This window comes from Haliotis asinina, chromosome 2, assembly GCF_037392515.1.
Source record: "Haliotis asinina isolate JCU_RB_2024 chromosome 2, JCU_Hal_asi_v2, whole genome shotgun sequence".
NCBI classification, from domain to species: Eukaryota; Metazoa; Mollusca; class Gastropoda; order Lepetellida; family Haliotidae; genus Haliotis; species Haliotis asinina.
In genome coordinates, this window is record NC_090281.1 from 27714165 (window position 1) to 27858343 (window position 144179).

Here is a 144179-nt window from a genome sequence, read left to right on the forward strand (position 1 = left end):
GGACGTGTACGAGGACATGAAGAAACACCTCGATTTATACGACACCAGCGACTACCCTAAGACCCATACCCTACACAGTACGGTAAATAAAAAGGTACTAGGTAAGATGAAGGACGAGTGTGCTGGCACGCCCATAGCCGAGTACATAGGTTTGAGACCTAAGATGTACTCCATACTGAAAGCCGACAATAGTGAGATCCGGAAGGCTAAGGGGGTTAAGAAGTATGTGGTGAAACAACACATCAAACACGCCAGATTCAAGGAAGCCCTGTTCAAGACGCGTACCTTTAGACATAAAATGAACACACTTAGAAGTGATGGACATAAGATATACGGACTGACTATAAACAAGACGTCCCTGTCGCCTATGGACACGAAACGTTGGATAGCTATTGATGGTATAAACACATACGCGTATGGACATGAAAAAATTTGAGGCTATTTACTACAGCCCGCGTGGGTACTGGAAAGGAGCTAGCGCAGTAGATAAGCTAGCTAAAATAGCGCGAGTACCCCCTGAGGAAGCCAAAGCGTGGCTTGAAAAACAAGCCCTGTGGCAGATCTATTTGCCGGCACCACGCTACGTGCCTAGAAGGAGGTTCGGTATTAACATACCTAATAGCGTTCACCAGGCAGACCTACTGTTCCTACCCCACGACAAGAGGTACAAGTATGCCTTAACCGTAGTGGACGTAGCCAGTCGTTACAAGGAAGCCGAACCCTTGACCATGAAAGATTCGGCCCAGGTAGCCAGAGGATTCGAACGCATATACAAACGCAGCCCACTGACGTGGCCAACAGAGCTGCAAGTTGACCCCGGACGGGAGTTCATGGGTGCCGTGTCACAACTGCTAACCAAACACGATACAAAGGTCAGGCGTGGCACGGCCGGAGCCCATCGCAGCCAAGCCATAGTTGAGAGATTTAATAGGGCTTTGGCTGAGCGCTTGTTCGGCTATCAGTATGCTAGGGAGATGGCCACCCCTGGAAAACGATCGACTGAATGGGTCACGAGGTTACCCAAGGTGGTGTCGGCAATCAACCATGAAGTCACCCGTCTCACCGGTAAGAAACCGGCAGACGCTATCAAACTAAAATCAATAGTTGCAGAGTCGGCCGCTCCATTGCGTGGGAAGGAGAAACAGATACCAGATAGGGCCCTAGTGAGGTATCTATACCAGCCGGGGGAACACGAGGGCGATAGCCGTAAGCGAGCCACCGATCCTATATGGTCAGTCAAAACTTACAACATAGATAAAGTGGATATGAAAGCCGACGAACCTAACTTGTACTACTTGAGGGATGGGCCGGGTAGGGGATTTGTAAGAGAAGAATTATTGATCGTACCGTACGGCACAGTATTACCTCCTACCAAGGCACAGTAATTACCGCCAACTTTTTTGTAGTAGGGGTAATAGTAGCAAGAGCTAATGGCCCAACCAAAGCCTTATTTAGTAAATAAGGCTTTGTAGAGACATTTCTTGAAAGTGGTCCAGAACCCCTATTACCTATACTACTTTCTGGATGCAATGACAGTGACACAAGCTACAGCGCCACCATCCTTGGATCCATCTGTAAATAAAGATTTATATGTATTGTATTTAGTACGTAATTGACTAAATTCTTGTTTATACTTTAGGTCAGTAGTTACTGATTTTTTTTAAAGTGGTCAAGGTTATGTCCACTTGGGGCCTAACCAATTGCCAAGGAGGAGAAGAAAGGAGACGGGAAGGAGCTATACTACCTTTAGCAGCAAGGTCAGCCAGTGTGTTCCCAGACATGCCTACGTGGCTGGGTAACCAACAAAAGACGATATCGTTTTTGGCCAGTAGCAAGATCATTATACAATTCGATAATTTCTATTAAAAGAGGATGTTTACAAGAAATATTTTTAATCGCCTGAAGGCAAAAAAGAGAATCTGAATAGATTATATATTGTTTTTGTTTTGTTTAAGGTGTTTTTCAATATATTTAATATGGCGTTAGCTTCTGCAATAAAATAAGAACTGTTCTGTGGTAATCTAGAAGATACTGTTCTGGATCCAATGACAGTGGCACAAGCCACTGCGCCACCGTCCTTGGACCCATCTGTAAATAAGGATTTCTAATTGCAGTATCTATTTTTTTAATTGATTATATTCTTGTATTTCATTTGTTTCTGATTTCTTGAAAATAGTTAAAGTTAAATCTACTTGTGCCGTGACCAATGACCAAGGAGGAGAAGAAAGAAGACGGGAAGGAGACATATTTTCCAGATCAATGCCAGCAGCAATAAGAAATGGTTTAATCCTGAGCCCAAGAGGCGAAACAAGAGAAGATTTCTTATTGTACAAATCCTCATGGAGAGGATTGAACATACAGACATATGCAGGGTTTGACTCACTGGAACATAGTTTTGTGATGTACTGCAAAGATAATTGTTTACGGCGTTGGTCAAGAGATGGCTCATAAGCCTCGACTTAAAGGGTGTCAACAGGTGAAGTTCTGAAAGATCCAAGACAAAGTCTTAGACACTGGTGGTGGACAGAATCTAAATGTTTAAGGTTGCTTTTACAGGCTCCACCATATACGATGGAACCATGATCAAGTTGAGATCGTACTAATGATCTGCATAAGTGAATGAGGCTAGGTAGATCCCCACCCCACTTTGAATTTGAAACAACCTTTAACAAGTCTGGTGCCTTCAGGCATTTAGTCTTAAGAGATTTAATGTGTGGTAAGAAGGTTAAATGACAAATCGAAACTTAAACCCAAGAACTTGGCCTCCTTTACAACTTTGATATTAGTGCCATTAAAAGATAGTTGAGGGTCCTTATGTTTCTACAAAAATGTATGCAAATAGTTTTGGATTTAAAAAATTTAAAGCCGTTTTCAAGACACCATTTATGTATTCTGTTTAAACACAACTGCAGTTGTCGTTCAATAGTATGCATATTTGTACCATGACAAGAAATATTAAAATCATCCACAAATAATTATCTATCAATTGAATCATTTAAAACCTTGGATAAACTGTTGATCAAAGTCACGGACAAAATACTTCCTTGAAAGACACCCTGATCCTGATTGTAATGATCAGACAGGGTTGAAGCCACTCGGACTTGAAATTGCCTGTCTTTCAAAAACTGTGATATAAAAAGAGGCAAACGGCCCAGATGATGTAAATGCTTTAAAATACCATGCTTCCAGGTCGTATCATAAGCTTTCTCAAGATCAAAGAAAATTGATACACCATGTTGTTTATTGACTATGGAATTTTTAACAAAGGATTCTAAACATACCAAATGATCAGTGGTACTTTGATTTTTTCCGGAAACCACATTGAATATTTGTAATAAGGTTGTTGGTTTCAAGATATCAAATTAAATGATTGCTTACCATTCGTTCCATGGTTTTGAAGAAATCTTGTTAAAGAAACTGGTCTGTAATTAGACAGATCAGAGTGATCCCGGCCAGGTTTTGGTATAGCGATGACAATGGCATTACGCCATGAGGAAATGGGAAATCCCCCAAAGTCCATATAGTATCAAAAATGTGTAGATGTGTTTCCAAACATGATCCTGGTAAATGCTTCAAGAGCTGATAGTGAATATTATCATCTCCTGTTGCTGTATCATGAGCTTGCTCAAGGGCAGTATGTAGCTCATGTAGTGAAAATAGTTTGTTGTAATCCTCACCATTGTCCGAGTTAAAATTAGTTCTATTCTTTTCTTCTTGTTTCTGGTATTTCTGAAACTTAGGGACATGGTTGGTTGAAGAGGAATGCTTAGCAAGTGTTTCACCAAGCTTGTTGGCAATGTCAACCTTACCTGTCAATAAAGAGTCACCATCCTTGAGATAACGAACAGAAGATTTTGAACCTTTACCCTTAATACGTTGAATCATATTCCACACTTTTGAAATAGGTGTACGAGAACTGATTTTGGAAACATAGTTGCGACAAGACTGACGTCTATGTTGTTTGAATGCACGTCGAGCCTTGGCATTTGAAAGTTTTACTTTGCCTAAATTATGGACTGTAGGATGTCGATGACAGTATTTTCCGACTTTCTTCCTACACTTTCTGGTTTGCTTACATTCATTGGTAAACCATGGTTTACGAATGTGAGGATTTGCAGAGACCTTAGGTATTGTGTGATCAGCTATGGCATTGAACTTGTCTGAAAATAACTGAATTGGATCTTCGGTATTATTAATATGGTCAGGAGTTAGATTTGAAGAACACAAGACCTCATGCAGTTGCCAGTTTGCTTTTTTAAAATTCCACGTAGATGATGATGAATCAGCAGAAGATCCTCCTAAAGCCCTATCTCCTGGTGGAGAGAAGGAATGGTAATAGTTGTATCTTCTTAAAGCAAAGTCCTCAGTAGATTTAAGATACATCTCTTGGAGACAAACTGCTATGGGCTGAAAATCTTGGACTAATAATTGTACTTCATTGAAATTTTTCCAGAGTCCTCTGCAATTACACTGAATGAGGGGTTGAACCGGGGATCGAGGACATATAGAAGGACCACTCCCATGCAAAATACAGTGTGAGGAAGTAATATCCATCTCAAGTGGTTCAAATGAATGATGAACTGCATAAACTTTTTACCCTTTTTCTTTGAATGTTTCTTTTTATTTCTTGCTAGTTGACTTTTCTCATTTTCTTGGTCACATGTAGAATGGAAAGTCTGTACAGATACATCTGAGAGGCGTCTGAGAGGCTGATGAACATTTCTGCAAAGTTGGAGATGAGATAAATTTATCAAGGCTCATCTGTTTATCTATCACTCAAGACATACCTGTTTGACATGAGCCAGATTGTCTTGAGACAAAAGGTGAAACTTGATTTTGGTGAGTTAAAGAAATTGCAGCGAAGTAAATAGAAGCAGTAGACTGAAACTAATTTTCTTGCTTCACTGAAAGATATATTGTTTGAGTACTTAATTTTGAGGATTTCAGATTTGCTTTCAAAACTGGGACAGGATTTGGATGATACTAAGAGCTGTCCGTGACAGTTAGTACACTTGATTTCATTATTGCAGTCAGAGTTCTCATGTGCCCCGCTGCAACGGACACAGATAACCTTGTGATTGCAAGTCTTGGTACAATGACCAAATCTTTGACATTTAAAACATCTCAGTAGTGTCAGTATATAACCTTCTACAGCAATGTTATAATAACCAGTCTTTATAGATCTGGGCAAAGAGGACAAGGTAAATGTAAGCAGGTATGTATGTGTTTTGACAAGAGTGCCGTCCTGTTTCCTATTGAACCGTTTTACAGATGTTACACCTTGACTTTTTAAAGCAGCTGATATTTCATCGTCTGTCATGTCTGACAGACACTTTGCATAATCCCGCACTATTCCTCTACATGAATTGAATGACTTGTGCACCAAGACAACAACCTTGGTGTTAACAAATTGCTGAAGGTTCAGCAAATTGACAGACTGTTGCCTCCATGCACATTCAACAAGCAGTGAACTATACACCTGGAAATTAATCAAGCAACACCCCAATTTTTTCTATTGGAGCAACTTTGAAGTGTTCTGACAATCAAAATATGCCGGGTTGATATAGTTTGACACTTTTTTATTCAACAGACGATCTCTGACAAACAACTTAAAGGGAAAAAGTATCAAGACTTTGCTTTATTGCAACGAAATCCAAATTCTTAAAACTGTCTTAAATTCATGAAAAAATGGACACAATTTACTATTCATCCACAGACGTTGTTGTCAGGTGTATTAACACAAATGTCACATGGAAAGAAAGAACAGTCATCTGAGAGTCTGCACACCGACTTTCATCAATATCTAGTGTGTCCTCCCTGCGCACGCACCACCGATTCCAGACGCCTCCTCATTCCTTGGATGAGTCTCCGGATCTGATTCTGGGGGATCCTGTTCCACTCCTCATGCAGGGCAGCCGTCAATTCGTTGAGATTATGGACTGGTGGGTCTCTCTGCCTCACACGACGGCCAATAAAGTCCCACAAATGTTCAATGGGGTTGAGGTCAGGGCTCATGGCAGGCCATGGAATTCTGTCAATTGCATTTTGCCGCAAAAAATCATTTACAGCATGCGCCCTGTGAGGTCTAGCATTGTCGTCCATAAATATGGGTCTCGTTGCCAGAGGATGGTTCTCAAAATGAGGTACCACAGCCCTGTCAAGAACCTCCTGTTGGTAACGAACACCGTTAAGGTTGCCACGGATGGTAATGATATCCAACTTGCAGTTCATGGAAATGCACCCCCATACCATAACGGAACCTCCCCCAAAGGCCACAGTCTCCTGGATGTTCCGTGGAGCCATTGCTGTGTTCCTCTGCCTCCAGACCCGAGTACGACCGTCCACCATGTGCAGCAAGAACCGGCTCTCATCTGAGAAATGGACCTTCCTCCAAGAGGCAATGTTCCAGTGCAAACGGTCATTACACCAGGCCAGTCGGGCTGCCTTATGGGCTGGAGACAGTCTGGGTCGCTTGATTGGCCTCCTTGCCCGGTATCCTGCAGCTTTCAGACGATTCCGAACAGTCCTGTTCGAGATGGGTCTCCCTGGAAGCCACTCCTGTCTCAACCGAGAGCTCGAGTCGAAGGACCTGCGCCGTACAAGTCTCAGTAAAGCTCTGTCCTCCCGGACTGTGGTCTTCCTGGGTCTTCCTGGTCTAGGCAGGTCTTTAACTTCATTAGTGGCCCGGTATTTTTTCAAAAGTTTTGAAATTATGGAATGATGTCGTCCGATTTGAGTCCCGATTTGTCTTAGAGACATACCAGCATTCCTCATGCCGATTATTTGCCAACGAGTGGCCTCTGATAATTTCCTACGTGCCATGACATTGAAATGAATGAAAAACCGAATGCAATCGACAACCTGCGCTTGTAAACACCCCAGGGAAAAAGTGCATTTTTCGAAAGTTGAGGTTAAAGCAATGCACGTGCGCTGTGCAAGCTTCACGCGCGTCATATCAACCCATGAAAAGCTCATGCTGTATGTCAATACATCAAAATTGAATAATCAATCATCAAAATTACTTCGTTAAACTTTGTTAAGTTTTTATGTGTCTTTGAATTTGGTGTTGCTTAATTAATTTCCATATGTATACTTCAGAGAACAGTGACATTTTTCACCTCTCCACATACACTTTGAATGCCTTTTGGGTTTTGAGACATGGCGTGTGAACAATATTCAGCACCCTTGACCCCCACCCGTCATCGAGTTTCAACAAGGAAGATGTTGCAGAGGCAACCATCTACAACACCAGGGCTACAAGAGTGGTATACTCCAGCAAATACAACGTGAATAGCCGCATTTGCCTACCAAAAAGCGCAATCAGGCTGGTTCAGCCTTAAACAGGTAATTGGAGGCATATGGAATTCAGAGGTTGACCCATGAGCCACCGCCTTCTAGCTTAGGACTCTAGGCAATATAAGGTCAGGAATAATTTCAAAATGTTTTGTATAACAGATATCAAAGACACTAATACTCAATAGATTAACTGTGCAAAAATAGTTCTGCGCACAGGGCATGGCGTGACCAGCCAATTGGTTGAACCAGGCCCATTCAACCTTGCCAAGGGATGTCAATAACGAAGATCGAAGCAATTGTATCTGACAACAGGGACCTTGGCCACACAGAGACAGTCACCATGAAGATAGACACTGGTAGCCATCCACCGATCAAGCAGAGACCTTATTGTGTGCCCCTGAACAAGGCCATTGATGACATGTTGCACGCCAACATTATTCGACGCTCCTGGTCAACATGAAGTTTTCCCATCGTAGTTGTGGACAAGAAAGATGGGTCAAAAAGGTTTTGTGTGGACTTCTGGGTGCTGAATAAGGTCACAAGGCCCATCTTGACGCCTCTGGCCTTGATTGATGACATCTTGACACAACTGGGACATTCAACATGTTTCACAACATTAGATTTGAAGTCTGGGTACTGTCAGGTAGGATCCCCAGGACAAGGAGAAGACAGCGTTTGCATGCCATCGTGGACTCTTTGAATTTTCCCTGATGCCATTCCGGTTGTGTAATGCACCCTCCATCTTCACGGAACTGATGAACAAAGTCTTAGATGGGATGGGCACCTTTGCATTCGCTTACCTCGACAGTATCTTGATCTTTCAACAGATTACATGAGCACTCTCGAAACTGAAACTTTCAAAATGTGCCAAAAAGGGAGACCAAGTATTTGGGTTTCACCATCAACTCTGATGGGATCAAACAAGATGAACAGAAAGTAAGAGCCACACAAACCATGGGAGCTGTCACCAAATTTAGCTGATTTACAGTTTCTCGTCCAAGATTTTAAGCCATCAGCATTCTGCATGCAAGAAACACATTTGCAACGGACAGACCATATTGACCTCCATCAATACAATGCATATTACTCTTTTTCTCCTCCCGGTGCTAGAGCTTCTTGTGGATCATCAATCCTGGTGAGGAACAATGTCATTCATAGCGCGGTTCAAATTAAAACAAATCTCCAAGCTATTGCGGTTCGACTTACCTTACAAGTTTCTTTTACTTTATGCTCTTCATACATTCCACACTCATCAGCTGTTCACTTAACCGACCTGCAAGCTTTTCATGATCAACTACCTAAACCCTGTTTAATAATGGAGGATATAAATGGCGACAACCTACTCTGGGGTGGTAGTAATACAAATACCAAAGGTAAATTGCTGGAGGGTTTTGTTTCAAATAATGATTCATACATTTACAATGACAGTTCACAGACATACTTACATCATCAGTCTAGGTAAACTTAACCTCAGTACTTATTGTTACACTCCACCACTGAGTCTAACAAAACCTTATGGGAGGTGGCGTCAGGTAACCTTTGAGATCGACCAATCAGAACACAGCTTACCAAATCACGAAAGTGCACACTCACGCATACCTTTCGAACTTTTTATCTCAAAAAGGTTCGTACCCGAATGATTACAAATGCTGCATGCACTCCCTTCCGGGTGATGCACATGGCGTACATACAACCATGACAACGGTGAGTAAACAGTCGCTGAAAATAGTGTTTTTGGCAATATTCAAGGATGTTATCTTGTGGAAATATTAGTTAATTGTAACCATGTCAACAGAAATCCCAAAGCACATACACTGCAGGTCAAATAACTGTGTTATATGTGGATTTTTATTTGTCAAGAGATCTGTGTCAGTGATGTGAATATTTTGAAAGTACCTCCAATCCCTAAGTAGTAGCCATTGTCTGATTGATTATATCTATTTAACCATCTCGCATTTGACCGGACAGTCATTAGTTGCTCTGTCAGTTTATCTGACACGACCTTCTACTAGGTTTCGTTAGACTCAGTGTTGGAGACTACACTGAGACTCAGGTTACTTAGACTGACTTACATCATAAAACAGGAACACATTTAGCACTTGATGTGTCTATTACTGACTCTATCCTATTCAGTGAATTCCTGTGGTCTGTCCACAAAGATCTCTGGGGAAGTGACCACGCGAGGAAGGCACAGAAAAGAGCCTGGCAATATTTCCGTCACCACCCTATGGTCCACAAATTAGATCAATTAAAAATTCCTGAATGTTAAGGCAAGGCATACTTTCAAGCAAAGTAAACGCCACTCTTGGTGATAATATGTATAAAAAATTAATTCCTGCATGCCGAAGGTGTGGAATATGATCCAGTAAAACGGGGATAAGGACTTTAAATCAAGCATCCACCATCTCTGAAAGATGGGACAATTTGACAGACTCATGTTTGGAGACACTCTTACATATTTTTGATAACATCTGGACAAGTGAAAAATTCCCTTCATCGTGGCATGATGCAATAATTGTTCCCATCCCGAAAACTGGATGTGATCATACTGATCCTTCCAATCATAAATAGTACAAATTGTTATGGATAACAACTTCTTTATTGCATGATTGCGACGTTTTCATACAGATTCTTGTACAGTTTGTTTGTTTGGCATTATTAGAAGCTGGTAAGTGATAAGAGGGTAAGATTCTTTATGGATAACAACTTCTTTATTGCATATGATGCGACGTTTCGGTATGGATCCTTATACCGTTGTCAAGCAAGAGTGGGGTAATACATCACAGAACAGACTTATATACTTGGAGAAACACCTCTAAACAACAACAGCCGTTACTTTAAACCAAGCAAATTTACAGTCTGCAAGAGCATGAAGTGACATTGATACTGAAAATGAAACATTTTGCCGACACTACTGGTGTACATATATACAGTCTGTCAGTTTGCAATGTTGGGGAAAGCGGGTAATGCAGGCAAAAGAGCTTGGAGAGATGTCTCTGAAGGAGCGTTCAGGAACTCAGTGTATTCTGTTCTGATGTCTCGTTTGTCTTCGATCTCGTCCAATATTTCGATGATGTCACTGAGCAGGAATGACATCGCATCTTCTGATTCCCACAATTTTAATTTCTTCACACTTGGTTCAGTTGGCTCGAAAGGAGATCCTGGTTCTTCCTTCACACTGACAGTCGTGGGTAGGTCAACGTCAGTACGTGGCTGGTCATCTGTTGCCTGAGTGATGATGTCAATAACTGCATCCTGAACTTCAGGATTTTGTAGCATGGGTCAAGGGCTGACGCTATCAGTGAAGGGGATTGTAGGAATCAGTCCTGAAAGAGGCGTGAGGAAAGTCCGGCGGAGATTCTTGTCTTCATTTCACCGGTGATGTTGGAGTCACGATCTCTCACTACAAGGTGATTGTCAACAAGTGCAGTGACTAAAGGGTAGACGCCAGAAGCCGTTGGAAATCCCCACTACACAAAACTCCTGTTGCTGAAACAAGAGGTTTCCGTGCTATGACAAGCTGGTCCACCAGTGTCCAGTGGTTGTCCTTTAGGTCCAAGTGTTTGTGTTTCTTGAGAAGGGGATCACAAAGCACTGCAACAATGTCACCATGCAAGAAGGGCAAGCAGAAAGTAGACGGAAGTCCAGCGCATCACAACATCGGTTATGACATGTTTTGGGAGTTTCCCGAGTTTTTCTGTTGACTTTCGAAAACCTGTGTTGCCATTGTCGACTTTGCAAAGAAGGCCACAAGTTTGCATGAATCCATTAGCATGTTTTCAATGAGAGGTTCCTTGAGCCCATCGTTAACAGCAAGTTGCAGTGTGTGAGCAAAACAGTGGACATGGGGATAGCCGGCCGTTTTTGCTGCCACTGACATATTTGGTGCATTGTCAGTTGTGATGCCAGACACTGTTTTGATACCAAATTCCTCCTGAATTGATTTCAGATATGCGGCAATGTGTGCCTCTCCTCTACACGTCATGTTGCAAGGATGCTTGAGTATTGATATTGTATTCTTCTTGCAACATAAGGATTGCTTTTTGCGTAATACCTTCATACCATTCCCTGTCAACAGACTTGCGACTCTTGGTAACAAAATTACCAAACTGCCTCAGCGTTGCTTGCTGAGCTGTTTTTTGTTTTGTTTTTTTTGTCTACAGTGCATAGTACAACTGACACATTGAACTTGTTGTACTACCAGCGTAACTAAGGGAAAGGCCACAAAGACAGCATTTCGTTCTTTTAGCCACTAAATCAATATCAAAATGCGCCCACGCACTGGATTTTTTCTCACGATCATCCATCTTGATTGCTTGAGACGTTTAGAGTTATCTCCCCTGCGAGTCCTCGAGCCCATTTAGCTGGCCTCGAGTCCTGCTTTACCCGACTCGGTCTCGAGTACTCGTGAGAGCCCTACATAGCTTTGGATTATGAGGCCATTTGCCTCAGTTTATAACCAACTTTTTAAATGATAGACAATTTCAAGTCCGAGTGGGTTCAACCGTGTTTGATGATTATAATCAGGGTCAGCGTGTCCCACAACGGAGTATTTTGTCTTCATCCAAGGTATGAAATCATTCAGTAGGTGGATCGCTTTTCGTGGATGATTTTAATAATTCTTGTCGAGGTAAACACATGCATACTATTGAACGACAACTTAAGTGTTTAAAAAATAAATAAATGGTGTCTCGAAAATGGATTTAGATTTTCTCAGTCACAAACTAAATGTCTCCACCTCTGTAGAAAATATCCACAGAAGGATCCAGACCTGTCTTGAAATGGTACTCCCATCAAGGTTGTAAAAGAGGCCATGTTCTTGGGACTTATTTTTTACTCTCATCCGACTTTCTTACCACATATTAACTACCTAAAGAGTGAGTGAGTGAGTTAACATTTATGGTCACATCGGCAATATTTCACCATATCTTGACGGAAACAACAACCAAACAAACAGTCCATACATGTTGTCAAGTATCAGCCTTTGGTCGAACACTACTTTGCATATTTCAAGGGCTAACGTAAACGTCTACCTGTAATGTGAAATCAACAAGGAAGTGGCTACCATTGTCTAATTATTTGGTCGGCATCTGGACATTTGTGAGCCAAAAATGAAACATACAACTTTAGTTTTTTGTTTCTTCCATAGAGTGACGTTTTGATGTAAATCCTCACATCGTCATCAAACTAATTACAGACCTTTGTCTTGATAACAGTGTTACAGTCTACATCGAAACGTCGTTCTATGCAAGAAACAAGACTTGTTTCACTTTTGACCAAGATAGGTTGTCGGGTTGCTCACAGCTACTATGCTTTGGCATGGCTCAGGGTGTGACTACAAAGAATTGGCGAGTTTGGGTGAACACAACTTTGAACAGCAATTCATGATGCATGACAGTTTTTAAAGCGCACCCTATTTCGTATCAGGTTTATGTCCGTAATAGAATAATCATGTATCTGTCCTGGCTTGTAGAACGGTACACAACAGGTTGTTGTTAACTGGAAATCGATTACCTATATAGAATTAATGAAAATGGGCACGTGACCCGATAACTAGATAAAAGATTGTATAAAATGCACATATAGAGCTGGAAGACTTCCTCCCTGCGTACAAAAACACATCTATTGATATAGAGACGGCTAGATTATATGTAATATTATAGTTTACAATATTTGTTGGTCATTGCATATTGATCTCTTATCTCTACATGCGGGTTTGTGATCATTTTCATCTTCATTTCAAGTACAGAAAAATATGTGGTATCATTGATATTATGATTGACAAATGTGATATTTTAAGTAAACATGAAGATAACACATGATTCCATAACAGGCTATCTATCTGTCTATCTGTCTATCTGTCTATCTATCTATCTATCTATCTATCAGAATGGCTTTGGTGTTTATCTGACAGAGTCTTGTCGGGTAGGGCACGGGAAAAAATCCAGTTTCATCACAATTCTATTGCGAACATGATCACTATCAACACCAGCACTCTCACCACTAACAGTAAACTGTTCTATGCTGTATCGTTGTTTACAGCTAGAACACCATCCGTTTGAAGCCTTTATGTGCTAACACCGAGCTCCACAGAAAACTGAAGCGCCTTCTCTTTTAGAATTGGCCCGGAAAATGGCATATTCGTGCTTCGCACACGGGAAAACCAGTCATATAACATTACGCTGATCTCGTCAAACTTCCCCTTGTGTCGTCTTTTTGAGTCGCACTTGACATTCGTCTCGAACTGCCCGCGGTAATACTTCCGTCTTCTTAGCATGTCCGAGACTGTCTGTTTCTTTATGTTATAATTTTCTGCAAGGTCCTTCTGCTTCACTGCCGGTAGCCTCTCAGCATCGTCGATCAACTTGATCTTGTCAGTCAAGGTAAGGGCTGCATTTGGACGTCTCCGCTTCGGATAATAAGATCGCATACCATGAAAATGACACAGAGTGAGTCGTGTCAGCTTGCTGAACTGCTTTGTTATTTGGTTACCATCACACCTCATAATCCGTTTGAAGTCGGTAATCGGCTAACTACAAAGCACTTCCGCCTCAGGTAGCCCCTCTAGTCCGAGTTAATTAGCGATGTTTTCATAGTAAACTATCGTGAAGTGCGGAGATTTCAGTCCGAAATCCGAGTTACAAGAAGTCCGAATTAGCCTATATGTAATTATAACTTTGTTTACTTCTGCCGGGACCAACAATTCGGTCCGAATTATATAGAAAACCGAGTTACTTAGGGTCCGAGTAAGACAGCTTCCACTGTATTAGACAAAGTCGTAAAACGTCAGATACGAGTGAGTATGAACAGGCTTTGAGCCTAAAATACTTCAGATTTTGAAAGCCCATTGCACAAGTGAGCTTCAGGTCAAAGCAACTGGGCAACTCCGGTAATAACCGACTATCATTATGTCAACCGTTGCATTGTCTGGTTCAGACCGCCGTTAGTAACATACCTGAAATATACAAGCAGCTGATGTTAATGATGCAAAGTTGAGAAACATAAACAGTATGGGATATCAATTAAACGTAACAATGCAAAATCCGGATTAGAAGTGGTCTGCGGCAATCCATAGTTATCTTAGGCAACTAGTGTTATATTCAGGACTCTTAAACTTCTGTACAAATTACACTACACGATATGTAGACACATTGATCTGCCAGGTGCTTCCTTCCAACGCTTGACAGCCATCACCACATCGTTGAATGATGTCCACGCTACACGTATCACAAAGAGGATATCGACGTTTTCGGCTCTAAGATTAGGAATATAATTTCTGTCACTAATGAATTACCATTAACTACATACTTTCTCATGTCTAATACATGATCATAAATCACATTTATGAATGGCCCTGGGCACGGCAGAGGCAACAGAGAGTGAACGAATAACAACATGGCGCAGGAAACCAGCAGAAGAGTTGGTGTTTTCCGGTAGGTACCACAATAGCGTGGGCCACATAAGGGAGGTCACTAAAAAGGTCAATGTTGTACCAGCGCACCAATCAACTGATGCCTGACTCCAAGTTTCGACTAGTGTCATACGTTCTCGCAAGTGTGATTTGCCGTTGCAAGCATACAAGTCGGATATCACTGAAACCTCTCTTTCACTATTCTCTATTTACTACTGGATCACTAATATAATAAAGTAGCCATCCAAACAAAAGGTTGGACCCACCTTTGTATGTCAGGCCATACTATTTTTATTGATAGACGTTCAAATAGTAGAAATGATGTTCTGGGATACGGGAATACCTTTGATACACCAGACTTCAGCCTTCAGATCGGCCAACGACGTTGCTTCCTTCAGTCGAAAACATGATGGACTTCCAAATACACTTTTTTATCTCAGACCTATTTATGCAGTGTCAAACTTATTGCAGAACAAACTTATCTCGCTAGCATTTATAGATTTGGATATTGGTTTCTGTCAGGCATCATGTGTGCCTAGAACTCCATATATGTACGTTAATATTGACTAATTGTGTGTATGTGGCTTTGGAGATTACAGAATGTCAGAATAATTGGAATGTCTATTAAAATACTGACAGCAAACAAAACACAATCGCAGATAAATCGAAAGGAAGCAAATAGTAGCAGTTGAAATCCCAGATGGTTTTACTGGATTCCTCGTATTATATAGCTGTATGTCAGTTCGGTCAAACCTGCGTCAGACACAGCACGAAACCATGTTGGTGCAATTGCTGCTTTCATTGAACTGGAAGTCCGTTCTTGTTTTCCATGATCATGATCTGGGTAAGTTTGAAAATTACATGACCGATTTGAGTTTCAGTTATTATTATAAACTGTGAACGATGTTAAACGCTAGATGTTCATACTGAATAATCATATGCAACGACTGTGTCTTGTTTCTTTCATGAAGTAGATACACCCTTTCCCATCTTACTGTATCACTATGTAGGGCACCAGTTACATGTTAAAACTGAACATGTGGGGCAAGTAAAGAAATTAGGATCCACTGAAACACAGTTATCAGTCACCTAAGTTTTACAGCACTATGCTGCTGCAACTGCTGATTTAATTGAACTGGAAGTCCATTCTTGTTTTAATTTCTGGGTTCAGCACCGCTTTAAAACAGTATTGCAGCTATGACACGATCTGTCAACTTGATGTTGGGGAAAGGCCGAGGTGATACAGGTCTCAGATGTTCTGTTTTGTGGTACAGACATTGTCAAGTAAGTAGTAAATCATTTAAGTCTTTAACTTCACGAGTGAGTGAGTGACTGAGTCGGTGAGTGAGTGATTAAATATTTAGCGACCCATCGGCAATATTGCAGCCATATCATGACGAGAACAAAATTTATTATATCAGCAATAAAATCAATAAATTGATTACGTAAAAACCTGTCATCGAAGGACAGTAAAAACACTAGACTATCACAGATATGAACATAAAACTAGCATAGGAAACTTAAAACTTTGTAATTAAAGAAGACAACAATATAAAACACAGGCTATAAATCGCCAACAACTAAAGGTAGACCACCATACTAAGGACCATGGGGACCCTAGCTGGATTTACACCATCCCTTCATCCAGAGGTGAGAGAAGAAAAACCTAGCCAGAAATTAAAAGTACACATATTCTACGATTAAAAAATTGGCAAGTTTACATTTACCGTACATGTGTTGGAGCTTACGTTCCCTCGCAGGAGGACAATAATTTCACCCCGCTTTGAGAGTACAGCCACTAACAATCTCAGTGACAAATATAAACTGCCAATAATAAAAGCGTATCTATTTACAAATCATTGAACAAATCTATTTTGTGTTTAAAAATGCAATAATTAAATGAGAACTAATGTTATTAAAAAGATTCTTCATTGTTCGTCATTTAAAATACTTATCCCTTGTGATGGAGTATTCAACACAATCAAAGAAGACATGCTTGAAAGTAATTTTGTCATCACAAGGGATGCAGAACGGAGGATCCTCATCTTTCAATAGATAGTTATGATTATATCTTGTGTCGCCGATACATCGTCGCATGATGACCTCTTCAAATCTCGACTGAAAACCCAAGTGGGTGTAACCATCATAAGGCTTTATTGCATGCAAAATATTTATACCTACTTGGGAGTCCAACTTCTACTGCATCAGATCACGGATGTAATTTCTAATTCTTGCTTTGTAATCCTAGTATAGGATAAGAAGTGGTGTCACAGATTTGTCGAGGGCTGCCTTAGCAGCAAGATCGGCCGTTGTGTTACCAGAAATGCCTACCTGGCTAGGTAACTAGCAAAAGACGATGTCGTATTGTCCAGTAGCAAGATCATTGTACAATACAACAATTTCTATGAACAGTGGATGTTTACATGATAAGTTTTTAATTGCCTGGAGGCAAGAAAGAGAGTCCGAAAAGATTATATAATGTTTATGTTTACGATATCTGTCAGTATATTTAAGAGCCGTGAATATGGAGTTATCCGGTAATCTAAAAGATATTGTTCGGGATCCAATCACAGTGGCACAAGCCACTGCGCCACCATCCTTGGACTTTTCTGTGGAAACGGATTTGTATGTAATATAGTTACTTTTTAATTGATTATATTCTTGTTTATATTGTGATTCATTTGTTTCCGATTTTGTAAACCTTCTCAGTGTTAGGTTAGCTTCGGGTCTAACTAACTGCCAAGGAGGAGAAGAAAGCAGACGAGAAGGCGATATACTGGCTAGCTTAATGCCAGCAGCAGAGAAGAATTCACTCGTAGTCCCAAAGGCGGAACAAAAGAAGACTTCTTGTTGCACATATCATCATAAAAGACTCAGTGAAATGCAGTTTTAGAGTCGTTACAATATAATTTTGTAATATATTGTAAGGATATTTTTATACGGCGTTGGGTAAGAGATGGTTCTTCTGCCTCGACGTAGAGGCTGTTAACAGGAGAAGTTCTGACGGACCGAAGAGAAAGTCTTACGTCTTGGCGGTGGACAGAATCAAATAGTTTTAGGTTGCTTTGACAGGCTCCACCATATAAGCATAATCAACTTTTGATCGCACCAGTGCTATATATAAGTGAAGGAGGGTAGGTTAATCTTTAACAAATCGAGTGCCTATTTTTTACAACCTCGACAAGAAATATTAAAATCATCCACGAAAGGTGATCCATCAACGCTAAACAGTGTGACAGACAAAATACTGCCTTCTGGGACGCCCTGATCCTGATAATAATGGTCAGACAGGGTTGAACCCAGATGGTATCATACGCTTTCTCAAGATCAAAGACTATCGATACTACATGTTGTTTATTTGCTATTGCATTTTTAACAAGTGATTTTAGTGATCAGTGGTACTCCGATTTTTCTTGAAACCGCATTGGATATTTGTTATAAGACTATTGGTTTCAAGAAAATATGTTAATCTATTTTTTACCACTCGTTCCATGGTTTTACAGAGACAACTCGTTAAAAATATTGTTATGTAATTTGACGGACCTGTATGATCCTGGCCAGGCTTTGGAATTGGGACGACAATGGTATTACGCCACAAAGTTGGGAAATTTACCGGAACAGCGACCCGGTCATGCAAATAGGTAGCTCACGTCACATTCTTACACTAAACTATATATGATCTTCACTGTTCCTAAAGAGATCGTGCTTCAAGTGTTCAAAACACAGACTTTGATGTAATGACCAATCAGCCCCGGCAAAGTTCCTTCTTGATACAGGTAGATCATCACCAGGGTTAATGTTTTTGAGAATGGTGGAGAAGTGGTCACTTCCACATAGGTCATCATGGACCACCCATTCAAATTCATGATATAAGGTAGATTCGGTTATTATCAAATCCAGGGAAGAATAGCTGGATGTAAATAAGTGGCTGATTCGTTTGAAGTACATAAATCATTATTGGAAATAAATTCCTCGACGTCTTTACCTTTTTACTGGCGGATTGTGTCCGTTGAGGTCCCCCATAATAATACATGGTGATAGAGATTCTGAACATCCGATAGTCGATTAGAAGACGAAGGAGGGATATATAAGCTGCAATGAGTCCATGCAATGTGGAGAGTTAAACGAACGGAAACAGGCTGAAGATTTGTATTACGTGGGACAAGGCTATGAATAATTCCCTGAAATAGAAGTGCCTCCAGTAGCTTTATGCCCTGGAGTGGAAAAGGAATGGTAATCACTGTACTGTCTTAAGGTAAAGGTATCAGTATGTCTGAGGTATGTATTAGTAATTGCATTTCACTGAAGTTATTCTTCAGTCCTCTGCAATTCCACTGAAGTATATTGTAGCCTGTCATGAAACCGTTTAAGGCAGTTCAACTGGAGACAGAGAGCGGGAGGAAGTCCTCTTCCCAGTGTCTGGGAGTGAGGGACACACCTCCATCTCTAGAGGATCAAGCTGATTTTGAACTTCTACTTTGGGTTGTGTTGGAGAAGGTTCCTCCAAGTGCTGGAATGCCCTGGTCTTTCTCCTCATTTGCTTTTTTGATTTTCTAGATGATAAGCGTCACCCTGACTGGTATTTGCATTTACAGTCTCTCTGTCTAATGATTTAGGATGAGTTGTGGATGGAATGTCTGTTTGTGTGGCAGATGTTAGAACTGATGTATTGCCATAGTTAGTCGGGTCATCACTTACCCAGGAGATGTCAGTTTGAGTTGATGTCGTTGACATTGGTGAATTTGGACGTGTTGAAGACACAACAGCTGAAACGGTTTTAGTGTAAGGAGGAGAATGAGCTGAAAGTAAAGTTTTCGCTTCAATATAAGAGATGTTATTGGTACATTTCAGTTATAATAGTTTTGTTTCGCGCTCAAAAACGGGACAGGTCTTGGACGAAGACGAGTGCTGACCATCACAATTGACACACTAAATCTCAGGACTCTCATGAGTTCCACTGCAACGGGAGCATCTTGTCGTACCAGTGCAAAATTTAGGGGATTTCCGACAGCAGATGTAACTATGAACCTATTAACCTTGGTCAAGACGTTTGAGCTTGTGAAGATGAAAGAGAATCTAAATGTTTACGTTTGGTAGTTGTCAGCGAACCAGAGTGTGCAGATAAAGCCATGTTGTAAGAATAAGGTTCAGCACCCCTACTCCCCACCCGCCATCGAGTGTCAACTAGGACGGTACTGAAAGGAAAGTCAGCATACGACACCAGGGTTACAGGAATGTCATACTCCAGAAATAAGGACACGAGAAGCTGTTGTAAATAACAGGAGAAATGTGAGACTGGTCCGGCCCGTAACATGTTCCCGTAGAAACTCCATATCACCGGATTGGCCCTTTAGCCACCGCCTTCTGGCATAAGTCTCTAGGCAAACGTACTAAGGAAGCTGTCTAAACCGGCACTCATTTGGACTGAAGAAATAATCCTGTTTAGACAATATGTCGCATTATGGAGGTGATGATACATGTACCAGCCAGCTGGGACAGATTATTAGCCATTGTTAACAACTCACCGGACTGAACAAATGCCGGTTTTGCCGGAACAAATGCACACACAAAATACAATAAGTGCATACGAATGCTGTCCATTCACAAGGCATGGCGTGACCAGCCGATTGATAGAATCAGGAAGATTCTACCACCCGTCTAGGTGGAGTAAGGATCGAAGTGGTGTGTTGAGCAAAGGAAACACGGCTGCAGGCTCCCATTGCCCTCAACCACCAGACTACCGTCCTCCACCGACACGGGACGCAACCGATGGCAAACAGGTTGCCCAATTCGACCGTCCTTGCGACCAGCAATGGGGTGGTGAGGGATTGGCCAGCTCTTAGCGTTACCCAGCACACACCACGGGTACCTCAACTTCACGAAATGCTTCCGTGAACAAGTAAAATATGCACATAGAATCACAAGTGGCCCTTTTATGTAGGAAATTATTTAATTATATAGCCGATGTTTTCTGCCATTGGAATGGGCAAAGGGTACATTGCAAGAAACTACTCGGCATGCATTTACCTGCCTAAGGTTTTTTTAGCTTCGGTGAGGTATATGTAGTGTGTGATTTAATAATGCTATCAGGTTAATTAGCACTGCCTGCGTACGTAGGCATCTACGTATGTGTGTGCATGCATGCGTGCCTGTCTGTGTGTCTGCCTGCCTGCGTGCCTGAGTACACCCACGCGTGTATGTGAAAATAGGATACAGTTCATACAGTTGAATATGTTTTAGAATGGTGTACTATTTATGACATGCTTGCAAACACTAACACATAATTACGATATCCACGCACATTTACTTTTCACACTTGGTTAGATGGAAAACACATCCACAGGGAAAAGTGTGTTTGTCAGGGAATTAATCGCCAGCATATGTCAGTTTGTGTCAACATCATTTTGGCAGCATTGCTAAGCACAAATCAGTATTCATATACATAAGCAAATTATGAGGATCAGTCGAACATGATCAATCAAACGGGTGATTAACAGCTTAATGTAAGCTAAAGAGCAGTATACAGAATTCGAAATACGAAATATGTACCAGGTCAACCACCGCTTTTAACAATACTAGTATTCCATCAATGGCACAGTGGGAGAAACAAAAATGGACCCATATGGGGAAAAGACCCCGTGTTTTCAGAGGTAGTGAGTGAGTGAGTGAAATGCTAAAATATATGTTATTGAGATATCATTGCAAAAGGCCGAGGATGGGCTCTACACGTCTATGGCAGCATCAGCATGTTCTGTATCATTGAACAGTCAAGCAAAGTAATCATCGAGTAAATGTAATCGTTGCCATGAGAACCTCATGTTTTTTAACTTTTTCAGTTTGAAAGGAAAATGTCGATATCTCACCATCTCTTGGCAGAACGTTGAGTGTGTAGATCAATAAATCAATTGCAAGCGGTAAAGAATTTGTGTAGATGAATACATTCATCAGTACATGATACAATATAAAAGTGAATTGTAAGTTCACAAGTGTAAGTGCTGACTTATGGGTCACGGTACCTTAGCATATGTTTAGGCATGGATTGTGAATAAGGAATCTGATATTTTACGTACATCAATATAGAAGCGAATTAATGTCAGTATCATCTATGCAGATGTTAAATACTGATTCCTACCAAAGACATCTGGAGTGCTTCGTAAATTCATTTAAACCTGCAAATACAACAAATCAATATCACAAAGGGTTGTGTGAATGTATTGAATATTGAATCAATAATATCATATCTAGTTATGTCCATATATACAATGTTAAAACAGTCAAATAAACGTTTAAAATGAAATCGCATTTTGATCACGTCCAAAATTGCCATATGTTTTGCTTCACAAACTTGGCACAGAAATCTATTCCAGTAGGAGTGGTATTTGTGTATTGCATATATGCATGTTTTAAGTCGTGCTGTGATTGTGAAATATCGACCATCCAACTAATTGGAAACCTTCTGCTGCACACCTGTTCCTTGCTCAAGTCGACATATTGTTTGTGAATGATATGATTGGATTCAGTTCATGTCATCGACATTTCACAAGGGAGACTGAATAGCCTTTCCCTATCAATAAGAAATATCTGCTAAAAGTAGAATGAATTGCGCAACTGTGACGATCTCACGAGTAGGTAATGGTTTCAGAAGTATTACAGTGGCACGATGATGTTTGTAAACAGATCATGTGTGAACCATTTTCTGTGTACCTATGCTGAGATAGAGATGTCAGTCTCTATGGCAAATTGTAGATCAAGAGGGAATAGTACGATTTTCGAATTGTATAGATACATCATGATCATCCAGGAGTTACATGGGTGAGTGAGTGAATTACACTTTACAGCCATATCGTGACTAAAACAAGTTTGAAACTGACCATGAATATACGTAAATTATGAAACATATCTGTCAACGAAGGACAGTGTTACTAGGGTGTATTTTCGGTAAATTATATCATTGATTAAGTGATAATTATTACTGGGTCACATTGTCGTTATTGGTCACACCTGTATCATAAATGTTGAGTTTTTCGGTACTTTGGTAGCAGGCTTTAAGGTAGCGCTTTAGAGTTACCCCCTTTGAGTCTGTGTTTTGATTAGTTGTGCGTACTTCCGGGAGACTACTAGAAAAGTGTACGTTGATGGCCAAGATCGTATTGCGCTCGAATATTCAGGAATCAGTGACTGTATATAAAGGCTGGTTGTGTTGACGCACATGTGCATGAAACCTCTATCGTGAAGTTTTGTTTCCTGCTCTTGCTTTCTGTTCAGTACATATTACTGAAGTTTTCAGACTTCTCAGTGTTATCTTTTGCTGGTTCTGAGGGGATTTCTTATATCTTTTGTCACGACAAATTAACCACCGTAACAACAGAAATTCAGCTTGAATATCACAGTGTGAATAATTAAAACTAGCATACCGATCCAAATTTGGATTTCAAAATAGGACAAGACAGTACGAAATGGTTTGTAGATCCCCCATACTAGGAACCATGACTTACACAGTGCATTTACTACCGGCATGGTTCCTAGCTGGATTTACACCATCCCTTCAGATGTTAGCGGTTGCAGACAAATCTCCGGGCAAGCCAGAACCTCCTACCCAGTCAGGATAGCAGTTCCCAGTTGGTTATGCTTGTCAGAACGTGTGTATTATTTCATTTTCACCGAAAGACAATTCTTCGTCGATTTGAGTGTCACGTTACAGACAACGTTAAGCTATTACAGGAAGCATGTATAAGCCATTCATACGGATTCGCATAGCATGTGGTATGTTGACTTCTTCCTATTCTTTGGTATGACCTTGACCTTCACTGTTCAATATTCCACCTGCTGGCTGTCATTCAAGTCTTTTTTTTCAATTTACTGATTTATGTGTGCTAGGGTAGATACTTTGTAATTTGATCACAGACGATTGCAGCTTTCCCATAATTCCTGTGAATTCTAACATTCACCTTTGAATAGAGGGGTCTTCAGTGAGGCAAACACCGATTAACGCGGTGAGGTTGATATTTTCCATATTAGGAAACACATCGACGATTTCTATTTTCTATTCCATTTCTTAATAACTGTATGATACTGAAGAATGCTTTGTATAGTTCACAGACAGTAATATTGACATGTATTTCGGATAATTTTGCCAGTGACATCTAATTACACCACCACTGAAAAGGCAGAAATGGAGAAAGTAGAGAACAGAGCTATCATAAGGGTTGTGGTCTTCGTGTGTCACCCGTCGAAGCACATTATCTTTGTTACCCAGGCCCTGAAACTAGCGACATATGCATGTCAGTATTACGTTCACATACGTAGTATTACATATTGTCTGTTGCAATGTGAACCAAACAACCTGTTAACTCCTTTTTGGATACATTTAAATGTCCTCGGATTTCAATATACTCAACCAGAGTTTTGCGTTTTTCACAACTGTAGCTTTAGTGACGGTACTCGATTACACCTCTGGCATCACTAATGATATCAAGCTTACGAATCAAACCAAAGATATGTCTAAAATGTTATCTAATTCGCATACCTAATTCGCATACGTATGTTATTTGGGTATGGACGTATGTCATGAACCGATATCGTGGATAGATGCTTTACTCAAATGATGTTTATTTCTATTTTTTAAATGAGGTTGCCGTCATCGGTTAGTGCCGAACTATGAGACGAATGTTTATCTTTGGAACTTGTCATTGACAGGAGAAGTCAGTATTATGTATGTGTGAATTTGCCAACTACTTCATAGGAAATGCCCCACCATAGCATATTTCAGTTTTACCTATAAATATTAGAACTCCTAGAACTATCTAGATATGTAAGTAACTGGTAACATTCTTGGCATTCTAACGTGTTGCAGATAAACATTTTGCCAGCTCGTTGGGAACTTCAGGAATTTCCAGCGTTGACTATGACATCAGTTCCTTCACAGAACAACACCTGCTGACAATACTGGGCGATATGGAGAAACTTGCACAGCCCCGCTTCAATATGCTTCTGTTCTGTAGCATCACTACCACTGTATCAGTTTTACGTCAACTGGTACGTCACACCATATATATTCATCTGCATCGTTGAAAATAATAACCGATTTCATCAAGATGGCCATTGGTTCATGCGACTATCGCACTATATCCCACTTAACGCACTGTATCCCAGATCATGCTCATGTTGTTGATCACTGGATTGTCTGATCCAGACACGATTATTTACAGACCTCCGCCATATAGTTGGAATATTGCTGAGTGCGGCGTAAAACTAAACTCACTCACTCACTCATTAACTTACTCTCATTGGGCATCTTTGTAGCTTACCCTTTGACAGCAGCAAAACTGATTGAACAGATTTACCACAGTCGTGACCCAAACTGTTTACTGTAGCAAGTTGATAACTGAATTATTTATTTAATGCACCAGTCTCAAGTTTGCGGAACAAAATCTCACTCTTCCCTCGACTGGTGTCACGTCTCACGGGTCTTGGTTGTCGGGACATCAAATCACTTACCTTTCCTCTTGGACAGCAGCATCACGTTGGAGAATTTGGCATTGTTGGAACTTCCTTTAAGTGAGGTAACATATTGTTTGAAAGTATTCGGTCGGTGGTGCATAACGTCTATTGACGACAATACGTGATTTAAGAATTATGGCACATTTCACTCATGTCTGATTCTACGTGAAAGAAACTGTGTATATGACATGTTATTGTGTGACCAGCATTATTGTGTGTCATCACGCCTCAGCGAAAGAGAGCCTTGTCAGATGATATGTCTGGTCCATAGTGCTCAAGAAATTCCACCTCTGGAACAACAGCACTAAACATTACAGGTTAATATTGTGGATCACGATAGTCAGTACAGGAGTTCTGGAATCTCAAACATCTATGTAAGCCCATGTTAAAATTATGCATAATTTGTGATACCAGGGGAATTCTACAAAATCAAGAATGTGGACCCTGATGTTCCACCCTGAAGGCCCCGCTTTCATGGATGTGGCTCTCTTCAATGACACAATAAGAAATGCTACAGACGTGTTCCCCAACATGAAGCTTGGTTACAATGGACGCCAATTTACTGCCGTCATGAAGGTAGCAATATGCCATACTTTAATGTAAATAAAATGTGATTTACGAACTGTCTATTGTCACCTGTACATATTTCCAGTAAGTGTCCACCGTTTGATATGATGCGACTGAAACCTTCTCTGATATGCTGGTAATTAAGTGCGGTTAAGGACCCAAGAAAGGAAGGTTTTGTCCGTTTCACCATATTGTTCCCATAAAAATACAAGAAGCTTGGAAGTAAGCCTCCAAACCATTACGTTTCCAGTTTATTCATTTTGATGACCTATTTCTAAATAAGAAAACTAACAGGGTCGTGTGGTCTTCTTGGCTTGATACAATTTTGCAGCTCGATGCCAAGGATATCAGTCGATTGTCTGGACCTTACTCATCTGTTCACAGATTGCCTCCATATACCTGGAATTGTGTAGAACACTTCGTAAATCCTCCTGAACCCTATCAACACATGGAGCACATTGTTGACGGTATGTTGCTATGTGTCCTTCAGTTGTCACAGTTCACTAGACATTTATGAATGTTTCTGTCATTCCCACTTACAGGAAAACAACTATGGCTTTGGCGAGATAGCAGTGAACAAGCGGAAGTTATTCGGGTTTTCTTTTAGTGTTCTGAACATGCTGGCTGAAGCTATGAACTTCAGGTGAGATTATGATTGTATGTACAATTGCATATAGAATGTGGTCATGCAAGGTATCATATCTTAAATATGATATTACTTTTCATGGAAAAGTACAGATCCTAGTATTTGTGCTTGGCTGAGTCCCATGTATTGATTGATATTAAGAACGTGTTATGCTGAGCGCATCTACCACCAAGATAGGGCAAACCTATCATACAAGTTACAAGCCGAACAGTCCCATTAGAAAGAAGCCTTCTCCTGACCACAAGAATTCGGTAAAACAAGATAAATAACTTCCTCTACGTAACAGCGTGTCATTGTGTAAAACAATTATCCGTACATTTTTGGCTCAAAGTATGTTACTTATTCTCCTAGACAGCTGTAACAAAGTTCTATTCATTTTCATTGAATTGGTAAATATCACAAAACAGGACGCTTTTAATAGTTTCAGGATTATACCACCGAGAGAAGATGAATGGGGCAAAGACGTTAATGGTTCTTGGACAGGCCTATTCGGAATGCTGCAGAGAAGGGTAATTAGATTCACATGGTATCATATTACCGATCTGGAAAGGATGAATAAAATTCTGTGTTGACAGCTATCAAGTTAGGAGTGTACCACACAGGATCTAGTTTCATGCGAAGTCTACGTGCTCAAACACTTTTGCCTTGTCTTTCAACACAAGCTCAGACAGGGTGAAGGGTGCCCCTGTAGTATATCGGGTGTTCATTTCGGTATGTGTGTTTTGGGGTGTTCCTGCAGGCTTGTCCAAAGAGTGTGCCTTGGGGTTGTTCATGAAGATGTTCCATGAACTGTGTCCCTGTGGTGTGTTTCTACAGTGCGTTTTCACAAGGTCTTTCTGCAGCTCTCTTAGGGTGTTCCTGCAGGTTGACCATACAGGATTATTGTGTGGTGCTCTTGAGTATTTCTAAATTGTTTTCACCAGGTGTTTTCAGAAAAAGCGGTGCTGCAATGGTATCCGTATAGAGTGTTACAGCAGGGTGTTTCTGCAGGTTGTTTATACAGGCTGTTCCAGCATTGTGGTGAGGCTGTTCAGAAACATGTCTACACCATCTGTCACTTTACCATCATAGTCTCACTTAAAAGCATGAAACTTCCTCGATATATGATAGGTTTGATTTTGAAATTCCTTTATCCTTCACTCTAAATCCTGTGCGCTTTGATAATCATCAACAGTTCGAAGAATACACATAAACAAAGTGGTCATGGGAGGTGATGAATCTCATCTGTGATTGTTTTAGGAGGCTGATTTGGCATCGGACATTCTAACTATCCACACTGATCGTACATCGGTAGCTGATTACATCCTGCCTCCGATCTGTGAAACCAAACAAGTGATCATCTACAAAAAAGAGGACGAGGAGGACCATTTCCTGATCCTTCTCCGGCCATTTCAAACTCATGTTTTTGTGACATGTGGTGTGTCTCTGATGACATGCATAATCTTCTTGTCCGCTATCAGAATAACTCACGAATTCAATAACAATAAGTGTCCAACTGGAGCTTGGACAGTGGAGACTGCTTCAGTTACAGCTTCTGAACTTCTTGGAGCCACTCTGAAACAGGGTGAGAAGACATTTTTCAGAAATTTTGGCTGGAAATATTATTGTATTTACTTTTTAAACGTTTCCAATATTATGTATGCGCTCATAAATACGGCAAGTCATTTACAGAAGGATTCATGATACCTGACGTTTTGCTTATGGCGTTTACAATTATAAAGTGTAGAGACCCGTGACGGTCCCAGGTAAGAATAGGCCTTCAGCAACCCATGCTTGCCACAAAACGCGACTATGCTTGTCGTAAGAGGCGACTAACGGGATCGGGTGGTCAGGCTCGCTGACTTGGTTGACACATGTCATCGGTTCCCAACTGCGCAGGTCGATGCTCATGTTGTTGATCACTGTATTGTGTGGTCCAGACTCGATTAATTACAGACTTCCGCCATATGGCTGGAATATTTCTGAGTGCGGCGTAAAGCTGCCCTCTCTAAAGTGTAGACTAGCTATTTAATTGAATTCGACATATTTTCAGTTGTTCAATATCAAAGTGTATTCCCAGATGACATCATGTGTGCATTAGTTAATACCTATTACCATAATCAAGACCGTTAGTTTTCCTGGATAGTGACTTTTATCATAAGGACGTGTTTTATACGTAACGCTTTACATACAGGGTCAACCATTCCATCATTACATTACTCCGAACGGATCCTAGTAGCGGGATGGTGGATGTTCACAACTGTTATCTCTGCAGTCTACTGTGGGACTATCATGGCAATATTTGCTGTGAAAAAAGAAAATCCACCGTTTTCCAACATGGCAGAGTTGGCGGCAAGACAGGACTACAAAATAGGATATGATATATCAAGCATCACTGAAAACCTTCTTCAGGTAAGAAGAAATACGAAAATATAATTTTGAAGGAATGGTTGTAACAAAATAGAGTGAGTGACTTTATTTATTTTGCCTTTAGCAATATTTTAATGAAAATCACGGCTTGAGACACCAGAAAATCGTTTAACACATTCTATGTGCCAATCGCACCAGGGTCTTTGGCGTGACAAGCGTTACCCCGCATATCCTTACAAAACAAATACATAAACGTTTGAAGAGCAGTTCTGTTTTGTAATTGGATTACATAAACACACGCACACGCTAACAGAAGATGAAATGAAAAATGTTCACACGCCATTAATTTCAGAATTCAAGACATCCAGATGCTGTGGCAGTAAAACAAAGAGTTCAAGAACTATTCCTCACAGACCCTGATGTAACTTAGCAAAAAAAAGAAATGAAAAATGTTCACTCGTCATCAATTTCAGAATTCAAGACATCCAGATGTTGTGGCAGTAAAACAAAGAGTTCAAGAACTATCTATCACAGACCCTAGTGTATTCAGTAGTAACGACACCGAGCACCTGCAAAGAGTCTGGAACGGAAAATACGCTTACATATCTGGCATGCTACTTACAGCCTTAAGCAAAGCCAAATGCAAACTAAAAGTGATTGATACTGAATTTGGAAATGCTTTCATTGCATTCTATCTTCCGAAGTCTTCACCTTACAAAAAGGACTTCGAAAAGAGGTATGAGTCATTATGCTTTGAAATACAGTAACGAGTCCATCGAATCAACACTGTGAAATTATAGTCTCTGAAAACATTGTTTTGAATATATTGTTCTGATATGTTCTTTTGACAGGTTAGATAACAAAAACACATTCACGTGACAGCCAATAGCATCTTCTACCTGAAGTCATTTTTTAATCCTTTCCTCATTAGCATGTCGTATCTCAGCGACAGTGGTATTCTGCAGCGCTCTTATGAGGAATGGTTCCCACCCGCTACAGATGACGGATGCCCAGTGGAGGACTTCCCTAGGGCCATGTCGCTTGTCAAGATCCACAGTATTTTCTTGGCTGGCGGAGGTGGAGTGGTGTGCAGCTTCATGGTCCTGGCGGCAGAAATTCTGTGGTATAAGATAAAGCAAAAGCATAGGTAGATAAATAATAGATAAAGGGAAAAAATAAATAATAAATAAAAGAATAAATGGGCACATAAGCAATTGCATTATGAAAATCGTGATACAGTGTGCCATGGATAGACATATTCCTTGATTTCGTCCTGTATGTTTGAACATGGAACAGCATTTAACATGGTATCATATATGTTTTTATACATTAAGAACATTCAAACGCTTAATGCGTTGACATGTATCGCACTGTAGTGCACCATGTGGTATGTAGTCTATATCTGTGGCAGATCGGACTGTTCAGTAAAAGGGAACGTTCGATTTCCTTGGTCTTGTTGTCCAATAACTACTATGGGTTCTCAAAACGCTGGTCTCTGTTCAAAACTCTCTGAATGGGATTCAAACTCTAGTCCACGTATTTTCAAACACGTGCCAGTATTATGTATCTGCTCAGTTATGTCCATTCAGATGATGTAAGTGGTAGCAGTACAGTGATAGTAGTATATCTTGGTTCATAATAAACACCAAATCTCAGTATTTAAACTTGTTTCAAAGTCAGCCCTATCAGATCACATCAAAGACCACAGTATCCAATATGACAGAACCCAACCCTAGCAACCAACCTCAAAGACTTTAAGCTCAGGAAACTCCAAGACGCCATCCACATCAAAAGAGGGGGAGCAATCAATCAACCGTGACCAAGGTTATTACATACCTCATGCATACTATCAACTCATTATAGATTCTCATTATTGACAATCCCCCGCTTTTGTATACCTCGTCGCTCTCGTAACAATAAAGAAGTTGTTCATCCATATATTGCCATCCTTCCATACTACTCCAACTTCTGAATGCCTGTCAAAGAAGTGGTTGTAAAATTATCCAGAGCTGTTTGGTAAACCAGTGGAATTTAAGATAACTGAAAGCAAACTTCTTTGAGACGTTTTGAGATTGGAAAGTTTCTTAAAGGCTGGCTATAACCACATATCCATGTTTGATTCGGCCTTCAACTGCAATTACACAAAAAGAGTATTACTGAGTTCAGGTGATATCATTAGCATTTCGATCAGGTACAAGGCACAATTAAGACATTGTGTACAAACCATCCATGAAATGATATCCCTTTCAGGCTTGAATGTTTACGCAACTTGGATACTTGCCTTTTGTTCGTCAGTTGACTCATTATACATGATGCATACTGTTGCACAGGACAGTGAATGCAAGCTCGTTGAAATTATTTGTTGTGCAACTCAAATCTGTTCTCGTCACGATATGGCTGAAATGTTTCTTATGTGACGTTAAATACTAACTCACTCACTCACTTGTTGTTTAACGCTGCAATGTGTCAACCAAGTCAGGGAGCCTGACTGACCGATCCAGTTAGTCGCCCCTAAAAACAAGCATGGGTTGTAAAAGACCAATTCTAAGCCGGACCTTCAAGGGTACAATCTGTCTTTCTGTCTACGTGTGTGTGTGTGTGTGTGTGTGTGTGTGTGTGTGTGTGTGTGTGTGTGTGTGTGTGTGTGTGTGTGTGTGTGTGTGTGTGTGTGTGTGTGTGTGTGTGTGTGTGTGTGTGTGTGTGTGTCTTTGATGAAGAAACCCGTTGAGATCCTGGTTAGAATTTATCTTTAGTGACCCATGCCTGTCGTAAGAGACGAATAACGGGATCGGGATGCCAGGTTCTCTGATTTCGGCGATGCGTGTCGTCGTTTCCCCATTGCATGGATCGATGCATATGCTGATCGCCACCATACAGATGGAATATCCCTGGGTGCAGTGTAAAACCGAACCGAACAGTGTAAATATACATTAGTAATTAGTAAAGATACGTTTAAACAACAAATTGTGTTCCTTTATCTGTAGTGAATTGCGCAGATCGATGCTCATATTGTTGATCAGTGGATTGTCTGGTCCAGACTCGATTATTTACAGACCGGCGCCATATAGCTGGAATATTGCTGGGTGCGGCGTAAAACTAAACTCACCCATCACCTGTATCTGTATGTGCTTAGTCAGTTACTTGAACCTGAGGAATCCAGCCTACGTTTGACCGGGTGTAAAAAGTCCTACAGTGAGCATTGTGTGTAGACTCTTTCCGTATTGTCACAACCTGTCGTGTGCAGTACACAACCATTTGCACTTAAAAAAACCATTCGAATCCGTTGGTAAATGACCAGAGGATGGCCACTTGAAAAAGTGCAAATACCAACAATGTAGTTGCCGGTAAAGAAACGCTTAGTAATGTATGAGTGTGTATATGGGTGTGTGTGTGTGTGTGTGTGTGAGTGTGCGTGTGCGTGAGGGAGAGTGTGTATGTGCGTGCGTGTGTCTGAGTGTGTGTGCTTGTGAGCGTGAGTGAGTGAGTGTGTGTGTGTGTGTGTGTGTGAGAGAGAGAGAGAGAGAGGGGTACCTCCTCTCTTGGTGCTGTCATGATTACTTGGATTTTCGTGAGCAGACGAATGTGAGTGATCGGAAATAACCGCTTCAACAGTTACCAGTGTCTGAAGAATCCACGAGGAGCGCAATAAATCTACAGTACACTTCAGTGCAAAAGTCGATTGTACGTCAACTTTTTTTATGTCATCAGCTCAACAATTCTGCTCATTCACCCTCTGTCGTGTTCACAATACGAACATGTCACTATTTATAGTAACCGTGGATTGCATTTCTTCAAGATACTTATATTGCTTAAAATTCAGATTCATTATATGTTGAAAAATTGTTAGGTCATATATGTACTGTTTCCTGGGAGAATTGTAAAATACTTCCATGTTTTAATGTATTTGTCGAAAACGATTTGTGTCTAAATCTACATTGTTGTTATCAACAACAACTGACGTGCACCACAAACAAGTTGCATTTTTCAGTCCACGCAAATAAACCTATTGCACGAAGATAAAAAAGATACCCCCAACTGTAACTTGCATCATATATTGACTGACACTACTAGCATTTACACCATGAATAAAAACAAGATAAAAACAACATGATCTTAAGCATTATAACCATTGTAAATGCAAATATTATGTCTTCTTATCAAAGGCCACATCAGTAGCTAATGGGAAGCAGAACATTTTGTGTTCTGAAAGAATCAATCGTCTACCGATGTTTCCTAGACCCGCCGTTCATATTTATGCTTATCAATATTATCGATGATGTATCCTTTTACATAGTTAGCTGAATGCATCCTGCCATATTTCAGTTATCGCTGAGTGTGCTAATATTTGTCACAAACAGTAATTAAACCATTTCCTCAGCCAAAGATTTAAAACGAAAAAGCTGGCATCTTGAGTAAAGAACTTTCTTGATTATTGCATGTGGAAATCTACATAACAAGCGCTGTGTCTTCCGTCGGTGTTAAATCTGTGCAGAAGCTGATCATCGCTGAGGACAGAAATTGCCCAACGCCATGCTGGTGCAGCTTCTGATGTCCCTCAACTGGCAGTCAGTGCTTGTCTTGCATGAGCGGGAGCTGGGTGAGTCACTGCGTGTAAAATGGGCCATTTCATATACATTTGAACAGGGACGTAGACTACTTCATGCTGTTTCGGGGTGGTAACATGTATGCTCTATACATGTAACATGTATGCTCTATACATGTAACATGTATAACTCTATACTGATCACTATTCCATGCGAGTTATGTGACGGTTGAAAAACTTCTTGATTGATGTCTATATCAATTCGACAGGTAAAGATAAAGATTTGACATTGGTGAACAACGGAACCAGCATGTTTACCCCCGAATATCAACGTTCACAGTTGCAAGAATTCATACATAATACAGGACAATGGTGATTCGAAATATATTACTTCTTGTGATAAAAATGAAAATGTTTTTACAAAGAAACTTCAGTAACTCAATATTGACAGCAGAATGTATTGTAGCTGCCAATGTGTTTGAGCAGATTCGTGTCTGCCATTGCAATTATACCCAGGATGAGATCAGGTCAAGCTGCAAGTTCTGTAACCATTTGCAACGAAAAGAGTCGCAAAATAGAGAGATGATAGATGGGATTTCTATTTTCTATCACATATTAACATATGTGGTAATTTATTCTAGATCCTTTGCATCTTTGTCATCTATCAGATGCTTTGAAAGCTTGATTAACGTCGATCCAGCCATATTTTGGGACAAGGACTAAGAATTGGGAATATTCTGAACCAGAGAATGGGGAACGTTTGGTATTATGGATGATGTAGCCTTAACATGTTGTAACAAATATGAACGTCATCATAAAGTTTCAGGTTACACGTACCATTTTGCTCCTTTGGCTCAACATACCACTTCGGCCCTCACTTCACCCAGACGGGTGGTAGAGGGCAAAGCCCTGTGTATGGACTATATTTATTTGTCATTACACAAATTGGATTTGAAAATGTTAAACTTTTGGTCTTGGCAAAATCGTTCCCATAAGATGTTTATAATTTTTAATTATGATATTTTGCACTTTGCCTGGAGTCTTATGCCAGAAGGCGGCAGCTCGAGGGCCAGTCTGGTGGATTTGTTATTTGTAACCCTTCTGCTGGAGTATATCATCCGAGTACCCTTGGTGCTGTAAGTTGGAGGCCCACTTGATTTTTGGCATTGTCTTTGTGATAGTCCGTGGTGGGTGGGGATTTCGGACAAACCATGGTTTATGAAACCCCAAACAAAAACACTTAAAGATCACATATACTCTAGGTGGTGAAAATGCACTCATTGACATCGTTATAAATGAAACCCCGTCATTAAAACTGCTCATTTCGATCTTTAATTACCTTAAATCTACCTTTTTGACAACAGTGCACAATTCTCAACCGCAAACGAAATTTCAACCAGTCAGAGCGGCACGTCTCCGTGACATAATAGTAGGTATAGATATGAGGGTCTGTGCAGAATTCATCTACATTTCAGGTGGTAAACTATTTCGTTTACAGGTTTGTGAAAACCTGAAATAGCGACAGTTGTTGCGAAAAATGAAAGCTATATAGTCTCGCAATCTACTCTCATGTAGTTTTGTCTCATGCTTTGCCTAATTTTCGAGTTACAACCCTTGTTTTCACAGACGATTCTGTCAAAATCACTTGGTGTCGCTAGGTTGTAAACCGTGTTGGTGGTATAAACCAACACGTTATTTGTCATCATTCACTTGATGCTCAGTTAATGAATTTATAACAGGTATAATTAGTGGTAACGCCACTTAGCTTACCCGACAAAGGCCCCCATTTGGTATTTCTTGTGTCTGGATCGATCAAAGGATTAAACGATAACACGCTGATTGATTAATTACTTTTATGCAGATTTAAATGGGGGATTTGTCAAAAGGTAGTGTTTATGTATGTACATTTACTAATCTATACTGAATACACTCTGTCATGTCTGAGTCTATGTAAAACAACACCCTTCTTTCAAAGGATTAACCGCCAATACATTGATTGATTGCTCATCATTGGCTAACTAAATACCTTTTTTAAAAGAATGACGCACATTATGCAATTAGTTGCCAGGTGTGCTATCTTGGGTGACCAATGAGACTGTACAGCAATGTGAAAGACCTGAAATGATACATCACGTTTTCGTATATTAGACTGTTAAAAGACACATCACTTGGGAAATCTGCAGATAAATTATATATGTATCACTCGTTTTTGTGGATATTGATGGATACATTCCTCGAGCAAGGTAATAGCCTGACATTGCTCCTATAACTTTAATTTTAATATTCGCATTTTGTTTGCAAGTTGTCGAAGCTTTCAACAGAATCGTTGTTTTCGTCGTGAAGTGTAATCATGCAAACGACATACACAAGGGCGTGCGTGCGAATAATGATTCATACAGGCAAACTATAAAATGTCTACACATTACATTCCTGTTATACATTCGCAGATCGCTTCTTTTTATGAAGATTCAAAATGCATGAGTATGATTATAAAGTAATTAGGACTATGAGACCAAGTATAAAGACGTATATTTACGAGTGTCTGCATACTGGTGTCACTTCGACCACAACCTCGTTTCCGAGGAAGAAAGCGTTACATTCATGCAAAATCTTTTTGGTCAACAATGAACTTGAACTCCCATTTTCTATCCTTGAAGCCTGGTAAGGGGCGAACCATCCGATTTAGTGTATACCACAGGCTTCCGTAACGCTCGCTTCGCACACACTAACAACCAATTTAAGCACAAACTACGGAGTCTGGTGGAAATCTGTGCATAGTAACACCATCACCCGACCCAAAGGAACAATTGACGGCAACACAACAATTCGGCATGTCTTTGGTGACGCCGAGAAATCAGCAAAATGACGAGCTTCCTACAATTTTCTATACAACTAACTGAAAATCGTTCCTTGTATGACGTCACTGCAGGGCTCGGGCGACAGAGTTACGTGACCAGTCTGCGGTTTCGTTTGCGGGTGAGAGAGAAGCAGACCGCTTTGAGCAACTTTTGAGCGCTTGGTATTAATTAACCGCAAGGTTTTTTGAACAAAAATGGTGTTCCGTTTCTGACTAGCCAGAAGTCTTTCATTTGCAGTGATAAAAAGAGTACCAAAGAATTGAGTTTTGTCGTTCTTTAACGTCCTCTCGAAAATGACCTTGCTGACAACTACCTCAGACTGTCCAAACCAATTGATTACCGTTGTCATGGAGACAAAGGATTGGACACCATTAAAACTGAATCTCTTTGCTGTGTCTAAGGGTCCAAGGCATTGCCGGCAATGTGAACAATATTAGAAGATTGTGTTCAGGTGACAACAGTCAACTAACCTTTTGAACACCAAAACATTTGTTGGCTCACAAGACCCTCAGTACGAGGAAGGGAATTGTTAGAGATCGTGAGTGATTGCTGGCTGACATGCTGGAGCTAGATATCGTTGAAGGATTAGGGTGTAAACGTTCTGTTAAACTTTTCTCAACCCGTGAAAATGGCACAGTCATTCAAACTAACACCTACCTGTTTTCCTTTTCTCTACCCAACGCACCAAAATCACTGAAGGTGGGTTATTGTAACCTCAGTGTTGAGACATACTTTCCTAACCTTCCTTTCATACATTCCTAACCCTCTTAGGTGTTTCAAATGTCAAACGTTTGGGCACGGTGTAAATACTTGCACATTGTCTGTTGAGTGTGTTCACTGCAGTGAAAAGACACACGCACCAGAAGATTGTGACAGTTATGATAAAAATGTACTAACGGCAAGGGGAACACCCATCATTCTCAAAAGACTGTCCTGTTTGGAAAGAGCAAATGGGTATCAATAGAATAACATTTACGCAGAATGTTACCTTTGCAGACGCAAAGAAGCTGGTACAAAGCTCAGAACAAACACAAAGCTATGCTACCATTTCCGGAATATCAGTAGCCACCCCTACAGTCACCAAAGTATCTGTAAGTTGTCATACCAACTTAACATGGATGACAACAGATACTCCTCAACTTATCTCACCTGCCATTATCTATTCAAACAGCAGAACCACTTCGTAGTACATCCCAAGTCCAATCACAGGCATCCTCAGATCATGCACCATCTTCTCAGTCAACAGTGAAGTCTCAACAAAGTGCTACCACCAAAGGTAAAATGCCAGATTCCTCTGCTTTTAATCCAGGATTTTACATCGTCAGCCATCTGTCAAGGAAACATTTTCAACGCGCATCTTTATTTTTCACCTCCAGGTGATAGGGCAAGTGGAGGATCATCAATCGTGGTAGGGCAAAATGTCATACATAGCTCAATAGCGCTTAAAACAAATCTCCACGCTGCAGCTGTGCGACTTACATTGCAAGCTGCATTTACATTTGTTCATTGTATATTCCACCTTCACCTTCCACCACTGTCCAGTTAACTGATCTGCAAGCTCTTTACAATGAATTACCTAAACCCTATAGAATCATTGGCGATCTAAATGGCAACAACCCACTCTGGGTGGTACTACTGCGAACACGAAAGGTAAAGTACTGGAGGATGAACCATCTCTTATACAACGCCGTATAAATTTTATTTACAATACATTACCAAATTATACTGTAATGAATCTAACCCTGCCTGTAGCTCTGTTTTCAATTCCCTTTATGAGGATCTATACAATAAAAACATCTTCTCTTGTTCCGCCTCTAGGGAACAGAATTAAACCATTTATTTCTTCTGCCGGCATTGAACTGGAAAATATAGCTCCTTGCAATCTTCTCCTTGGCAGTTAGTTAGGCCACAGGTTGACCTAACATTAACCACATTTAAAAATCAGAGACTAACGAATTACAATATAAACAGGAATATAATCAATTAAAAAGTAAATATAGCAATTACAAATCCTTATTTACAGATGGGTCCAAGGACGGTGGCGCAGTAGCTTGTGCCACTGTCCAGAGCAATATCTTCTAGAATACCAGATAACAGCTCTATTTTCACAGCTGAAGCAAATGTCATATTAACGGCTCTTACATATATTCAAAGTCACCCTAAACATAAACAGTATATAATTCTGTTTCTTGCCTTCAGGCTATTAAAGATATTTCTTGCAAACATCCACTTTTAATAGAAATCATTGAATTGTATAATGATTTTGCCACTGGCCAATGCGACATCGTCTTTTGTTGGTTACCCAACCACGTTGGCATTTCTGGTAACACAATGGCCGATCTTGCTGCCAAGGCAGAACTCAACACAACTGTGGCACCATTTCTTCTTTCATACCCAGATTACAAACCTAGCATTAGAACTGACATCCGTGATCTGATGCAGAAGACGTGGGACATCCAAGTGGCATATTGGTTATACCCACTTGGGCTGTCAATCCAGATTTCAAGAGGTTATTTTACGAAGATGTCGTATTGGCCACACAAGATATATTCCTGTTAAACGGTAAAGATCCTTCGTTTTGTATCCCTTGTGAAGAGAGAGTCACGGTCAAGCATATCCTGCTCGACTGCGTTGAATTCTCCACCAAAAGGGATAAGCATTTTACAGTACAAAGCTTTGAGGATCTTCTTAACACAGTCAGTGTTCATTTAAGTATAGGTTTTTCAAAGGAAATTGATTTCATCGTTGAATTGTGAGTAATGCGTTCTGTGGATATATGTATTTTAATAATTGGTAGCTTGGATTAGTAACTAGAATTGTTAGAGGCAGAACCGCCAAAGGGGGTTAAAGTATTGTAATATTATTGTTCTCCTGAGTCCCCAAACTTTCCAGTGTAAACTCACCAGCCTTTTTAAACGTAGTATTTTTGTTGTTTTAATTTTGGCTAGCTTTCCGTACACTCGCCGGCGCCTGAAGGGATGCTGTAAATCCAATTAGGGTCCATGCAGGTAGCAAAAGTACTGTAAGTCCCCATGGTCCCCAGTGTGGTGATCTACCTTCAGTTGTTGGCGATCTATCGACTGCTTTTATGCTGTATTGTCCATATAATATGTCCTTGTAGACAGGTTTAATAATACACATATATTCCTTTTCAGTGTTAAATGTTCCCGTCATGATATGGCTGAAATATTGCCGATGTGCCGACGTTAAATATTAACTCACTCACTTACTCATGTTACACGTATATCATATTTGGAAGATTTATTTTAAACAAATCATATGAAATGATCATTTGTGGCGTTTCCATTATATGATAAGCAAACAGGATGCCAGATGTTGTGAAATAAGGTTTTGAACTCTTTGAATTCTTGAAATTGGAATTCGTCCCAATGTACTGCTCTGTTTTCAAGGGCCTTTTAAAACTTGTTTCAGATGTACAGTTTGGAAGTTCACTGGAAACAGCGGGTATTTTCTATGTGGACTATGACATTAGTTTCTCAACAGAGGAACATATCATTACAATTCTGAGTGATGTGGAGAAGGTATTCATGCCCGAGCTCAACATGCTGCTGCTCTGTGACGTCACGAACACTGTTTCAGTCTTACGACAAATGGTATGTGAAGTGAGTGAGTGAGTTTAGTTTTACGCCACACTATTCCAGCTATGTATATGGCGGCGGTCTGTAAATAATCGACTCTGGGCCAAACAATCGAGTGATCAACAACATGAACATAGATCTGTGCAGTTGGGAACCGATGACATGTGTCATCCATGTCAGCGAGCCTGACCACCCGAACCCTAGTCCCCTCTTACGACACGCAGTCACCTTTTATGGCAATGTGAAACAATCAAAACACATTCATCAATCGCTTCACAAACACACTAGAAAGTATCCTTCACGTGTTTCTAGTTTCAATCAAAAGTCGAAATAAACTACTCAAAAAAAACAAAGAAACGCATAGGTAGTATTTTTCCATGGAACTTTTAGAATTTGAATCATTGTAATAGGTATATCCATGGTGAACGCTGTCTGCAAACATTTCCGAGTTTGAATCCATTGTCATGGAGGACAACTCGCCAAAGCGCACCCAAATCTCTTTTCCTCAATAAATGCAATAAATTATGAACGGGAAGAAATTCATGCGTTTCCTTTTGCACCCACATTCCATGCATTATTTCTAATAAAAGTTTCACTGCTGTTGCGGCCTTTGACAATCTTAAATTTGGTGTTAAAGTCACGCCTAGACTTACGGAGGCTAAGCGGAACAATGCGATTGGTCATTTGGAGGGTGAGGAGTCTTAGTCTGCGACTGCAAGGTAACTGAATGTGTCACAGAGTACCATAGCAAGACTTTGGCATCGCTACCAGCAACAAGGGTCAACATGTGATCGCCCCAGGTCAGGTCGACCCCGTGTGACCACGCTCGGGACAGGTTTATTCGGTTCGACATTTGCGGAAGAGGTTCACCACAGCATCCTCCACAACATCGGTATTGCCAGGACTATCAATTTCAGAACCGCTTACATGAGGCTGGTAATCGTTCCAGACCTTTGCGAGGACCGGTCTTTACACGTCAACATCAGCAACAACGGAGACAGTGGCGCCGCCAACATCTCCCATGGCCATTGCACAGGTGGACAACTGTTATCTTCAGTGATGAGTCACGTTACATGCTGCAAATTGTGTACAGGAAGTGGACAGATCTGGACCTTGGAACACTTGTCCTTTGTGACGTACAGTTTCTTGCAGCATTGGACCGTTACTGTTCTTTCAGGTTCATTCTTCATGATTGCCCTTTATTACTGAACCTTAAGTGTCTAAACTGATAATAATTTTCAGATATGCCTTTCTTTTCTTGAGTAGTATACATCCCACAACATTTCCTGGTGAATGTTGGCAATGAGTGGGATACCGCTCTTCGTTGGTTGTTTCTTTGCAGTTGGTTCCGTTTTTGTAATAATTGGTTATTTATAGATCTAAAAGATCTACCCTTTCAAACGTGGACGTCCCTTCTATGGTGATCTACCTTCAGACCTATAGCCAGTTTTTAATAGTGTACTGTCCAAATGGTGCTATTACTTTTAGTTGTAATTGTGATATTATATTTAATTTATATTATATTATACACATCTCCCATATTCTCGTGACGTTAAGTATTAACTCACTCACTCACTGAAACGCATACTATACTATGCCTTGGAACACATTTTTGTACATCTTTATGTAAAAAAAGTGAGGACAATCAATCGGACCTTTCTTCACCAGACCCGATTCTGCGGTACAAGATCAAAGTCCTCAGCAGACCTGTGTCACGTTTCGCGGTTGTTGATTGTTGGGACATCACATGACTTACCTGTACTTCTGGACAGTAACATCCAGGTGGAGAATTTGGCGGTGCTTGAACCTCCTTCAAGCGAGGTGAGTCATGGATTCAACAACACAAATCTATAGACGGACAATGATCACACGGAGACGTGTGTTGAAGTAAACAGAACATTCATACCTAACCCAGGTATATCTATGGGCTAGGGGAAAAGAGCTGTTTAATGATCCTATGTTTGTTGGTTTCACATGAAAGTGAAAGAAAATTGCTGGTGTGACCCAGGCACTTGTGTCTCGTCACACTCCGACCTATGCGGTCACTGTAAGATCGTGTTTATTTGCTAGAATGATATTATTCAGAGGGCAAAGAATATTTCACCATTGATTCAAAATCTTGCCCGTTTTTTCAACGGCCATACTATTCCCATGGGTATTTTGATGATAATCCTAATGTACGTCAGCTTGAATGTTTAGCAAATCTCATTAAAGATTCAATGCAATGAATCTTCTATCTTCACAAATGCATATATTTGCCGTTGCGTTCATGCTAAAATACCCTTATTGTATTATCTGTACGGCCGCCTGAGATATTAATACTGACATAAAATCCAGTGTTTGTCACCAAATCACTGAAGTCATTGCTGATAAAGGACGTTGTTGGTATCCCGATTCAGATACATGTACTCTAATCAGATACTTAGATCGGTTTGGGTAATCTATGTCAGATCTATGCAGGTTTTGTTATCGACACAAAGCCTGACGTTTCCAATACAAAATATATTTTGTTCCACGAAGTCATGTTTTATTGAATGAATCGCAGAATTGCTAAAATCGCATGTAAAGACGCTTGTCGTGGACATGCAATGAGTAGTCACCATGACATGGTCAAGTGTTAAACATTTCATGTATGTTTGATAGGAGATGCTGTTCACAAGAGCAAGGATGTGGACTCTGATGTTTCACCCCAATGGGCGGGCTTTCACAGACGTGAATATCTGTGAGACAGTGATAAATCCTGTACAAGTGTTCCCAAATATCAAGTTTGGTTACAATGGTCGACAGTTTACTGTAGTCATGAAGGTATTTTCTTAACGATGATAACAATGAACTTACACTCAAGTCACTTGCTCACAAGGGATCAGTATTTTCACGAACTATGACAGATCTTTTTACTAATACCAGCTCTTATTTAATTATTACCTTTTTAGAAGAATTAGATTTGTTATCAGAATTGTAAATAGATAAATATTTTATTATTGGTAGTCTAGATTAATAACTGAGATTGTTAGTGGCTGTGTCCTCGAGGGGGGGTTAAAGTACTGTAAAATTATTGTCCTCCTGAGAGGGTACGTAAGTCTAAAACATTCTATGTAAATTTAGTACGACCAAACTTTTAATCGTATTATATTTGTTGTTTCTAATAATGGCTAAATTTCTGTATAATCGCCAATGGCTGAGGGGATGGGGTCCATGCAGGTAGCAAAGGTACTGTAAGTCCCCATGGTCCCTAGCATGGTGATCTACCTTCAGTTGTTGCCGATCTACAGCCCGTATTTTATATTGTATTGTCCAAATGGTGGTATTTGTTTTTACTCTCCACCCTAGTTGTAACTGTGATATTCTAGTTGTTTTACTAGTTGTTTACGTGTTTTTATAATGTATACATATTTCATTTCAGTATCAAAATGTTCTCGTCACGATATGGCTGAAATATTGCCGATGTGACGTTAAATATTAACTCACTCACTCAAGTCACTTGCGTACGTCCACATTACCTGAGGATGAATGAAAAATGTCAGTCCTTTGATAAAGGTAATTAAGCAAAAATTGTCACATTTTTGTCCATTCTGCCACCGTCATTTATTATGGTGAGGGGCGTTTCATTTTAGAAAAGGAGAAATGTATTGTTTCCTTGCCATATTAATGGAAAGAGATGCTATTTACTTTTCTTGGCGGTATCAGTAAAGTCATGCTTTCATTTACACCCATTCTATGCGGTTACCAGTTATTACAATTTTATGATATGTAAATGCTGAAATGAGATGCATGATTTTCACTCCAGGTCAATATTCGTAATTTGTTCCCAAATATTACTGATTTGGTATGTCATATGTAATTACAGACCAACGACTTTGGCTATGGGTACCTTGTAGTGGGCAAACGGAAGCTGTTTGGGTTTCCTTACCGTGTACTGAACTTGCTGGCTGAAACGATGAACTTCAGGTGAACTTAGTCACTGCCAACAAACACCGCATGTATGAAGCAGTCATAAATTAAGCATCGTGTCAAGATCCCGGGAGAGATGGTCATTCGTAACGGGACTAACGGGATATGCCTATCAGACTCGCTGGTTTGGTTGATGCGTGTTATCGTATCCCATATACTCATGTGGTTGATCGCTGGTTTGTCTGGCTCAAATTCGAATACTTATAGACCGGTGTCATTTAGCTGGAACATTGCTGCGTTTAGGCTGGCATATATTTTTGGCGCTAGTTGATAATTCTTGTAATTCATGCACAAACGTCTTCTTGATATCACTGTAATGTCAGTATTGATTAGATTTTAAAGGAAAACTAAACTATTACATCGTTTCTTCGAGCATGTTAATCAGTCTCACGAAATATAGTCTTGCTTAAAAGTTACAGGATCATACCACCAAGAGAAGATGATTGGGGCAAGAACATTAATGGTTCTTGGACAGGAATCTTTGGCATGCTGCAGAGAAGGGTAAGTTGCCTCAGCTGATACCCCCTTTTTGTTGCTTGTAAAGGCAACAAATTACGATAATTATCAGCTGATTTAGATGATCGACTTTATGTTAGCGACAGGTGAGTGTGTGGGGCATAGCGCTGCATCAACGGTTTTTCAGCTGTTAGCATGAAACATTGGTGTTACAACTCCGTCCACTTCAACGGTTGTATTCGGTAGTGTGATCTTATATCCGTGATCTGGTGCAGAAGTGGGACAGCCAGGTAGGCATCAGTAAATTACATGAAATTAAACCCTATATTGGTTATTCTTACTTGGGTTGTCAGTCCACATTTGAAGAGGTCATTATGAGACGATGCCGTATTGGCCACACTAGATATACGCATAAATACCTATTGAAAGGTGAGGATCCTCCATTTTGTATCCCTTGTGATGAAAAAATCACGGTCAAGCATGTCTTGCTTAATTGCGTTGAATATTCCATCACAAGGGATACCTATTTTAAATCACTTAGTATGAAGGACCTTTTTACTAATATTAGTTCTCATTTAATTATTCCATTTTGAAAAGAATTGGATTTGTTGAATGAATTGTAAATAGATATTTTTTCTTATTGGTAGTTTACATTAGCAACTGAGATTGTTAGTGGCTGTACCCTCAAAGGGGGTTAAAGTATTGTAAAATTATTGTCCTCCTGAGACGGTACGTAAGTCCCAAAACATTCTATGTAAAGTTAAGTCTACCAGGTTTTTAATAGGAACATGAAGTTAGAAACCTATTCGAATCCCGAATCTGAAAAAATATCCCGAATCCGTTTCTAACTTCATGTTCCTGTTTTTAATCGTAGTATTCTTGTCATTTTACATTTGGCTAGCATTTCGTACACTCGTCAGCAGCGGAAGGAATGGTGTAAATCCAGCTAGGGTCCATGCAGGTAGCAAAGGTACTGTACGTCGCCATGGTCCTTAGTATGGTGATCTACCTTCGGTTGTTGGCGATCTATAGCCTGTGTTTTATAATGTATTGTCTTCTTTAATTACAACCTTTTAGTTTTTCATGCTGGTTTTATATTCATATCTGTGATATTCTATTGTTTCTACTGTCCATCGTCGACAGGTTTTTATAGTATGCATATATTTCATTTTAGTGTTAAATGTTGTCGTCACGATATGGCTCACTCACCAGGTAGTGTTTTGGGGTTATTTTTATTTCTTTACTTTTACGTCTTTATCTTTATTTCAAATTTAGAAACTCGTATCAGGACATACCGTTGCTAATAAATTTGATTAGTTTTAATGACTGAATCTGTCATGATTACGTTTAACATTCATATTGCTGTGCAACCTCTATTTATTGCAGGAGGCTGACCTTGCATCGGACATGCTAACTATCCACACTAATCGTTCAACAGTGTCGGATTACATCCTGCCTCCAGTAGCTGAAAGCAAACAAATGATTTTATACAAGAAAGAGCAAGATGCTGACGAGGATCATCTGCTGATCCTTCTCCGGCCGTTCCAGCCTCAAGTATTTATAGTGCTTGGTGTATCGGTGATCATATACATCATCTTCCTGTCTTCTCTAAGATTTCTGCGAGGTAGATTCCAAATGAATTCTCATGTGACTTCACAATGCAAGAATGTCCACCCGAATGTCCGATCAGGAAATGTGTGTCATACTGCCAACTGGACAACACAGGCCACTACATCTACAGCATTTGAAATTTGTGGAGCTATTTTGAAGCAAGGTGATAAGATATGTCGTAACTAATATCATGACTGCGTTTTGCAACGAATATAGAGTAAGTGAGGTTTAGAATCGCCGCTTGGTCTTCCTAGTGACAAACGAATGCTTTGACAGTGACGTACGAACGCTTTGACAACCGGGTTACACAACAGCCCGTTTTAATTCTGTTGAAATAATCAAATCATAATTCCCATTAACATCGCGGCACTTAACATCTTGGTACAGTAACCTTAGTGAATCAAAATATTTCAAAATGCAAATTTTCAAAAAGTCCTGGTGTAATCGTCATATATACACATCTGAGGATTAATGAGGAATTGTTAGCAAGTAGAACTTTCGGAAAATAATGCCTAAACCGAATGTAACATTTTGAATACAGGGTCAAATGTTGAGTCATCAGATCATTCGGAGCGAATCCTGGTGGCGGGATGGTGGATGTTTACAACAGTTATTTCTGCTGTCTACTGTGGGACTATCATGGCAATTTTTGCTGTTAAACTGGAAAAGCCTCCATTTTCCAACATGGCAGAGTTGGCAGCCAGAGAGGACTACAAAACCGGATACGACTCCTCAAGCATCCTTGAAAACCTTCTTCAGGTACAGTAAATTAAGGAGACACTCATTCGAATTCGCATCTTCATAGGTACTCATGACAACTTTAGTGTTTTTACAGTTTTGTAGTATAAATGCACTCTACTATAAATTTCAGTTTTCCAAGCAGTCAGATGTCATGGCAATGAGACAAAGAGTTCAAGACTTATCCACCAGAGACCATGATGTACTGAGCAGCAACACAACCAAGCACCTGCAAAAAGTATGGGACGGAAAATACGCCTTTTTAGGAGGCACGTTCCTGTCTGCCATACGCCATACCAACTGTAAACTAAAAGTGATTGACACCACATTTGAAAGTTCTTTTACAGCCTTCCATCTCCCAAAGTCGTCTCCCTTCAAAAAAGATTTCCAAAACAGGTATGGTGTGGTGATGCCACGTGTTTTTGAAACTAAATGCCAGGGGGAAACTGACATTTTAGGACAGGCAGATATACGAGATTATTTATTTTGGATAATCACACCCAAATATCCCCCTACATCAGATTTAATTGATATACCATCAAGGGGGACTCTAAATATTGTCTCAAATATTTTAGTTCAGCTGCAGTCTTATCAGATATGAAAAATATCAAACCAGTATCCGAAATGCAATTAAGAACTTTGTCAATGAATATGTTAGTCATGTTTTTCTGACTTTTGCAGAGTATTGTTTCAGCTGAGCAGAAACATAAGCTTTTGAAACCTCCAAATGCAATTTTACTGTTCACACAATATTAATTATGTGTTTTCGGATTTGACACAGGTATCTTAACTGATGAGACACGAGGACGTTTGAAATCTCCAGATGTAATTAATATACAATTGAGGGTGATTTTTTGCCAGATTCATTTCAACAATCATTTTCTTCAAACAGCAATTACAGGTATCCTGTGTTTAAACAGAACCCCAAACCAGCATCAGCGACAGAGGGGTTAGAGATGCCATTTTACAGAGACGTCCTCATAACTGACCATGTGATATTGATAAATGGAATTGCGATGCAGTTCCATTGATCAATATTTCCTATCATCAAAGTAATATCCTTTGTGGACACCAGTTGAGCGATGTATACAAGTATAGCTAGCTACTTTGAGTTCAGCTTTCACGCCACTAGGGATAGTATCTGAATATAATTTACACAGATTCCAATATATTCGACGTCAATTCATTGTGAGCAAGCAACTATTCTTTGTTCAGCCTCAGTCCATTGCAAATTCATGTCACATCGTAAACCGATAAGGTTATTTTTTCCACGTCAATTCATTGTATCACTCAGGTGATATCTTAAGGTAACAACGATTATATGTTCAGCGTCAGTCCATTGTACAATTCTGGTCATAACGTAAACGAACAAGGGAAATATGTGAAAGGGGGTGATCATGTTCGACGTCAATGCATTGTACAATTCTGGTCATAACGTAAACGAACAAGGGAAATATGTGAAAGGGGGTGATCATGTTCGACGTCAATGCATTGTACGATTGTTGTCACATGGTAAACTGATAACCGTTGTAAAGATTACACGTTGACTTTATCAGCATGTATCTTCTGAGCGAAAGCGGCGTCCTGCAGCGTACCTACCATGAGTGGTTCGCGTCCACTGAAGATGACGGATGTCCAGTGGAGGACTACCCTAAACCCCTGTCACTGGTCAAGGTCCTGGGTGTCTTCTTTGCTGCTGGAGCAGGACTGATCTGTAGTCTGTTGATGCTGTTGGCAGAGATTGTTTGGTACAAAATGAAGCAGAAACCCCCACAAAGATAAAGGGGTTTCCTCCGGTTATAGCCTTATATTTAATTGGGTCACAGCCAAACTTCCCCGTTAACTGGAAATGTGACCGAGACTTGAGTCAGTTTCTTATCTGGCGAGATACGGCTAAAATAATTTTGTTACCGCCAAGGAAATGACGGTAACATCGACAAAGTGAATGTTTTTTTTATTTCTTGTGCAGCATACATTAAAGGAAAACTTCTGTTCAGTGAAAGACACCCTATATATTTTCTGCTTTTCAATGTTATATCATCATACCGTATTGAATAGATAAATGCCTTGCCGCAAGATTCGTATGAAAAAACGTCTTTTGAAATAACTTGCATTATACCTTCGCAACAAGCATCTACGGTGTCCTTGCTGCATTTCTATTAAATACGACTCATCAAAATGTCTTGTTTGTTATTTGAACTAATGTCCAAGAGGACTCATGAGAATGAGGAAGAGATCGTTTCTAGGAATATACGTCCTTCAGCTGTTACAAAGTGTGCATATTACTGCTTAAGTGTTGTGGAACGTTTTATTATGACAGAAATATAATATCAATGATAATACGTATGAGTGACTGCGTTGAGTTTTACGCCACCTTTAGCAATATTCCAGCAATATCACGGCGTGAGGACATCAGAAATGGGCGCCTACAGTACAGTCAAGTGGAGAATAGACCCCGGGTCTGAGGGAAACGGTGTTTGTGGAGTAGGTTCGTACGAAACACATCACTGAACCCGAAAACAACCATATTCCAAAGATCCGAGGGTGAAGTCCCTATTTTCCATTTTCAGGTTCTGAGTGTAGAATTGAAATGTAGACTGGAATATGATCAAAAATAATGATTGGCAGTGTTACAGAACCAGAAAACGATACACTGTTCTTTTGCGATACAAGATGGAACATTGACCATTAGGCAATGTATGAGAGGAGATGTGTTCCTGTCATACTGTTATTAACTGTGGATGTCTCATAATGATGTAAGTGTGATAACTGAACATACAGAGAAAGAACTATCATTGCGTAAGCATTTTACTGCCAGCTGTCTGATGCAAACACGTCTTCATCTTATGATTGGAGCGCGTGCTAAGAATAAGGCAACAACATGAACAAAAAGTGAAACAAACTGCACAGTAACTTATTTTATGTCATACCTACGTATGGGATACGCCATCGTGAATCTGTATCAGAGCAACAGCAGCAGCAACATGAAGAAACTGTTATTTACTTCTCGGCTACATCACTTAGTGAGTGGTACCTTAGGCACATCAGTTTTAGTGATTCTCATTGCAGAACAGAAGGTGGCTACCAATCCGGTATAGTCTACAAGACGTCAATGGTAATTGAATTGTTTAGGCTTCTGTCGGAATGTGGTGTGAACATATCACAATCGAATGTTTCGTTTCCTCGAACATTTCAAAGACTATGATTTTCAACTTATTATGACGTATGACCCAAACCATGTTCGATGAGGTTACAACATCTTAGGCTAAAGTTTCCCCAAGGTTTCTGTGGTCGACATTTGGATAACGTTATGAAACTGGAAGTATCATTCACCCGTCTGATGTCGAGGACAATTCTACGGTTTGTCTTGTACCATATGTTCTCATAGCTAAGTGATCCTCTAAAGTGTATTGTTTATTCTGTGACACCTGGGTCAGTCATGTTAACGAATATTACCTAGACCGTAAGCTGAAAACGATTAGTTATTCAACTCATGAATGTCATCCTGATAGTGGGGCCGGCCTCGGAGAAGGTCTTGGGTAACATGAGCACGTGGAGGTGACGCTTGTGCGTTTGTGTAATGGTCCCAAAATACTTCCTGCACAAGCACTCATGGCAGGAAACGTGTTTTCTAATAACAACAGGTTATTGTCTTGACAGCAGTTTTAACAAATGTGAGTGCCACTGAACTAGACTCACCATGACACACATGAAAAAATGGCATGTTAAACTGACAGTCCTCATCTATATGGTGATGGTCAATATAACCTGTATATAGGGTCAACAGCTGCACTGGAACAATCAGATTAAAAATTATGGGTCTGGCTAAAGATCTACTCTTCCTTCACTTCTTGTGGCAGCTGATGGAGGTGCTGTTTCGATGACGTATTCGCATACGTTGATCAGAGTGAGTGAGTTTAGTCATGGGCTACGTTGATCAGAGTGAGTGAGTTTAGTCATGGGCTACGTAGATCAGAGTGAGTGACTTTAGTTATGGGCTACGTAGATCAGAGAGAGTGAGTTTAGTTATGGGCTACGTTGATCAGAGAGAGTGAGTTTAGTTATGGGCTACGTTGATCAGAGTGAGTGAGTTTAGTTATGGGCTACGTTGATCAGAGTGAGTGAGTTTAGTCATGGGCTACGTTGATCAGAGTGAGTGAGTTTAGTCATGGGCTACGTAGATCAGAGTGAGTGAGTTTAGTCATGGGCTACGTAGATCAGAGTGAGTGAGTTTAGTCATGGGCTACGTTGATCAGAGTGAGTGAGTTTAGTCATGGGCTACGTTGATCAGAGTGAGTGAGTTTAGTCATGGGCTACGTTGATCAGAGTGAGTGAGTTTAGTTATGGGCTACGTTGATCAGAGTGAGTGAGTTTAGTTATGCGCTACGTTGATCAGAGTGAGTGAGTTTAGTCATGGGCTACGTTGATCAGAGTGAGTGAGTTTAGTTATGGGCTACGTTGATCAGAGTGAGTGAGTTTAGTTATGGGCTACGTTGATCAGAGTGAGTGAGTTTAGTCATGGGCTACGTTGATCAGAGTGAGTGAGTTTAGTCATGGGCTACGTAGATCAGAGTGAGTGAGTTTAGTCATGGGCTACGTTGATCAGAGAGAGTGAGTTTAGTTATGGGCTACGTTGATCAGAGTGAGTGAGTTTAGTCATGGGCTACGTTGATCAGAGTGAGTGAGTTTAGTTATGGGCTACGTTGATCAGAGTGAGTGAGTTTAGTTATGGGCTACGTTGATCAGAGTGAGTGAGTTTAGTCATGGGCTACGTTGATCAGAGTGAGTGAGTTTAGTCATGGGCTATGTAGATCAGAGTGAGTGAGTTTAGTCATGGGCTACGTTGATCAGAGAGAGTGAGTTTAGTTATGGGCTACGTTGATCAGAGTGAGTGAGTTTAGTCATGGGCTACGTTGATCAGAGTGAGTGAGTTTAGTCATGGGCTACGTTGATCAGAGTGAGTGAGTTTAGTTATGGACTACGTTGATCAGAGTGAGTGAGTTTAGTCATGGGCTACGTTGATCAGAGTGAGTGAGTTTAGTCATGGGCTACGTAGATCAGAGTGAGTGAGTTTAGTCATGGGCTACGTTGATCAGAGTGAGTGAGTTTAGTTATGGGCTACGTTGATCAGAGTGAGTGAGTTTAGTTATGGGCTACGTTGATCAGAGTGAGTGAGTTTAGTTATGGGCTACGTTGATCAGAGTGAGTGAGTTTAGTTATGGGCTACGTTGATCAGAGTGAGTGAGTTTAGTCATGGGCTACGTTGATCAGAGTGAGTGAGTTTAGTTATGGGCTACGTTGATCAGAGTGAGTGAGTTTAGTCATGGGCTACGTTGATCAGAGTGAGTGAGTTTAGTTATGGGCTACGTTGATCAGAGTGAGTGAGTTTAGTCATGGGCTACGTTGATCAGAGTGAGTGAGTTTAGTCATGGGCTACGTTGATCAGAGAGAGTGAGTTTAGTTATGGGCTACGTTGATCAGAGTGAGTGAGTTTAGTTATGGGCTACGTTGATCAGAGTGAGTGAGTTTAGTTATGGGCTACGTAGATCAGAGTGAGTGAGTTTAGTCATGGGCTACGTTGATCAGAGTGAGTGAGTTTAGTCATGGGCTACGTTGATCAGAGTGAGTGAGTTTAGTTATGGGCTACGTTGATCAGAGAGAGTGAGTTTAGTCATGGGCTACGTTGATCAGAGTGAGTGAGTTTAGTTATGGACTACGTTGATCAGAGTGAGTGAGTTTAGTTATGGGCTACGTTGATCAGAGTGAGTGAGTTTAGTTATGGGCTACGTTGATCAGAGTGAGTGAGTTTAGTCATGGGCTACGTTGATCAGAGTGAGTGAGTTTAGTTATGGGCTACGTTGATCAGAGTGAGTGAGTTTAGTCATGGGCTACGTTGATCAGAGTGAGTGAGTTTAGTTATGGACTACGTTGATCAGAGTGAGTGAGTTTAGTCATGGGCTACGTTGATCAGAGTGAGTGAGTTTAGTCATGGGCTACGTTGATCAGAGTGAGTGAGTTTAGTTATGGGCTACGTTGATCAGAGTGAGTGAGTTTAGTCATGGGCTACGTTGATCAGAGTGAGTGAGTTTAGTCATGGGCTACGTAGATCAGAAACATCCCATAACGCTGAGACTTGAAGGCCATGCCAGTACCTGGATGTTATGGCTCCTCGAAAAGGTCTTGGTCATTCTTGCCGAGTCAGATCGTGCATTGTTGAAAAATAAGATTTGAATGTTGCATAATAGCAGGAATGAAGAATTTCATCTGCGGAACATTTTACTGTTAATTTTTTTCATAATTTTGCTAATGGTGCTTGAAGATGCGTGAAAATTCGCCTGTCTGCAGTCGGCCGACGAAGTTGCTGGGTTGAGTTTCTACTGGACTTGAATTTGTATTTACATTCAGTTGTGATGAATCAAATTAAAAACCATTGTTTTCATAGCCCAACATCTCATATTGTATACTCAATGAGATTAAGGAAGGCAATACGTTTTACATTCAAGAGATGTATGTTTCACCTTATACCACAGAAGCTCTCCAGCAAGAATGATAGTACTGCAGATCAGTCCCATACCCACAGCAATGAAAATACTGTGGATTTTCATGAGTGATACAGCTTTAGGGAAGTCTTCTTCAGGACAACCGTCATCTTCAGAGGACGGGAACCATTTTTGATAAGTGTGCTGAAGGATGCCACTGGCGCTGAGATAGGACATGCTGATGAGGACAAGAATAAATACCATTATTAGTACAAGAAAGTACTGAAATTACTTATGATTAGATAAATATAATGAAATAATGTACCAGTGAGAAAGAAGTTTGCATGATGTACCAATGTAGGATGTAGAGCAGTGAGTCTGGGTTTAGCTTTACACTGCTTTAAGCAATATGTCAGCAATATCGTGACGAGGGACACCAGCAATAAACTGCACACATTGCCCCCATGAAGGGAATTGAACCAAGGTCTTCGACATGATGAGTGAACGCCTTATCCACTAGACTACTCTGCAACTTCAGAATGTAGAATAATCTACCGATGTATGTAAAATGGTGGAATGATGTTCCAGCGTAGCATAGTGTGACGGTACAGAATAATGTGCAGTGACCGCACATAGAAGGCTGGGGTCAGGTTTGTATTCCAATATAGACGTATGAAGATCGTACCTTTGTTCAAAGTCGTATTTGAAGGGGGACTGCTTTGGAAGGTAGATGGATTCAAAAGTTCTTCTGAATTCGGTGTCAATCATATTCAGTTTGCAGTCCGCATAGCTTACTTGAATAAGTGATGGTCCTCCTATGTAAGCATATTTTCCTTCCTTGACCTTTTGCATGTGCTTGGTGACATTGCTACTCAATACATCAAAATCCCTGGCTGATGTGCCCCGAACTCTTTGTTTTATTGCCATTATATGTGACAGCTTTGAATTCTGAAAATGATAGTTAAGAATATTCGTTGGATGTTCTGTTTTGTTGAGGTTTTGACATGGAGACAAAAATTATACACCTCAAAACCTTCAATGACTAATATGTAAATGCTGCAACTTTGAGTTCATGGAGGCTGAAATGCCAGACATCCTGCGTCCAAGATATCCACACGTACTATAACGGATTGAAAGTTCTCTTAAAATACAATCTTTCATCAAAGGATCCAAGGATACCATACGGGGATACCAAGGATGACATCATGGTAATCTCAAAACAATATTCCTCCAGGCCCTCAGATTCCAAGGTCGTCACCATACACCGATGCTTCTAATGCAAATCGACCTGTCGATTTGACGTCTCTGCTGGAGATGCTAACCCTCCTGCGTTTAAGGCAGTTCATTATGAATCGGTAGACATTCATGACATACACATTTTAGCCTTCTTATCTGTTTTGGAAACTTCAATATTTAATCCATGGATTCATCAATATTTACGATGTTTGTTTCAAGTATTTTCATAACTGTAGTGTTTGACGCTAGTCTACGTCTTCGAAAACACGGGATTGGATGGCCAGGCTCGCTGACTTGCTTGACACACGTCATCGGTTCCCAGCTACGCAGATCAATGCTCATGTTGTTGATGTCTGGATTATCTGGTCCAGACTCGATTATTTACAGACCTCCGCCATATAGCTGGAATATTGCTGAGTGCGGCGTAGGACTAAACTCGCTCATTCGCTCGTCCAAAACACCTTTGTAAAAGTGAGGTAAGACAGGTTACACGAGATGTAGGCATTTGTTTCAACTTTTTTTTTCTGCTTCTTGTACATTTACATCAGAATCTAATCATCTCTATATAAGTATAGCATCTCCGTAGATTTTATTATTGTTTTTCATATCCTGCCAAATATCATGAGGTGATATTTACCTCAAGAAGATTTCCAGTGATGCTTGATGTATCGTAACCCACTGTGTAGTCTTCTCTTGCTGCCAACTCAGCCAGGTTACCAAATGGTGGTTTTTCCAATCTTACGGCAAATGTGGACATGATGGTTCCACAGTAGACAGCAGAGACAATAGTTGTGAACATCCACCAAGCCGCCACCAGGATCCGTTCCGAGTCTTTGGATGATCTGATAGTTGATCCTGTTTATATATCACATTCCATGTATGAGTGAGTTTAGGTTTACGCCTTATTGTCACATACAAGGACGATTCTCCAATTTGTTCTCAAATAACATGATTTTCTGCTTTTGATCCTTACATTTAGAAATGGGGTTATCTCAACAAGCCAAGCGAGCACTTTTCCTATTGACTGAGGAGAATTTTCGGAAGTGTGAGTAAGCCCCATTGTAACAATATACTAACAATTAACACAAGACACTATTCAGTGGATACAACAGTCATCAATATACGATCACCTCACAAGACTGCAAACAGACATACATATGAATGATAGCCCATCTTTATTTACAATAATTTTAAATGTCATTTCTTCTCACCTTGTTTCAAAGTGGTGCCAAACATTTCAAACGATGTGCATAATATTATGCTATGTATTTCCAGGGCACTGGTTTGACACTTGTTTTCTGTTTGCATATTTTGGTCAGCACGGTTTTCTTTTGAAGACACAAGAAATTCTTTACTTTTAAAGAACGTTCTTACAGTGGACAGGGCAGTGATGTATGAAATAAGTGAAACGCCAAATGCAATGAAGACATAAGTTTGAAAAGGTTGTAGAAAGATCAGCAGATGGTCCTCATCCACGTCAGACTCTTTCTGATACAGGATCATTTGTTTGCTTTCAGCAACAGGAGGCAGGATGTAATCAGCAACGGCAGTGCGATCAATGTGGATGGTTAGCATCTCTGGTGCCAGATCAGCCTCCTACAACAAACAACTAAACTGATGTACAAAAGAAATTATGCAGATAGCTCTGGAAGATTGCTTTTCAAACAAAAGTAAATATTGCTTTGACTGTGAGTACGTTCAACACTGTAAATGATATATGTGGAGTTTCTCAGATTTGGAATGTTCTGACTTCAAAGCCACAATGAAAATTCTTTTCAAACTATTTGGCTTTTTGGTACATAAGGCAAAGCACCAAGTATGTACTTTATTTTCTTCCTCGGTATTATTATCTGACATGTAAATATACTCTGTAACAGAGAATATGAATATTATAGCGAGATCACAATGGCATTTACTAACGTTATTCATCAAAAAATAATTATTTTAACAGCTAGTGTTAAATCATGATCCTAATTTCAGCTCTACACATCTGCTGCATCTTACCCTTCTCTGCAACGTGCCAAAGATTCCTGTCCAAGTACCATTAATGTTTTGACCCCAATCATCTTCTCTTGGTGGTATGATCCTGTAACTTTTCACAAGAAACATGAATGTTCAATGGTACACGTTCACTTAAAACTCGCTATAATTTGAGATTGCTTGAAGCGATTTCTCAGAACGTCATTTAGAAAAAAACAGGTGCGGTGTTTGTCAGTCCCTTTTAAATAGGACTCTTTCGTGAGTGGACAATGCAGAACTCAGGAGGTAATGTTGCTTTTTTCATGCGACAGATTTTACACTTGTGTTTTGTGTATTAATTATAATGAACTAGATACTCATAAAAATCCGTGTTAAAACTGGCCATCAGAAACCCTTGCTGGTCGTAAAAGGCGACAATGGGATGGCATGATCAGACTCGCTGATGCATGTCATCATATCCCACTTATTTGGTTACAGTCCACAGTCCACAGTCCACAGTCCACAGTCCACAGTCCACCGCCAAAAACTACAGAATTGCTACATGTGACGCTTAACAACAAACAAAGAAACAGAGTCACCTGAAGTTCATATCTTCTGCTAACAGGTTCAGTACACCCAAAGAAAATCCAAACAACCGCCGCTTGTTGAGTTTCACATAGCCATATCCAAAGTGGTTTTCCTGGAAAGATACATAGACACTATATGAAAATAAACCACAAAGATGGAAAGTAACCATTTTAAACTAAAGAGGATTCGACTGATGTGAAAACCCAAACAACAGTACAATATATGAATTGATCACAGGAAGTCGGTGTTAACCCGGTAAACGAGCCCTTTTCTTTCGGTAGCAGACGGGGTTTCATTCCTCACAGAACTGCCTAAAGTCTTACTTTGTTAACTGCGATTGTTGAACAGCAGTTCTAAATATGCAAATGACATGCCTGGATTAATCGAAATAGGGGGTATGCTTAAGTGCCACCACAATCATCCTCACGGAATATCCGTGAAGATCAACGTTAGAATTGATCTTCAGCAATCCGTGTTTGTCATATGTGGCAAGTAGCAGGATCAGGTGATCTGGCTCTCTGACTTAGTTGATGCATGTCGACATATCCCAGTAACGTAGATAATGCCAATTACGGAATTGCCTTGACTGTCATCACTTGGCTGAAAAAATGCTGAGTCGAAATAATTCAACGAACAAAACGGCAGCTTAACTTTTCAATTTTTCATATGATTTTTAGATAATTCAATCATATTAGTATCATTTGTGGTGATACATTTTCAATAAAGTCACACAAACACTAACTGATTTGTGGATAGTTTTCGTTCATGACGACCTAACCCATTTGACCAGAGCATTTTCTATGTTCCAAGACGGCTGTATGCGTCACAAAAGATGACGCATAAAATATGATAAAATGTTCGGGTATTTGTGATAATTGCAGTGATTATCTTGCTAAAGCCATAAACAACAGTCCTTGATTTCGATGAATACAGATGACAGGGTTTTCTTTTACCTTCATGACGGCGGTAAGTTGGCGTCCATTGTAACCATATTTCACGTTGGGGAACACATCTGTAGGATCTCTTACTGCCCCATTGAAGGGAGTCACATCCGTGAAAGCGCGCCCACCAGGGTGGAAGATCAGTGTCCACATCCTTGCTTTTGTAAAATTTCCCTGGCATCAATAGACATAACAAACTTTAGATTTGACTTTTTAAGAGAGGACAGTTGTTTGGGGCAATCGGCGATAGAAGAGACAGAACCCTTCCCACATTCTTAAGAATTCTTTGCTAAAGGCAGAATCGATTGTACAATTGTGATTATAGCATGAGCTTGTATTTGTTTCAGCAGCTTTACAAGAGTGTGATTTTGTTGATATACAAGTCAAATCCGGACCAGATAATCCAGTTATTGCCGTCATGCCATGCAGTGACAGAGTTTATAAATGACTATGAAACAGTAATGATACCAGGTATCGATGTTGGCAAACCTAGAATGTATGATAAGACAATATGAAGCTATAGAAGGTATTTTTAATTGATGATCAAGAATACAAATTAGGTCAATATGCAGATGACACTGAATTATTTTTGGATGGCCAAGAGGAAAACTTGTATTCTACTACAGACACACTTATTACATTTTACAATATGTCAGGACTAAAAATAGACATAGGTAAGACTAAATCAATCCGGAATGGCTAATAGCAGGGATAAACAATGTCAAGATCTGAATAGAGAATGGCAAAGAAACAATTTGAAGTACTGGAAATGAAATTTACTCCGAATGTGAATGATTTATTGTTATTAACTCAAAAGAAAGACTGGAAGAAATCAATAGATTACTGGCAACTTAGAGAAAACGACATCTGACACAGATAGGTATAGGGTGTGTCTGCACATGGTTCTTAACGCAATGAAATTATCTATTCTCAAACTATACTTTTAAAAAATCCTGGTAACCCTAGCAATTTTCCTTTTGACGATATGTGAAAATATGGAGCAACATTTCATAATATAATTGCAGTTGCCAATCCTTTTAGGAAAGATGTTTTAAAGTCATAGAAGTTATATTATAAATAATATACTAGTAGATGCGGAGAACATTAATAAAATCTTATCCCAGATTTTATGGCTGAATAACAATTTCAAAAACACATATCACCTGACCTGACCTTATCAAATGAATACTACTGTATTGCCTGACCGTGTCACAACTGGTTGGGTCTATTTTCGTAAAGGGATGAGACATTGTCAGGTGAGACAAGAGACAAGGTCGCAGTTTGATATCTCCGAGAAATCGAGAAATTGTCAGCAATGTTCTTACTTTGTTTAAACAATTAGCTAGAGGTGGTTTAATATTTCCTATTTGGTCTCTTAGATAGCGAACAGAATCAGTGAATCGGATTCTGTAAAGTAAGTGACTTACGCTGTAAAGTTAATAAACCAAACTGGAGAACTTATGATTGTAAAAACAATTCAATTAAAACATTATATGACTGGTTTTTTTCAGAAGAGCTGTTTTCCGTTTGCCGTTAGTGCTATTTGACTCATGCATATGCAGAGTTGCTCAGGTCAAGCCGAACAGCCAGTACACACTGTGTTAAAAGTGAAATATTGACAATCAAAGATCTGTGTGATGAACATGTTTTTATATCACTTGATCATTTGAAGCTAAATTTTGATATAAGAGGTACACGCCTAGATCCTGAATATGTTATATACACTTTACCTGAATACGGATAAATAAACACCAGTGGCCTCGATCTCTATACATTCTCCCCAACAGAGTTTCATATTCCCCAGGAAAGGTTGAAGTGTATTCTGTGATATATTTGTAAATGTTAAACCTCACATGTGCCAAAAATTGAAAAAAACATTATTTGAGTGTACTATTTTGATACTTGCAGAAAGAATTTAAGAGATGTGAAACTGTTAGATTTTTCAATATAAATATCTGCACGGAATTCTTTATACCAACAATATTTTTTAATCAATCTGTTTGACAATACAATATGTTCTTTTTGTAATAATTCTGTTGAGACCCTATGCCATGTATGTATCGGTTTGATGAAACTTGAAGCGATTTGAACAGTGGAGTACGAAACGTATCCAAACACTTAATTTGACAAAAAATTATTTGGTTTGACTTTTTGGGTAACAGACTATTACTGAATAACATAGACCCATCTGCTAAGAGGTGTAGTTACACTTGAGGAAAGTGTTACACTTGGTTTGTCATCCCTCTCATCCCTAAATTTAACCCTGACTGTATATTTAACCAATACATACTTCTGATATTTATACTTAGTGTATTTAATGTACCCTATCTCTATTGAGATTACCAGCTGCTATGTACACATATTCCTCTATATGCTTGTACTCATCATATATGTGTACTCATCATATTGGGAAGAATAATAAGAAGGTGAGCGTATACTGCCCTAAGGTGTCATCCGTCATAAACATAGGCTATGTCTAGTGAATTGCCAACCTGAAATAATTCGTGAATTATCGTATAATCCAAAATTGGGAATTACATCGAACATTATTCCTGCCACTGATGCATCAAATTTGGAAATGTCCTAAGCATGTCTACCGTACTCTTCTTGGTGCCCTGATTGTTGTTACCTTGATACAAAGAGCACGTTCGACTATACCTCAAAGGTAGTGAAATGTAAACACCACATATTGAAGATATTGCTCAACAAAAGAAGAAAGTTGACAACTGGAAACTTGAAATCATTCCTTTTGTCACACAGCCTTGTGTGGAGGGTTTTGTCTTTGAAGTGTCCATGCATGAGATGACTGTATCAGTAGACGGGCATGGCTATTTTGTACAGGATGTGGAGTAGCAGGTGACTGACTTTCTGTGGATACTGTTAAATCACCAACGTTCATGTGAGGATTGATGTTGTATTTTGTGTTGATTATAGATTGTCTATGAGATGATGAAGACAATGCATCACCAACTTTAAGCTCGCCAAGGGAAAATAACCCAGCTAACACATGTAAAATATTATATATTATTATCAATAAGTATTTACAGAAGTATGGCCTTGATGGGTCCCTTTTGGACTTACACATTTAACAGTTATGCCAGTTCTGCTTTCTGTATTTTCACAACCGTCATATCATCTTTAGGTTATTGAAATACAAGGTCTGTTGATTAACCGATAGCTCACCCAACTTGAAGGCAGTTCCAGCACCGCCACATTCTCCACCTGGATGTTGCTGTCCAGAAGTACAGGTAAGTCATCCCATGTACCGACAACCAGAACCCGGGACACGTGACACCAGTCAACCGAGGAGTTGGATCTTGTTCCACAGATTCTGGACTGGTGAAGAAAAAAAAAGATTTTTCTCGTTTTTGGCACAGAGAGATGTACAAAAATAGTGTTCGATTCACCGCAATGGTGCAGTGAAGCCCATTTCTGGTGTTTCCCGCGTGATATTCCTGGAATGTTGGGGCGGCGTAAATCTAAAGCTAACTCATGCCAACATCACATATGTGGCTTGGGCTTAAGGGTTCGAATGTGATCATTTTCTTGATACTACATCTCAGAAACAATCTGCGACAGATGGGATTATGGCCGTTTCATATTGTTCATCCAGGGTGAGACATAAAATGTCAGTTCATAAACTTGATGTTGTTGCTCTGAATGCCATGCATGAAAAAGATGGCAGACTTTGCATTTTTTCTTTCATATGTATTATGACGTACCATCTGACGTAAGACGAAAACAGTGGTGGTGACGTCACAGAGGAGCAGCACGTTGAGATGGGGCTGGGATACCTTCTCTACATCTCTCAGGATTGTCATCAGGTTTTCCTCTGTGGTGGCGCTGATCACATAGTCCACACAGGAAATACCTGATGCCTCCAATGGATGGCCAATGTCGGAATCTAAAACATTGTTTTGAAACATCATCTGAGACCTATACCAAAAATTCAAATTATGGATATCATTGTTGGATAATAATTATGTCCTAAGGTTCGGGCAGGGTAACATATTTGCTTGGTATTCAACTAGAGGATGTTATTATAAGTTTCAGTGCCCCAAAGTATCTCCAAGCATTAAGACATCCTGGCAATGTAATCAGAATTTGCTGAAATAATAATGGACCTATTATTGGGTTTTCCCTGGTATATTAGTAATGGTACCACGTTCTGATTTATTCTTTTCAAACTAGGTAATAGAATTAGAAGTAAAATAATAGAAATGGAGAGGATAAAACATGGCAATCCGAGCTCAGTTCTAAACACTGAAATTACTGAAATACTCAAAGGGAAAAAGAATGTGGTCACCACGTTATACTGAGTTGATCACTAACTTAAAGCAAACAAAAGTACGTGAGGCCCTATCTACAAAGAGTGAGTGAGGAAGGTAGTTAAGATTTTAGGTCATATCGGCAATATTTCAGCCATATCGTGACTATTTCAAGTTATATATTTGCAATAATTTAATTAGCAAAAACATGTCATCGAAGGACAGTAAAACAACAGACTGTCACAGATATATATTGTAAAACAGTTTGGGTATCAGAATTAAAAAGAGTATGGAACTCCTTCGGTTTGTTTGTATTTCATATAAACTATGCATTCATGACTTCAAATGAGGCAATCGATGAGAAAACATTATTGTAACAGTATAGCAATATTAGAAGAAAAAAACATAAGGCAGCATGTGTGGTGATTTAGGAAAATTACACCTTCTAGTACATTTAGGGTTTGGTGCTCATCCGGTAACTTATACTCTCAGACACTGGCATATAATCGATCTCCATCAAGATCACTTACTTTGTGTGCCCTCCTAACAAATGTAAATTGACACGGCTCCCACGGCCATGGCAACCCAATAGAGAATCATCCTATTAAGGTATGGCATTGACAATATAGTAGGAAATATATAGTCATAGATGACTGCCTCACATGTCTGTGAATGCTAAGCACAGAGCACAAGTAGTTTCTCCTGCTGTCATAGACACCGTCAACATGGGCTATAATTGTAACTAGCAGTGTCGAGATCACATGTCATTAAACAATGTAATGAATGGTATTGTGTTTAACCGGGCGATCCCTGCAACCGGCGAGAAATGGGAAGCTATTGCTTTAGACGGTGTACACCTACATCCGTTGGTCATCACCATGGAAACCAATTATGTTCCCCTCCTTGTGGATTCTTTATGCATACGAGAAGGTAAATGTGAGCATAGAGCCCAATAATCGATGATGACCGAGTTCCTTACACTAATAAAATGGTAAGTGGAGATCAAATCCAAACTCACTCAGTCTACCTTTATCAGAGAGTCATTATGGATGTAGACAGGGATATGTCGCTTTTGTTTTGGCCATCACGTTTTGGGTAATAGGCCAGTAAGTGTTAACGGTGAGGATGGTGTGTTGTAATGTAATTTGACTGGTTATTGTTTTCACGACCTCTTGTCATATATCATATTTCCCTACATTTATCAGGACAACCACATGGCGGCCAAAATCTGACTGTGACGCCATTAGGTGACGTCAAAGAACAACCTGACTGCACTTGACCAGTGTACCACTTCATCAAAATAATATCTCTGTCTAACTTTCCATTTTAAATTGAAGACAATACGTCCTTATGCAAATTTTCAGATATATATTAACGTATAAATTATTTTTCAACATAATAAATTGGATTATCAGCATTCATATACATGCACGCACACGTGTGTGTGTATGAGAGAGAGAGAGAGGGAGACAGAGAGACAGAAAGAAAAAGAGAGGGGAGAGAGAGAGAGACAGACAGAGAAAGAGAAAGAGAGAGAGATGCATATAGGAGAAAAAGATAATCTTAGTTAACGTAGGCAGTCGAAAACTGATAGATCTATTCTTCACTCATTTCTGCAGCATTATACATGAAGTAATCTGTGGTTGGGAAATGTATGGTGTTTGGGGTCTCACCATGTTTAGGATGTTTTCAGTTTTAAAGTCTTAAATCATACTATCTTTTAAAACATTATAAATGCTGAAGTATAAAGTATCTGTGAGTTCTGATTCCGTAATCACAGTTTGCATTTGGTTTTATACATTATCTCATTATCGTATGCCAGAGATTTTCATTTTATGATAAAAAATATGGTAAACCTAAACGCGACATATATATGATGTATTTTGCTCCTTATCCATAATATTGGATATCTAGATAGACTGGGCATCGGATATAAACCTATTCATTTACTTGTTCCCTTGGGGTTACCAACGTTGATATTACACCTTCTTAGTTCAGTACCAGTCTATTAACTTTAGGGTAAATTCGCTTCGCGTATTCGAACCCACTCTCAGAATCAGGCACAATATCTCACAAAGACAGCAAACGGGTGCCACAGTTATTATATACCAGTTGCGCTGATCGATGCTCGTGATTCGATGTCAAACGCAACCAACTAAGAGTGTGGGTTCGAATCCCAAACTTAACGCAGCCTAAACATGTATAGCAGTTGTTTTAACCCGACGATATGGTATTTATAACATTTCACCACTCTCTAAATGGCATTCCGTATTCAACCAAGGTTGTACCATTATCACCAAGAAATAAAAACCAGAAAATCTCGAACTTACCAATGCCATGACTATGCTCATGCAACACAATAACAGACTTCCAAGTAAGTGACACCAGGAGTTCCACCAACATTGCCTTGCGTTGATACTGACGCTGCCGACGGTGAACTGATGAACTATTGTCGAAGAGTAAACCTACCATGATCGTCCATTTTCACTGTATTTGTTTTATCTGCTATCGTCCTTACACTCATCTGATGCACTATGCACACTATGCAGGCAGTCCATAGCTGCATTGATCTTATCTACCACTTTCGAACAATGGCATTTATGTCAACTGAGGCGCTGCGTCCATCAATTAGAAATCAATGAATAACGTACTCCCAAATATAAGCAGATTTGCTATGAAATGAATTGTCACATTTTCAGTTTAACCTACAATTCAACTTAGTAACTGGAAAATACGTCATATTAAGTTAGTGAATGAGATCTGTTTTACGACGCGCTCAGCAATATTCCACCTCTATCACGGCCAGTCTGGACCAGACAATCCAGTGATCAATGGCATGAGCATCAACTTACCCAATTGGGATACGCTGACATTTCGACCTAGTCAGCGACCTTGATCACCCGATCCTGTAAGTCTTCTCAACAAGCATGGGTTAATTTGTGTGCGTTTGTGTCCAAATTATGAACAGTCCTTACGCGTTTCCCCCCAAACAACCCCGAATACAGTCATTAAGTGACTGTAATTTGCAAAAGACGTCAGCTTATTCCATCCAAAGCTTGTATAATGAATGATGTTCATATCAATTCATAATCAATTGTCACCAAGTAAGCCTGTTATGATGAACAGAGCCAGAGTGTTTTGTAAATGCGTTTAGGAATTGTCACAGTACTATGGACCAATAATGTCCTGCACTTATCAACAATGTTCAGCTAGATAAATTGTCGACCTGTGTTTGTTATGTAAATATTGCACAGGAAACATGCACTCGTTCAGCGGTGTGGAAACTTGATCTGTCAGACCTGTTTAATCTCCAGAAATTTTAATTGACTTCTCTTCAATGATACCATTATTTACGCTAAGATTTTTTTTTAGGCCTACATTGTGCGGACGAGTCTTGTAAGAAGTCAATATGTATGAGTTATCATCTGTGATATATGTAAGGTGTTATGTGGAAGTGCTATTCATTGTATAACGATGTGCCAAGTGTATGTCAGTGTTTCTGTTGACGTTCAGAAAGTGTTCTTTATGTGCACAGTGTTCTAGGAGGTACTGCATGGTACTGAAGACCTAAGGGACACCACTATAGAGAGATTTAACTCTTGCCTCTCATCTCACACTAAGTCTGTGTCACAACAAGGAAGTTCTTAGTGCGTCATGTCCCGTTCAAAAAGGATAATTGTAAAACGGGTTCGACCGGGATAGAACGTGTAACTTGCGCGCGATGCTAGATAGATCATAAACAGTTCTCAAAACGTCTATCCAGACAGTTTTAAGTTTAGACTGGGTACAGTTGGCCGTTCACCCATTGTAAACAACGTGTTCAGTCAGTTCAGTTCCGTTCTTGGTCACTTTATATCCCTTCTGAACAATATAGACCTATCACGCGTTCTCCTACGCACAGCCTCGTTCTAACTCGCTCTTTACTTGACCTTCCCGTTGTCATTCTGTTCAATCATGATAGCAATCACGTCTTGACTCGATTTTTATAAATATCCGGCGCGTTCTTGTTCTCTTTCTTACCGTTCACAGTGTCAAGGTAGAGAACATCCACATCACTATGTCTTCAAGGAAAAGGTGGGGTGGTCCAAGAAAGACAGTTCGTGGGAAATTCAATCCAAAATCAACAAACCTAGATGAAGCCGTAGTTACTGAGCCTTCCCTACGAGTTCTTGTTCTTTTCACCCTCTCTTGCTCTACTACTTAATTGAACCCTTGCTCTGCTTCCAATAAAAATGACAGGGAACGGCTGCTAACCTGTTCATGTTTCACAGGTAGAAATCGCTAATCCAGAAGACCTTTGCGAGGACCTGTCCTTACACGTCAACATCGGCAACAACGCAGACAGTGGTGTCGCCAATATCTCCCATGGCCATTGCAAAGGTGGAGAACATCATCTTCAGTAATGAGTCACGTTACATGCTGCGACGTCCCGACGGAAAAGCACGTGTATATCGACGTCGTAACGAAAGCTACGCTGCAGATTGTGTACAGGAAGTGGACAGATTTGGCGATGGCAGAGTCATGGTTGGGGCTGAAATCTCATACAGTGGCAGCACAGATCTTATTCAGGTCCAGGGCAATTCGACAGGTCGACGTTACCGTGATGAAATCATCAAGCCTCATGCCCTCATGAACTGTCCGAACGTCATTTTTCCGCATGATAACGCTCGGTTGCATACAGTTGTGACGTGCAGTTTCTTGCAGCATTGGACCGTTAATGTTAATTCGGGTTTTCTTCATGACTGTCCTGTATTACAGAACCTCAAGTGTATATACAGCTAATTTTCAGCTTTATTTATTTATGTATTTATTTATTTTGAGTAGTAAATTTAAGCGCCTTTGACATACTGAAAGCTGTATGAGAACAACATACACGTATTAACAATGAGTAAAATATAATGAAAACCCACTGCGAACATTTAGAACCGCGTAAAACAGTACATTTTGTTTTGAACAAATTTGCATGGAACATCAGACTAACTAAGAACGTAATGATATCGAGGTCTGTCTGCGAACGGGATGGACGTGATGGAAACTGTGTACAGACATGTTGCAGTTAATGCCCGACTGCACTACGTCATCACACGTCCCAGTAAGAGTGAAGAACTGGAAATAAATACGTATACTTTTCACCTCTTGTCTACACAAACAACAACGTACAGCTGCAATACTGCTGAAACAAATACATACTCATAATGTGGTCGGGTCAAAAATGTACAATCGACTCAGCATTTGGCAAAGATTGTTATGGGTAAAGAAAGGGTTTTGTCACTTTTATTATATTTACTATTCTATTTATTCATTAAAAAGAAACAGCTCTATACTTAAAGATTATTGGATCAACATAGTGTAAACGGAAAAATACAGAGGCTATGTTGCGAGTTTAGACAATTCGTTAGTAAAACGATCTGTAACTTGCACGAGTGCTTGTGCTCCCGGTGTCTGTAAAATTACGATGAGAAATGACAGATGTCACCTTCTCTAACGACAAGACCATCAAGACCTATCTGTGAGCAAATGGCTCAGGAACTATTGTACAACTGTCAAAGTCTGACATACACGTGAAACGTTACGGACTCTTGCAAATGAGCTACCTGTTATTTCTAACCGAAATCTAGTGTTTATTGGTGTTTGTAAATGTCACACCGGGGAATCGAAAGTTACTGAAGTTGTACTAAACATGGTATCTGTTGATAAAAGTTATGACTGAAAAAGTAGTCCCGCATTGAAATGTCAGGTGAGTGTCTCAACCCGGCAGTGAAATGGCCTTTTGGGTTTATTATCTCTATGGGTGTGATTCTTCCTATTACCTAAATAATGACACCAACGGGTATATAGTCTCTACAGTTTGTGTGAAATGGTTCAATGGTTGGTTTGTTTATAACACCTCATTCAGCAGTCTTACAGCTATATAAAGACAATTTGTAAATAGTCAAGTCCTGACCAGACTATCCAGTGATCAACACCACCAATGACATGTATTAACCAAGTCAGCGAGCCTGACGTCCCGATCCCAGTAGTAGGACAATCATGGGTTACTGAAGACCAGTTCCTCACTGGTTGTAAAGGTTCAACACATCACCATCAGGGCTACATACTTGCCTGTGTAGGTATTAAGCTTTCATTGATGTTGCTCTCTACATCAAACACAGACCATTTCAAAATATAGTGAAAACAGGTTTATTTGTCTTTTCTTTCACATATAATATTACACAGGTGTTGATTCTCAACTACCATATGTCCTCAAAGTCACAATGTCTAAATGTACAAAATATACATTTTCAAAACAATATACTGGATCTTGATATGAAAAAGAAAATTAAAATTTAAAAATGTTGCATCACAAAACAAAATAAGACAGTCTCACAATTTAACTGTACCAATATATTTCCATAAAAATAAAAGTTTGTTCATTGCTATGTTGGGTGGAATTTGCAGTGTACAGTGATCGGTCTCCTCTAACAGTAACCTCAACGCCCAACACTACAGGTATAAAATCCTACGTGTCATCATGCTTCATTTAAATTTGCCAACAGACACAGTGTTCCAACATGACAAGACCTGACCCAACATTGTCAATATCGTCATACATTTTCTACCAACCAACAACATTCATAAATTATCATGGCTAGCCTGCTCACGAGACCTATAATCCATACAGCATTTTTGGACAGTATTCAGCCACAACCCCCAGACAAACACTCATTCAAATGTTTCATGATAAACAGTGTCGCATCAAATGAGATGTAATCAGGCAACTGACGATATGGTGCAAAGGAGCATGTCTGAATGTTTTCAAGCCAGTGGTAATCACTCGCATTGCAAGAGCAATACTACTCCAGATGGAGTTGGTATTCAAGACTACTCTGTCAAACATTTTGATTTTAATCGCATAAATATACATATAACAATACGTGGTAAATACAAAGTGTTATCAAATGGATGGAATGTTTAAATCAGCAGCAAAATCATTAGATATAACAAGAAAACTGATTTAAGCATCATTTCACAACAAAAATAATTATATGTATAAATAAATATACAAGAGCACTTGAGTTATCATGATCAGGTTAAATATCATATGATGATAGAACATGGCCTGGGGCAACCACAGTTAATGTTTAAACTCACAACCAAAACTGGAATGTTGTTTGATGAACAATGAAAAATTGATTGATTTTCATGGTTCCTAATAAAGTACTGAGTTCTAAGCTTGTATCCAAGCAACTCCAACTTGCAGTTACTCAGGAACATGACACACACATAAGACCTCAGGCGCGGCATGACGCTGCACAACATGAAGATGCATTGACTAGAGTTGACGGAATATGAACTTAATATATATCTAAGGCAATATTGAATGCTATATTCTTAAAAAAAGTAGGGAAACTTCATTTTTCTATTTACAGTTAAAAATATATAGGAGATTTAGTGGAGTCAATTAATGTTGATATGATAATATTGAATGTTCCTTACAACCATAGCTATTTGGAAAGTAGTCACTTTTGAAAGATGATCGGTAATTTGCATTTGTACCATTTTATTTTCATTTTAAAACAAATGACTACAAACGAACACTAAAAAAATGTGTGATGTAAGATGAGAGTCAAAAGTAATATTTTATGTGATTTCTCGACCTTCTTCAAAGGCATAAAAATCAAGAATGGGACCCCATGCGCATGTATGCAGCTACTGTGTTGTGCACTTGCATATCATGCGTTGTGTATAGGGGTGGTAACAGAGGGACATGGTGGTGCGTTCATAAGATGTCTGTCCTTGAAATGTTTGTCAGTATTTACACTACCTATCCAAATTGAAAGTTCAGGTTCCCCTACTTTTTTTGAAGATTATACTTGTGACACAGCGTATCATCTTGCAGAGTCACATTCTGCCCTTCACTGTTACCCATATCACAGCCTGTCTTCTACTGAGAATGCTGATGTCACGTGTTTTGGCAAGTCTAGACTCTGATAAAATGTAGACAAATTAAACATGCCTCATATGACAACATTTCCAGAGTAAGGGTTTAATTCAGTGGTAGGTATAATCACTCAGTGACCCAAACTTGTATATTGGAAAGTCTATCTAGGGGACTTTTGAAAATTACCATCAGACAGATGGGATATATAACGGCATGAGCCTTTCTTTACATCCAGAGGGCAGATTCAACAACTTGAAAAACTTCATTGTTGGGTCCAGACTTAATCTGATTAATCATTTCTCTGATGTTATCTATAATCTGACTGGTTATTAGGAACTTCATCAATAGTTTGACTTCACAGTTTAAACACTTGCCACAATCTGTGTGAAGCTGTAATCTGATTGGTCAGTTCAAACCATAGCAGTGCTGTGACTGGACAGATAAAACATAATTCATAATCTAAAACACCAGATCAAACATAAGCTGTAACCTGATTGATAAGTAGAATCTTCAGCAGCAATCCAACTGGACAGTTCAAACACAACAATTCAACAATCTAAAACAACAGTTCAAACATAATCCGTAATCTGATAGGTCAGCAGTGCTATACATGGACAGATAAAACATAGTCCATTATCTAACATAACAGATCAAATATAAGCTGTAATCTGACTGGTCAGCGGAATCTTCAACTATCATCTGATTGCTCCGTTTACAAGTTGCAAGTGCCCTCATTGACTTCCTGGTATCTCAGTGTACTTGGTGTGGTCCGCTTCTTGATGCTCTGCCGCAGCTTTTGATGGCGGAGCTTCTCCTGCTGCTGCTTGTGCAGTTCCCGGAGCCGCTTCAACTCCTCCTTTTCTTTCTCCTGCAACATCAGCAACAAAAACAACCTCAATAGTGAGGGAACAGTTCATCTGGATCACCTAAACCTGGGAATCCAAGTATTAGGATGATCATCATTGATTCATACAACCCGTAATATGATACAGTGATCTCAAAACTCCATGACAACAATCGCTAACAACTCAAGGGATGATATAGATTCAGCAAGGTGTCCTGCAGGTAGAGAAGGCAATGCAAGTCCCTGTGGGCCCATGTTAGGTGATCTACCTTCAGTTGTTGCAGATCTATAGCCAGCTTTCTATACTGTATTGTCCCAAATAGTCATATTATTTAAAGTTGAAAACTAGTTTTCATATCTCAAATTCTGATATACTGGTTGGTTTACTGTCCTTAGTCTCTAATATTATCAATTGTTCATTTATTGCGTGTTTTGGTCACAGTATGGCTGACATATTGCTGATATGACAATCAGTTTTGACTCGTTCACTCACTCATTCTTACCGTCTGGTGCCACCTTATGACAAGAGCCCTACGGCCATCAGCCATTGGCTGGGAGTACTTGATCTGTTGTTGTCTTCTTTCGTCTGTTGTCACACTCTGCTCCACAACCAGGACAATCTTGGCCCACTGCAGTAGAAGTAGAGTGTTATCTCAGTGTTCATCTATATCTGTATCTCAGTCATCACCATCAAAGAGCACAATCATCATCATGACCCCGTCAAAAGCACATCTCATCACAAGCACAACCATCACCCAATCACAAGCACAATAATCACCACTCAATGCCAAACACAATCACCATTCAATCGCAAGCACAATCATTATCACTCATGCACAACCATCACTCAATCACAAGTACAATGATCATCAACTCATAATCACAGCAATCAGACAATCACCAGCATCATATCTCACTCAATACAAAATCGCCATCACAATCATACACCTGTAAAGAATCATTCTGGGTGTCCCTCAATCATATCAGATACAAATGGTTGTGCTTCATATTCCAGATTTGCAGATCTCTATGTCTGTCATTAGCCCAAATGCTTCTGAAGTTCACCAACGCAATGAACCTCATCATATTGTATCTTCATCACTCATCAAACTGGCACGCCATGAAATAACTGTCAAGCCCATCTCATCTCTGAGTCTTTGATTCCAGATTTGCAGATCTCTATGTCTGTCACCAGCCCAAATGCTTCTGAAGTTCACCAACGCAATGAAACTCATCAAATTGTATCTTCATCACGCATCAAACTGGCACACCATGAAATAACTGTCAAGCCCATCTCATCTCTGAGTCTTTGATTCCAGATTTGCAAATCTCTATGTCTGTCACCAGCCCAAATGCTTCTGAGGTTCACCAACGCAATGAACCTCATCATATTGTATCTTCATCACGCATCAAACTGGCACACCATGAAATAACTGTCAAGCCCATCTCAATCTTTGAGTCTTTGATTCCAGATTTGCAAATCTCTATGTCTGTCACCAGCCCAAATGCTTCTGAAGTTCACCAACGCAATGAACCTCATCAAATTGTATCTTCATCACACATCAAACTGGCCCACCATGAAATAACTGTCAAGCCCATCTCAATCTCTGAGTCTCATCCCAATCTTCATCCTATCTTTACCTGTCTGAACCACTCCTTCTGAGTCTCACTGACAACCTGGTACGTGTTGCCCATCATGGCAATCAGCATGTTCACCAACAGCAGCGTCACCATGATCATGTAGGCCATGAACAAAATCTGTGGACACAGAACTCTCTTAGTATCTTACACATGGTGCATCACCATGACATCATCAACATGTGGTACATTATCAACACTTGCCACACCCTGGTGGCACTTTATCAACATATGGCACACCATGGTGGCACATTATCAACACATGACATACCTTGATGACATTGTCAACACATGGCACACCTTGTGTGGCATTATCAACACATAGCAAACATGGTGACACACTATCAGCACATGGCACACCATCAGCACATGGCATACATAGTAGCACAACAATCCATGGCATATCTTGGTACCATTGTCATGACATGGTACACATAGTGGAACATACAGCACACCCTTGTGGCACACTGCTCCTTATGCCAACACATTTGTCTGTGATCTCAATTTGACCCAAACATTTCCCATCATAAATGAAACATATAGACAAAATAAAAACATTACTCCTACAACCTATGGAACACTTTGCAACAATTTCCTACCTAACAACAACAGGGATAGGAATAGCTAGAACCCTCAATTCTGAGGGTTAAGGCGTGCATGGGATACCACTGCAGGGAACAAAAAAAGCAGGGGAAATAATCTAATAGCATTTCCTTGGCTATTAGTCTATACTTTCCAAGCAAAGAATGTATGTTTAAGAATTATCTGTCTAAGCTAGTATGGCACCTTGAACTTGGCAATCAAAGGGTTCAGGAAGCAAGGAAATAAAAAACATTGCATGTATGTGTTCACTAAGCATATTTCAAAGCTGATTGGCAAATTAAAACAATACGATGCTACCTTAGGTTTCCAAAAATATAACGCTGTATCACGCATTTGATTATCTATAACTCCATATATAACAGTAGTTAACGTAGCGCTAACTCTCACTAACGCTGTGACTGATATGTGACAATGAACATCTTCATCTTATTGATTATTATTACCAACAGTAGTAAAAAATGGAATAACCTTCTTTTGACAGTTGCCCCAATACTTCCCAACCACCGACTTACTGCGGCCAATTCTTTAAATGGAGTATGGAGTTTAACTTCAAAGTCTTCATACAAGTCTTCGAAGTCGCCGACCGACATGGCGAACATACCAAAGATAGCTCCTAAAGGCTCCGCAAACACACTGGACTTGTTGCGGAAAGGAACATAAATAGCTGGAACAAGATGTCAGAACTTGCACCAGCCAAACCAAAACAGACATGTGGTGGGTTAGTGGACACAGGACAAGCACCTGTTCTATTACTTAGTCTGCATTCCACCAAAATATTTAAAAACTAATTTCTCTTATCTATTTTTCATGCAGGTTTTGGAATACTGATGACAGGGTGAATAGTAATGGTGCATGATTTTTGGGGAGTTACTTCCTTCACCTAGAAAAGGGTGGTGGGGTAGCCTTGTGGTTAAAGCATTTGCTCGCCACGCCGGAGACCCGGGTTCGATTCCCCACATGGGTACAATGTGTGAAGCCCATTTTCTGGTGTCTCCCGCTGTGATATTGGTGGAATATTGCTAAAAGCGGAGTGAAAATTAACTCACTCACTCACTAGAAAATTGTCTTTCGAGATTTTGTGATAATTTCAGTTTGATAGCCGAAAATGAGTGAAGAAAAAGGATCCTTTATTTTATTTAAAAAAGGTGGATCTGCAAACTTAGCAATACAAAAATATGCTTCAATTGAGTTTGAAATACCTCTTGCAATTTGACATCAACTTTAGTCATTATATAAGGACAAACACAGATTACAAAGCATGTTCTTACAGACACTTTTAACAGTTATCTTTCAAATATTTTACTTCATTTGAAAAATGAATTTCATTTCAAGCGTGAATTTTAAAATGATTTGAAATGTTCCTTTTTTTCCAGAAAAGACTTCAACATTTGGTCAAATTGAGTTGGTAGATCACGATTTAACATCACAACAATATGGGATTTTTAACAATACTGTTGGTGTAAGAATGACGGCCAGATAAGGAGCTGTATACACAGTGTATTCATAACTACTCACAAATGAAAACAAGTCGCCCATATTTAGCATTAAAAAGAGGCAATCAAGGCAGCATGGGTGGCTTATCATATTTACACCAACAGCAAAAACCGCATGGGTATGTACGGTGAAATGAAAAGCTAACGTGTAACTGGACGTCAGTTGTGCAGGGTAGGCAGTGCAGTGAAGGGAGCAGCCTGAAAATAATGCACAGTCTTCATTTAGATGACTATGTGGATATATGGTATGATATGAAATGTTATTTTCGAAGAGAACAAAAGAGGCTTCTCTCCCATGATATTCATAACAGCACACCTAAAATGCTTGTGATATACTTCCATGTCCTTCATCGATAACCTGAATTACTGGTAGTTGTCAGGGAAATAGTATATTATTATCATTAATATTACCAGCAGTAAAATGATGACTACACTTCAATTGCACATCAATTTCTGAATCATTTTCCTTTAAAAAATTCAAAAAGTCTCTCTTTTCCAAAAATCATCTGTTTGCATTATAAATAGTAATGTACAGATTTTAGAATACCTGGTGGTGGCCATATTGAAAATCCAGTTCAAACATCTTTGCCTTGTTTAGTGTCATCATGGGTGGAGACAACCATGAGAAATTTCACATTTATTGAACTGATTGGTTCTGAGGTGATATATTTGTGCCGGTCAACACATAAGTTATGACTTTACAAGGAGTCTTTAATCAGGTTAGTACTTTTATGCAATTATAATCATAAAGATTTAAAGCTGGCACAAATTCATAATTTCTGTGCTTAATCCATTTGTGTCATGAGCATGAAGAAAGATGTTTAAATGAGTTGATCTGGCAAACTTAGGACACAAGCTTCTCAAATACTGAGTAATGGATCAACTGCAAAATAGTAAGATAAAATTCATGTCAAGGGTATGATTCATTAATTTTGGAATTTTGACTGATAACTTTTTTTACGCAACCATCGGAAACTTGATCACTGCAAAAGAGCACAACAAAATTCATGTTAAGGGTTTAATATCTTAATTTCTCCACCTTAACTGATTCAACCATCGGAAACACACTTCAACAGTGCAAATGTGGGACGGGATGGAGAGTTGGCAACAACACAGAGTGCAGTGCAGGGAGGGGTGCCTACTTTGCCCATGATGGGGTACTGAGTCTCCACGAAGGAGTCATAGATATCTCCGAACTGGCCCAGGGACATGACAAACATGCCCATTATAGCTCCCCCGGCATCAGCGAACACGGTAGCAGTAACGCCGCGGAACACTATGAACATTGCTGGAAAAAAGGGGTATAGTAGGTCAATACACAGCTGGAACTCTTATAGATAAGTGCTTGAAAAAAGCTTGGAAAAATAGCATAGTTTGTGTCTAAGGATTAATTACACTTCAGAAAAGTGTTGTGAAGGGTATAAATATGGGTTACAGTAAAGATACTTGTACTGGCTGAATGTGTGGATACAAGCATACACTCACACAATGACATGTCTCAGTTGAATATAGTATCTCAATAGTAAGGTGGTGATATGACAAGTATCTAGGCTGTAAAGTGGTGATGTGACAAGTATCTCAGTCAGAAAGTCGTAATTTGACAATATCTCCGTTGGAAAGTGGTGATATGACACATATCTCAGTTGGAAAGTGGTGATATGACAAATATCTCTTTTGGAGAGTGGTGATATGACACATATCTCAGTTGTAAGTGGTGATATTAATTATTAATAGTAAAGTAGTGATAAAACATGCATCTCAAATACAAGGCCATGATAGGATATGTATCTCAATAGTTATGTGATTATGACATTATCTCATTAGCAAAGTGGTGACATGACACATATCTCAGTTGTAAGGTAAGGTGGTGATATGAAGCACTGTGCAGAAGGTGGTGATACAACATATGTATCACGATTTGTCAATGGTAAGTGGCAATGATATATATATCTCAAAAGCAAAGTGGTGATATGAAGCAAAATTCAGACAGTTCATGTTGTGATATATATTTCAGTCCTGTGGATGGGTGTGGATGTGCATGTCAGTTTTTAGAGATATTTGAGAAAAATACAGCTAGGACCTATAGATAGTGTTTTGTTGGAATCTGTGAGAAGACAAGGTGACCTACCTTGAGAGAAGCCGATGACGAAGACAGCGTAAATGATGAAAAACCTTAGCAGGTCTCCCTTGATCATCTTGTAGATCATGACCACAAATGGGCCAACAATACGGAAACCTCTATAACATAAAACAAGGTGTTGTTACAAGGTGTCACACTGTTAGTAGGGCTTGCTATCCATATAATTTTGTTTGTTTGTTGTTCAGTGCCATACTCAGCAATATTCCAGCTATATGACAGAAGTCTGTAAATAATGGAGTCTAGACCAGACATGGTTGTCTAATACAGATCACAGAGATCGATAATTATTCACTTGATATTGATTTATTATCAACTGATTATCAGAGATGTAACTCTGCAGACCATGAATAAAGTTCTACATTTGTATTTTGAGCAAGAAAACTAAAACTATATTTTATCACAAAATTTAAGGTATGGTATCACCGATAATACCATTTTCATACCAATAATCATTAATATTTTTAGTGTCGATGACATTTCTGATTATCAATTATTTTAGGCAGCCATTACTGTAACATCACAATTACATCTGAAATCACTGATATATGATGACACTGTTACAGAAGTGTTCTTGAAGGGCAATGATGAATGGTAATGATACAGGTTGTCATTTCATAAGAATTTGTATTGTTGATGGTATTTCTAAAGCATAACCTTCGGAATGATATGATATTGCAGACTTAAACAGCCCTGACAGACATGAAATCTACCTGCAGAAGAACAGTGAGTATGGTGCAGTGCAGAGGATGGCAAGGACGCCCATGATGTCCTCATACTCATGGGAACAGAAAGCTCGGCCAGGCAACATCATCACCACAAAGATGCAGGAGCACAGGAACAACGCCTTGGCTGGTGCACCACGCTGGAAGGTAAACCGTCACTGGATATTCGTTCATATTCCTGTAACTTATTGTTAAAAATATTTACAGTTACAGTTTTAGTTTCTGCATGTATTGAGAGTTATCAAAACATTCATTGGATACATATATTACCGCAAGAACCCACTGGTTTAATCATGTTTTTCTCTTTCATCCACTGCAAATAATAATCCTGCCTTCCGTTCACTCACTCAAATGCCCTTCCATCCACTCACTCAAATGCCCTCCTATCCACTCGGCCCATGAAGGTCCCGGGGTAGAATAGGCCTTCAGCAACCCATGCTTGCCATAAAAGGTGACTATGCTCGTTGTAAGAGGCGACAAACGGGATCAGGTGGTCAGGCTCACTCAAATACCCTCCCATCCTCTAACTCAATCAAATGTCCTGCCTTCCGTTCACTCTCTCAAATGCCCTTCCATCCACTCACTCAAATGCCCTCCTATCCACTTGGCCCATGAAGGTCCCGAGGTAGAATAGGCCTTCAGCAACCCATGCTTGCCATAAAAGGTGACTATGCTCGTAGTAAGAGGCAACAAACGGGATCAGGTGGTCAGGCTCACTCACTCAAATACCCTCCCATCCACTCGCACTCACTCAAATGCCCTCCCAACCACTCACCCACTCAAAGCCCTCAATCCACTCACTCACTCAAATACCCTCAATCCACTCACTCATATGCCCTCCCATCCAATCACTTACTCATTCCATCACTAATACAAACATCAACTGAATCATTCATCCAAACGCCCCACCACTCACTCACCAGTGTTGTGAAGAAGATACGGAAGCCCTGGTGGTAAATCTCCTTCATTGCCAAGAACACATAGACCATGGCGCCAACCAACACCATAGACTCCAAGACAAGCCGCACCTGCACAGACAAACAGCTCAGTGTTGGCCCATAGCTGTTCCAGCATTATCCCCTGACCAGGGGGTCAATCTGGGGTTTTATCCAATGACTGACTAGTGTCTATGTTTTGAGGTTTTAACTCTACTGCATCTAACTCACAACAGGAAAATACTATACTGCGAGCCATCATACTTCCATATGGGATGTGCTTACAGCTTGTTCAGGTTCATCTGATCAAGTGAATACTAATGCATTGCTTGACCATGTCACAACTGGTTAGGTCTATTATTGTGAAGGGGTGCGTTTTTGTCGGTCAATTGTCAACATGTCTGAACATCTCAATGTCAACAAATCCTCAGCAATGTCAAAAAGCTTAAGATACTTTAATGTGTCAGATGTATACATGCTTCGCATGAATGGAACATCCTCTGCTCCCCTAGTGTAATGAAATTAACTTGACCTGCCATTTGTGCCATTTGACCTCCCGGGTCATGCATATGTAGAGTAGCTACGATCAAGCTGAACAACCTGTAATCATTAAAGTGTTTGCTCATCAACAGGGTTTGATTCTCCACATGAGTACCATGTGTGAAGTCCATTTTTGGTATCACCTGCTGTTATATTGCTGATACAGGTTTAAAACGACTCTCATTTACACAATCATATTCTCAACTCTGAATCGCTTCTCCTACATCTCATTCAATCCTCATTGCTACTGAACACAAAGTATAAATGGTTTGTGTTCTGTGCACTATACTACTGGGTTACAAATAATCTCAGATTCTCCAAAAAGACTCCAAATCCTGTAAATCCAAATAACGACAATAGTATAAACTGCCCTAGAATATCCAGTGATTAGTTGTCACCTCAGTAATTTATTGACTCACTATGTCACTGGTCCTGTAGGGCTGTAGAAGGTAGCATGGGTTCATTGTCCTGTTCTCACTACTCGGATTACAACCATGAAGTGTTGTCGTAGAGTTGGTGTAGGCACACAGATCCTTCCCAGGTCGAAGGGCAAAGGCCACGACAAAGGTCAGGAAATAAAGACCAAAGCAGAGGAATCGTCTATAGAATCTGTAAAATGTCACAGTAAAACATGTAGTTGCATAATATTTCCAACTCTTTTAAAATACATCTGACTACTGAAGAATAGTACACATACAACTCGATACCATCCAAATGAAATGTCTGCTATGGTCCATATCTCAAAACTCCTACAACCTGTCGATTCCACTTAACTTGCAATGTGTGATTTTTGTGCTATGATGATTGATTCTTATAGTCTAGTGAGTGAGGGAGTGGGTGAGTTTGGTTTTACACTGCTTTTAGCAATATTCCTGCAATATGATGCAGCAGGGGTACACCAGTAATGGCCTTCACACATTGTGCCCATGTAGGGAACCAAACCTGAGCCTTTGGCATGATGAGTGAGTGCTCTAACTACTAGTCTACCCCACTGTCTCTTGTACTCCAACAAAGACTTAGTGCTGAGATCACTTTGTGCAGGTGAGAACTGTGGAAATGTAAAATCATGTGCCAAGTGTAGTGCGTGATGTCTCTTTCTAATGACACCAAACATGACTGTACAGAGCTGAGTGTCTCTTAATGGTCAAGCAAGAGCTGTACATGTATTTTGTACTACTTGTCATTGTCATCAGTTAGACATGCATGATTACATGAGCTGCATGTTTCTGTACATCCACCACTTAAGTAATGATGCATGACAATTCAGTGATCAACAACATGAGCATCGATCTACACTGGAAGATAACTGCAGCAAAGACAAACATGTGGACCCAATTCATCTCTGAATAATTGTTGAGGGAGTCAAATCAGGGATACTACAAAGAGCCTACCTGAATCTGGCAAATGTCTTCCATTTCTCCTTCAGTAGGTTGACCACCAGGCCATCCATCATATCCAGGTGACCCTCCTCCTCCTGAAGGTCAGCAAAGGTCAAGGTCAAAGATTAATATGAAATACTTTTTCTTTTGTATAGCCCGATATGTTATAGCAACTACAAGGGAAAATGTTACTCGGAAACTGAAGGCGACTATCTTGCTTTGAAAAGGTTTTAATTTGACACAAAGTAACCTGAAAAACACAGCCAGGAGTAAGTGTTACCAGGTGAAAATTGAACTATGTGTTACTTGGAGAAAGCAACACCAGAAGAAAGTGCTACCAAGGCAAAATATAAGGTTACATTTTGTTACAGTTTGACAGCCAAAGCTTCTCACCCCATACACAATGAGATTAAGAGCAGAATCCTTGTTTATCTCCCCTGTTGATGAGATGGTGTCAATTTCATCGAGAGGGTACCCAGCACAGGTGACGTTCCCAAACAGCCAGAACACCTCACGTTCAATCTCCAGTATGTGCTCATACATCTGAAACAGCAACAGCAGCCTCTCTAATCAGCCTCTCTAATCAATAAATGTGTGTTTCAAACACAACACTGACCATTGTTCCAGCTACACAATGGCTAGAGTTTGATTTGACTATTGCCTATTCTCTGACTATATATTTTGCACAGAAACAAATAATTCTCATTCAAATTGAACAAAAGCCAGAGCTACATGGGTGATTAAGAACCAGACAAAATCTTTACCTGCTTCATTTAGGGCTTAAGAATAACAGAAAGGGCTTGGCAGAAGGGAAAATAATGTGGTCCCGGGTACTGTGAAATAGTCTAGAGCTGGATAAAGAGATCAATAAGCAGCGAGTGAGTGAGTTTAGTTTTATGCAATATTCCAGCTTTATGGCAGCGGTCGGTAAATAATCGAGTCTGGACCAGACAATCCAGTGATTAATAGCATAAGCATCGGTCTGCTCAATTGGTAACCAATGACATGTCAACCAAGTTAGCAAGCCTGACCACCTGATCCTGTTAGTCGCCTCTTACAACAAACATAGTCACCTCTTACAACAAACATAGTTCCCTTTTATGGCAAGCATGGGTTGATGAAGGCCTATTCTACTCCGCACCTTCATGGGTATTAATAATTAGAAATATCACGTATGTGAAGAATTCCTACTGATTATTGTGGTGAAATGAACTGTTCAGTTTCTCATCCAATGCAAAAATTTAACATTTATGGACATTATGAAAATAATGTTCATTATGTGGCTAGGGTTGTGATCTATGCATACATGTGTCTATTAATGTTATTTGTCTTACATCCTTCCTGGCCAGTTTGGAAGCCAGAGTGAGTGGTGTAAGGCCCTGTCGGTTCTTAATGTCCAGCCTTGCACCTAGACCGTGAAGCAGATCAAACATTTCCTGAAAAGAAAAGTCATGCAGTGCCTTTAAAAGTACAGACTACATGGAGAATACAGACAATTCATGACTGGTTACAAAGATCAATAATCGGAAATATAATTGATGTGAATCATTATTAATGATTATCTATATGAAAATTGTGTCATCGATATTATAATACATAAACTATTGTGATGACAATGAGTTTTATTCAGTCGTAGGAGCCTTAATTTATGGGCTACATCCAAATTATGTTGAGGACAGTGCCTAGCTAGTAATCCAAGCTTAAATATGTCACCAGACACCAGTGATGTGAAATATGTTTATTCTTTTCAGATTTTCTTTTGCCATAATGGCGAAGTTAATATCTCTCTGAATTTTATCAATAATCAATTGATATTCTGTTGATTATTGATCTCTGTGCTCTGTATAAGTGGCTACTTCCAGTTAACCCTTTTCAGATTTTCTTTTGCCATAATGGCGAAGTTAACATCTCTGGCTCTGGTTAAGCTGCAAATTAAGGAAAGCAATATTCCAACCATATGGCAGCGGGCTGTGAATAATGGAGTCCAGACAATCCTGTGATCAACATCATGAGCACTCAGTCATCACAATTAGGATATGATGACATGTCAGCCAGCAAGTTGATCCCCTTAGTCACCTCTTATGACAAGTATGTATTGCTAAACACCTGTGTATGCATTCAGGCTTGATCTCATCACTATATGGCTGGGAAAACGTCAATGTGATGTAAAACCCAACTCAACTCAACCTGCTGAAGAATAATTTTAACCAAGAATTTCACACAGGATACAAGCATGAGATGCTGAGGAGGAATTTTAACCTGGATCTTCCCAGGTCGTAAATTGAGGAATCAGTGGGTTGAGCCAAAATCATGTATCAAGTCTTTGAAGGGCATTTAGAAGTGAAATACATAGAAATGAAGATTTTATGGATATCAGCTTCTTTATTATGAGAACACAACGTTTCGGAGTTAATGCTTGCTCCTTCATCAGGTGAATGAGAATAGGGTACAATCATTTTCAAACAAGTTGAACACTTCATGAAATCTGGTGCTGTGATGTATCCACCATCAGCATTGGCATAAACAACATTATTTCAAGTTTTACAAACAATACCCACATTCGAAATAATTCAGAGAATGAATGAAAGAATCTATGCTATTCAAAAGAAGGGAGGGAATGATATTTTCTTCATGATGATGGTTAAAGTTGTCCATAATTTTTTCTGGGTTTCCTATCTCCTGTTCACCTTTAACTTTCTCTCTCCAATAAAACACTAAACAATTTTCAGCACTATAAGAAAATGTTTCTTACACATAGGAAATTGAGTCAAGTCTGCCTTGAGTGAAAACACAACCATTTATTTGTTAGAAATACGGTTTATCTGAAATAAAAAACTCACAACATTGAAATTAACTCATGCAGTTTGATGGATGCAAAAAGGCAATGGACAGGTATCTAAGTAATTGACAGGTATCACAGTGACAGACAAATGTTAAAGGATTGACAGGTATAAAAGGATAGACAGGTGGCACAATATTGACAGGTGGCAAAGGGTTGACAGATATCAAAGGATTGATACTTGTCACATGGCATAGCGATGAACAGGCATGTATTACCTACAGAAGGCATCTTGGTGAAAGGGTTAAAGCAAGGTTGTCATGGTAACAGCTTAAGCAAAGCAGTCTTAAAGATGCTCTGTATTTTAAGTAGGAAAGCTGTCTGTTCTATTCTCTCAGTTAGCATTGAGAGTATTTTGAAGCAATCAATGAATGGTCCTACAACACTAGATATTCCAGATGATTACAGCTGTGAATAGCTTTAATTATATACTATTATGCAAAGGGACATTATTCTTAAACCATGTCTCTGGTAAAAGTAGAGGAACAAAGTCAGCGACACTAAAAGCACATGCATGTCTGTCGACAATAGGGAGAACACTGAATTTACAACACTCTTTTGAGGTTTTAAATCAAGGAAGTGCTAAGGATGCATGAGTGATGTTTTTTCCCAAAATTTGAAAACATTAAGACTGATATTTCCCATCCAGCAGAATGTACCCGAGGTCAAGGTGGTGATAAAAGCAAGCTTGTGTTTGTTAGTTTCCAACAACAAAACTGAATATTCTCACATCGAAGACTCCAAACTTTAATAATCAGTAATGAATACAGACCATGTATGGATCATCATTAAAACTTGAAACAATAGATATCTGGTTTCAAAGAAAACATGAAAACTATACCAGCCTACAACAGATTTCATTACTGGCAATGTCAGCAGCAGCTTTTAGTTCTTGACTGAGTGTGAGTTTAGTTTTACACTGGTTTTAGTAATATTTCAGCAATATTAAGGTGGGGATGCCTTAATTGGGCATCACATTATCATTGTACCTATGTGGGTAATTTAGGTTTAAATAAGTGATCCACATACTGCTTCGTTGATTGAGATCATCAGACGTTATCACACACCTAAGGAGGGTTATTAACTGAGGGTAGAGTGAGTCTAAACATGCAGATAACGGTGATTGATTGTACTCTCCTATCTAGTTAACGAGTTAACAATCAAGGCATTACAAACCTTTATATCTTGATGTTTATCTTCCTAGTGGTGAGAAAAATGAATATTATGAAGAAATATGAAAAAGAGAAATATCATGAAATAAGCATCAAAGAGAGAACATAATTCTCATCATGAAAAAACAGAGATAATAATGATTATGAAGTAAACAACACAGTGCCTATCATGAAAGGAACAAGAGAGAAAAAGACACCAAAGACTTTTATGAAAGAGTGAATGAATCTCCCCTAATCTTTAGTAGCTATTGTCCAGGCACAGTCCAGTTTTGCTGTGTACTGTGAACATATATTCCCACACCAAATCTATTGATAATAATGTATTGTTATGACACTTCAGTTGTTTATTTCTGTAGTGTGTCTATCAGTAAAAACATGCTGCAGTTCAACCATAGTTGTGTTTTTGCCTAATGAATTGATTCTACATGAACAATGTGTTGCAGTGATGCTAGATACGTCTGTTTCCCTTGTTAATGTTATATGGGTATTCACATAGTGCTATATTGTAAACCAAAAGTCACTGTGTTCTGTAATCTGATTGGTTGAAAAACATGATCAAATGGTATTAGATTCCCGGAAACTGGAAGACTATTCACTGCGTATTTACACGTAAACAATTGTTTTGTTGTGTCATCAACAGTGGTGACATCATTCAAATCATATTGTGACGTAAAGTTAGAATGACGTCACAAATGAGCAACTCCAGACGTTACCATGGGAACCAGCTGAAACGGCCAGCTGATGACACTTTACTGCTGTACTCATACTCGATGTAAACGAGTGCAGACAGTAAAACCCCTTTGGTTTACTTTTTTGTTTACAATGTCGATAAACATCATGTGTTGGCCAATTTCCGGGTGTTATTGAGTATTTGAAGCACGGGAATATTTCATTTGAAACCTCTGGCTGACGCCGTCGGTTCCAAATGCATTCCCGTGCTTCAAATACTCAATAACACCCGGAAATTGGCCAACACATGATGTTTATCTCCTAAGTCTATCCCATATACGAGGGGATGTCAATAAGTTTTGAGCCTTGCATAGAAAAACACAAAATATTGGTCTGAACCACATTTATTTTTCAACATAGTCCCTTTGTGAGTCAAGACACTTGTTCCATCTTTTCTGCCAGGTGCTGATGCCATCTCTGCTAAGAAGACACCATTTTGGTACTCAAACCAAGCCTCAGTAGCAGCAATAAGCTCATTATCATCCTGAAATCTACGACCACGCAAGTGTTTCTTGAGATTTGGGAACAGATGGTAATCACTTGGTGCCAGGTCCGGAGAGTAGGGTGGATGCGGCAAGATTTTGTACCCGCATTCCTGGACAGCAGCGGCTGCAATGCGAGAGGTGTGTACCCGAGCATTGTCTTGATGTAGAAGAATACGTCTGATCTTGCCCCGGCGCTTCTAATTGATTGACTGTCGCACTTGCCTCAACAAGTTAGCGTAATATTCCCCATTCATTGTTCTTCCTTTTGGTAAGTAATCTATGTGGATGACACCTTTGCTATCCCAGAAGACTGTCACCACTACCTTCTGCACTGATCTGGAGGCTTTGAACTTTTTGGTCCTGGGAGAAGTGACATGTTTCCATTCCATGGATTCTTGTTTGCTCTCAGGATCATAGTGGTGGATCCAAGTTTAATCACAGGTTACTAGCCTAAAGTGAAAATCTTCTGGATTCTTGTTGTATCTGGTTAGCATGGAGTTGCTTATGATGACCCTTGTTTGCTTCATTTCATCTGTAAGCATTCTTGGCACCCATCTTGCGCACACCTTAGACATGATGAGATGTTCATGAAGAATTATCTCGATGGATCCGTGTGAAATGCCTGTGGTCTCCTCTAACTCGTGGAGTGTGATTCGACGATTTTCCAGCACAAGTCTATGCACTCTGTCAATGTTCTCCTGACTAGTGCTTGTTGTTGGGCAACCTGGACAGGGGTCACCTTCAAGACTCTCTCTACCATGCTTAAATTCATTGACCCATCGTTTGATGGTAGCAGATGAAGGGGAAGACTTCCCATAAACTGCTGAAAGCCTTTCTTCAATATTCTTTGCCGAGTTTCGTTCAAGAACTAAAAACTTCTTTACTGCTCTATACTCGATTTTATTCATTTTCACTGCCGTGAGGGGGTCTCTTTCTGTCAATGTGAGCTGTTCAATAACTTCTGAGAGTAGGATACCAAAACCTATATATCACATCAGCTACACCCCAAGTTTCAATGTCGTACCATAGGCTGTGACACCTAGGAATGAAAAATGCTCAAGGCTCAAAACTTATTGACATCCCCTCGTACATGCATGCTTTGTTTTTCCTTCAGTTATTGCATGTCAATCTCTACACATCATATTTTTCAATCTCAACTCCTTGGGGATCATACAGCTAGGCACACCTACTTAAAGAGTCTCCTTTCAAGGTACCCATTCACACCTGGGTGGACTAGAAGACACTGTCACAGTATTTTGCCCAGTATAGATGTTTATTCCTCTTCTGCATCTATCTACAGTAAAGTATCTCTGTGCCACTATAAATGTTTATTCCTCTACTGCATCTGTCTACAGTAAAGTATCTCTGTGACACTATAAATGTTTATTCCTCTACTGCATCTGTCTACAGTAAAGTATCTCTGTGACACTATAGATGTTTATTCCTCTACTGCATCTGTGTACAATAACATATTTCTGTGATGAGTGAGTTATCATCAAATCAGCAATATCTCAGCCATATTGTGATGAGAATATTTAATTGTTTTACAGAGTAATTTATGGAACTTATAGAAACCAGTCATCAATTTCCAGTAAAACTGACTAGAATATCACAACATCAAGAAATAAAACTAGCATATATCTCTAAAATGGGACTTCAAATTGGGACAAGACAATATATAAAGGGGCTGAAGACTGCCAACTACAGAAAGTAGACCACCACCCAAATTCTGTGACACTAAAGATGGATTGCAGTGTGTCTGCAAGTAGCAATGTATAATCACCTTCTTGTCATGAATAACAAGCATGTGCATCACAGTGTTGCCGTTGTTGTCCTGGAGATTTGGGTCCGCACCCTTCGCAAGCAGCAACCGCACGCACTCCTCCTGACCGAGGCATGCAGCAAAACTCAGTGGGTATTCACCCAAGTACACGTGGCTGAAATGTGAACAAATCTCTACAAGAAAACTACACATAAATCGCACTCATGATCACGCTGGAAACATTATACTCTAACATCAAAAATGTGTAAAATAAAATGGCCTCATAGTAAAATACTCTCTCATATGTCATATCAGAATATAGACAGCAGAGTTGTACTAATCATTGGCCAGACAGAAGTTTATGTACATAACTGATTTAAAGGGGCACTGATGCGGAGCAGTTTCCGTGGACTGGTTGTTCCTTTTGTTATTGTTTTTCTCCTGTGCATACCCGGATGATATTCCAGAATTCATGACCTCTGCTGCGTAGCCCGTATGCACAAATGAGAGTTAAATTATAGACAGATCAACTAAGGTGAAGTCATTTTTACTTCATTCATAATGTATTATGAAAACAAATGAAACACTTTGAAGGTTAATCATCTGCCAGTGGTAGAAATGGTGAAAAAAACTATTAGAACGGAAAAATAACAAAGCCAATGTACGTCTTTATATTTTGTCTCATAACCCTAAATAGTTTATTGTCACATTTGTATGATTTTGAAAATAAATAAAAGAACAAACGGTCTGCTTATACTTACAGTAAATTTCTAACATGACTATAACATTTAAACGTTGCATAGACTGCCAATGTGGATCCTATTTCACATACGCCCTATGCACAGTCTAGTGTGTGCTTTCTGTAATATAGATTCGTCTGAATGCTACAACAACAAAATTAAAACAAAATGCAAATAATGAATTTAAAACAGACTAATATCATAGCAACAATGTGAGGCTACTACCATGTTCAGGAATGTATCCACCAATATCCACATAAAAGAACAATATTCCATTTACTTGCAGATGGTAAATAATCCTGCGCTGTGTTGTGTGTCTTACAACAGTCTAATTTGCAAAAAAGTGACACATTGTTTCAGGTCTTTCACATTGGTGAAAACCAGATAAACCTCTCTTTGGTCACCCAAGATAGCACACCTGGCAACTAATTGTATGAAGATGTCCACCATTCTAAGTAGTTTAATTAACCAATCATGAGCAATCAGTCAATCAATGCAATGGTGGTTAATTCTTTTGAAGGGAGGATGTTGTTTTCACACTTGCACTTTATGACAAGGTGTAGTCATTATTGATTAGTACATCTACACATATAAGCACTGCCTTTTGACAAATCCGCTGTAGAAGATAAAAGTAATTAATCAATCAGTGTGTTATCGGTTAATCCCTTGATCGATGTTTGTTTTTGTAACTCAGCTGATAAACCCTTACATGCACATATTACATAACATGTAATACATTTGCCACATCAAAACCTTAATTAATAATGTTGAGTATTTACGTCAGACAGGAGAAATGCCAAATGGGAACCTTTGTTATGGCGGTGTTACCACTAATTATACCTGTTATAAATTCATTAACTGACCATCAAGAGAATGATGACAAATAACATGTGTAGGTTTATACCATCAAACATGAGTTACAACAAGGAAGATGTAATCTCTGTGTCGCATGCAGCCTGAAAACACTTATGGGCCGAAACTGTTTGAGGATACTAACGGAACTTTGTTGTTACATAAGAAATACTTACAGGCATTTGATGTGTACTTCGGTAAATAGGAGTAATCATTTTTTTTCACATAAGAAAATTTTCAGATTTCTCTACCAATGGCAAAATCTCAGTTTTTTGTTTATGAATTCAAATAAATCAACTGTGTGTTTAATAGATAATAACCCAGGGTAGCTACCAAAATTTACATATTATTTTTGCTATGACAGCTGGGCCAACCCTCAAAGCTATCTAGATATAAAGTTTTGCAATCTTTCAGACTTATATGAAACAAATGGATTGCTACGTGTCTGTAGACATCATATTTTGACATGACATGATTAAATATCGAGGTAAAAAACACGGAAATAGGATCAGATTGAATCAGTGACTATACCATCCAGGCATCTGAAAAAAACTACTCTGCTGGGATATTTTGTTACAATCAGACAAGAAATACATGCACATTTTCAAATAGTGGCATATGATGGGCATCGGCCTCCTGACTGTTTACGGTGAAGAAATTCTGATCACGGTTGAGGGAGCGGGCGCTGACCAGTTTGCAGCTTGGTTTCGTAATTAGACCGTTGGCGAGAAACATTATTCGCTCTGCATCAGTGCCGCTTTAAAGAGGTACATTTATTCCTCTCTTACATAACATACTTGTTATGAAAGACAAGTTTTTTATGACTGATGACAAAATATCGACAATGGAATATGCATAAAACACACAAGTTCAAGGACATGCTCTCCACTGAAGTCTGAACATGTGATCATCCTATTGTCACATCTTATGACCTACAACAGTAGCTGGGGAGGATATGGTTAGGTTCAATCTAAAATGTTGGCATGTAGTATGAATATTATCATGAAAACATTTGTTGAAATCTAGTGTTAGTGATCTTCCTCACCCTTCATAGTTGGTCTTCTCACAGACCTGCACCCACTCATGGTCAAGGCTGTCCGTGCGGGAGTCCTTCTGGTCGTCGGGGCAGAAGAAGTTGCCACAGCAGCGGCCATGGTAGTCTGCACCAAGGTCCAGGAGGAACTTGACCATGGCTGGATCCTCATTGGTGATGACCATATGAAGGCAGTTCTCACCTTCAAACAGAGTGTTTTTACACAACAAAGCCTTAAAAATGCACTAGAGTGTGGTTATGTGAGCTATATAAACATCCTATGATAATTAATAATAATAGCTAGTGAGTGAATATGGTTTTACACCACTTTTAGCAATATTTCACCAATATTGACAAATCACAGCTGGAGAGTCAAACCCAGGTCTTCAGCTAGACAAGCCAACACTTCAACCACCTGGCTACCCCACTGCCCCAAATATAAATACACAGTATTATTGCATCAAACATTTCAGACATCATACCTTTTCAGGTGGCAGTTCTTACTTGGATCTCAGGTGTTGCATCACACAGACATTAAACTTAAGGAGTGAGGGAATTAGTTTTACACAGTATTTATGACATCATGCTTTTCTCAGATAGCAGTGCTAACTCAGACCACAACATGAGGTGGTGTATCAAACAGACATCATGAGGTCTTGAATACAGTCTTGTGTTTAGGATATATATATCTTCTATAAGTGGGATGATGTATACTAGTTCATGTTATTTGAAGGGATATTTAAGTTCTATCATGGTCGCTGGTATGTGAGAGGAATGATTGACAGAATAATGGTCTTTATTGTTTCCTGATTTTGTGAGACACACAACAATAGAAATATGACAACAATCTTCAAGCCTTGAGCCAACAATACTTGGAACACAGCAAGGATAAGTAAAGTAACTGAAAGTTACTTTTTCACTCACTCACTCCAGACATTATCCCACCTCATACAGAGTAAAGGTTTCTCCAAAGCTAGTCAGAATATAGACAGCAGAGTTTTGTAATCATCGGTAGGACAATGCCTCACTCACTCACTCACCTACCTCACTCACTCACTCACTCACTCACTCAAAACATCCAGAGCACAGGTTTCTCCAAAGCTGCTCAGAAGAGTATCATAACAGGGCACCAGAAATGGACTTCACATATCGTATCTAAGAGGGAATAGAACCCAGATCTTTGGCAAATGAACCCTTTAACACTTTGGCTAAGCCACCAGCCCAGGACTGTATTATAAAGTTGTAGCAATATTTCATGATAAGGTTGACAGATCTTTGTGCAGAGGGGTATAGTATACATGTAAAATTTTTTATTTTAATAAACTGGTATCGTTTCAGAGACATTTGTGTTCATTAAACTTAACTTCATCCTCCGCCCACGTACTGTAGTCACATTGGATATTCTGAGACTTCAGCCATCAATGATAAATAAACCTATCTCGGTATTTTCATTGCATGATTTAAACCTTCCCATTCAGTTCTCAACAACAACACGCCTTGTTTCGGCCAACTGTCTGTGCATGTCTTTTTCAGGAATGCCACAAATAGAGTGTGTGCCGCCATGGTCTGTCTGGAGATAAAATATGCAGGATTTGAAAACTTAAAGAGCAAAAGCAATTGTGTGGGTTGAAATGAGCTTTGGTTTTTTACTCAGTCTTCCTGACTGAACTTTGATTATTCCAGATCAGTTTAAGGAGATGTGACTTGCAGTTGGATTTAGAATGAATGTGCCTGTTCAATGATCAGATTTGTTTATGAAACTTTTTATACGTGGTATTTAAGACAGATATATAATGATATTAAACTATGTTTGCATGATTGTTTGTTGTTTTATGCCACACTCGACAATATTCCAACAATATGGCGGTAGACTGAAAATAATCAAGTCTGGACCAGACAATCTTGTGATTGACAGCATGAGCATTGATCTTCACAACTGGGATACAATTAATATGTGTCAACAAAGTCAGCAAGCCTGACCACCTGTTCCCTTTAGTCTCCTCACAGGACAAACATGGGTTGCTGAAGATCAATTCTAACCTGATCTTCATTAAACTATGTGTGTATGAGAGTGTCATTTTCATCACATTTAAACATGAACACAGTTCTTTTGACATTACATTCCAATAACATTGAGTGCACTTATGGTATAAAAACTTTCTGTAGCTTTTTCAACGATCCAAGGGTAACATCAGAGAGCAGCAGCAATGTTGTCAAAAATATGACCATACTATGACCAAACCATTTTGATGACAACTGTAAATCTTTTTAAAAAATCTTTAATAAAAAATCTTCAATCATTGAGTAAAGAGAAAAAAGTTGTTATTTATTTGGAAAAAACAAATTAAACTTTCACAAAAACGTCTTTGTGCAGGGCTATTTTGCTCAGTGGTTAAGGTTTTCAAAAGAATATGGCCAGATTTTTGGTCCAAAATTTTATAATTAACAATGGTGCAAGACAGAGTGACCAATATGTATCCTTCATGTCTTCCATCCACCTCATACAGAATCATGTTTCTCCAAAGCTGGTCAGAATATAGACAGCAGAGTTTTGTAATCACTGGTGGATGGAGAACCAAAATCTGGATTAAAATGGTCTTACTGTATTCCTACAATCACGACTGTACTTTATTCCTAAACATTATGACTGTACTTTATTCCTAAACATCATGATTGCACTTTATTGCTAAACGTCATGACTGTACTTTATTCCTAAACATCATGACTGCACTTTATTGCTAAACATCATGACTGTACTTCATTCCTAAACATCACAATTGCACTTTATTCCTACACATCATGACTGTACTTCATTCCTACACATCATGACTGCACTTTATTCCTAAACATCATGACTGCACTTTATTCCTAAACATCATGATTGCACTTTATTCCTAAACATCACGACTGCACTTTATTCCTAAACATCATGACTGCACTTTATTCCTAAACATCATGACTGCACTTTATTCCTAAACATCATGACTGCACTTTATTCCTAAACATCATGACAGCACTTTATTCCTAAACATGAAACGACTAAATTTTTAAATTATTTTCATTTGATTTTCTTTGAACCACAGGAAAACAAGAAGATTTATAACAATATTACATCCTATCCCTCAGTGTTGTTTTCTGTAAAATTTTGGTATTACACACCAAAAATAACAGACTGTCTTGCAAATTTTCTGTATTGGTAGGCTGCACTGGAAAGAATTACTTATGAACTGGCCTAAATGCTTGTCAGGGGCCCCTATTGGAGCACAGCATTTAATATGGCAATGTGGTAATAAAACATGCACACAAAAATAAATTTCATGAATAAAACTTAATGTCAGTTCTCCCATAACATATGAGAATAAAATGACCTCTGGCTATGGCAGGCTGAAGTAATATTTGCAACTTCTGCTTGAGAATCACCCCCGACTATAGCCCAAGACATGACACTGAAAGGTAGACTGGAAGACTGATACACCTGAGGCAGGTACACTGACACACCTGGTCCACAGGTACACTGACACACCTGGTCCACAGGTACACTGACACACCTGGTCTACAGGTACACTGACACACCTGGCCCACAGGTACACTGACACACCTGGTCCACAGGTGCAATGACACTTTGACATGACTGTCGCTTTGAGGTCAATGAATCATCAGGCAATGATCTTAGCAACAAAAACATATTATTATATTAAAACATAAATATTACTTAGTTATAATATGCAGCACTAACAAACAGATATTTCCATATTTGCTTGTAAGAACATATATTACAAAACAACTTCAAAGTTTTGAATATATGGTCATATACTCGTAAATAATGAATCATGAAAGTACAAGTGTTCGTTTATTTATTTCCAGAATTTCACTGGAGTAAAAACCTGGAAAAAGAATAAAGGAACACTTGTATTTTCATGTGTTCCTTTATTTGTTTCCGTGAGTATATTTTTCTTACATCTATCTTAATATTGTACCCTTTTGGCAGACAGGCTATGCCCTTTTTCAGAAAGAATGTACCTTCAATTATGCCATATGGAACAGTAGACTGAAAATAACAATTATACTGAGTGAATGAACCATATACTTTAACAACATACATTAAAAATAGCTGACAATTCTTGAATGATGATTGTCTCTTCCGTGACATTAACATGCATATTGAAGTGAAGTGAATACATAGATATAGCTAACATTTATGGACACATGTATCCATCATTTCAAATGGACAGTGTATGTAATGACTAAAAGTAAAGAAACGAAAACATTATTTCTATATCCAAGTGCAACATGGAAGCAGCTTTTGGAACATCACACTGAAGCTGGCTTGGAAATCAGCCTTGTAGAAAAGGAAGGTTGTCAAAGTGTTTGGACTTTTAAGACTAAAGAGTGTGTCCACATTGTTGACAGGCATCCACCCATGATGATACCAAGACCAAGAACGGTCCATCCATTCATGATGATCCTAAAACCTTGATGATCCCAAGACTCAGTACAGTCCATCCACCCATGATGATCCTAAAACTTTGTTGATCCCAAGACCCAGTACAGTCCATACACCCATGATGATACCAAGACCAAGAACGGTCCATCCACCCTTGATGATACCAAAACCTGATGATCCTAAGATCCAGAACTGTCCATCCATTCATGATGATACCAAAACCTTGATGATTCCAAGACCGAGTACGGTCCATCCACCCATGATTATACCAAGACCAAGAATGGTCCATCCACCCATGATGATCCTAAAACCTTGATGATCCCAAGACCCAGTACAGTCCATCCACCCATGATGATACCAAGACCAAGAACGGTCCATCCACCCATGATGATCCTAAAACCCTGATGATCCCAAGACCCAGTACAGTCCATCCACCCATGAAGATCCCAAGACCCAGTACAGTCCGTCCATCCATGAACATCTCAAGACCCAGTACAGTCTCTCCACCAGTGATGGTTCCCACAACCCGAATGGATGGCCTGTAGACCAACACTGGTCCAGCACCCCCATGATGGTCCCTAGACCCACAGTGGTCAAGCACACCCGTGATCGTATGCATAACCAAGGTGGTCCACCAACCCACAAGGATCCACCCTAACCCACAATGATTCTTCTCCTACTCATGACGGTCCAGCTGCCTATAACGGTCCTTCCATCCACAATGGTCCCTACCTCCACAGCAGTCTCCATATCCATGACAGTCCACATATCCACAACAGCCACCAACACTAACTCACCATAGTACTCTCATCTACTGCTCGTCCCCTCATCCATACAATGTCCTAGTTCATGGTGTTCCCAGCAACCACTTTCTTCCACAAACACTGTCACCTAACCCACACTCACCATAGTACTCCTCTCCATTGTAGATGTCATTGATGAGCTGAGGGTAGAGACGAAGAAGACGCTTGGCCAGATCAGCATGGATAGCGGATGAGTTCAGCAGACACAGATGCAAGATTGTCTCCCCGACCTGACCTCGTGATTCAAGATTCCAGCATACCTCACGATACTTGCGTTCTGAAACATTATGTCACACTTTGTGACAGCTGCAAATCTAACTCATGGAGAAGCCTCAGTGGACTGGTTTGATGTCTCTGTTAGTATGATATAGAATTCTTTAAATCCAAATATGATTATTTTGAATGGTTCACCTTGAATGAACTTTTCATGAAAATATGTTAGACAACAATAATCCTGGCAATACAGAAAACAAACATCTTTAAAGCACTTTACGTTACTAAAATAAATATTAATTCTTTTATTTGTCAGTAACCTTGCATTTAAAGTTCTTGAAAGACATTTAGAAGTTGGACAAACATGAATACATGACACCTGATGAGGGAAAAAGAAACGTCATTTAAAGAATAAAAAAGAAGTTGTTACCTATAAATCATGTCATACATTCAATCTTGTATTCGTCTTACTTTGTACATCATAGGCCATAATAAATTTATCATTAGATATTAATCCATTTTTTCAAGAAATCTCAGTATGATAAAGAATAAACAAAATAACACATCTGTGTACATTTAAATGATTCACATTATCCATTTGTTGTTTTAAGGACTATGTATTCAAGTTATTAAAGACACATTCAGACAGTTTTGTGTAGGTAGTTTGGGAAAATACTATGTTGTGATAAGGGGGGTTTAGTGCTCAGGCAGTGTTAGCATATCAGCCTTGACAACCTTACATTAGTATTCATTTTCTACAGAGTTTCAAAGTCCTGAAATTAAACACTAAAAAATTGCCAGGGCCAGCAACACAACTGAAATCTTTCAAAAATAATAAAATTCAGTGAGAATTATTTGATGATTGTGACACCAGAAATGGGCTTCAGGCATGGTATCAAGGTGGGGAATCAATGTCGAAAGTGGCGTACATTAACATTAACTTGCAACTATCTTAGCGCAAGTGAGCTTCGAAAATCTAGGCCCTGGTCTAGTGATGAGTGATGAGTGATGAGCATATGTCTTAACATTATTCTACCCCAGGGCTCCATTTACAAAAAGCAAAGAGTCCAGTTTATGCAAACATTATGCACAATGTAGTGAGTAGCTTGGGTTTAACTGCCCTAAGCAGTGTTAAAGACATATCACAGCATGGCAGGTTGATGTGGGGGACTGGGAAGGGAGCATGTAGTGAAGCAGGTCTTAGATGTCAGAACTGGAGGACACATGTTAATCTTAGAAGAAAAGGAATTAAATGGCACATAGCTCTTTGACACAATAATCTATGTACATGTTTATAGTTTTCTATTATTTATGTATTTGTTTTGATTGCTAAAGGTAAAATATTACTTATTATATTGAAAAGATGCCACAGTTTCCCCAGTGGTAATTTAACCATGTGTAACAGAAATCTCTACACTAGGTGTATGATTTTGACTTAATAATATAATTAGTACTCAATTAACTGTTTTCTCATACTCAAATATATTTTAATTGCTAAAGGTAAACATGCTTAGGAATGATAATTTCCTTATTTTTTTCTTAAGTTGGTTAAGGCTGTTACACACAATTTGCCAGTAGTTCAAGGTGTGATAGAAAATGAACTGGTTGTGTGATAACCTATTCATATAGAAATGGGTTGGGTACTGAAAAGGTTCATGCTGTGTGCAAGCTCGAGTGAAGTGCTAAAACCAACCTCATCACAAAGTATCTGTGGAGTGAGTGAGGGACGGACCTGGTCACTTTAGGCAGTGTTCCAGTAATATCAAGGTTGAGAGAAGCAGAAATGTGCTCCAAGAACATTCATTGAAAGTACTGTGACCATAACTGATAATTATGGGCTGATAATCAGACGTACTAACTTAAAAGTTAAGATACATTTCTTGACATGCAAATGCTCCAAACAATTATGTTATTTTAATCAGTGATTTAATAATCATAATAATGGCTACGAAATAAATTGTACAATTGTTGGCACAGGATTCAAACATTATGCACCTATGACAGCAGGGGACTTCTCCAACAGAGAATGACCTTCACCATCTAGAGAGAGAAACAAATACAAGCCGATCATAACCGAAATGTATATGACTTACAAATATATATGTACATTCATGCTAACATGTTTTGTTTGTCTGATGTTAATTCCATCTATACGGTTGGACCAGACAATACAGTGATCAACAACAAACAAATTAAATGTGGTTTGATTTTATCAGATGCTACAGAATAGCACGCACGCACACACATTTATTAATTTATTAAGGCCAGTATTTGTAAATGAGTGCGTTTGGTTTTACCCCACTTTTAGCAATAATTCCAGATACCAGAAATGGGCTTCACACATTGTTGCCATCTGGGGAATCGAACCTGGGTCTTCGACATGTTGAGCGAACACTTTAATCACTAAGCTACTCACATCCTAAGGTCAATATTACTAACAAAGAGGTATTTTGTTAATTTTCATCAGACATGTTTGAAGGTTAGTCTGTTCATTGTTTAACACCACACTCAATGGCATCACAGCTATGAGGCAGCGGTGCGTAAATAATTGAATCTGGACCAGACAATCCAGTGATCAACAGCATGAGCACGTATTTACACAATTGGGATAAATCAAATCACCAAGTATGACCACCCAATCCCAATAGTCACAGCTTGTGACAAGCATGAGTAGCTGAAGATCAATCCTGGGTAAACCTGGGTCCTAAAGGCATTTATTGTCACAATGAAGTTTTTTTTCTCTACTAGAAAAACCTTCAAAATGGATGCTAATTTAAAAACCGGTTTCCCTGTCAATAGTGACCAAAAAGACAACACATTACCTACCCTACTTTTCAAATAAAAACACATTATTCTTTCTTCAAATGCATCTGATTGCTTTGTACTTTGACTAGGATTGAAACAATTTGGTTCAATTCATCAAATATCAAATCTGAGACCTTAGTTTCAATTTTCCATAACTTTTACCACTATTTCAATTGGATATTTGAATACCTGTTCAAATTATATGCACACTGCAAGAAAGTAATTTTGACTTAAGTCTAACCTGAGCAGTTTCAAGCGCTGAAATAAGGCAAAAGGTCATTGGCTGACACATGGCTAATTATCCAATGAGAACTGCTGTTGATAAACATCACAAAGTTGACTCTGAGAGTTAAATGAAATCTGACATTTTAACTTGTATAAAATATCAGTGCGAAAATGATCTAATTGAAGGTCCGATATAATAAAAACAAATTAAAACGAGGTCTGGGTGAGTCGTTGTGACTCTAATCTTGATAATCTTGATAGCAACATTCATCTGACTGCTATTGAATACTGTGAACGATAATTTCAACTGATTCATTTTTAACAAATGCACCTGTACAAGTGAGTAATATTTTTAACACAGCCATCAGCAATATTCCAGGTACATATACCAAAGTGGTTGCATTATTTCAGTCAATACACTAAGATGGTGCAAACCAGTGGTTGAAAACATGAGCCCCTGTTCATACCAGTTAAGCTTAGTGACAAAGATTAGGAATATCACAAACCCAAATTAATCCCTGTAATCGAATAAATTTCAGGTCCCTTCAAGAAGTCATTTTAGTGGCATGTTTGCATGTTTAAACACATTTAATAAATTTTCTTAAAACGTCAACATTAATTATTAACATCATACCTATTGATAATGATCGAATCATTTATTACTTTCTTGTGCCCTGAAATGACAATATCTGTGAATGTAGATGATTACATTTTACTTTTTAATAATTGTTTGATAAATATTGTAGTTGCACATTTCAAATGTACACAGTGATTTTTTTCGAATTGACTATGATTTCGTTTTAAATATGAATAATTAATTAATTATGACATCATAATAATGAGGAAATGAGATGATGTCTTTGTGTTTCCATGGCTGCTCACCTTGAGGTTTATGTTGCATGTACGTCCCAGTACTTTCTCCATCTTGTAAAATCATGTCAATCATCGCCAGCTCTTTCGCTTTTTTCTGCTTTTCTTTGCCAACCTTGATCTTGCTTTTCTGTCTGTCATTATTTCTGGCCATGATAAGATCCACGATAGGCACTTTCTTCCCCTTTCCATCGTTATATAAAAAGCCCTTCACTTCGTTTTTCAGTTTTTCGTCAATTTCCTTATAATTTTTCGTCCACCTTGCCCGTTTCATGAGCTCCACTAATTCCCCGCCCCCTTTCACGTTGACCAGCTGATAGAGCTGTTTTGAGTCATTGTCCGCTTGATTCTTCACACCTGTCGCAACGACGGATGTATTGCCCATTTTCTGAAATTGTCGTAGATCAAAAAAGCGGAATCACTCGCTCGATTTTGTGTAAAGAAACAGAGTTAGGTTAGGGACCGATGGAGATTTGTCATGTGCCTTTCATCTTACCGACGGCGTCGAAAATGGCCGCCGGTCCCCTTAGTAGCAGGTATAGTCTGTTCCAAAGATGATAAATTATCATAATTAAACTATTTACGTTAATTCCACCATTCAAAAATGTAAAAACTCATACACTGTTGTATGCATAATTACCTAATGTGGTTCACAATTTCATATTTGAAATGTTTTGCAAAGCACGAAACATAGCAATTGGAAAAAGAAGTGCGAGGAATTAATGAGCATAATATTATCATTTCATTATGAGTCCCGATATATTGTGTACGTGGTCACATCCTGCCTTGCACATATACTTTCGTTTGAAAGGAACCTGATTTCACACAACACAACATAGTAAATTACCTAAATCGTTCCATGCGCTTCTTTGTTTAATAACCCATATAGTGGCGATATGCCACTTGAATCGATCTTCCAGCAACCTATGTTTGCCGAAAGAGGCGAGTGAGAGGATCAGATGGTCAGACTCGCTTACTTGGCTGATGCGTGTCACTGTGTCCCGGCTGCAGAGATTGATGATCGTGTTATTAATCACATGATTATCTGACATAAACACTGTTTATAGCAGAATTTAATTCCCCCTACAGCATGATTACTGTGGAGTGCAGCGTTAACAACATACAAAGAAATTAAGAGATATTCCTGAACAACACGTCAACAAAAAATAAGTGTCTTTGATCAAAGATAATATCGGAATGAATACCCCAATTAAATTGAATGATAATAAAAGCGGCCGATGGCTGCGCCCAAACTGGACCCGATTTTTTTATCTATCTATCTATCTATCTATCTATCTATCTATCTATCTATCTATCTATCTATCTATGTTGTCTAATGGTTTACCTGTTCACACCGAATTGAGGTTTACATGATTGAAGTATGCAATATTTTTATTTAAGATGTATAATTCCTCAACGACCTATTTTAGATTTCTTTTCTGTATTCATGATATGGCTGAAATAAAGTCGATGTGACTTAAAATATCAATCACTCTCTCTGATGCAAATGTAAGTATTCTCGCTCAGTATCACATTTCAGAAACACACTATAACCAGAATCACATCTGACTTCCGGTTTCGTCGGACAGGTGCCCGCTGTATCCGCTCGCTGATTGGCTGAGTATTTTAGCCCCTAGCAACGATAAATCGCGTTACGGGCAACGGTAAATGTGCTAAGTGCAACTGAAGCTCACTAAAACGCTCCGTTACGTGTCAAGCGAACATCATTTTGGAGTAAGACCAAGGAAACCTTTCTGTTTCAAGATGACAACTGTAGCTTTTGGTGGGGGCCCCACTGTTGAACAGAGGCGAGCGTTCGCCCAGTTAAAGGAAGGGACTCAAGTGCCTGGGTAAGTGGTCAATGAACGTGAGAACGTGTGCAAGGAGTTAGAAATGAATATCGTTTTATGAACGTGACAATTGGGGTTTAAAGGCCTTTCAAACCATTCGTCTGTGTGTGATTGGCGCTAGATTTTAGACCATTGGAATTCTTTGGGCATTCAATTATTTTTCTATTGATTAAAAAAAATGAAATAGAATCTCTGTGAAAGTCGACCCGACCAGGACTGGCAAGAATTGGGATATTACAATGGCTTACAGCGAGAAATAGCTGAGATTGAATTAATTCATTAACTGATACAGTTCTATTTTTCTTATGTATGATAATTTATTATTTTGAATATTTAATATTTTATTATGTAATGGTCATTTCATGAATAAATTTCTGAGGGTAAAGAGGTGAATGCATGGGGAGTGATGAAAAAGGAATTGTGAACATATATTTCAGGTGCCATTAATAAAACAGGAAAAAAATATTTTACAAAGATTTTGGATATTCTCACAAATAATAATGTCTTCTCTGATAAGATTGGAAACCTAGCTATTGCTTATTTTCTTTGCATAATCTATCCATATTTTGTCTAATAGTCAGTACACGCACACACCTTACCACTCTTATTTTCAGTATTTCCTATGAATGAATGTAACTTAGTGAATATCACTCTTTCAGTAAGTATGAGCATATTCAATTAAAGTGGCATAGAGAAACTGGTTTGTGATTTTGTGCATATTTGCTCCTATGCAGCTTTACAATAAAAAATAATCCCTCCATTTAGTGAACATGACGTGATGTATACACTGTGAGGTAAGCCAGATTAAGTCCAGTGTAAGCCATGGGGTTACAATAGGACCACCTGGTCGGCACTTAATGCTTTGGGGTTCACAACAGTGGATTGACTTGGGACACCTAGCAACGGTTAACTTACTTCAAGACAGTGCTTAACTTTGACATTGTTTCTGATTTGACAGTTGCTGTGTTAGTTGAAATAACAGTACATTTGTTGCACTTAATGTAGCAATATTCTCTTGTTTGGTAAGGTAAGATTAGAGATACAATGCTTTATTAATTTATCCCTGGGACAATTTTGGTAACATCATAAAACATTTACAAAAAATGGAATCACAACATATCCCATTTCAACAAGCACTAAGATAATACACAAGTAAATAAGTAAAAGCATTAAAAGAGTGAAAGAAGAAGATATGACTTAATGTACTGATGAGATATATAGCAGTGATGTTAAAAAGTTGTACATGTAGGTAGGATGATAGAGGAATGAATATGAAGATTAACTGATATTAAAATAATTAATACCGCCTGGTACAAAAGAATGATGGAATCAGTTTCATCTAGTTATTGGCATGAACAGACATTGTCCTAATGGAAGTAGTTCTAAATCGTGAAACAGAATTTGAGAGCTGTCATTTGCAATTATTTATTTTTTGTTGTTGGCTTTGTCTCTCATTGTTAGTAGTCTGTTTGAAGTCACACACCATGGGCTCCCTGTCCTCTTACTCAGATTACTTATGGTGGTGTGGGGTATTGGTTAAAGTGTTCGAGTGGCAGTTGATGTTCAGGGGCCTTTTACAAAGTATTTTCAAAAAATGTTCATTAAAGTATTTTAGGAAAATATTATTTTATGAAAAGCTTATGACTTGCAGTGAAATATTATTAAATTTAATTACAAATATGTTTCCTTTGTAGTTACCGTGGTTACATACCTCAGATCAAGTACCGAGTGGGTCAGACTTACGGTAATGACACTCATGATCTGCTCAAATCGGTAAGTACGAGAGTGAGTGAGGGAGTGAGTGCAATTTGGGTTGGTGGATGAAGATATCCAAGTCATGATGGCTGTTGAAAGCCTCAAGTCTGGTGCATTGCTATAATTACTTTTAGACTGACTTCTTGACATCTGTGTTGAATGTTCTGTAAACATTATGTTTGATCATAAGTGTATCAGTGAGCAAATTTGTCATAAGACATTGTCCCGCTGATGATTACAATAACTCTGCTGTCTATATTCTGATCAGCTTTGGAGAAACCAGTTCTCTGTATGAGGTGGGATAATGTTTGGAGTGAGTGAGTGAGTGAATGTGTGAATGAGTGAGTGAGTGAGTAACTGAATGTGTGAGTGAGTGAGTGCAGTTGCATTCCATGTCTATGCAATTGTGAGCCGAATTCTAACTTTTTCATTTGTGGGTTTTTTAAAATTTAATTTCTGTTCATGTGTATCTCACAAACTCACTCATTATTAAACACTAAGGACTATTGTTATTAATGAGTGAGAAGAAACAACCTCTGTATCCTTTGATATTTGTATTTTAAACAAACACTGTGAACTGGAAAACAAAGTATCATGGCATGTGTTATATAATCCTATTTTGTTCCTAACATATACACAGATATGTGTCCAATTCAAGAACTGAATAACACCACTGTCAAACGTGAGGTATTGATTTGTGGCTCATTATCATGGCCACTACAGTATAAGTATTGAAAAAAACATATCAAATTACCTGTCAAGTCTTCTCTTTTCGCCAACGTCAGTCAATAAATAAAAACACCACTGTCATGCAGATTATGTGTTTTTCTTCAGTAAGAATGTGGTATCTATATCTTCAAGACAGTCATTAAAAATGTCCAGCTTTTCAGTACTTGTTTGTAAATCAAGTAGTGATTAGTGCAGGTGGAGTATAGTTTCCATTATTTTATTTCTTTAAAATGAAAATCTTTAAAATCTTCATAAATCCATGAAAGAAAATTTGATATCATTGTACACCATGACCTGTTTAACTGCTCCCCTTTGGCACAGTGTGTGAGTGAGTTTGGTTTTATGCCTCATTTTAGCAATATTCCAACAATATCACTACAGGGAACACCAGAAATGGGTTTCACACATTGTCCCCATGTGGAGAATTGAATCTGGGTCTCCAGCATGACAAGTGAACGCTTTGACCGTTAGGCCACCCCACCACCCCTCATAACATTATCATGAGCAGCAATACACTGTAAACTTTCTGTTATTACACTTTATTTTACAATATCATGGATGTGTTAGTCTTTTTGGGTGGGTGATCCCCAAGTTAGTCTTTTTGGGTGGGTGATCCCCAAGTTAATCTTTTTGGGTGGGTGATCCCCAACTTAGTCTTTATTTTCGTACATAAGCTTCTTATCATATAAGATCAAGAGTGTAAACAGTAAATGTTGGCTGAAAACTTCACTGACAGATTTACAATTGGCTGAGATATTTCGTTTTAACTATTTGAAAATGTAATTGTTCAATTGAAAAGTGAGTACCCCTAGAGAATGTTTACTGTTATACACTTGGGGCATACTTTGTCAATACAAGGGGTACACTTGTTAACCAGGACCGGACATCTGTATGCCAATCAATAAGAGTAAATTACAACCAACATACACCTATTAACGACCACTCTCACGATCAAGGCCCAACGACCAACTCAGTGTGCCTCTATCAGTCAATCATAATTCAATACCCAATTCCTCTGTTGAAAAGGTACACTTAATCATAAAGAGGGCGTGTGACGCTGAATTTGATAGCAGTGGGTTTTGTATGGGGTAGTATGGTCTCCCTTGCTATTGAGAGTTGTCAATAATCGGGGTATTGTTGGTAGTGTGGGCTGTCAGCACAGTGCAGTCAATATATATCAGCAGCTTTAACTGTTGGTGTTTGTGGCAACACTGAAGTCTGAATTACTGTGTCACCATTGTGCTGGAGGGCAAGATCTGGTGTCAGCAATGGCCATATCCATAACCTCTGTTTATAGCTTTTTAACAGTATACAGTTATAACTCTTTAGTATTTTATTACATACACTCTAAGTTGTACTCAACTGGAGGCTGTTGGATTGAACTTACACTTTCAATTCCTTTTGTGGGTTTGGCCCAGTCATCAAAGGTACTGCAATACCTTCTGTGAAAATCTTTTCTTCTGGCATCCATTTAGCTTCCTTTTGGCATCCATTTAGCTTCCCTTTGACATCACAAGTCCACAAACATTCAAAGTAAAGTAAAACTGTCCACATTTTTAATCGTAGAATATGTGTCTTTTTAATGTATGCTAGATTTCCTAAATTACTAACAGCTGAAAGGATGATGTAAATCCAGCAAGGGGTCTATGCAGGAAGCAAATGTACTGTAAGTCCCCATGGTCCATAGTATGGTGATCTACCTTCAGTTGTTGGTGATATATAGCCCGTATATTGTCTTGTCCAAATGGTGATTTTAGTTTTAACTTTCCACACTAGTTTTAAATTGTAACCTTGATATTCTAGTTGTTTTACTGTCCTTTGGCAACAGGTTTTGATAGTGTGTACAAGTTTCATTTCAATATCAAACATGTTCTCATCACTATATGGCTGAAATATTGGCGATGTAAGGTTAAATATTAACTCATTCATTAATTCAATTCCTTTTGACATCCCTTTAGCTTCCCTTTGGCATCCCTTTAGCTTTCCATTGGCACCCATTTACCTTGCCTTTGGCATCCCTCTAGCTTCCCTTTGGCACTCCTTAGCTTCCCTTTGACTTCCCTTTAGCTTTCTATTGACATCCCTTTAGGTTTCCTTTGGCATCCTTCTAGCTTCCCTTTGGCATCCCTCGGGCCTCCCATTGGCATCCGGGGTAGAATAGGTTTTCAGCAACCAATGCTTGCCATAAAAGGTGATTGTGCTTGTCATATGAGGTGACTAACAGGATCGGGTGGTCAGACTCACTGACTTGGTTGACACATGTCATCAGTTCCACGTTTCACAGATCGAGACACATGCTGTTGATCACTGGATTGTCTGGTCCAGACTCAATTATTTACAGACCGCTGCCATATAGCTGGAATATTGTCAAGTGTGGCGTAAAACTAAACTCACTCACTCACTCACTCACTCACTCACTCACTCACTCACTCACTCACTCACTCACTCACTCACTCACTCACTCACTCACTCACTCACATCCCTTTGTAGCATCCCTTTAGCTTCCCATTGGCATCCATTTAGCTTCTATTTAGCTTCTCTTTAGCTTTAGCTTTAGCTTTCCTTTGACATCCCTTTGCCTTCCCTCAACTTATAAAAGTAAACTTATTCATTGATGGATGGAGGGAGGAAGTTTGATTTTATGCAATATTCCAGCAGTATCATGGCAGGTGACATCAGAAATTGACCTGACACACTGTACCCATGTGTGGAATCAATAAAGGGTCTACAGCAGGACGAACCAACTCTTCAGCCATTAGACTACAACATGCCAGTAGTTAATTAAGGCATTGTCAACCTAGAACAACAATTGGCTCTATAAGGAATTTGACCCATAATGATAGGTTTCTTGAGTGCAACGCCTTATACTACTTAATTGGCCATCAGTGTACTAAGGCTTATTACAGATTATAGTTACATCCACCATTTCTCGTAAAGTAATGTCACATTTGTTGGTTGTGTTTATACTGAGGAATATTTTTCCTGCAAAACAAGCATTCTGCTTATCAGAAAATTCAGAACAAAGGTAAACTTTCAGAATATACACAGGTAGCCAAATCATTACCAGGTATTCAGACGTCAAAGTTTGTTAACAGTTTGTCAATCGGGTAGAACTACGAACTGTGAAATTACCATTCTGAAATGGGATATCTTTGCTCTGTATTACAAGATCTGTTACAAGGGGTGCTGTTCTGACTAACGCTTAGTCTCTGAATAGATATACTTTAATAAACCCATGTAAATTTTGTGTCATTTAGGGCCTGTACATAATTTATGAGGGGTGAAGGAGAAAGAGAGAGCAACACAGAGAGAGAGGATTTTAAGAGGGGACACCCACTTTTTTCTGTGGGGAGGGGGAAGAGAATCAATTCGTACACATGTCCCAGGGTGATCAGCAATTTTGTACGTATTGTTTTTCCCACATTGTATATTGAGTCTGGGGGTGGGCTGTGTGTTCAGGGAGGGTGTGGGGATATACTAGTATTTAGTCCAGGGGTATGTGTATTGAATCTAGGTGTTTAGGACGTATTCAGTCCAGGGGTGTGTATTGAATCTTAGGTGCTGAGGATGTAGTCAGCTCAAGGCTGAGACAATAGAAGAAATGTTCAACAAACTATAACATCAACTTCAGGATTTAAGGAAAAGGTTCTAAGAAGTTGGTACAAAGGACGTATTGATTTCTTTTGATCACTATATTGCTGAGAATTTTCAAAGGCAACATTATACCATAGCTCAGATATTCACATAGTGACTTAGGCACCATTAGTGTTATTCAAACTTCTCTGTTGAGGGATTGAGTGAGTCGGCAATATTCCAGCAATATCAGCATGGGACACCAGAAATATGCTTCACACATTGTACCCTCACTGTTGAGAAGCAGACAGAAGAAAAAAAAATTGTCCAAACGCTCATTTTGTTCCTACAGTATCACTGTGTCATGGAGTTGTCCTGAAACAACTTTTGTATCCTAAGGTTCAGCCACAAATAAAGCTGACTGATGTAGAGTTTCATCTTTTTCTTTCACATATACCATGGGTGGAAAAAACTCACCTGTTCACACTCTGGTATAATAAAGATATTGACAGCATTTCATGAATATTTTCACAAACACTGCTAATTATATGTCAGTTTGTGTTGCATGATTAACAGCACCTGTGTTGTTTCACAGGACCATGAGTTCCGACGATCTGCCACAATCATGGGCCCTTTCCCCCAAGAGACCTTGAAGAATGATCTTCCTGATGCCACAGGGGACAACAAGTATACTAAGAACATGGTTCCTGGCTATACAGGTGAGCTATACTAACTTGACAGGTGAACTGCACAGATGAGCCACACACACTATGTACAAGTCACATACATCCTATACAATTGAACTATATGCAAAGGTCACATACGTCCTATGCAACTGAACCATCTACAAGTCACATACATCCTGTACAACTGAACTATATGTACAATTCACATATGTCCTGTACAATTGAGCTATATGTACAAGTCACATCTCCTTTCTAACTGAGCTATATGTACAAGTCACGTACGTACTATACATTTGAGGGGGGCGGTGGGGTAGCCTAGTGGTTAAAGCGTTCACTCGTCACGCCGAAGGCCCGGGTTCGATTCCCCACATGGGTACAATGTGCGAAGCCCATTTTCTGGTGTCCCCCGCCTTGATATTGCTGGAATATTGCTAAAAGCGGCGTAAAACTAAACTCACTCACTCACTCACCTATACATTTGAGCTATATGTACAAGTCACATACATTATACACTTGAGTTATATGTACAAGTCACATACATCCTATACAACAGAGCTATATGTACAAGTCACATACATCCTATACAACTGAGCTATATGTACAAGTCACATACATCCTGTACAACTGAGCTATATGTACAAGTCACATACATCCTGTACAACTGAGCTATATGTACAAGTGGGGCATATATCCTGTGTATCCACGTGTATCAATGTTGTACATGTTAACTGTTATTGCAATGTTTTTCCTGTTCTAGGCTACATACCAAGAATGCCCTTCAAGTTTGGTGGTACTTACAAGGACGACTGTGATGTGTGTATCGACACCTTTATTAGCAACACAAAGAATCATGACTTTAAAATGAGAGACCTCCAGAAACAAATACGGAGCTACCCTCGTCTGACTGCCATCTCCCATGACCCCACGGTCCGTGACAAACTCAACCTATACAGGGACACACACCCGACACAGCCAATGTTGCTAGGTACAGCCAATTGGGAGTAGTAGTAGTAATAGTAGTAGTAGTAGTAGTAGTAGCAGCAGCAGTAGCAACAGTAGAAGAAGCAGTAATAGTTGTCAAGTTTATCCAATAAGTACTGCCCATGGAAGGCTTCCTTTTTAATTTTGTTAACATAATCAAAGGATTGTTGGTTTCTTTTGTTAACAGTGTTCATTTCACTAGATGAAGTCAAGTAGTAGTAGTAGCAGCAGCAGCAGTAGTAGTAGTAGCAACCCAGTTGGAACTGGTCTTGAGCAGCCTAACTTGTCGTAAGAGAAGACAAACGAGATCAGGTGGTCAGGCTCACACACATCATTGTATCTTAGTTGTGTAGATCAGTGCTGCTGATGTTGACCACTGGCTTGTCTGGTCCAGACTTGATTATTTACAAACCGCTGCCATGTATCTGGAATATTGATAAGTGTGGCCGGCAAACAACAAACTAACAAATAGTGGTAAAAGCAGCAGTAGTTGTAGCACTTGTTGTAGCAGATATTCCTGTCACAGATATTTATGGACAAAATCCTGTTCACCTTACAGAGGATAAGCGGAGTTTGACCGAGCCACCGATGCCAGGATACCAGGGTTACGTGCCTCGAATCAGACCCACAGAGATGGGTTTAGGATGTCGGTACCATGAGAGCTCCAAGATTGGATTCAATGCATTTGTACAAGAAACACAACGTCATAAAGAACTCCAGTCAGATTCAAACTACAAGATAACTGTAAACAGGTAGAACCTTGACCGCAATATAGTGCTTAATGAGTGAGTGAGCAGAGCTGAGGTCTATAACAATGGTGTAGCTACTGTTGACAAAATATATATATCAATCAGTCAGTCAGTCAGTCAATGTTTGGATAATTTGGTAGTAATGTAATGTTTGTCAATTTCTGTCAGTTTCCCAAAGTGCTCAGAGCTCTCATTATAATGAATATGGTATGTACTATGTGATATTTCTGTTATGTCCAATGTGATACGTACCATGTCTGTTAGGTATGTGTTGAGTGATTTCATCACAGGATATGTTTCTCATCACAGACCCCCAACAGGACCGCGGGCACCACAGAGTGCCCCACCAAACTTCAGTCGTCGCCTGTATCTCCAGGACGGCATGATCCCCAAGTACACCGGCTATGTCCCTCGTGAGTAGTTACCTCATCACAGAAACATCTTCGTCAAAACTCTAATTTATCATAGGGAGGAAGGGTGTGCAATTTTGTGTGTTGTTTTGGTCACTCCTTCAAGATGTTTATTGTTTATCAGTGAAGGAGGATCCAAAATTGTTTTGTTTCGAAAAGTTTACATTTCAGGACAGAATTGTTTTAGAAGAACAACTAAATCACAGGCCCCACTCTTCCATAAAGTGTCAAATGCATTATACACAGTGGTCCTTTGAGTCAGAACTGGTCTTGAGCAGCCTAACTTGTCATAACAGGTGACAAACGAGATCGGGTGATCAGGCTCACATACATCATAGTATCCCAGATGTGTGGATCAGTGCTCATGATTTTGATCTCTGGATTGTCTGGTCCAGACTTGATTATTTACAGACCACAGCCATGTGTCTGGAATATTGATGAGTGTGGCAAACAACAAACAAACTAGCAGTATTTGTGAAAAAGCAGTTGTAGGACTTCTTGTAGCAGATATTGCAGTCACAGATATTTATGGACTAAATCTTGTTTAGGGTAGGAACCCTGGCACTAATCTGTTAATGTTACTCCCATATTTTAACACTGACATCATAGTGACAATAATTTAGTGGAGTAAGGTCTGGGACAATCAGAGTTTTCTCCCTTAGTCATGCTAGGATCAGTGATTAATGAGAGAGAATGACTTTATGGTGCTTTTAGCATTATTCCAGAAAAATCACAGCAAGGGACACCAGAAATGGGCTTCACATACTGTACCCATGTGGGAAATAGAACACAGGTGACAAGTGAATGTTTTTACCACTAGGCTACCCCACCACCCCGATCACTGATTAAGGCATAATTCCCCAAACATGATACATGGTCTTTCAGAAAGATGCATGTGGATTTTGTTTTGGAGGGAGAGTTTATACTTTTCACTAAAAAGACCTCTTCGGATGGTTTTACTTTTCGTTAGTAAGACCGTTTCCCAGGATTTACTTTTCCTAAATTTACATGAACATCAGTATTCAAATGAGTTTTTGAAATCTATTGAAAAATATCGTTCAAGATTAAATGCAATGCAAATGTTTTTTACAAGTGAGATTAGAACCGCAAATATCAGGTCCATAGGCAGACATTCTACCACATGGCCACCAGGTCGACAAAGGTGATGGGGTTAAATTATTTACTACAGTTACGGTCATTAAATTGATTTCACGCGTGCTTCAGTTATTGTTATGTAGCTTCATTAAATGATCGTCTACGTTGTAATGACCCATCATTGACGGTATGTATGATAGTGAAAACACTTCTCCTCAGTTTTGGTAGACAATGTAAAAGCAATGTCGTGGTCAGGAAATCCATCATGGTCGGAAAATAACCCATTAACTTCAGTGTCAGGTGTCTTTGACTGGCACTGGAATGTATGTTCATAATTTAGTCTTTGCAGTGAATCTTATGGTCAAATTATGCAGCGAAAATTATCACAGTCACACTAAGGATCACCAGACACTGGAATCAGTATCCAAACTATCCATCCTTTCCGTGGATTACATTTGTGAGGCTTCATCTCATGAAGATGATGATCAGCCCTGAAACTGAACATTCCTCTTGTAGTTGGCACAGTTGGATATAGTGTTTGCATGTGACAACAGAGGCCAAGGTTCGTTTCCCACTATTGGGACAATGTGTGTCGCCTATTCCTGGTGTTCTCCACCAGGTTTTTGCTGGAACATTGCACAGGTAGTTCATTCATACAAGTTGACAAGTTAGTGTTCAACTAACATTATTTTTCAGAACTCGATTTTGTATCAGGTTGTGTGTAATTAATGTGCCAGTTTAGATCCATAGAATGGTTCTAAAGCATGCAGATATTGCAAATAATTTGAACTAAACAATTCTTTTGTGTATGATTGTGTTAATATTTACTTTGCAGAGAGGAGATTTGCATTTGGAAATACATATGGTGACACAACACGAAGCATGGATGTTTGCTCGCATGGACAAGACAGCTTCGGAACACATGTTAAAACTGTACGATTCTCCCAAGCCGTGGCATAGAGTCATAGTTACACATCATCTTGTAAAGCCATCATCATTGCAGGACCATCAGACGCTGAGGTCATCGACCTCTGCCCATCATTGACCTTAGCCACCATCAACTAATGTTTATCATTGGCATTAATTTATGTAATGTTTTTTCAAGCATTAATCCTAATAAGATTATTTTTTTATAAAGTGTAAAAAGTAAAGAGTATTCAGAGAATAAGGATCTGGGTCCCCAGTTTACAAAGTGCATAGCTATGCATGTCGTAACTCCAGTGGTTTAACACAGACTTACGACAGTGGTAACAGTATGCCTGTCGTAAATCCTGTAGTTTAACACTGATTTATGATAGTGGAACGGTCATAAATCCCATAGTTTGACAGGATGATGACAATCGCAGTGCTGTGATGGCTTCGTGAAATGTGGGATCAGAAAAAGCATATTTTTCATGTTTGTTTATCCATTGTCAAGACACACATTCTGTCTCCTTCAACACTGGGAATTCTGTCTCACAAACATTTGCACTTGTTTACATTAATGAACCATGTCGTCTTTTATTGATTGCTTTAGCAGAAAGAAATAGTTTGAGATGAAAATAACTCTCTTTCTCATTAATCATTGAGTGCTTTCTGTCAGGGAGTGTTATTGCAGGTGGTTCAACTCAGAATTATGCCCCTTTGGAGACAGAATCTGTTGGTCAATTCTCCAAACTGATTCTGATCTTTGATCTACAGCACCATAATTGAGGACTTCACTAAAGTGGAAACTGTCAAAAACCTGTGTCATTTGAACTTTCTTCCAACATGTTGCAAGTTGTAAACCTTACTGTCAAATCATTGTCTTAAAGTGTAAACAGTGTTCAATATACACCTTATTCACTCTGTCTGAAAATATAACAAAGGGCATAATGAAATGCAAATGTTGGTATGACTGAATAATAATATGTATCAAAGAACTATTGGGTCAAACTAAAATTTCATTTCCACTAAAAATTCCACCAGTATTTCTCTGATGTTTTTGTTTGAAATCAATAGAGCCTTCATATAATACTACTTTCCCAACAACTACCAGAAGGTTGCTTAAAGCATAGAAAGTTGTGTACAGAGCGTGAAGGGTCTTTCGAGCTAAAGAGGTCTGTGTTTCTCAGGGCTGATTCCATAGGCAAGCTATATGATGAAGAACTGTAGTTGGGAAATATGTTTTTGTCATTGAAGAAACCACCATTGTTGTATGATAGTTGTGTTCTTATGGCAGTCATAAGTCAGCAGACTTGTTTAATTGTAAACAATGGCCTTTACGACATGGTATGTAACAGCAACCTGATTAAACCTACAGGATCTGTTTCATGGTTACTTTCAGCAACATTCAGCAAACCTTCTGAAACAATTCCTCTAAACTAGAAGTTGGATTCAGCAGTTTTGCTTCCATGTAGAAAATAGTTTCCTGGAGAGGTATCTCCAATATATAGCACAACCATAGATGAGTCTTATAAGCCTTCTCTTGACTAAGAGAATGCAACAAGGATTTGGACATCATCTATTCAGATCAGTAGGTTTGCCTTTGTGTGGAAACTAGTTTCCTGGTGAGGTGCCTCCTATGTACAGCACAACCTCAGATGGCTCTTGTCAGTCTTCTCCTGACCAAAAGAAGGCTACAAGCGTTTGGAGATCAGATAAGTAGAGATTCCTTTTCTATAAATCCTATCTGATTTTCCCTTGTTCACGAGGTAGTATTTCCCACCTGAAATTAATCTTGCAGACATCAAGGAATCTCAGAATGCTTGTTTCCATATAGCTGATATCGTAAGAATTTTATGTATTTTCCTAGATATTGCTGTTAATGTTGTCAAATTTCGAGGCATGAGAGGAAAGTCACTGTTGCATGTCCTTTCAACTTTGTAAGATTTCTCTAGAAGAGAAGACTTGCTTGATTTTGAAAGGACACTTTTGTGTGGAATTATGCTAGTGTCTGTAGGTTTATGTGGTTGCAAAATAATATTTCCCAAACTGCAAGAAGCATCTTTTGGAATCTTTAACAACAAGTACGCTTACTTTTATTTTCGAAGTAGTGCTTGGTGTTAAAGATAACAATTTTCATGTCTTAAAATCTGGGATTGATCTCTTTAGTGTTTCTTGCCTCTGTTGTAAGGACAGGACGGAAGTGGGTCAGTTTAATCACTGAATTTCAATAACGCATTTTCAGATATATCTGTGTGGGTACTTTAGGAAAGTTTAAATAACACATGTCCAGTGTTATATTTTGAGACAGCCATGTGTTGTCTTTAGCTTGGTTAATGACATTCTAGCTTGAACTAATTATGTCGAAACTGGGGCCATTTCGATGGAAGGGAAATTACATATGCGAGTGTATGTGATACAGTGATAAAAAACACTACCATCATGTGGATGCTAATGTACTTGACACACCTTTAGTGTAACTGAAAATACCAATATCTAGATATTCAGATTTTATAGAAAGTTAAGTCAACTCTAAAAGCATGTCAATGATAGCAACACCCTTTTCTAGAAGTACATAATACTACTCAAAAAAATTCAAACACCTGTTGTTGTTTTGTCATGTGACAGACCGACTTAGTAATAAGTAAAAAAAAGCTTACAATGTTTGACATTATTATGTACATGAAATGCATTCTCTCCTATCATCATTATCATCATATAGAGACATGAAGTCTGTGAATTATCAAGTCAATAACTGTCATTTTCCAGACTGTATATTCTTCTACTGCGTATATATAAACCATGTATTGCCTTCCAGTATTAACCAGTGGATTTTACAACTGGCTGTTGTCCTATAGGCTCATTTCATTGGCTGTGACAAATTGGAATGCTTTTTGTTGTGTCTCTTCTTCCTGTTGTATAATCGTTCCAGAGCAATTGTGATATTTCTGTGCAGTTGTATGTGTACTGTGTATCTAGATAAGATATAGGCAAGGCTTGTGTATTTAGTCAGTTTGTATCAAGATTGTACAGGATGTTGTGATGTTGGTCTTTATGTGTGTACCTTAATATTAGAGGTGTAGCGATGAAGTGATACAGGTTTGTATCGCGATACAAGTCCCATGATATAGTGCATCGATTTCATATTTCCGTACTGTGATATCCATCATATGTTGGTGTAAAAAATTGTAAACAATAGCAAACAGTTTCAATAAGCAAATAGATTCTCTCGTATTTCCAGGCTGGCTATCACAGCATGCAGTGTTCTCCAGCCCAATATATATTTATGGTTTAATGAATGTCAATTCTTTAACACAGGAACAAAATATTTTGAAGCATATACTAACTCCTCCCTCAAGGAAGTGAGGTTTATGCATGTCAACTTCTTTAATTTGAGGAACACAACACTATAAAGAAGTTGACATTTGCAAAACGCACACTTGGTGTATCACTTCTAAATGCCATTCAAAGACTGAAAAATGTTTTTTTCCAAACAATATCCTGTTCAAAACAAATAAATCAGGACTGTTATTTACCTGTTGATAAAATCTATGAGCTTTTAAATATATGCTTTATACTGTATCAGCCTAGAAATCATCTCCCCAATGGTATCGGGATACACATCTCAGTCTCACCATATCGTTGCATCTCTATTCAATATCTGTTTATGAAGTTTAAACTAGTTATTTCCTATCTTTTATACCAAAGTTTTTTCTGCATAACCAATCAAAACGTGAAAGGCATTAGTGAACAACTTAATATAATGGGTCCCATGTTGCAAAATGTAATACTGAAAAATTATGAAAAATCATGATTTTAAATGTCCTTATTTTGACAACTGGATTGTGGAATAAAATAGGTAACCATGGTAACCCAAAAGGCGTAATCAAATTGTCCATCTGTTACATCAAATCACTCTGCATGTTCTACAACACACATGTTCAGCATTTCACACGGTGACTTAAGTCGCAGTCAGCATTAATGCACTTGAATACATGCACAGTCATCATATGCACATTCACATGCACTGCAAAAAGAACACATATTAATTATGAAAAACATTTTTTTCCACATACTATTTCCTAAATCATATCATATTAATTATACCTTATATTTTTGTAGATACAATTACACAATATAATGTAATTGTCGTAAAACATAGTTAAAACATACAGACATATTTCCACTAACGAATACAGGACCTTTAACACAATTGTTATATCTGTCAGTTTGTTATATTTGCATAGTTAACTGTGACTGAGGCAAGGCAGTGTTAATGCTTAGATGTTTGCAACTCCCACACTTTAACGTATATTTATACTAATGATCCATCTAGTGATAAACTGACTTTGTCAGAGAAGGCCATAGGATTGTGGAGCTTGTAATCTGGTGTTGATGTAATTGAGTATTCATTATAATTATTTTTGTATTCAAAATCTTCTGTGTTATTATTTTGGAGGGATTTTATATTTATTATCAATAATTTATTTATGAATTATTGTCATGTTATTATTTAATAACTATTTACTGTATGTATTATCCAAAGCACTAATATATGCATTAATCATTTATTGGTGAGACAATCCTGCACAAAAGTTATTTGGTCTCAGTTTAAACAAGTAGACCTATGAGAATTATGTAAAGTGATCATGTAGAGACCATAGTATGTTTAGGCAGATGTTATGAACATCAAATTCACGATCACTTGGACTTACTGGAAGAAACAACATCAAAGGCCAATTTCGTTTAAACACCATTTTTCTGAAAATTATTTTAACTTGTTGAACTGTCTGTTAATAGTGAAACCTCTTTATACTAACTGTGTTCTGTGTTATTATATATGTACAATAAAACGGAAAGCTTTGAAGATACAACTGATTTCTGTGTGTCTGGTCATTTCTTTTCCAAGGAGTGTCGTAGCCAAGTGGTTAGGGTGTTCGCTCTTAAGAGGGAAGGTCCAGGTTTGAAAACATGTGAAGTCCGTTTCTTGAATCTCCTTGTGATATTGGTGGAATGTTGCTAAGAAGCAGTGTGAAATATTCACTCACTCTTTTTACTTCTTTTGAGGTCAGCAAGAAGGGTCTTTCTTTTTAGGGCGAATTTTCATATGATTATGGAAATGTTTAGCCGGCTTCATGAACATATTTTGAGACATTCCCAAGCTGCCACAGATAAGTGCACGTTTGTAGATCTGTCTGCCTGTTTGATTACTTCTTGTTTAATATTCAGCAATCAGTGTATGAAATATCGTCTGCCCTTCGGCCCACTGCTTGCTACTTACATCGTGGGCTTACAACTTCATTTTATAGCCAGCCCCGTGGGCCAATCCGTTTTTCATATGTATATTTTGTACCATGTACTTAACAAGAGGTGTTATTTTGAAAACAGTTTACAATTGTGGTTGCTAGACGACGTCTATATGTATAGTTCATGATCAATCAAACCGCAACTTTGAAAGATCAGCCTACCCTTTAGTCAGACACTAAACGTGATTGGTCTAAAGAATGCTTTCTTCAGTGACCAAGTTGTTCTTGTCAAATTTGCTGTTGCACATGTTTACTTTGCGGAAGGAGAGTTACAAATCACATGTGCCACTTGCATGAAGAACATACAGAGACATTCTTGCCAAAGGTACTTACCATTCTGACTTTGCTTGTTCGTCTCGTTCAGATGGCAGTGACACTAAATGAATCTACAGGGGTCACCAAGTTATGCTTTGTAAAATTTGCATTTACACATGTTTAAGTTTACCTCACTATAAGTAATTCATTGATAAGAGTATTTTAACACCTAACCCCAGTTTCCTGTTTTTAGTACAGGGCTGGTTACATGTTCACAGGGCCGGCAACATTTTACAGTTATCAGCCCGGTGGGCTTCCTGGTGTTTTTAGGAGTTTCATACACTGCAGTAATGCTGTTGCAATATTACGACCCTCTACCAATAATCAAATCTGGACCAGACAGTTCAGGGATACACAACATGTGCATCACAACTGGGATACCATGACGTGCACCACTCAAGTCGTAAGTTCAAGTTAATGTATGTCACTTAATACTATCTCAGCGCTAAGAGAGTTTAGAAAATCTAGGCCTTGGACCTTTAGCCTACCCGGACGTTTCCACCTGGACCGTAAATGTCATTTTCGTGTAGCAAATCATGTGCCTATTGACCTTTCGCCAACAAACGGTAAACTGAATACTCCAGTCTTTTGATTAAATATTTATTCCAACAATTTCGTAACCTGCCTGAAAAAAATACAGTCACCAGTGTACAGCGGTAGAATTATTGACTGGACGCAACCAAACGTAACTTGAAGGTTAAGACTACACCTGACATGTAAACAGACAAAAAATATATATCCAAACAATGACATCCATAGAGTTGATCTCCCCTAGTCTTCTGATCTCTGAAACCTAAGAGTTCTCAGATGAGAAACCCATACTATTTAAGTTACCACCTTGTTGCCATATGATCTGAGAAATCGATAGTTACTACATTGCTTTCTAACCTGAAAAGCCTTACAGTTACTGCCCTTGCCATCTGAGAATATCCCATGGAGTTACTAAACTTGATTTCTGATCCGAAAACCCATCCAGTTACCCCCGGACCTTGATTTCTAACTTGAAAACCCCACAGAGTTACTCCCCTCCTCCTCATTAGTGAGTGAGTGAGTTTAATTTTACGCCACACCCAGCACTATTTCAGCTATATGGCGACGGTCTGTAAATAATCAACTCTGGACCAGATAATCCAGTGATCAATAGAATGAGCATCCGTCTGCGCAGTCGGGAACCGATGACATGTGTCAACCAAGTCATCGAGCCTGACCACCCGATTCCGTTAGTCGCCTCTTACGACAAGCACAGTCGCCTTTCGTGACAAGCATGGGCTGTTGAATACCTATTCTATCCCTAATTTTCACGTGTCCTCCCTAAGATTAGCGACATGCAAACAAAGAGGCGTAATTCTGCCTGACTTCGCCGCGACTCTCAAGATATGTCACCATGTCGTATTGCACATCACAGAAAGGTCTCTTAATTCTCATGATCCACCTTTTGTCTGAGATACAAATAAATGCTTTTTGAACAATTTGTTTCTGTTGACGCCCCTTGACCATGACACCCCCAACTCCGCCTCCTTCTCCCACTGTGATATTCCTGATATAATGCTAAAGCAGGCTAAAAAACGTATTCACTCTAACTCAGTTCTAATTAAATGTAGATTTATTCCCCTTTCCTTCTAATCAGCGAAACACCATCCAACAGAGGCAGCAAGATCTGGAAAGAAGGGAAAACTGAAGTCGGACACACGCGCGCGCACACACACACACACGCACACATACGCACACGCGCGCGTACACATCAACAAGAACTTGCAGTTTGTTGACAATGTGAAGGACATGCCATATGCATGACGGATTCAGTGCTACGAAACTATTGAAAAATGGACGACTTCCTTCAGAAACAAATTTTTAAGATTGAAGATGATGTATGTGTAGCACATGAAAAGTAACGGTTGATGTAGGTACAAAATTGTTCATTTCTTGTGCAAGTGATGTGCACTCTGTGTAGACCCTCAGGAATGATTCTACGTATATGAAACGAGGCCATTTTGGTGTCTCCTGTGATATTCCAGGTTCGTAAATACGGATTAAACCTCAACTCTCTAAAAAAAACCTGAATATGCTTGTAACAGTACACGATGACCAAATAACGCCTAAATAAATTCGTATCTCAACTTTAACACTCATACGGGAATGAACACACATGACTTGATTTGTTTATCTAAAATTTTCACAGACGTTTTGCTGCTCTCCACAAAAAGAATCTGTTTCTATAAAATTGTCAAAGCTGGATATTCTTTTACACTGAATCTTATTGACTATCTTGAAACGAATCTTGTGTTATGGAGAAGTGTCACCTGGCTTGTCTCACCTGTTCCACCCTGTCATCCTGCATGACGGCTATGTTGAACTGGTCCATCACCGTGTTAGACTTGGTGTAGGCAGTCCCGAACTCAAACGTGTTGTCCACAACGAGCGTCGCACCGGGGGCGAGTAACTGATTGTCCAGAAGTTTCTGCCATAGAAAGATTTTTGTTAGTTGTTTAACGTCACCTTCACCATTATTCCAGCTATATAGCGTCGGTCTGTAAATAATCGAGTCTGGACAAGACAATCCAGTGATCAACAACATGAGTGTCGATCTTCGCAAATGGGATACGATGACCTGTCTCAACCAGAAACGGGTACTATACAAACACGCTCACCCGTTCAACAGATGTCCCCTGTTTATGACGTCGACGTCACAGAACCAAGTCGTGTTTGACGTTTTCCGATTTAAAAAATAGTGGTTTCAAAGCAGAGGTTATGGTATGTTTTCCCTTCAAATCACTTTAATGGTTTGTAATAAGGGGCTGCGGGGTAGCCTAATGGCCGAAGACTTGGACTAATATCCCCAGATGGATAGAATGTGTGAAGCCCCTTTCTGGTGTCACCCGCCGTGATGTTGCTGGAATATTGCTAAAAGTGGTGTAAAAGCAAACTCAGTTAGTCAGTCAGTAACAACGTCAAGAACATACTGATATTATACTGTTATCCTACCCATAAAGCGGTACGTGCACGCTGTTTGTGACGCTGTCAGGGGAGGGTATCAGTCAGACCTCACTCTTCTGTTATCCCTTTTTAATGTTCAAAAATGGCCTCTAGGATAACACACGTATATATATTGTACTTGTGGTCTTGTTCACTGAAGTAAACTTTATTCAAAGTTTAACTGAACTTGGGGCACGCATTCCTTTCAGTACACCACCACAAGGGGTGGTGGAGTTGGGCAATAGTAAAACGTCTGTTCATCACGCTGACGACCCAGGTTCGATTCTCCAAGGGATGCAATTTGAGATGTCCATTTCTAGTATCCCCTGCAGTCATATTTTTGGAATATTGCTAAAAGCGGCATAAAAATACTCACCCACTCACACCACAACTGACCTTGTAGTAGCCGAGGTAGCCTTCCTTATCGGCATCGAGGTAGACAAGGTGGAACTGCTGTCCCTCCTCAGCCAGGGCGTCCAGGGTGTCAGTAGCTGGACCTGGACAAAGAATGATGTGTCCGTCAGTCATAAAGCGATGGCAGTTGGGTAGGGAATAATTACACGATGAAACCGAATGAATGAGTGTCATTGAGTGTCGGCCTGTGCCACCATATGTCGGCCAGCTGTAAATAATCGGGGCTGGGGCAGACAATGAGTGTCGGCCTGTGCCACCATATGTCGGCCAGCTGTAAATAATCGGGGCTGGAGCAGACAATGAGTGTCGGCCTGTGCCACCATATGTCGGCCAGCTGTAAATAATCGGGGCTGGAGCAGACAATGAGTGTCGGTCTGTGCCACCATATGTCGGCCAGCTGTAAATAATCGGGTCTGGACCAGACAATGAGTGTCGGTCTGTGCCACCATATGTCGGCCAGCTGTAAATAATCGGGGCTGGATCAGACAATGAGTGTCGGTCTGTGCCACCATATGTCGGCCAGCTGTAAATAATCGGGGCTGGATCAGACAATGAGTGTCGGTCTGTGCCACCATATGTCGGCCAGCTGTAAATAATCGGGTCTGGATCAGACAATGAGTGTCGGTCTGTGCCACTATATGTCGGCCAGCTGTAAATAATCGGGTCTGGACCAGACAATGAGTGTCGGTCTGCGCCACCATATGTCGGCCAGCTGTAAATAATCGGGTCTGGACCAGACAATGCAATGACTGACATCATGAGCATCGGTCCACTACAAATGGACACGGATACGAAGACATACATCGACAAAGTCAGTGAGCCAGACCTTCAGCACAAAATCATTGCTAATACACATGTTTCCGGGTTTACAGTGAACGAAAGAGCGAGACTGTCATTGAAACAGAAGATGAGGGCTGAGAGGATATATTGAGAAGGCATTGCAAAGTAACATCGATGACAAAGTATAGACCCAGAACTAGTTAAGAAAACCCATAATGTATAATTACACTTCACCATGAATGTCAACTGCAATGACTACGGGATATATCGTAAGGATCTGACCATTCATTTTTATGATGACACCACAAAGGTTATAAAAATAGTGTTTTCAGACTCATTTTCGGCACTTTCATACCAGTATACATTCCATAAGCCACTTACAGATTTCTTGGGGTGCTTAACTTCTTTCGTGCATGATTCATTGATGGATGTGGGAAGGTATGTTCATAGAAACGCTTTAACAGCATGAGTGAGTTTTGTTAAACGTCGCCCTTAGCAATATTCAAGGTACATCAAGGAGGGGGAACCGGAAATGGCCTCACCCATTGCACCAATGTGGTAATCGGACCCGGGGCTTCAGTCTGATGAGTGAATGCTTTACAGCATGGAGAAATGGACATTATTTCACTGGCAGTTCGAAATTGGCAAACTCATTGTAGTAAAAAGATACAGCGTTTAGTTGTGAAAATATTTTACCTTGTCTGATGTCAATTTTCTCCCCACATGGCAATCCTCTGAATGTCTCCTTCGCCGTCGCTACCAAATAAGGCTCCAATTCACATGTTACAACAACACCATCTTCCGGAAGTGCTTCCGCCATTGCCATAGCAACGTAGCCTGTAAACATCCCGATCTCCAGAACTCTCGTAGCTTTCTGCATGCGGATCAAAAACTGAAGAAATTGCCCTATAACACAATACATTTGGTTTGAGTGAGTTCAAATGTTCCCTTTCAAATCAGTCTTTAAGATATTTAGTTTGAAGTGACCGTGAGATGTTTTGTATTTCATACCAAATAAACATCTAAACAAACGTTGACCACCCTTACGTCAAAATTAATTATGACAGTAAGTGACAAGTGTATGAATTAGGATGACATCACGGTCCAAACCACAACAATCCAATAACTTCACTTTATTAGATACCCATGTAAACTTAGGACAGCACGAGAGGGGTGCAATACGGAAGACGTGGTCAATCCGTATGGCACCCAAGATTCATTGTGAAACGTTCACTGCTTGACAGATCGATTTAAAGGCGAATATCTTGTTCGTTTCATTCACAAAATTTTGAATGTATTAAAATGTTAATGAATTTCATAAGAATGGTATAATTATTTTGCCTACATAGTAAGTTATGAAAGTGTGGCTTGATTCATGACGTCATGCGAAGGAATGTATGATCTACGTCAGTTGCATGATCCGCCCACGCGAGGAGTGATACTTATATGTCAAACTAACCTGAATGAAAGGTATTCAGAGACATGAAAATATGTATCGCTACGCTATGATTTGGTTTAATAAATAACTAATTAATGCAAGATAAGAGATTAATGAAAGACCATTGTAGAGCAGAAGGACACGCATAGCCCAGTCGTATAAACAGCTGCAAATAGAGCTGTCCACAGTTGCCTTCCTTGAGCACTCATGAAACATTACCACTGGTTCCAAGCCACTTTAGCCCCGGTTAGTTCGTTTAGTCCATGTTCTTGGGTTTCACCAAACTTGCGAACGTTCGTTATCTGTATCACACTGGACATTCCTCTCACACGATGTGATATATTTCCAACATTGAGATATGCGGATGTAAACCCAGGTCACTCACTCATGGATGATAAATACAAGCCATTCTTGACACCTTCTACAATAATACAGCTAACGTCATTTGAAGACTTTGTAAATACATACAACTACAATACAACCAATCTTGTAACATACCAATATAAGCCAACCAACCATGATTTAACCCACCATGACACAATCCTGGTTTTACATTATTATGTGCAGCCTGTACTTTGAAAAGCCTACTTACATCATATCTTGTAGAAACATGTCTTGTTAAAAAAGTCTTAATGAATCTGATTGTCTTATTTCAACCGTTCTAGTTTCACCCACTTAGTGCCAACCGTTTCGTTGCAACCAACTTTGTTCCAACCAGTTTAGTTCAAGCCACTTTGTTCCATACATTATAGTTTCACCCCAATTTACAGTTTCAACCCACTTTGTTCCAACCGTTCTAATTTGTTCCAACACTTTTAGTTTCAAACCACTGTGTTCAAACAGTTCGTTCCAAGCATTTTCCTTTCAACATACTTTGTTCCCACGATTTTAGTTTCAAACCAATATATAGTTTCAAACCACTTTGTTCCAACCATTCTGGTTTCAACCCAATACTCACATTGTAACAAACCTTCTGGTTAAAAAACAAGTTTGTTACGAAACTTTCTGCTAAAGCTTACTTCCTTGCAAACTACTCTTCTACAAACCGTCAATACATCCGGTTTTGCTACAACCCATAAAGCAAAACCAATGTTGTTTAAATCATGTCAAGAGGGACCCAAAAGTCCAATGCTTATCTTACCTCCCAACTTTTAATATTTTCCTACTAATGTGCATACAGACAGAAACTATGTATAGTGAAAGTTGTCTACACCGGCACTAACTTGGACTGAAGAAACAATCCAGTATAGACAATGTGCCGGATTATGGAGTTGATGATACATGTATCAGCCACGGGCGGGACTGAGATTATGTGCCAGTGCTGTCAACCTGCCGGATTGGACAGGTGCCGGTTTTGACAGCTTTCACTGTACATGGTCTTTGGTAGAGGCTAGTTACCCTGACCGGGTCCGCTTTGATAAAAGGGATTAAACTCTGTGAAGACTTTTCCCTCTCTGAATAGTTGCGACCAGGGCATGGCGAAGGTCTCCTTGCTGATCATCCGGGTACTTGCAGAGTCAGGCATCGTCATTTTCCGACAGTAGGTGTCGCGCATAGCCATTGTAGTCAATACTTTATCTATGGCTTCCTTCACTTCCGGTGGCGTGTCGACCTGCTTTGACCGCGTGCGGAGCTCACACAGAATCTCGACCGCTGGGTCCATGAGCATCGCCTTGTCCCACACTTCGAATATTTCATCGGTCGACATACTTTACCGTGTTAGCTTAAACAAGAGAATGTTTCCATGCTCTGACACAAAGTCGACAAAGTAGGATTGCACTTGTTAGAAATGTACGTACAGTATTAATACGCACATGCGAGTCATAATTATACTTATGAGCGAGAACACAAAGAATCGAAACGTTCCTGTGAGTGTACAGAGATTCAATATTCAACACGGCACTTGGGGCGGTGGGGAGTCGAATGGAATGGAAAATTCGCACGTCACCAGGAAGACGTGGTAAAAGTGGCGTAAAACTAAACTACTCGACACTTACCGGCATGTACACGACTTGGTTGTACGCATACGGGAACGTATTTGTATGTACACAGAGACTCCGGATGTATCTTTACGTATCCGAAGACTCAGGACGTATCTGTACGTATACAGACATTCGAATTCAGGACGTATACTAGTACGTAGAAACCCAGGCCGTATATGTACGTATACAAAAACTCAGGGCATATCTGTACATATACAGAAACTCAGGGTGTATCTGTACATATACAGAAACTCAGGGTGTATCTGTACGTATGCTGACACGCAGGACGTATCTGTACATATACAGACACTCAGGACGTATCTATACGTATACATACACGTAAAACGTATGTGTACGTATACGGGCACTTAGGACGCATTTTACTCAAACTGACACACAGGACGTATATGTACGTACACAGACACTCGGGGCGTATCTGTATGTATGCAGTGAGTGATTGAGTTTAGTTTTACGCCACACTCAGACTCAGCAATATTCCAGCTATATGGCGGAGGTCTGTAAATAATCGAGTCTGGACCAGATAATCCAATGATCAACAGCATGAGCATCGATCTGCGCAATGGGGAACCGATGACGTGTGAACCAAATCAACAAGCCTGACCACCTGATCCCGTTAGTCGCCTCTTACTACAAGCGTGGTGGCCTTTTATAGCAAGCATAGGTTGCTGAAGGCCTATTCTACCCCGCGACCTTCAAGGGTATGTATGTATACAGACACTCAGGACGTATATGTGTGTATGCAGAGACCTGGGACGTATCTGTTCGTATACACTCAGGGCGTATCTGTATGTATACAGACACTCAGGACGTATCGGGATCAACAGTACGGAGTGACTTGGTAAAATACATATCAGGACGTAGAGTACGGAATGACTTGGTAAACATACGTATCAGGACCTGTAATACGGAGAGACTTGGTAACAGTATGTAGCAGGACATATAGTACGGAGTGACTTGATAAAAGTACGTATCCGGAGATATAGTACGGAGCGACTCAGTAAAAGTACATATCAGGACCTGCAGCACGGAGAGACTCGGCAAAAATACGTATTAGGACCTACGGTACGGACTGACTCGAAAAGTACGTATGAGGACCTAAAGTACGGAGTGAATTGGTAAACGTACTATCAAGCCTTACAGTACGGTGTGACTTCGTATAAATACTTATCAGGACCGACAGTACGGAGTGACTTTGTAAAAGTACGTATCAAGACCTAAAGTACGGAGTGACTTGATAAAAGTACGTATCAGGAACTGCAGTACGGAGAGACTTGGTAAACGTACGTATCTGGACTTACAGTACGGTGTGACTTGGTGGAAGTACGTATCAGGACCTATAATAAGGAGTGACTTGGTAAAAGTACATATCAGGACATACAGTAGGGTGTAACTCGGTAAAAGTACGTATCAGGAACTGCAGTACGGAGAGACTTGGTAAAAGTATATTTCCGGTCCTAGCATACGGAGTGAGTTGGTAAAAGTACGTATCAGGACCTACAGCACTCTTTCAAACAGAAACACAGGGCTATCTGTATGTCCACAGATATTCTGGACTTGTCTATATTATAGGGCATTTATGTAGTGCATCCATGCAATTAGTACATGCGCAAGGCGCTGGTATTTTTTCCTTATTAATCTCAACTCCCCGGGGTGTATACAACTCTTGCAGCCACTAGTGGTGCTCAGATTAATTGAAATAATCGAAGATTGATCGCAATGACTAGACGATCAAGCAATCGATCACATTTTCTCATAATCGAACACAAACGATTTTGGAACTATTGTTTTAGTCTTTAAAAAATTTGTCTATGGAACATATCTTCGAAGCTGCCAGGGTCTGAAATATAAATGTAAATCGTAGAAAACTCACTTCACTAACTGAAAAGTCATGACTGAATACTTCTTGAAGACTCCAGGAAGTTCATGATATACTGAAGTAAAGTAATAAGTTGCATCATGTTACACAGATCTGCAATAATAATGCGGATAAGAAAATTTGAAAAATAACGCCAACCATTTTTTTCTATGATTGTTCGCTAGTAATGAAACAATCATCAATTGTAAGAGTTCAACCAATTCCAAACACTAGCAGGCAATTTGTGCACCATGTGGCTTTCCCATCCTTACTAGTTACCCATTCACAGCTAGGTCCACGTATACTGCACGTTACTGTAAATAATATCGCGCGGAGTTACACAAGAAACAAACAAATATGCACAGACTCGGAACCTACATGTACGTATACCGATACTCGTCCTATGTGTGTACTTACAGAGATTCATGATTTATCTATACGTATACACAGACTCGGAACCTACGTATACCGATACCCGTCCTATGTGTGTACTTACAGAGATTCATGATTTATCTATACGTATACACAGACTTGGAACCTACGTATACCGATACCCGTCCTCTGTGTGTACTTACAGAGATTCATGATTTATCCATACGTATACACAGACTCGGAACCTACATGTACGTATACCGATACCCGTCCTATGTGTGTACTTACAGAGATTCATGATTTATCTATACGTATACACAGACTTGGAACCTACATGTACGTATACCGATACTCGTCCTATGTGTACGTTTACAGATTCATGATTTACCTGTAAGTATACACAGACTCGGAACCTGCATGTATGCATTCCGATACTCGTCCTCTGTGTATGCTTACAGAAATCCATGATTTGCCTATACGTATACACAAACTCGGAACCTACATGTACGTATACCGATACCCGTCCTATGTGTGTACTTACAGAGATTCATGATTTATCTATACGTATACACAGACTCGGAACCTACATGTACGTATACCGATACCCGTCCTATGTGTGTACTTACAGAGATTCATGATTTATCTATATGTATACACAGACTTGGAACCTACGTATACCGATACCCGTCCTCTGTGTGTACTTACAGAGATTCATGATTTATCTATACGTATACACAGACTCGGAACCTACATGTACGTATACCGATACTCGTCCTCTGTGTGTACTTACAGAGATTCATGATTTATCTATACGTATACACAGACTCGGAACCTACATGTACGTATACCGATACCCGTCCTATGTGTGTACTTACAGAGATTCATGATTTATCTATACGTATACACAGACTTGGAACCTACATGTGCGTATTTAGATACTCGTCCTATGTGTACGTTTACAGATTCATGATTTACCTGTAAGTATACACAGACTCGGAACCTGCATGTATGCATTCCGATACTCGTCCTATGTGTATGCTTACAGAAATCCATGATTTATCTATACGTATACACAAACTCGGAACCTACATGTACGTATACCGATACCCGTCCTATGTGTGTACTTACAGAGATTCATGATTTATCTATATGTATACACAGACTCGGAACCTACGTATACCGATACCCGTCCTCTGTGTGTACTTACAGAGATTCATGATTTATCTATACGTATACACAGACTTGGAACCTACATGTACGTATACCGATACTCGTCCTCTGTGTGTACTTACAGAGATTCATGATTTATCTATACGTATACACAGACTCGGAACCTGCATGTATGCATTCCGATACTCGTCCTATGTGTATGCTTACAGAAATCCATGATTTATCTATACGTATACACAGACTCGGAACCTACATGTACGTATACCGATACCCGTCCTATGTGTGTACTTACAGAGATTCATGATTTATCTATATGTATACACAGACTCGGAACCTACGTATACCGATACCCGTCCTCTGTGTGTACTTACAGAGATTCATGATTTATCTATACGTATACACAGACTCGGAACCTACATGTACGTATACCGATACCCGTCCTATGTGTGTACTTACAGAGATTCATGATTTATCTATACGTATACACAGACTTGGAACCTACATGTACGTATACCGATACTCGTCCTATGTGTACGTTTACAGATTCATGATTTACCTGTAAGTATACACAGACTCGGAACCTGCATGTATGCATTCCGATACTCGTCCTATGTGTATGCTTACAGAAATCCATGATTTATCTATACGTATACACAGACTCGGAACCTACATGTACGTATACCGATACCCGTCCTATGTGTGTACTTACAGAGATTCATGATTTATCTATATGTATACACAGACTCGGAACCTACGTATACCGATACCCGTCCTCTGTGTGTACTTACAGAGATTCATGATTTATCTATACGTATACACAGACTTGGAACCTACATGTACGTATACCGATACTCGTCCTCTGTGTGTACTTACAGAGATTCATGATTTATCTATACGTATACACAGACTCGGAACCTACATGTACGTATACCGATACCCGTCCTATGTGTGTACTTACAGAGATTCATGATTTACCTGTAAGTATACACAGACTCGGAACCTACATGTATGTATACCGATACCCGTCCTATGTGTGTGCTTACAGAGATTCATGATTTATCTATACGTATACACAGACTCGGAACCTACATGTACGTATACCGATACTCGTCCTATGTGTGTACTTACAGAGATTCATGATTTATCTATACGTATACACAGACTTGGAACCTACATGTACGTATACCGATACTCGTCCTCTGTGTGTACTTACAGAGATTCATGATTTATCTATACGTATACACAGACTCGGAACCTACATGTACGTATACCGATACCCGTCCTCTGTGTGTACTTACAGAGATTCATGATTTATCTATACGTATACACAGACTCGGAACCTACATGTACGTATACCGATACCCGTCCTCTGTGTGTACTTACAGAGATTCATGATTTATCTATACGTATACACAGACTCGGAACCTACATGTACGTATACCGATACCCGTCCTATGTGTGTACTTACAGAGATTCATGATTTATCTATACGTATACACAGACTCGGAACCTACGTATACCGATACCCGTCCTATGTGTGTACTTACAAAGATTCATGATTTATCTATACGTATACACAGACTCGGAACCTACATGTACGTATTTAGATACTCGTCCTATGTGTACGTTTACAGATTCATGATTTACCTGTAAGTATACACAGACCCGGAACCTGCATGTATGCATCCCGATACTCGTCCTATGTGTATGCTTACAGAAATCTATGATTTGCCTATACGTATACACAGACCTGTGCGTACTCATATACTCGTCGTGTGTGTATATTTACAGAGATTCATGATTTGCCATATGTGCGTGAATATACAGACTCGGGACTTACCTGTACGTATTCAGAGAGTAGACAGAAGAGCACATCATCTGACCTGGCACATCATCTGATCTTCCCCAGAAAAAGAACTAATTGTGTTCTACATGACATAGTCTACTTACTGCCAATAGCAGTCCATTTCAACTAATCATAATGTGATACAGATTGACATGGTGCAAAATTAATAGGAGCCAATGTACAGTGAACAAGTTGAAAAACGTTATAAAACAGGTTACCATGACAACCTCGTATCTTCATATATAATAACGCCATCTGTGACTACACTACTTATGCAAATACATGTACAAGTATGACAGTATACAAGTTCTACAGTCTTCCACTACAACTTCTCTACTGTACCTACTACTACTACTACACTACTACTACTACTACTGCTGCTGCTGCTGCTGCTGCCGCGCCTCCCATGTACGCGACGTCATCTACTACAAGGGGAGTCAGTGATGCATGAGACCACGTCATGGTCACCAACGATCAAAGGTTTCTTGGACGTCTAGTACACTGGCAAACAGGGAATGCGGTTTTTATTCCTTTATTTCGGAAAATATCTCTACAGCACAGAGACTTAACATAACATATTAGGCTTGACACTTCATGAACAGGCAGGCACAGCTTTCTTCATTCGTGACCAACTCGTTTTCTTCATTCGTGACCGACTTATTCCGGGACAACGGATGTTAGGGGCGAGTGGTGACGAATGAGCTTTCTTCGTACATGAGTTATTCCCCCTTCCTCCTGATTAATGATACGCCGTCGAAGATTTGCAATATAATCTGAAAAAGAGATACAGGATGACAAGATGGAATGTGCATGTCATTAAAAGAGGACCAGAATATCCTAAACAGTTACAATTACGAGGGGAAGTCAATAAGTTCATAGAAGTGGGTGCTGATATATCCTTGGTGATGTTGTCATTGGTGTCATTATTGAGTTGATTCATCTGTGACTCTGTATACTGATACCCAACCTTCCTCGAGCATTTACTTGAGAGTTAGAGCCTTTAAGAGACGATTACCCTGCACAAATCATGGAAACCTCCAAAACTGAGTTTCGTGCAGTTATCAAGTTTCTCACTAAAGAAGGTGTGAATGCAACCCAAATCCACAAACGCATGATCAATGTGTATGGCGAGGAAGCCCCTCAATATTCCACTGTGGCAAAATGGTCAGCTGAGTTTAAGCGAGGTCGCAGCTCCTTGGAAGATGACCCACGGTCAGGAAGACCTTCTGAAGCCATTACAGAAGATACAATTGCCCGGATCCAACGCTTAATTATGTCCGATCAGAGAATAAAGGTGGACGAGATAGCTTCAGAGTGTGGCATTTCACATGGAAGTGTTTGCACAGTGATCCATGAACACCTGCACATGTCCAAGGTATCCGCAAGATGGGTCCCTCGTAACCTAAATGCACATGATCGTCACCAGAGAGTTGAATCCAGTCGTGAGCTGTTGGACATCTACAACGCTGATCCTGATAACTTTCATGCTCGTCTGGTTACTGGGGATGAAACCTGGATTCATCACTGGGATCCCGAAACCAAACAAGAATCCATGCAGTGGAAGCACAAGCATTCTCCTGCACCCAAGAAGTTCAAAACACAACCTTCTGCTGGCAAGATCATGGCAACCGTTTTCTGGGATTCAAAGGGTGTGATTCTCATAGACTATAAACCACCTAAAACTACGATCACAGGGGCTTACTATGCTGACTTGTTGAAAAGATTGAGAGCGGCCATCAAAGAGAAGAGGCGTGGGAAGTTGACAGCTGGAGTCATGCTTCTCCACGACAATGCACCAGTCCACAAGAGCCGTGTTGCACAAGCTTCTCTTCAACAATGTGGCTTCGAACAACTAAACCATCCCCCATACAGTCCAGATCTGGCCCCCAGCGACTACTATCTGTTTCGCAATTTGAAATCTCACTTGCGTGGAACAAGATTTGCCAATGATGATGACCTCAAGGCAACAACAGAGGCGTGGCTGAGGGACCAATCTGAAGACTTCTATTTCAAGGGCATAGACAGTCTCAAAGACAAATGGGCAAAATGCATCGAGGTTCAGGGAGACTATATTGAAAAATAAAACCAATATCACAACCATTGTGTTCTGTTTTATATCGAGTTCTATGAACATATTGACTTCCCCTCGTATATGCAATTACAATTATATAGTCTTCCCTCATAGAGGAGATAATTTTAACTAGTACACAGGCGGGTGAGTGAGTCAGTTGGGTATTTCAGTATTATAGCAATATTCCAGCAAACGGGACGAGGAGAGACAGCAGAAATGGGCCTCACATACTGTACCCATGAGTGGACTCGAACTCGGGTCCTAGGCGTGAAGACTGACGCTTTAACCATAAGGCTATCCCACCGCTCGGCATTATCAGTAGCAATTTCCGCCTTTGCCTGGGTCAAACTGACGTGTTTGCCACAAAGGAATAAAACTACTTGATTGAACACCAACCTATTTCATTTACGAATCAAATAACCAAATTTATCTCTATATTTAATTCAATAAATCCGTGAGTACTTTTTAAAGTGTCATTTTCTGGAAGTATTTTACAAAGCGTGCAGTGTCTTGAGATGTTTTCTAGTGTTTTTGCAGTGCAAGTGAAGGTATATAAGTAGCTGCAAACACGTTCATAGAAAATGCAACCCGTGAAAATCCGGGTTAGAATTGGCCTTTAGTAATCCTCGCTTGTCGTCAGAGGCGACTAACGGGATCGGGTGGTTAGACTCGCTGACTTAGTTAACTCGTGGCATCAGTTCCCAGTCGCGAAGATCGATGCTCATACACTGTTGATCACTGGATTGTTTGTTCCAGACTCCATTATTTAGAGACCACCGCCACATAGATGAAATGTGTTAAGAATGGTAGTATATGGACATCTGGACGGCGTAAAACTAAAGTCACTCACTCACCCTAAAAAAATGTCCAAATATATCAGACGTGTCGGGAAGACATATCCCACAACCAAAAGCTGTGACAATATATCGTAGTATCGATAATCGTGATACTGTAACGATAAATATATCGATACTTTTTTGTATCGTAATATGTATTGTTTTGGGTTTTTTTCAGTGTTCATTTTCACTAGAAATTGGCGGTTATGTCAGAATTTAAACTGTTACGTGCAATCAAACAAGTTTTTAAAGTGAGTGACGAAAGAAAACACAGGGCCGCAAGTCCATGCACTATCCACTCTAAGAAGATCGACTGGAAGAAATTAAAAAACAGCTGAAAGTGCTTAAATCATTTCTTTTATTCCCGCTGGGAGTAACTGTGATACTTCATGGTTGATTCATAAATAAGCCATCTTTTTGACTGACAAAATTACAAAATTAAAATTATAATTGATTGAGTGAGTGATTTTGAATCTATATGATGTAGATTCCACAAGCAATTTACTGAACTGTATAACAGGAATATAATAATATAACTTTTGTATATTGATACTTACACTGAACAAAACAGTTGTTTTGCATTCATACAGATGTGTCTAAACATATTTATAAAGTTTTACTGGACTATTATGTCCAGATGCTACAAGTTTGAAAAAAGAAACATTTTTAAACAACATGATATAATGTAGTGAAAGGTTGCAGGAAAAAATAACACTTTGTACATTATTATAGAAAGCATTTTAGAATATAGCCACAACTCTCCAGCATCAGAACGACCGCCTCCCTAAACCTGAGCCTGCACCCATCCGAGTCAACATTCCATACCAAGGAAAGATAAGTCATCAAATCAGCCGACTCCTCAGAAAAACTGCTAGTGTTGATGTGACCTTTTATTCTGATAAGACATTGAAAAACATCCTTAGAGCAAATGGAAGAGGAGGCAGTGATCAAACCAACCCCAACCCCAAAGGCTGCATCTACAAGATAAACTGTGATTGCGGCAGCAGCTACATAGGTGAAACCTGCAGACCATTCAACATCAGACTCAAAGAGCACCAAACTTCAGTAAGAAAATTAGATCTGAAATCGGCCCTCTCTGAACACATTGTCAACTATCCAAACCACTCCATCAACTGGAAAAACACCGAGATCCTGGCTTCCAACATCAGTGATTGGCGGAGAAGGAAGCTTTGGGAAGCAATCAACATCAGAAGATTAGAACCTCAGATCAATAGAGAGCAAGGCGTGTACCTACCCTCTGCCTGGCGTGTTAACAAGGACTCATAGACTCTCAATCTATCAGCTGTGTAAACAACTATGTACTGTTAAAACTTTCCTCCTTTCATCTCTCCTCTGTGATTGTACATACCTATTACATTTATGTGCTTGTATATACATCTTACCTCTCTGGCTTCATGTATACCTATATATATTCTGCTATGTTGCCTATGTTCATTATCCACCTGACGAAGGGGCAAGAATTAGCCTTGAAAAGTCGTGTTAAAAGAATTAAAGAAGTTGTCATCCATAATAGTGTCTTGTATTATTGCATATGAAAGAATCTAATAATAAAGAACCACGTCCACTTTGCGGCCTCAAAATTAAGTCGTGCCGTCTGTATGAACTGGTGTGAAATGCGTATAAACAGTGCAGGGCTACGTGCCAGTGAGCAAAGAAAATTTTGAAAAGTTCAATGTAATCTTCGTATCACTTGAGTGAACTAGTCGTGAACATTTCGCAACCTGTTTGCAAACTCTGCGAGCGGTGCGTATCAACGTGTGTCAATTTCCAACCCTGCGCGAATTGTCACGCATTGCCATGCATTGGCCCGCTTTGATCACGACCGGTGTTCGACATGGTCGCGGCAGATTGCGCAAACTTTACGCCTTCTAACTTGTCTTTAAGTGGACGGGCGGGACTTGTGCATTGTCACGACGTGTTCGCTTGGTCACGACACAACTTTGTATGCAGACTCTTTTAATATTGTCACAACCCCTAGCGTGCAGTACACAACAATGTGCATTTAAAAGAACCCACGAATCGGGTACTGTGGCTATGTGACCCTGTCCAACTGTGATTGGGTACCTCGTAAGGATGCGAAAGCCACATTAACCCGGTGCGCCTGTTAAGGCTGCAAGAGTTGTATGATCCCCAGGGAGCTGAGAATGATAATACGATGTGACGTTGAGACTGACACCCAGTGTCAAAAAATACCAGTGCCTTGAGCATGCTCAAGCTGCGAGGATATGTACGCAACAAAAATATACTATAATTAATAATATGTTATATAAGTATTGTCTGTTACAATTAATGGCAAAGACATTTTGTTAACTTAAAATTCCCCGAGATCAATCTGATTTGTAGCGAGAGTGTTACAGTGATTCCTCTCAATACTAACCGAAGTATCTTGTGGAATGGAAGTGATCTAGGTGTGTTTGACCTACACATAATATCTTGATTATGTGTGTGTTGTGTAATACCTACAAATAGCTTTCATCCAAACTAGCTCACACCCTTCGCTATAGACTAATGCTCAATCACTGAATATATACAATCTTGATACAAAAACGATACATTTTAAGTTGAAAAGCAGCCCCGGTGAGAAGGGAAATTCAGACTTCATGAAATCTGGACATTGCTGAGGTCTTTAGCAACGCAGACTTTCGCACTGTAATATGTCAAGTTCGAACTGCACCTTATCTTGCTCAAAGGGACAAACTGAAGCATACACTGCATCGGCAGATGAGTGAGATGCTAACAATACCATGCTTGATTGGCAGTAAGGGGAAACTTGATTAAGTCCGAAGAATGGCTACACGTGCTACTGGTGTGGTCACCCGTGGCGGTTCATACAATCAGAACAACTATGGTCTAATAACAACGATTTCTAGTGTAGTCATGGTAACCATACTTTCCACCTTTGTTGATGTTCACAGGTTTGTCTATTGTCTGATTGCAGTAATGTGTTCCCATGTTTCAATTTCAGTTTAGTAAATGTTGAAATCAGAGTAAAATGTGTTGTACTTACTATTTGTATCCGTGTAATTTTGGTTTTCAAAACATATACACTCACATCTGTCTTCCTACTAATCTTTAAATAGTGGGTTCTTGCACGATTAATATTCATGGATGTATTTCATTATGGCCTTGAGCATAAAGTCCAAATTTAATATCGTAACTTTATAGTATAACTGCTCCGGGGAAAGAAATCAAAGACGATTAAAGAGTTTACAGTGAGTGAGTGAGTTTAGTTTTACGTCGCACTTAGCAATATTCCAGCTATATGGCGACGGTCTGTAAATAATCGAGTCTGGACCAGACAATACAGTGATCAACAACATGAGCATCGATCTGCGCAATGGGGAACCGATGACATGTGTCAACCAAGTCAGCTAGTCTGACCACCCGATCCCGTTAGTCGCCTCTTACGACAAGCATAGTCACCTTTTATGGCAAGCATGGGTTGCTGAAGGCCTATTCTACCCCGGGACCTTCACGGGTCAGTTTACAGTGTCTAATAAAGCATTTTATGAACATAAAGTTAATGTATTGTCATCAACCATCTGAAAACCAAGACGCCACATTTAAATTAATGGTTATTTTTTAAGAGGTAACAGATAGAAAATGTTTTATTTGACATTCGTAAATTCGAATTATGCAAACCTGACACTCAATTACAATAATGTAATTGGGTTTTAAAACATTAAACAATACAAATGCTGTTTAGTGATGTTTAGATATGAAAGAAAGATAAAATAATGATTGCTCCCTTACAACAAAAGACAAATCTGGATTATCTGACATACTCGCCTTTGAGTCTAATAACTTTAATCTGTTGTTAGATATATAAAGAAAATTTAAGTTATGAATTCTTGCCCCTGAGTTCAGTCACTATTCATCAGATGAAACCATAACAAACTTATCTTTTTTCATAAGCTCTATATTCGAAAGCTGTCTTCTATCTGCCATTTGGATGGCATTTGTATTTCCGGTATGTTTTTTCATTACTATAAACCATTTCTCATCTTCTCCTGTACCTGAAAACAATTGGATTGTAATGGTTGCCTAAGCTACCTATGTGAGAGGAAACATTGAAAACAGTACGACAGTTTTGTCTACTGCACGTGCCCACAGACAAATAAAATATATGCCTCCATATATGAAATTAATTCAGAAATATTCTTAAAATGATGACTGATTGCATATGTTAATGGAAACGTGATCATAGCCGCTTCACTATAGGGAGGGGGTGGGTGAGAGAGAGAGAGAGGTGGGGGGATAATGCGGTGTAAGGACTGAGAGGTGTGTGTGGGTGTGTGTGTGTGTGTGTGTGGGGGGGGGTAATGGGGTGTAAGGACTGTGAAACATACTATCTAGCCTATACACTATCACCTCTTAAGCTGTTAGCAAAACCTATTAGAACCCCCACCCCATTCACACTTGTCCCAACCTAAACAAGAATGAGTGGGTTTATTTTTGCGTCGCTTATAGCAATATTCCAACAGTATCAAGGCGGGGACCCCAACACAAGACAATAATAAACTTCTCTCCTACCTGTTCCACTCGGCCGTCTTCCATCACCGCCTTGTTGAACAAGTCCACCATCGAGCCGGGCTGAGTGTACGGGAAGCCGGAGTACAAAGTGTTGTCCATCATCAACGTCCCGCCCTTAGCCAGAAGACCAAGGTCAAGCAGTTTCTAAAATTCGAGGAAATGGAGCAGTGAGTGTATGTTATTTTATGCCACTGTCGAAGGTCGCCACACACCAGAGATTCAGGCATGAAATAATATTCAGTCGTGCTCTAAACATCTGAGATAGTCTCACCTGATGATTGAAGTCTATTGTCTCTTTTTCTTGTTTGTGTGTGAGGGAGGGAGTTAAGATCAGTCACATCAGTCATATTGTGGCTTAGAAAGTTATGAATTAACAACAAACGCATTTGAATTATAATGGGGAAAAAAACCATGTCGACAAAGGGCACTGAGTGAGTTATCATTAACGTGACTAAAAACACATAATAATTTTAGAGTAAATAAAGGTACATTTTTTTAAAAAAACTGCGAAGGACAGTAAAATCAACTAAAATATCACAGATATGAATACATAACTACCTGAATCCTTAACATTTTAATTACAGTAGACAATCCAATATAAAGAACGGCTATATATTGCCAAGAAGTGAAGGCAAATCACCAAACGTGGGACGCACATATGCCACACATACGACAGAGGCTTGTAAATGCAGTAATCAGTATTGTAAGCAGAGATCCGCATCGTTTGGCCTGATGACAGCCAGTGATCGATATTGTGAGCAACTAAGCCACCGACCCTTACCCCAAATCCATATAGCCACCTCCCACAACCACCATTGTTGGGGGCGAAACGTAACTGGGGATCCAATCGGAAGATGACATCAATGCTGTTTGGTTTGTCTTTTAAAACCAGCCTTAGCAATATGGCGGTTGTCTGTAAATAATCCTGTGATCAACATTACAATCAGCGATCTACGCAACTGGGGTACGATGGCATGTGTCTGCTACGTCACAAAGCCTGGCCACCCGATCCCAAAACACCTAGGTATGACATCCTACCTTGAAATAGTCCGTGTAGTTTGATTCGTCGGCGTCCAGATACACAACGTCAAATGTCTGACCCTCCGCGGCAAGCTGGTCCAGGGAGTCCAGCGCCGGACCTACCGAACGGATAATGATGTGTTTAGGAACTAACGACAAGGGTGGCGTTGCTACTCTGTTGTCACATATGAGTGAGTGAGTTTAGGTTTATGCCGCACTCAGCAATATTCCAGCCATATGGCGGCGGTCTGTAAATAATCGAGTATGACCCAGACAATACAGTGATCACCTACATAAGCATCGATCTGGGCAATTGGGAACCGATGACATGTGTCAACCAAGTCAGCTAGTCTGACCACCCGATTCCGTTAGTCGCCTCTTATGACAAGCAGAGTCCCCATTTCTGGTGTCCCCCACCGCGATGTAGCTGGTATATTGCTAAAAGTGGCATAAAACCGTTTTCACTCTAACCTTTCACGATTCAGATCTGACACAGTCATGCAAGTGCGTTTTCAATCTCATAAACGCACTTGAATGTGACATCACAGAAACTTCTTTGCGACATTTGGCCACGAATGAAACACACACGACTCCTTTACAAGACCACCATGTCTTCCATCTGACCTTGACGGATGTCAATCTTCTTCCCGACTGGCGTCTCGTCAAACCACTTTCTGGCAGTCTCTACCAGGTACGGTTCGTACTCGCAAGTGACAACTGCACCATCTTCCGGAAGTGCTTCCGCCATCGACATTGCCACATATCCTGTGAACATCCCGATCTCCAGAACCCTTTTAGCTTTTTGCATCCGTATCAGGAACTGAAGTATCTGCCCTTTAAAGGAAACCGAAATTTGTGAGAGTTGAGTTACGGTAAACAAGATGGCCTTAATAAACTCATCTGAAGACAATAATTGAAGCAACACACCGTAAAATGAGTCTCATTAACCTATTCAGACAATGCATGTATTTATCGTGCTTTCAAGTCGTTCGTAGAAAAATAAGCATAAAACGTGCCCTTTAACAAGTGAGGCTCTAAACCTCGAATCATTGTTGTTTAGACACCAAGGGGTCCGAAGAAGAAGATTTGGAAGAATCTCCCTATGCCCTGGCTTACTGAAATGTAGATCCACTGGAATGTTTGAAACCGGAACATCCCAGTGCAACGTATGGCAACAGTTTAACGTGCACAAGAACACCACATGACGGTGTCAACGCAAAAGAGTCTTTGCAATCCGTCCCGAAATGGCCGTCGACATTCAACCACGCTAAGCAACGATCTTTGGATTCGAACTGCCCATCTGCGCGAAAGAACCAGCCACCCTGAGAGCCAAAACAGTTCTCGTGTCAACCAGATATCACCAAAAACCATTCGCCGGCGTCTCACTGCAAGCCGTCCTACAGACTTTTTGATGGTATGCTACCAACGTCTACAGCTACAGTGAATCAGAGAGCACGTGGGTGGAGACTTGTTCTCTTGCCCAGCGCATGCATTTTACGCCAGGTAGGCTGACGGTCCTAATTGCCATCTATAGTCCGATCTATTGTTTTCAGCAGCTGGTCGTATTTTTTGTCCTCTTTTCTCCGATTTTGATAATAAACATGCTTTTTTGAAGACTCTCCTACGTATCCCCAGTTAAGCCAAAGCGGGTCTTCAGACATATGCTATTTGCAATTGTGTAAATTTTAGGGTTACAGAGTCATAGCCTAAGAACAGGTATTTTTCTATTTCCGACAGTACTTTAGGTCACCACGATATTTGAATAGTGGTCATAGCCTGACCTAACAATCTTTTCAATTACAAATCGATGTGATGTACCTATGCATTGTTTCGTGCAGAATAAAAATTCAATCTTCCAGACATATTGAGCTACCTTCTCCGGCACCGCTCATCCAACGCGCAGTGTACTGTGTCCCGATCTTGCCGTCTTGGTAGAGCTGTTCCCACGGCGTGGCGTAGGTCTTCTCACAGATCATCCGGGCACCTGGCGTGTCGGCATACGTCATCTTTCGACTGTATTCTTCCCGGGTCTCAATCAGTTCCAGCGCTTTGTCCAACGTTGCCCTCACGTCTGAGGGCGTGTCGGGGTTATCTGCCCTTGTATATAGCTCGTCCAGCAAATTGCTCGCCGGGTCTAGCACTCGAGCTTTGTTGATGAGTTTCAAAGAACTTGGCGAGATCATTGTTCAGACCTGTATTTAGAAATGAAGTTGTGTTTAGACAGACAATTTACAGTCGCCATGTCAGTCGCTAATATCCATATGATCCACTATGAGACATCGATCAAGTGAAGCGTGTGTTTCAATAGACAGTAGTTGTTCCTGGACACAAAGTCGATTTCCTTTGTCCATGATCCGCTCTGTTGCGTGCGTGCGTGCATGCATGAATTCGTGTGTGTGTGGATGTGCGTGCGTGTATGATTGAATAGATAATGACGTACAATTTCCCAGAATTGCATTGCTCCATCCCTTTGGTTTTATGGAATTAATTGTTCAAAAGTTCAGAAACTGGCCTAAAATAGCTAGCTTGTCAGTACTGCTATTATAACCATTAGTTTGTATGGATTTTGAGTGTCGAATTTGAGCTGTATTAATGACAGTATTTTTACATTAAATATGTAATCAGATAATCGGGAATAAACAAACTTCAAAGATACTGTGATAAGAGTGAATATGAATAGATTTTTGATGGTGTCAAATAAAGAAACGGTTGGCTTGGAAGAAAATGTCTTGTTCTCTCTCTCATCGAGATCAGGAGGTGGTCATCAGCCTCTTGTTCGTTTGAATGTCATCGTGTCATGAACAACGGCGCTGTCGTCCTTAGTTCATGACACTACGTTGCTCACGAATAAAACAAATACCGGGGAAGAGCAGTAATCCTTGCTTGTCCTAAGCATTCAGTTATCATAAAGGTTACTCAAGTGATATCTTCCCGACTAACCTCTCTTCTAATACGGCCCTTTCATGGTGTGTGTGTTTAGAGTTCGTGATTGGGTGCAGTCAGATTTAGTTGTGCAATCAGCGACATTGTTTCAAAATAGCTAAGATACATAGCGTTCACTACATGAACGCTATGCCGCACCTCCATAGGCCGCAATGGTGGAAATCCTTTGTCGCACTTTCGCGCACTCGTTACGACTATTGCGCACGAAAAACTTATATGAATGGCTTCTTTGTACTTATACATACATGTGCGCCCTAGTTTCGTTATCAAAATATCAAAAAATAAATATTTGCAAGCCATCAAACATCTCAGTCGATCGATCGCATGAGCGGCGCCATTTTGAATCACGTGACGCGAAGGGATTCCCTCCCTAAAATAGTAACACACGTGTTCCAGACCTCGGTGCTTGTTTACAACAAATTTTCATACATTTTTAGATAATTAAAAGGATTGTGTGGAGACTTTCTTTCCCAATCAAGACTGACTGACCACCCAGGCCTTTCAACAACTGTTTTGAAAGGAATTGCTCTGGAGTTTTCAATGCTTTCTACAGTATTCATTATATTGGATCATTGCTGCTACCTTGACAGTGCATTGGTGTTTCTGTACTACTCCTAAAAGTTTGACTACGAAACATATTTTACTAATAAGACATATTCAATGTAGGAACTGAATAATTAATGAGTTATCGAAATAATTATCCCTAAATTCCATTTATGCTTAAATTTAAAAAAACAAAACAAAAAAACGTTAACATTCCTCACTTCACATTTCTACTGCCTTGAATATCACTTTTAATATTTCCATGTTGTGTTAGGTTTCAAGCACCCAGCTTCAATCCTTGCTGCACATCGCTTCTTTTCCATATTAGCAAACAAGCAGCAAAACAGTGTTTGTTATGTTTCAGTTATAAGCAAATACCAAAACATGGGGATACATCTAAGAAGCAATTTTTAAATGGGAAAGGATCAATCAAATTACAGCACAAAGGCAAATATCATATTTAAACTCTTGTTCATGCATCATTGATGAAAGAGGTTTAATTTTTTAAGTCACTTATATACTTCAATGAAGTCTCAGTTGAAGAAACTCCATTTGCAACATGACAGTACCTCTTCTTCTTTGACACCAAAAATAGCAGGATTTCCAAATTATCAACGAAGTATTAGTTCAGAAAAGTAAGCTTTTCAAGGTGCAAATTTTATTGACTAATATTGAGAACTTTAACAATGATAAGTATATGAAATTGTACATGTACATAGCTCTGAAACCGTTTGTTACTTTTCAGCATAAATTGGAGTAAATAGGGATCAGAGTCTGAAGTGGTGCCTCTTGCTATTTTTCATTTTTATTTTTCTTGGTTGTTATGGAAATAACTGGACTAAGTGAAACAGAGCAGGGTTAGTCAGTGTAAATAGTAAACGAAAGTCTCCACTCAGTACTTTTAATGTTTTAAGAATGTATGAAAATTTATTGTAAATTTGGTGTAGGACAAGTGTGTTACTATTTTAAGGAGGGAATCCCTTCGCGTCACGTGATTCAAAATGGCGCCGCTCATATGCGAGTGATCGACTGAGATGTTTGATGGCTTGCAAATATTTATTTTTTTATATTTTGATAACGAAACTGGGGCGCACACGTAGGTATAAGTACAAAGAAGCCATTCATATAAGTTTTTCGTGCGCAATAGTCGTAACGAGTGCGCGAAAGTGCGACAAAGGATTTCCACCATTGCGGCCTATGGAGGTGCGGCATAGCGTTCATGTAGTGAACGCTATGTATCTTAGCTAGTTTCAAAAGTGAACATTCGCAAAGCTTCGGTAATTTCTGAATGCTTCGGGAAAACCGGAACCTCTTCCACTCATTCGTGACCAACTCGTGTTATTCCGGGACAAGCCGAATGCCCGTCTCGAAGGATTTCATAGTGGCGTGGAAACGTCAGAACAACTTCAAAATTGATTCCAGTGGAACATAATATCACAGATGTACTCATACATTGTATTGCTCTTTTTGTTTTGCCATATGCATGTTTAGGAATTAAAATCCTCGATACAAATAAAAGATGGCGAAAAACATATTTGCTACAGACACATTCTGACGTAATTACCACCAGATGTTCATCTTACACTTGTATTTCCAAACATATTTCTCAATAGAATTTAATAGTAACAAATGGCATTTGTTTATTGAATATGTAAATATACTGTATAAAAATCCTGCTACATTAAATCCAAAAGCAGAAACAAAAATAATGACTTAAAATAGTTCGTGTAACCTTGCTGTCACACCCCAAATGGAATTTTAAATTAATTCCGTGAAAAATGTTAAAGATGATATGTCCAATGTTAAAGATTAGACAGATAAGTTGC

At 39.5% G+C, this 144179-nt stretch overlaps 7 protein-coding genes across 10 annotated transcripts; 3 read left to right on the top strand and 4 right to left on the bottom strand.

The window, feature by feature from the left end:
• The first annotated feature begins 23879 nt into the window (after positions 1 to 23879).
• Positions 23880 to 29920, top strand: LOC137271702 (glutamate receptor ionotropic, kainate 5-like). The gene is made up of 9 exons (XM_067804123.1): positions 23880 to 23988; positions 24561 to 24742; positions 25622 to 25783; positions 26317 to 26417; positions 26842 to 26929; positions 27660 to 27984; positions 28594 to 28811; positions 29243 to 29505; positions 29701 to 29920. Exons 1-9 carry the CDS (start codon positions 23880 to 23882, stop codon positions 29918 to 29920), a joined length of 1668 nt encoding a protein of 555 aa, XP_067660224.1.
• Positions 29921 to 33299: 3379 nt separating this feature from the next.
• LOC137271703 (glutamate receptor ionotropic, kainate 5-like) lies at positions 33300 to 48704 on the top strand. The gene is made up of 10 exons (XM_067804124.1): positions 33300 to 33366; positions 39603 to 39784; positions 41438 to 41590; positions 42413 to 42574; positions 43617 to 43717; positions 44134 to 44221; positions 45563 to 45950; positions 46329 to 46546; positions 46659 to 46921; positions 48082 to 48704. Exons 1-10 carry the CDS (start codon positions 33300 to 33302, stop codon positions 48305 to 48307), a joined length of 1848 nt encoding a protein of 615 aa, XP_067660225.1. The 3' UTR covers positions 48308 to 48704.
• A 4124-nt stretch (positions 48705 to 52828) lies between these two features.
• On the bottom strand, positions 52829 to 64399 carry LOC137271704 (glutamate receptor ionotropic, kainate glr-3-like). Its single transcript, XM_067804125.1, has 11 exons — positions 64339 to 64399; positions 61451 to 61632; positions 60917 to 61064; positions 59739 to 59746; positions 57741 to 57902; positions 56799 to 56899; positions 56245 to 56332; positions 55452 to 55836; positions 54878 to 55095; positions 53690 to 53952; positions 52829 to 52907 (listed from the first exon to the last, which is right to left on the bottom strand). The coding sequence occupies exons 1-11, from the start codon at positions 64397 to 64399 to the stop codon at positions 52829 to 52831; spliced, it is 1695 nt and encodes a 564-aa protein (XP_067660226.1).
• A 3761-nt stretch (positions 64400 to 68160) lies between these two features.
• LOC137273514 (transient receptor potential cation channel subfamily V member 5-like) lies at positions 68161 to 99680 on the bottom strand. Of its 4 annotated transcripts, none has more exons than XM_067806237.1 (16): positions 99196 to 99680; positions 95174 to 95347; positions 89836 to 90025; positions 87220 to 87373; positions 84227 to 84250; positions 81546 to 81647; positions 80605 to 80754; positions 80224 to 80306; positions 79252 to 79441; positions 78278 to 78385; positions 77346 to 77497; positions 76624 to 76733; positions 75638 to 75783; positions 72403 to 72519; positions 71265 to 71390; positions 68161 to 70785 (listed from the first exon to the last, which is right to left on the bottom strand). In XM_067806237.1, exons 1-16 carry the CDS (start codon positions 99566 to 99568, stop codon positions 70630 to 70632), a joined length of 2355 nt encoding a protein of 784 aa, XP_067662338.1. In that variant the 5' UTR covers positions 99569 to 99680; the 3' UTR covers positions 68161 to 70629. The 4 variants fall into 4 exon arrangements, with proteins under 4 accessions (XP_067662338.1, XP_067662340.1, XP_067662337.1 ...); XM_067806236.1 differs by lacking the exon at positions 75638 to 75783 and adding an exon at positions 73515 to 73666 and having other exon boundaries at positions 68167 to 70785; XM_067806239.1 differs by lacking the exon at positions 84227 to 84250.
• Positions 99681 to 100878: 1198 nt separating this feature from the next.
• LOC137273517 (sperm-associated microtubule inner protein 5-like) lies at positions 100879 to 112537 on the top strand. The gene is made up of 7 exons (XM_067806243.1): positions 100879 to 101033; positions 102728 to 102806; positions 107686 to 107809; positions 108534 to 108761; positions 109317 to 109509; positions 109816 to 109919; positions 111847 to 112537. Exons 1-7 carry the CDS (start codon positions 100948 to 100950, stop codon positions 111969 to 111971), a joined length of 939 nt encoding a protein of 312 aa, XP_067662344.1. The 5' UTR covers positions 100879 to 100947; the 3' UTR covers positions 111972 to 112537.
• Positions 112538 to 119138: 6601 nt separating this feature from the next.
• On the bottom strand, positions 119139 to 124848 carry LOC137272417 (O-methyltransferase MdmC-like). The gene is made up of 5 exons (XM_067804798.1): positions 124539 to 124848; positions 122399 to 122608; positions 120905 to 121005; positions 119850 to 119993; positions 119139 to 119192 (listed from the first exon to the last, which is right to left on the bottom strand). The coding sequence occupies exons 1-5, from the start codon at positions 124846 to 124848 to the stop codon at positions 119139 to 119141; spliced, it is 819 nt and encodes a 272-aa protein (XP_067660899.1).
• Positions 124849 to 131089: 6241 nt separating this feature from the next.
• Positions 131090 to 141050, bottom strand: LOC137271705 (uncharacterized). Its single transcript, XM_067804126.1, has 5 exons — positions 140741 to 141050; positions 139492 to 139701; positions 138886 to 138986; positions 137848 to 137991; positions 131090 to 131159 (listed from the first exon to the last, which is right to left on the bottom strand). Exons 1-5 carry the CDS (start codon positions 141048 to 141050, stop codon positions 131106 to 131108), a joined length of 819 nt encoding a protein of 272 aa, XP_067660227.1. The 3' UTR covers positions 131090 to 131105.
• Positions 141051 to 144179: the final 3129 nt, after the last annotated feature.

Coding starts and splice junctions, on each gene's coding strand:
- LOC137271704 (XM_067804125.1), bottom strand. CDS start 64,399: ATGTTGGTGGAACTCCTGGTGTCACTTACTTGGAAGTCTGTTATTGTG. Junction 61,633..64,338: donor TATTGTGTTGCATGAGCATA/GTCATGGCATTG, acceptor ACAATGTTTTAG/ATTCCGACATTGGCCATCCA. Junction 61,065..61,450: donor TTTTCGTCTTACGTCAGATG/GTACGTCATAAT, acceptor TTTCTTCACCAG/TCCAGAATCTGTGGAACAAG.
- LOC137273517 (XM_067806243.1), top strand. CDS start 100,948: ATGACAACTGTAGCTTTTGGTGGGGGCCCCACTGTTGAACAGAGGCGA. Junction 109,510..109,815: donor TACAAGATAACTGTAAACAG/GTAGAACCTTGA, acceptor TTCTCATCACAG/ACCCCCAACAGGACCGCGGG. Junction 109,920..111,846: donor GTACACCGGCTATGTCCCTC/GTGAGTAGTTAC, acceptor TTTACTTTGCAG/AGAGGAGATTTGCATTTGGA.
- LOC137273514 (XM_067806236.1), bottom strand. CDS start 99,568: ATGGGCAATACATCCGTCGTTGCGACAGGTGTGAAGAATCAAGCGGAC. Junction 84,251..87,219: donor TTGTTATTCATGACAAGAAG/GTGATTATACAT, acceptor TCTCACCACTAG/GAAGATAAACATCAAGATAT. Junction 80,755..81,545: donor CCAAACTGGCCAGGAAGGAT/GTAAGACAAATA, acceptor TTGCTGTTTCAG/ATGTATGAGCACATACTGGA.
- LOC137271705 (XM_067804126.1), bottom strand. CDS start 141,050: ATGATCTCGCCAAGTTCTTTGAAACTCATCAACAAAGCTCGAGTGCTA. Junction 138,987..139,491: donor GAAGATTGACATCCGTCAAG/GTCAGATGGAAG, acceptor TCCGTTCGGTAG/GTCCGGCGCTGGACTCCCTG. Junction 131,160..137,847: donor AAGACGGCCGAGTGGAACAG/GTAGGAGAGAAG, acceptor TCTCTTTTTCAG/ATTATATTGCAAATCTTCGA.
- LOC137272417 (XM_067804798.1), bottom strand. CDS start 124,848: ATGTCGACCGATGAAATATTCGAAGTGTGGGACAAGGCGATGCTCATG. Junction 122,609..124,538: donor TCAAAGCGGACCCGGTCAGG/GTAACTAGCCTC, acceptor ATTGTGTTATAG/GGCAATTTCTTCAGTTTTTG. Junction 119,994..120,904: donor GCTACCTCGGCTACTACAAG/GTCAGTTGTGGT, acceptor TTTCTATGGCAG/AAACTTCTGGACAATCAGTT.
- LOC137271702 (XM_067804123.1), top strand. CDS start 23,880: ATGGAGAAAGTAGAGAACAGAGCTATCATAAGGGTTGTGGTCTTCGTG. Junction 25,784..26,316: donor AATTTACTGCCGTCATGAAG/GTAGCAATATGC, acceptor TCCCACTTACAG/GAAAACAACTATGGCTTTGG. Junction 28,812..29,242: donor TCACTGAAAACCTTCTTCAG/GTAAGAAGAAAT, acceptor CATCAATTTCAG/AATTCAAGACATCCAGATGT.
- LOC137271703 (XM_067804124.1), top strand. CDS start 33,300: ATGCTGGTGCAGCTTCTGATGTCCCTCAACTGGCAGTCAGTGCTTGTC. Junction 42,575..43,616: donor AGTTTACTGTAGTCATGAAG/GTATTTTCTTAA, acceptor ATGTAATTACAG/ACCAACGACTTTGGCTATGG. Junction 44,222..45,562: donor TTGGCATGCTGCAGAGAAGG/GTAAGTTGCCTC, acceptor TATTTATTGCAG/GAGGCTGACCTTGCATCGGA.